Consider the following 123,755-nt stretch of genomic DNA (forward strand, 5'->3'; position numbering starts at 1 on the left):
AGCCAATCTAAAGCCATAGATTCCATCCTTGGCCACCAAGTAGCATCTAGGGTTCATTTGGCATTTCATTTGGAGTGCATTAGCCTTGTGAATTTCGGCCATGCACACTCCAAATGCAACCCTAGATGCCTCCCCTCCTATAAATACCCAACACCCCACACCTTGTAAATACTTTGGAATATATGAATTTGAGTGAGCCTTTTTGTGCCTCAAATCTTCTCCTTAGTCACTAGGTTAACTTTGGCTAACCTTCTCCTATCTCCACCCTTGGAGAGTGAGAACCCTAGAGTGGCCTCCATTTACCTATGGAGTGAGCCAACCTTGTGAGCACCAAACACCTTAACCCTAAACACTTCCGCCAACCATCTATACCTCAAGCCTATCTTCCTTTCCCATCAAAGTCATCCGTTTGTCTACCCTTTTGGTGAGCCTAGATCAAGGGCAAGGTCTTCCCTTTCATACTCTACATCAACCATGGAAGGAGGAAGCCATCAAGTGGTATCAAGAGCCAAGGTTCATCAAGGGTAATATCTTGTCTTTCTTGTCATCTTGGTTGTCTTTTTTTTTCTATTCGGTTATTTTCTCCTCCTTGTTTTCTTTTGTGTGGCCGAATAGTTTTGGGTTCACACCTTGTTCCTTGTGAGCCTTCCTTGCCATTTTAGGTTTTGTTTCCATTATTAGGTGTTGCCATGCTTTTTCATTTTCTTGAGTCTCACATGAACATGAAGAACATGCCATGAACATGCTTTTTAATTTTTGAATCCACCTAAGTTTTGTCATTTTATGTTTCCTATATTTTGTCTACATAATTTCCATGTATGTGCCAAACACCTTGCATGAAACACATGAACAAAAATACCATGATGCATCATTCTAAGTGGGCGTGACATATAGGAGCCATCTAGGAGTCATTCATGCATGCTATTTAGTTCTAGCATGTTCCTTGAATTTCTTTGAAGTTTCCATGTGTAAAAATGCTTCCTTGCACATGCATGTAAATTGCTGCCCACTTTCCTTGCATTCTCACTTGGTTTAGTCAACATTGTATGCCTAAAGAAACCCTAAAAGAATCTAAGTGGTGTGCTGAAATTTTTGTGCAAAACAACTTGTACTAGATAGTACAAAACATTTTCCACTCAAAGATACCCTAAACACCACTAAAATCACGCCACTTGTCCTCCTCTCTCTCTTCTAAAATTTGACCTAATTTTCACCACCCACAAGTGCAAAACCTAAGCAAAAATGGGCTGAATATTAAAGAAAAGAATTTGGACCCAAAGGACATCAAAAAAAATTTGACGTGAACAATAGAACAAAAAAAAATATAGTATCAAAAATTTTTTTTTTTTACCAAAAAGGACTTGTTGCTAGACTTGTGGACTTGGACCATTACCTTTGCTATTGGAGTTGGACTTGTGACATTTTTGAACCAATTGTGAGACCATAGAAGTGGCTGGACTGAATCACTAAAAGACTTAATCAAGTGAGCTAAAACACTAATCCATTCTAGTGCCTTTCTAGGATTAATCTTTTGTGTGCTTCCTTTTTGTGATTGAGTCTTAATTTTTAGTTTGTCTTTTCTTTGGCCTATTTTGTTTTGTCTTCATCAATTCCCTCTGAGTTTAGCCTTCCTAATTGTGCTTTTTCAGTTTTATTTTCTTGGACTCTTGCTCTTGGGTTGGTTTCATTTTGTTTGTAGGTGAAGAACCACTCTAGCAAACTTTCACACCTTTGGTTGATTTGAGTGGAGGAGTGAACCGAATCCAAACCTAGCCTTTGGAGGGAGATACACCAAAACAAAAGGAGTGTCTAAACACTTGGCGAGGACTAACAAGTTTGTTCTTTGTGAAGGAACCAAGTGGAGGAGTTTGAAGACCTAGAACTTTTGTTTTTCATAATTTTGCTTGGAATTTTCTTTTCGGCCTCTTTGTTTTTGGTCTTGGTTCATTCATTTTTGGTTTGTAATTTGGCCATTTCTAAACCTCTTCACCTTGGTTTTAGTTCGTGTAGTTGAAGGTGATTTGAAAACCTTCACCTAGGACCTCGACTAGAATATGTTTTAAGTGCTTTTCTTTTGCATGCTTTATAGTTTTTGGTAGTATAATTGTTAGGACTTTTATCTTTGCTCCAATTTACGTTTAGAAGGCTTTTGCCTACTAGGGGTAACGTGCACACACTCACCTTATTGATTGTGCCAACTTGTTTTTGTAAGAAAAGTGGAAAAAGGCTTATTGATTTTTACTAGATAAGGCTTGGTTATTAAGTGATTCTTGGTAGTCCACCTCCCTTTGAAAGTTCACTTTGTACACTTAGGCCTTTTCCTACCTATCTTGCACTTTGAAAACCTTTTGTGAAAACCATTTTATCACTCACTCTTTGTGAAAACTTTTCTAACCCCCTTAGAAAACAATTTGTGAAAACCTTTTCTTGATCAAAGATGAGTGATCATTCTAGTGTCCATGGTCATAATTCTCATAGTACTAGTTCTAGTGTTAGGGATGAACTTAGGCAACTCAAGGAGTACCTAAGAAAAAAAGAAGAGGAAAATATAAAAAGAGAGGAAGAATTAAGAAGAAAAGAAAAAGAGTTTGAAAGAAATAATGAAGAAATAAAAAGATTGCTTGAAAGACTAGTTGTGGGAGGAGAGGCTAGTGGTTCAAGACCAAGAGTCACTTCTCCTCAACCCTCAAGAGGAAAGGGGCATATGCATGTAAGTGTTCATGAGGAGGAAGGGCATCATACCCAACCTCCAAGTGAAACCTTCTTTAGTAGTCATCACAATGATGATTACTATCAAAGACCCCCAAGGCATCATAGAAATAGGGAGTCTTCCAATAGGGAACCCCACATCACTCTTCCCTCATTTCATGGCAAAGACAATGTTGAAACTTATTTGGATTGGGAAATGAAAGTAGAACAACTATTTTCTTTCCATGGAGTGAGTGAAGAGAGAAAGGTTTCTTTGGCAACCCTTGTAGACCCCTAAAATTGTCCGGGTCGGAAATAAAGCTTGAAGACTCTCGAAGACTGAAGGAAGATCAGCCAGAAGGACTCCTGGAAGGCCCTAGGAGGGTTCTCTGTAGGTCTAGAGGTCTTAGAATAGCTCAAAATAAGGAAGTGGAGGGAATGAAGCCCAATACGGCCGTACTGAACTTAATACGGCCGTATTGAAGCTTCAATACGGCCGCAGTGAACTCAATACGGCGTATTGAAGTTTCTGAAACTTCAATACGGCCGTACTGAAATCAATACGGCCGTATTGAAACTTCAATACAGCCGTATTGAACTCAATACGGCCGTATTGAAGTTCAAAAATTTCAATACGGCCGTATTGGTTCTGTAGCCCGTATTGGGCCTGTTCCCTATAAATATGACGTCAATTGGACGTCATTTCACACTTTTTCAGATAGTTTCAACCCTCTCCTTGAGTATTCTGGGGTTTTTGAGCAGTGTTCTGCTCTAGAAATCACTCGGAGAGTTGATCCGACAAAGTTCTTGAGCCCCGAGCCATTTTGCTTGAGGATCGAACCTAGTCGAAGGGAAATCCTCCGGATTTCCATAGTTAAAAGTTTTTAGGAAGGAGCGAGCGAGCTTGTAGAGCGAGGGAACGCCAAAAAGCTTCCCAGTTTTACTCAATATATAAAAGCACGCTTCAAGAGGTTTCTTCTTAAATCCTTCCTTTTACTGCTTTCTGTGTGCATATTTAAACTGTCATCATGTAGATAGTTAATTTATAATTGCTTAGAATAAATAGGGGTAATTTAGTAATTTTACGCTGTTATTTTAGAAAATAATCTGTCATAGGGAACCCGAAAGGGGCGCTGTGGGGTGCTAACACCTTCCCCACGCGTAACCGACTCCCTTACCCGACTCTGGTTGTAATGGCCAAAGTTGATTTATAAAATCAATTGCCTTATCCCTTTTTCCAATGTTTTGAGTAAAACATTGGTGGCGACTCCACGAACCCTCCTTTTGCGAAAACCACTAATCCATGGAGGGTCCCGCTTGGGATTAATATGGATTGGTGAGACATTTTAATAAATAAATTGGATAAGATCGACAAGGTCTCAGTTTGACAACAAGTCGTTCTAATAATCCAATACATTTTCAAAACTAAAATAAAAGCGAGCTCGACCGTCTTCGCGACCGCCGAGGCCCGTTTGGGCCGGTGGCGACAGATGGCGACTCCACTGGGGAAGCTTCGAGAGTCAGTCCCATTTAGTGACAGATTATTTTTAACAAATGATAGTTAAAATTACTTTATTACCCCTTTGCTTGTATGATAACATGCTTTATATATTTGGCTTTAAATAACTGTTGTTTGTTTAAAATTCCGCAATTGTTTGAAATATAAATTGCACACAAACCTTTGCACACAACAGTTCCCTCTATACCCGGGGGCATGAGTGATTAACCATAGGGAGTGGATGTTAGTACGGCCGGTTGTCGAATGGGTCTATAGGTGCCCGTAGACCGTTGTCGGAAAACATCACTCAAGGTGATAACCGTGAACTTGAGTCCGACGGTGCGTTGGAGCTTTCCATCGACCTACGACGAGAGGAATTGGGTCCCTATAATGGGGGCACCTTGGGGGCCTTTGACCAAGTGAGAACAGTTAGATCCTCCTTGAATATGCACTTTTCTGCAGGAGACCCCTACCTCGTGATTCGCTCGTGACTGTTCGTGGATGAGTGAATTGTTTGTGTAAATGCTTATGTGCAATTGTTTGTGCATTAATAAATAACCTCGTGATAAGGTCTAAAAAATAATCCCCATGCATGAAAATGTCATGACATGAGAGGAAAAACCAATGTGTGAAAATATAATAAAAGTAAGGAGCATAGGCATCATTATCAATAATACCTCATGCATCCTCATCATCATTTATAGGTTCACTAATACCCTCTCGATGTGAGTGAAAGAGACCCGTGACTATTGAGATTCTCCGTTGTGGAGAGATAATAGCCTAGGGAGGGTGATAAACTTTCATCTTAAAAAGGCAGCGCCTCAAAGATGAAAGATTATCAAGCTCACATCAAGAGTGTATTCATATCATAAATAAGCTAATTAGAATAAACATTCATTTTAGAAAGTGGCTGGTCATCTCTCTGTCCTCACACGCGCAAAGAAAATCAAGAAAATGGAAGCGCTAGAGGAACAAAACAAGAAGCTCACGACCGAGCTTTCACAGCTCAAAGAGCAGATGGCGCAAATGTTGGAACTCATGCGTCACCATAACATTCATGGATCTCATCACAGTGACCATGGGTCCCATCATGAGGGAGAGGAGGAAGAGCATGAAGAAGATCCTCCACATGCCATACCTATTGGGGCTGGAATCATGATTAAAGAGCCCGAAGTTTCAAAAGAACAATTCCACGCCCTAGAGGATCGGCTAAGGGCTATGGAGGGGCATGATTTTGACATCAAAGATGCCGCCGACATGTGCTTAGTGAGGGATATTCAATTCCCTCCCAAATTTAAAGTGCCAGATTTCCCGAGATACGTGGGATCGACTTGCCCCAAGAGTCATCTCACCATGTACTGCCGAAAGATGGCTGCATATGCCACAAACGAAAAGCTCTTGATCCATTGCTTCCAAGAGAGCTTGGCTGATACCGCGCTCAACTGGTATATGCAGCTAGATGGAAATCTAGTACACACATGGAGGCAGTTGGCCGACGCCTTTCTCAAGCGCTACAAATACAACATCGACCTAACACCTGATAGGTCAGATCTTCAAGCCTTGAGCAAGAATAATGATGAATCTTTCAAGGCGTACGCCCAACGTTGGAGGGAGTTGGCGGCACAGATAGAGCCCCCGCTGTCAGATAAGGAGACGGTGTCCATATTCATCAACTCGTTGACTGGTCCCTATTACGATAAAATGATAGGGAACACAACGACACTCTTCTCGGACATCATCACTATTGGGGAGAGAGTGGAACAAGGACTTAAAAGTGGGAAGCTGGCTAAGCCTTCCCAATCATTTGAAGCCAAGAAGACCTTCGGGAAGAAGAAAGAAGGAGGAGTCAACGCTGTAACCATTTCTCCATCTTCTTCCACTTCGAAGTCGGGAAAGTCGCAATACAAGCCTGTGAGGAAGTTTGATAAACTTCCGACCACATATAGCGACCTCCTGCCGAAGCTAGTGGAGGCGCAACTTCTAGCTTATGTTCCACCGAGGAAATTTGATCCACCATACCCCGATTGGTACAAACCACAAGACAATTGTCTATACCATTCGGGGGCATCGGGGCATTCAACGGAGGACTGTAAAGTTCTCAAATATAAGGTCCAAGACCTTATTGATGCTGGGTGGGTCACCTTCGATTCGACAGCGCCCGACGTGAGCAAGAATCCTCTACCAAAGCAGGAGTAGAGAATGGCAAGCCACAATAGGGCCCCTTCATATTTTTCTTTTCTTTTAGGGACTCATGATCAGTACCCGAGATCATGAGAACCTTTTCATGTAAATAAGGGTTTTACAGTTTTTTAAAAATATCAATAAAGAGGCATTTTTTCACATTACTCTCTTTTTTGTTCTTTTCTCTCTTTCCCCATTAACATTAATAAATTCTAAACCTAAACAGAACCAATAAAATAATTATGTCTGTAATTGTTCGCTCTGACCGGGATCCGAAAGTTGAGGATAAACGGGTTGAGTTGGACAGTGATGAGGAGACCATCTCTCCGGATCTGCAAAGATTGCTAGATCAAGAAACTCGTCTACTCCAACCATGTCAAGAGGAATTGGAGACCGTGAATTTGGGGCAGGGCCGAAAGATAAAAAAGGTCAATATTGGGACCCATATCGGTGATGAAATAAGGACACATGTTTCCACTATGATTATAATAAAATCATTCTTCATTGCTTCTTTTCTTGCTTATAATAAAATTCTAAACCGCATCATTTTTAACCCTGTTTGAATAAACATGAATAAGGTTAAAATCATCTTAATAATAATAAACCCACATCATTTTGTGTGGAAGTGTGCACGACAACTTGGAGCACCTTTCCTTGGCCTCAATAAGTGCCGTCATGGATAAAAAGAAATCCATTCAGGATAAAAATCCTTTAAAAAACAAAAAGCTCGGCAGGAAACCCAAAAAGGGGGCTGCACAAAAATAAGAGCAAAAGACCCGCTAGGAATCCCACGAAAGGGTGACCTAGGCAAAAGTTAGGGTTACAAAAATAAACAAAAACAAAGGTCCGCTAAAACGCCACAAAAGGGTGTTTTAGGCAAAAATAAGGACAATCAAAAAACAAAATAAATTCATGATGGTACCATCAATTGAATTCAACAAGGGGCTCAAGAAAAGCTATCCAAGTTGTCAAAGCACAATCATTAATAACAAAGATGTGCTTAACCTCATAAGTGTTTAATCGAACAAGCCTAAACACATAAGCCTACCTTGGCCATCCATTCTTACAAAATCCATTTTTCAAAAAATAAAATAATCCCCTCTAAAACACAAACTTTTGAAAAATATACCCTTTCCTTCTTTTCTCTCTTGTCCCAACGATTTTAGAATAATCTAGTGGAAGCATGGAGAAATAAATCATCACTGAAAATGGATCTAATCTGAATAATAAAATGGTGGAAGAACTGTGCCAAGAGTTCAAGATCCAACACCGCAACTCTTCCCCATATCGGCCAAAGATGAATGGGGCAGTCGAGGCAACCAAAAAGAACATCAAGAAAATAGAGCAAAAGATGGTTGTCTCATTTAAAGACTGACACGAGATATTACCCTTTGCTCTTCATGGTTATAGGACTTCAGGAGGCAGTTCTACCCGTCGAAGTCGAAAAACCTTATATAAGGGTGATCATGGAAGCAAAACTTTCCGAGGCAGAAAGGGTTCAAAGCCGATACGACCAGTTGAACCTTATCCAAGAGAAACGGCTGAACGCCATATGCCATGGTCAAGCCTATCAAAGGAAGATCAAAAAGGCTCTTGACAAGAAAGTCCACCCTCGAGTCTACCATGAGGGAGAGTTGGTAATGAAGAAATTACTACCAACTCAAAAGGACAAAATTGGAAAGTGTGCCCCAAATCACGGAGGACCATAAGTGATAAAACGAGTCTTCTCAGCAGGAGCATTAATCCTCACAGACACGAATGGAGAAGAACTTCGATACCCAGTCAACACTGATGTGGTAAAGAAGTATTATGCTTGAAGACGTTGCTTGCATAAGCCCGCTAGGATGAAAACCCGAAAAGGGCGTCCTAGGCAAAAATTAGGGAGAAATAAAAGCCCGCCAGTACAAGGGTACTAGGCAAAACAAAGGCAAAATTATCCCCGCTAGGATACGTCCTAGGCAAAAGTTAGGGGCAAAAGAATAAGATGTAAAAGCAAAGCAAGCAACGATCTCTTGAATCGAAAACCGAAAGGCGGTTCAAGTGATTATCTTCTAGAAGCAAGCGTCTTGCAGCATCTACACTCCTGGCTCAGGCCGAAGCAATTAAGGGAACGTAAAGAGCAACAATTACAGATATAATTGTTAAGCCCAATGTATATAGCCTACCTTGGCCAGCCATTCTTCAGAAATTTCCTTCTGTATATCTTTCTGTAAAAACACTTGTGAATATCAATAAAATATCCATTTGTTTCTTTTCTCTCTTGACCATGTGATTATGCCTCTAAATTGATGTTTCAAAAATTGTACGAAACTCTTTTAATAATCGGTCAAATAAAGAAAATTGGAGGGGTTCCTATAAAATCCATAATCTCCTGCATAAAGGCTCACAAAAATACTCCCTCGCGTCAATGACAGAAAGTCCTCCAAGAAGAAGAGGATAGGGAGAGCCACTCACTTTTCTAAATAAATGAACAAAAATAAAAAAAATTTGTATTGCATTTGTGCATCACACACACATTAGTTGCACATTCAAAGACCTTATCATGAGGCAACCGCATAAAATAGAAAAATAGAAAATTGCTTGTGTATGACAGCAGCAAACAAAATGCAAAGATTCAGAAAATCGACAGCGTCATACAGAATAACTGAGCCTGGAGAGGCTTGCCGAAAGAATACTCTCAGAATAACTAAGCCTGGAGAGGCTCGCCGAAATAATACTCTCTCAAAATAACTGAGCCTGGAGAGGCTCGCCGAAATAATACTCTATCAGAATAACTGAGACATTTCTATAAAGAAAAAGCCAAAACCAACAAAAAAGGCAAAAATACAGAAATCAACAAAAATACAGAAAAAGCCGAACTCAACAAAAAGGCAAAAACACAGAAAAAGCCAAAATCAACAAAAAAGGCAAAAACACAGAAAAAGCCAAAATCGAAAAAAGGGCAAAATACAGAAAATCCAACAAATCGTACAGAATAATTGAGCCTGGAGAGGCTCGCCGAAATAATACTCCCGCAAAATAATTGAGCCTGGAGAGGCTTGCCTAAATAATACTCCCGCAGAATAATTGAGCCTGGAGAGGCTTGCCGAAATAATACTCCCTCAGAATAATTGAGCCTGGAGAGGCTTGCTGAAATAATACTCTTTCAGAATAATTGAGCCTGGAGAGGCTTGCAGAAATAATACTTCCTCAGAATAACTAAAGCCTGGAGAGGCTTGCAGAAATAATACTCCCCCAACTGTACAGAATAATTGAGCCTGGAGAGGCTTGCTGAAATAATACTCTCATCAGAATAACTGAGCCTGGAGAGGCTTACTGAAATAATACTCTCTCAGAAATAACTGAGCCTGGAGAGGCTTGCCGAAACAATACTCATTCAGAATAATTGAGCCTGGAGAGGCTCGCCAAAATAATACTCCACATCAAAGAATAATTGAGCCTGGAGAGGCTCGCAGAAATAATACTCCCCAGAGAAACCTCAACTCAAGCTCACGGAACAAATCCCCAGCGAGAGCTATCAAAGCAAAATCGTCAAAATCCCCAATGGAAGTACGATCTCCCAAGCAGAATATCCAAGTCAAAGGACTTAAACTTCCTCAGTGAAGATAGCTCTCCAACTCAAGTGTTGAGTGAGGCTAAGCCTGCAGAGGCTTCCTAAATAATACTCTGGGATACATAAGATCCCTCATTCCCCAATCGCCTACTCAGAGGCATCCCTGCAAAAAGAGAAAAATCAAAAAATATCAATAAGTATTCCCCAAGCGGAATTTGGCACTCAGCCGAACACTGAACTTCAGATCCCCAGTCGCCTACACAAGAGGCACTCCTTCAAAAAGGAAAACCCAAAAAAAAAAAAAAGAAAAAAATCAATAACAATTCCCCAAGCGGAATTTGGCTTTTTAGCCAATCATTGAACGTCAAGCTGATACGCCTAACAGAAGAGGCTAATCAAAATCAACGACAGAATCCCCAGCGGATAACAGCCTACACAGAGGCGACAAAAATCAGAAAACCCAAAAGAGATACCCGAATAAAGATAATCGGGATACTCCACCAACGTCAAAGGACGTCAGCCAAGCATAAGGCATCGCTCAATTCAAGAAGAGCATCTGTGTCTACACCCCAAGGAAACAGAAATTCCTCAATGGGTACCAACAATGCAATGCAAGTTGGGGCACAGGAACCTATGAATGACTGCACATCCCCTAGACGGATCCCTGCGTTATCCAGCCCTCAGCGGCACAAAATCAGAAAAACCGTCGAAGCAGCATCGTGGACTGTGGAGACAAAATCATCTCAAAGCCTGAGAGGCAATATTCAGATACCCAGTTGTCGAGAGCACCGTGGTATACACAAGCCTGAGAGGCAATACTCTGCTACCCAGTTGTCGAGAGCACCGAGGTATGCACAAGCCTGGAGAGGCAATACTCAGCTGCCCAGTTGTCGAGAGCACCGAGGTATGCACCAGCCTGGAGAGGCAATACTCAGCTGCCCAGTTGTCGAGAGCACCGAGGTATGCACAAGCCTGGAGAGGCAATACTCAGCTACCCAGTTGTCGAGAGCACCGAGGTATGCACAGGCCTGAGAGGCAATACCCAGCTACCCAGTTGTCGAGAGCACCGAGGTATGCACAAGCCTGGAGAGGCAATACTCAGCTACCCAGTTGTCGAGAGCACCGAGGTATGCACAGGCCTGAGAGGCAATACCCAGCTACCCAGTTGTCGAGAGCACCGAGGTATGCACAAGCCTGAGAGGCAATACTCAGATACCCAGTTGTCGAGAGCACCGAGGTATACATAAGCCTGAGAGGCAATACTCTGCTACCCAGTTGTCGAGAGCACCGAGGTATGCACAGGCCTGGAGAGGCAGTACTCAGCTACCCAGTTGTCGAGAGCACCGAGGTATGCATGAGCCTGGAGAGGCGACGACTAATACTCAACCTGGAGAGGCTACTCAACAATTTTCCACCGGAAGACGCTACAAGTCAGAAGGTCGGCGCATCACCCGGACAATTGGGTCAACTCCTTTACTTGTCAGCCGGTACACCAAAAGACCGTTTGACTAAGTAAAGGGGGGGCAGCTGTAGACCCCTAAAATTGTCCGGGTCGGAAATAAAGCTTGAAGACTCTCGAAGACTGAAGGAAGATCAGCCAGAAGGACTCCTGGAAGGCCCTAGGAGGGTTCTCTGTAGGTCTAGAGGTCTTAGAATAGCTCAAAATAAGGAAGTGGAGGGAATGAAGCCCAATACGGCCGTACTGAACTTAATACGGCCGTATTGAAGCTTCAATACGGCCGCAGTGAACTCAATACGGCGTATTGAAGTTTCTGAAACTTCAATACGGCCGTACTGAAATCAATACGGCCGTATTGAAGCTTCAATACAGCCGTATTGAACTCAATACGGCCGTATTGAAATTTCTGAATTTCAATACGGCCGTATTGAACTCAATACGGCCGTATTGAAGTTCAAAAATTTCAATACGGCCGTATTGGTTCTGTAGCCCATATTGGGCCTGTTCCCTATAAATATGACGTCAATTGGACGTCATTTCACACTTTTTCAGATAGTTTCAACCCTCTCCTTGAGTATTCTGGGGTTTTTGAGCAGTGTTCTGCTCTAGAAATCACTCGGAGAGTTGATCCGACAAAGTTCTTGAGCCCCGAGCCATTTTGCTTGAGGATCGAACCTAGTCGAAGGGAAATCCTCCGGATTTCCATAGTTAAAAGTTTTTAGGAAGGAGCGAGCGAGCTTGTAGAGCGAGGGAACGCCAAAAAGCTTCCCAGTTTTACTCAATATATAAAAGCACGCTTCAAGAGGTTTCTTCTTAAATCCTTCCTTTTACTGCTTTCTGTGTGCATATTTAAACTGTCATCATGTAGATAGTTAATTTATAATTGCTTAGAATAAATAGGGGTAATTTAGTAATTTTACGCTGTTATTTTAGAAAATAATCTGTCATAGGGAACCCGAAAGGGGCGCTGTGGGGTGCTAACACCTTCCCCACGCGTAACCGACTCCCTTACCCGACTCTGGTTGTAATGGCCAAAGTTGATTTATAAAATCAATTGCCTTATCCCTTTTTCCAATGTTTTGAGTAAAACATTGGTGGCGACTCCACGAACCCTCCTTTTGCGAAAACCACTAATCCATGGAGGGTCCCGCTTGGGATTAATATGGATTGGTGAGACATTTTAATAAATAAATTGGATAAGATCGACAAGGTCTCAGTTTGAGAACAAGTCGTTCTAATAATCCAATACATTTTCAAAACTAAAATAAAAGCGAGCTCGACCGTCTTCGCGACCGCCGAGGCCCGTTTGGGCCGGTGGCGACAACCCTTAGCTTCCAAGGGCATGCCATGTATTGGTGGACCTCCTTAGAAAGAGAAAAAAGAATAAATCATGAGCCCCCAATCCAATATTGGAATGAGCTCCGTAGTGCCTTGAGAAGGAGGCATATTCCTCCATACTATGACCGAGAGCTTATGGATAAGCTTCAAAGATTGAAACAAGGGTCATATAGTGTGGAAGAATATAGGCAAACTATAGAGTTACTCATGATGAGGGATGGGATAAGGGAAGAAGAGAGGACCACCATCTCAAGATTTCAAAGTGGCCTTAACCTTGAAATAAGAGACAAAGTTGAACTCTTACCATATAGAGATTTAAATGAGCTTGTTCAACTTTGTTCTAGAGTGGAACACCAACTTAAGAGAAAACCTTTTAGAAAAGACTCCACTCTCTCTTATTCCAAGAATTTCAAGAAGGAGGGCCCCTCTTCCACACCTTTCCCTAATGACAAAAACAAAGAAAAAGAAAGACCTTCTCTTAAGGCACCTTCTAAGGACACTAAAACAAGTGACATCAAGTGTTTCAAGTGTCTTGGCCGTGGGCACATTGCTTCACAATGTCCCACCAAGAAAACCATGATTTTAAGGGGCCAAGATCACTATCGTAGCCTTGATGAAGCTACTTCCTCATCTTCAAATGATGAAGAAGAAGTTTTAGCATCCGAGGAAGAGACTTACCCATGTGAAGGAGACTTATTAATGGTAAGAAGGCTCCTTGGTAATCAATCTAGTGACTTAGATCAATCCCAAAGAGAGAACTTATTTCACACAAGATGCAAAGTTTCAGACAACACTTGTTCTCTCATTGTGGATAGTGGATCTAGCTGTAATTGTTGTAGTACTAGATTGGTTAACAAGCTAGCCTTGACTACTCTACCTCATCCTAAACCTTACAAGTTGCAATAGATCAATGAGGAAGGAGGGATTGTAGTTGACCAACAAGTAAATATTCCTATCTCCATTGGCAAGTATAAAGATTAAATTTTATGTGATATAGTGCCATTGGATGCTAGCCATATTTTACTTGGGAGGCCTTGGCAATTTGATAGAAAAACCATGCATGATGGCCTCACTAATAAGATAAGTTTTCATCACCTAGGTAAGAAAATTGTTTTGTGTCCTCTATCACCTTCACAAGTGAATGAGGACCAAATAAAAATGAAAGCCAAGAGAGAAGAAGAAGAGAAAACAAAAAAAAGACAAAAACAAAAACAAAAGAAAAATCCTCCCTTGAATGAAGAAAGGGAAGAGAAGGTATCAAGCTTAGAGGCTAGTGTCTCCTCTAAGGAAGTTGTGCACAAAAGTCATTTGTCCCTCAAAAATGATATCAAGAAAACTCTTTTGTGTGAACAACCTTTATACCTTCTCTACTTCAAAGAGACACTAGCTACCACTAGTCACGAACTTGAGTCTCTACCTCAAAAGGTTCAACAACTTTTGAAAGAAGTTGATGATTTATTTCCTCAAGAAGTTCCAAGTGGGCTTCCACCTTTGAGAGGAATAGAACATCAAATAGACCTCATACCGGGGGCTAGTCTTCCTAATAGGCCCGCCTATAGGACTAATCCCCAAGAGACCAAAGAGATAGAGTCTCAAGTTGATGACTTGTTGAAGAAGGGTTGGGTTCAAAAGAGCCTTAGCCCTTGTGCTGTCCCCGTTCTTTTGGTGCCAAAGAAAGATGGCAAATGGAGGATGTGCACGGATTGTAGGGCCATCAATAACATTACAATAAAGTATAGGCACCCAATCCCTAGGTTAGATGATATGTTGGATGAACTACATGGAGCCGTTATATTCTCCAAAATTGACCTTAAAAGTGGTTATCACCAAATTAGACTTAAAGAAAGTGATGAGTGGAAAACCGCTTTTAAGACCAAATTTGGTTTGTATGAATGGCTAGTGATGCCCTTTGGGCTCACTAATGCTCCTAGCACTTTCATGCGTCTAATGAATCATGTTCTTAGAAATTGCATAGGAAAGTTTGTAGTCGTCTACTTTGATGACATTTTAGTGTATAGCAAAACCTTAGATGAACATCTTGGGCATCTAAGGCAAGTCCTAATAATTCTTAGAGTCAACCACCTCTATGCCAACCTTGAAAAATGTACTTTTTGTCAAGGACAAGTAAAATTTTTGGGCTTCATTGTTGGCAAGGAGGGAGTACAAGTTGACTCCGAGAAAATAAAGGATATCCAAGAATGGCCCACCCCAAAGAGTGTTGGAGAAGTTAGAAGTTTTCATGGCTTAGCTAGCTTCTATAGAAGGTTTGTAAAGGACTTCTCCACACTTGCATCCCCTCTTAATGAGCTTGTTAAGAAGGATGTACCATTCCTTTGGGGTGAAGCCCAAGAAAAAGCATTCAAAACCCTAAAAGAGAAACTTACCAATGCACCCATTCTAGCTCTACCCAATTTTGATCAAACCTTTGAGCTAGAATGTGATGCATCCGGTTTAGGCATATATAGGTGTTGTGCTACTTCAAGGAGGTCACCCCATTGCTTACTTTAGTGAAAAACTTCATGGGGCCACCTTGAATTATCCCACCTATGACAAGGAACTCTATGCCCTCATAAGAGCTCTACAAGTTTGGGAGCATTACTTGGTGACTAAGGAATTTGTTATTCACACCGATCATGAGTCACTCAAGTATCTTAGAGGGCAAGGGAATTTGAATAAAAGGCATGCAAAGTGGGTGGAATACCTTGAACAATTCCCCTACATCATCAAATATAAAAAGGGAAAGAGCAATGTGGTAGCCGATGCTCTTTCAAGAAGGCACACCTTGCTCTCCACCTTAGGAACACAAATACTTGGCTTTGATGATGTAAAGGAATTGTATGAGCTTGATTTAGACTTCCAAGCCACTTATGCCAAATGTCTCCAAAAGCCTTTTGATGGATTCTATCTTCTTGAGGGGTATCTTTTTAGAATGGGAAAACTTTGCATACCCCAAGGATCCATTAGAAAACTTTTGGTCAAAGAGAGTCATGAAGGAGGTCTCATGGGCCATTTTGGGGTTGATAAAACCTTAAGTTTCTTAAAAGCTAAATTTTATTGGCCACACATGAGAATAGATGTCCAAAGGCATTGCTCCAAATGCATTACTTGTTTGAAAGCTAAATCAAGAGTAATGCCTCATGGACTCTATACCCCCCTTCCTATAGCTAGCTCCCCTTGGGTAGATATTAGCATGGACTTTGTGCTTGGGCTTCCAAGGACTCAAAGGGGATTTGATTCCATCTTTGTGGTAGTGGATCGTTTTAGCAAAATGGCTCATTTTATACCATGCCACAAAGTGGATGATGCTAGCTATATAGCTAAACTTTTCTTTAGGGAAGTGGTCCGTTTGCATGGTCTACCCAAAACAATTGTGTCTGATAGGGATGCTAAGTTCCTTAGTCACTTTTGGAAAGTTTTATGGGAAAAACTAGGAACTAAGCTCCTCTATTCTACTACTTGTCATCCTCAAACCGATGGCCAAACCGAAGAAGTAAATAGATCCCTATCCACTTTGTTAAGGGTACTCCTCAAAGGGAATAAGAAAACTTGGGATGATTGTCTCCCCCATTTAGAATTTGCATACAATAGAGTAGTCCATAAGACTACCAATCTTTCCCCCTTTGAAGTTGTCTATGGCTTTAACCCATTAACTCCTCTTGATCTTTTACCCCTTCCTAATACCCCTTCCTTGTTTCTCAAAGAAGGAGTATCTAGGGCGGATTTCATTAAGAAATACCATGAGAAGATCAAGAGTCAAATTGAAAAACAAACTCAAAAATATGCCAAATACAACAACAAAGGAAGAAAGAAACTCACTTTTGAAGTTGGGGATTAGGTTTGGCTTCATTTGAGGAAGGATAGATTTCCCACTCAAAGGATGTCAAAACTAAACCCTAGGGGAGATGGACCATTCCAAGTCCTTCATAAAATAAATGACAATGCATATAAATTAGACCTTCCTTCTGATTATGGCACTAGCTCATCTTTTAATGTATGTGATCTCACACCATTTTTAGAAGCTAAGGATTTGGATGAAGATTCTAATCTGCGGACAGATGCTTCTCAAGAAGGAGGGGATGATGGAGGACCATCCTTGAAGACACATGTGGGCCCCATCACTAGGTCCATGGCTAGGAGAGTTGAAGAGGAGGAGGGTGTTCACACACCAAGAGACACTCTCCTCATGATCATAGAGTATTAGTGCTCTCCTAAGCCTCATTAATTTAGGATTTATTTTATTTTCCATTTTTACCCTTGTATTTTGGGTGTTTAGGACTTAGAATTTATTTTCCCTTGTATTTCCTATTTTACCCTTGTATTATGGGGTGCTTTAGATGATTAGGTGATGGAGGACCATCCAAGGAAGAGGAATACATGAAGGCCATTGGACCTTTGACAAGGTCCATGGTAAGGAAGCTAGAAGAGACATCTAAGGAGGAGGTGCTTCTTAGACCCTTGCTCACCATGAGCATTGTGTACTTTTCTCCTTAGTAGTATCTTGAGTAGTCCCATTGTATATATTGTATATAGTAGACTTTGTATAGGATTGTTTTGCCTTTGTATTTTGGAGGCACCTTTTTTCTTGTTAGAAGTAGGCATAGGAGTGGCATTAGTAGACTAAAGTGTGCTCCTAGCATTTTAGCCAAATGTGGTCTTAGGATAAAGGTTTTACATATTGGACTCATTTAACTCCTAATTTTTCATAGATTTGATTTAGCTAGGTTCCATTCACATTGAATGAACCTAACTAAACCAAATGAACCATTTTCAAACCGGATGGAGTTAAGTGAAACCAATCAAAACCGTCCACACCTTTGTGTTCACACCTTGTGTTCACATTGGTGCACACTTGGCCAAATGCTTGGACCTCTTTTCTCTCCTACACAAGGGCGGTTTAGGAAGGCTCAACCATGGTTCCTAGTGAACCATGGTCTAGTCTTTTCTTGCTCCCTAAGTTGGACGGACCCAACCATGGTTCCTAGTGAACCATGGTCTAGTCTAGCTTAACCCCTAGGTGGCCACGCCTATATAGCCTCAAAATTTCACTTGTATAACACTTTTGGTATTAATGAGAATTGAGTATTCAGATTAGAGATCCGATTTCTCTCCTCCCAAAGGTCCTAAATCTCTTTGTGCAAAACCAATCTCTTATCACTTCTCCAAAGACAAGTGTGGCGGATTGAAGAGTGCTTATCCCTTCACCAAGAGTGGCGCATTCTTGAGAGGTTTCCCCCACCATCTTAAGGTGGCCGTGAGGTTCCTCCCTCCATTGGAGCCTTACACAAGCATTGGAAGGATTCTAGGAGCCAAAGATCTAGGGAAAGACTTGAAGGGAGCTACATCAATCCGGTCCCCTCCAAAGTTCTTCCATCATTTGGTATCAAGAGCTAGGTCTCCAAGTAATCCGAATTCCCTTGCTTCTTTGTTTTCTTTTTGTGAATCTTGCATAATCTTGCTTGAGTCTTGTTCTGTTCTCCTTGTCTTCTTTTCCTTTTCTTTGAGTCTTGGTATGTGCCTTGAGTGATTCTTGTGTCACACTTATAAATCTATAGAACTCACTCACATTGTCTTGCCTTTCTTGATTCATTTTTGCTAATTCTTGTGAATCAATCTTGGTATGTGCTGTAGGTACTCTTTGTTTGTCTTTCTATATGAATTAGGATTGTTTTTATCTTCTTTTGAATTCCTATGGTATTCGGTCTTAAAAGAAAGTTCAAGAAAGAAACAAGAATGCATGCTTTTTCTTTTTGTAATCTACTAGTTTTGTCTTAGTTGTCATGTGTAGTTCTTTTTTTGTCATTACATCCGTGTTGTCCCATTTTTCTTTTTCAATCTTGTTCAATGAAAGCCTGTTCTTGAATGTGTCATTGCTGGTTGCATGATTAAATCATTCTTAGAGTGCTCACCAATTAATTCCTATGCATGTTATTAGACCTAACATGTTCTAGAGTCATTTTTGTGAAATTCTTTGCTATTAGTTTCATAGCAATATATGACCAGCAATTCTGTGGTGTGTCTTGTGCTTGCTTTGATTAAAGAAAAATTGAGAAAGAAGTGCATAGGAAACGCCTATTAAGTGTGCTAAAAGAAGTGACAAAACTAGTCACAAAAGTGCTGAAAATTTTTGGTCTAAAAGTGCACTTGTAATTTCTTCTCTTCTTTCTCTCCTTTTCTCCACTTGTTTTGGAAACCTTTTTGATGTAATTGGCCTCTGTCCAGTGCTTAATATTCTGTGTTTAAAGGAAAGAAAAGAAAGAAAAAGATTTCAAAAAAAAAAAAAAAAAAAAAAAAAAAAGAAAGCAAAAGAAAAGAAACTAGAAAAATTCAAGCTGAAAATTTGACAATTTTGTAGCACTTGGCCTAGTGAATTTGTGTGAATTTTTCATGCGGTTTCCTTCTCTTTACAGTGGCTGAAAAGAACTTTTAAATCATCATAGCATTGCACAAAATTTTATTTTGGTTTTTGTAATCAAATCTAGTGCCATTCTTAGGCAATTCTTTTGAGTGCTAGCCTTGAAATTAGCCTTATTTGTTGCTTTGTGTCTTCTTTGGCTCTCTTTGTTTGTCACATCAATTCCCATGAGAGTTTTGCCTATCCTAAATTGTGCTTTTCAGTTTTACTTCTTTGGCTTCTTTCCTCTCTTGTTTTGCTTGCTAAACTTGGTGAAACTATAAGCCTTGTTCAATCTATTACACTTGGAAGGAAGGTATAATTGAGGCATATTGGTTGACCTCAAAGGAGCTTAGCCTTGAAGGAGGATTGAGGTACATAATTGCTGAGTGAAACACATTAAGAGAGGCTGACTTGTTTGCTCCTTGTGCAGCCAAAATTTGCTTTGAATTTGTAGGTGAAAATTGGTGGCAATTGGTGGCGGCCTTGGTGTAGATTGGTGGCGGTTTTGGTGTATCTTTGTGGCGGCCTTGGTGGAACCTTGTGGCTGTTTGTAAGACCTTGAAGAGGACTTGGTTCCAGCCAATTTGGGGCGTTTCCCTGGGGTTCAAAACTGCACCAAACTGTCCCAGCTGCCTTGGTGGAAGATAGGCCAAGAAGAACCATTGTTTTGTATTGACTATTTGAGTTGTAACTTCATAATTTTGTTGAATAGTTTTGTGTGATTTCTCTTGTATTCAACTTGCATTTAGGGGTGGCTGTTTGGACATTAAGTAAGCTCCACCACCTCCTAAATAGTCCTACTTAATTTCTATTAGCCTCGATTAGTGCTTGTGGAAGGGTCCCCAAAGGCTGTAAGTGCCACCTTGGGCTTCCACTAGGAACCGGCTAGATTTAGTTTTAGCTTTCATAAACCGGATTTCTAGGTTGGTGAAAGTGTCCCAAAAAGCCTTAGGTGCTACTTGGACTTTCACCTTAGGATAAGCGACTAGTATATGCTTTATTTGCTTTCATTTTAATTGTTTAGCTCCTAAGTTCGTTTAGAAGGCTTCTATTGCCTACTAGGGGTTTCGTGCACACACACACACTACTTTACTTGTCTTGTGTGGAACTTTGTTTTGTAAGAAAAGTACAAAGGGGTTTAGTAATTTCCACTTGAAGAGGCTTGGTTATTAAGTGGCTCCTTGTAGCTCACCTCCCTTGATAGTGCAACTTGTATACTTAGACCTCTAAGTACTTAATACTACACCAAACAAGCTTTTGTGAAAACTTTTATCACTCACTTTGCAATTTTCAAAGACTTGTGAAAACCTTTTACCTTGCAAAAATGAGTGATCATTCTCATAATAGTAGTGTGCATGGTCATCACTCCCCTAAGAGCCATAAGAGTACTAAGGAAGAACTTAGGGAACTTAAGGAATACATTAGAAAAAAAGAACTAGAAAATGAAAAAAACAATGAAACAATTAGAGAGTTGTTAAATAAACTTGTTGTGGGTGAGACTAGCAAACCCCACGGCCATGAGGGTCATGGACCTTCTAGGCCCAAAGGCTATCACTCGCACACACATTCACTAACAAGTGAAGGGTTGCATAGTAGTCATCATGATGATGGTTACTACCAAAGACCCCCTAGGCACCATAGGCCTAGGCATGAAACAACTCCTAAAGAACCTAGGTTCGACCTTCCTCCCTTCCATGGCAAGGATAGTGTGGATGACTATTTAGATTGGGAGATGAAGGTTGAACAACTCTTCACTTGCCACAATGTAGGTGAAGACCGAAAGGTTCCCATGGCTACTCTTAGCTTTCAAGGGTATGCCATGTATTGGTGGACTTCCCTAGTTAGAGAAAAACAAATTCATCATGAGCCTCCAATCCAATATTGGAATGAGCTAAGGAGTGCCTTAAGGAGAAGGCACATTCCTCCATATTTTGAGAGGGAGTTGATGGACAAGCTCCAAAGACTCCAACAAAGACACCTTAGTGTTGAGGAATATAGGCAACAAATGGAGTTGCTTATGATGAGGGCTGGCATTAGAGAAGAAGAAAGAACCACCATTGCTAGGTTTCAAAGTGGCCTAAACCTAGAGATTAGGGATAAAGTTGAACTATTACCCTATAGAGATCTAAATGAGCTAGTACAACTTTGTGTGAGAGTAGAACAACAACTTAGAAGGAAGCCTACCCTTAGGAAGGAATCTACCTCATACCCTAGAGAGGACTTCAAGAAGGAGGGTCAACCCTCCTATTCAAAAGAAAGGCCACTAAAAGAAAAACAAAAAGAAAAACCTTCCGATGAGCCTAGAACTAGTTCTATTAAGTGCTTTAAGTGCTTAGGGAGGGGACACATAGCCTCCCAATGCCCCACAAAAAAGACCATGATCATTAGGGGTAATGAGATCCTAAGTGAAGAAAGCACTTCATCTTCTTCATCCTCCTCAAGTGAAGAAGATGCTAGTCTTAGTTCTAGTAAGGAAGCACCATGTGAAGGTGACCTATTGGTTGTCCAAAGGTTACTTACCAACCAACCCAATGATCAAGACCAATCACAAAGAGAGAACCTTTTCCATTCTAGATGCAAAATTTTTAAGAAAACTTGTTCTCTCATTGTTGATAGTGGATCTTGTAATAACTTTGTAAGCCAAAGGTTGGTTGATAAGCTTAACCTAACTACTATAGCCCATCCTAAATCTTATAAACTTCAATGGCTTAATGAGGATGGACCTATAGAAGTTAAGGATCAAGTAAATGTTCCTTTCTCCATTGGAAAATATAAAGATGAAATTTTATGTGATATCATTCCCATGGATGCAAGTCATATTTTACTTGGTAGACCGTGGCAACATGATAGACAAGCCATCCATGATGGTGTCACCAATAAGATCCGCCTAGTCCATCTAGGTAAAAAGCATACCTTGATCCCTCTTACACCTTCCCAAGTGTTAGAAGATCAAGTATTTATGAAATCAAAAAAAAGAAAAGAGGAGAAAAAGAAGGTTCTAGAGTTGGAGGGTAGTGTCTCCTCCAAGGAAATTGTTCCTAGAAGTCAATTTTTAATAAAACATTCTATCAAGAAATGTCTTCTAGTTGAACAACCTCTTCACCTTCTTAAAACTAAAAAGACACTACTCTTGGAAAAGAGTAAGGAGGATAGTGTCTCCTCCAAAAATCTTATGCAAAAGGAAAGTCACTTTTTAATTCAAAATAATTGTAAAAAGACTTTTCTTCTTCATAAAGAATTTAGCTCTTTTTCTACTGCTGCCACAACCTTAGAGCTTAAGATCCACCACCTAAATATTTTTGAAAATAATGGATCTCAAGTTCTTAGTCTTGTGAAGAAGAAGTGGACTTCACCTAGTTCTACTTCTTATGCTACTACTTTGGTGGTGCCCAAAGTAGACGGCCATTGTCTATTTAGGACTTCTCCTACTTTAGTTGTTCTAATAAAGCACCCAACCTTTGGTTTATATTGTTTATCAGATACATCTCATGGTGTCTTATTTTCTACTTTTGATCTTAAGGGAAGTTCAAACTTCTTTGAACTTAATTTTACTACTTCCCTTCAAGACCAAATTAGATTCTATGACTTTTCTAAACTCTTTACACCCTCTTCCTTGATGTATCTAACATATAATATGATCAAGGGTTGTCTAGGTAGTTTCCTTATTATATTCACTTTATTTTCTTGTAGACGCCTAGGTTACTACATAGGGTACTTTAGGCAAGATATCTTGGTATATAGGACTACTTCATTAGTTTGTTATAGTTTTAGCACTTTAACATTTTTAGGATTTATTTTTACACTCAGACTACACTATAGTGAGGATCCTATTCTTATAGAACCCATCCTTCCTAGTCTAAGGACCCTTACTAGGACTATAGAAGGAATTCCTCATAGGGTGCACTTTCCACATATGTTATATGAATATGTCATCCCTAATGCTTTATTTCTTATTTTCATTGTAGGTGATGCTATCTTTGTGGAAGGACCACTGGATTTGAGGACAAATCCTTTCGAAGGGGGAGGGTATGATGGAAATCTAATCCCCAAGGATCCCTTTGAAAGAAGTAAGACCAAGAAGGGTGAAGGGTGATCCAAGGTTGCTCACACATGAAGACCATTAGGCCTCTAACTAGGTCTATGGTTAGGAGGCTAGAGGAGGCTTCTATAGAGGAAGGAATACTAACATGGATGATGAAGAGGTAGATCTGAGGACAGATCCTTCCCAAGAAGGAGGGTATGATGGAGGACCATCCAAGGAAGAGGAATACATGAAGGCCATTGGACCTTTGACAAGGTCCATGGTAAGGAAGCTAGAAGAGACATCTAAGGAGGAGGTGCTTCTTAGACCCTTGCTCACCATGAGCATTGTGTACTTTTCTCCTTAGTAGTATCTTGAGTAGTCCCATTGTATATATTGTATATAGTAGACTTTGTATAGGATTGTTTTGCCTTTGTATTTTGGAGGCACCTTTTTTCTTGTTAGAAGTAGGCATAGGAGTGGCATTAGTAGACTAAAGTGTGCTCCTAGCATTTTAGCCAAATGTGGTCTTAGGATAAAGGTTTTACATATTGGACTCATTTAACTCCTAATTTTTCATAGATTTGATTTAGCTAGGTTCCATTCACATTGAATGAACCTAACTAAACCAAATGAACCATTTTCAAACCGGATGGAGTTAAGTGAAACCAATCAAAACCGTCCACACCTTTGTGTTCACACCTTGTGTTCACATTGGTGCACACTTGGCCAAATGCTTGGACCTCTTTTCTCTCCTACACAAGGGCGGTTTAGGAAGGCTCAACCATGGTTCCTAGTGAACCATGGTCTAGTCTTTTCTTGCTCCCTAAGTTGGACGGACCCAACCATGGTTCCTAGTGAACCATGGTCTAGTCTAGCTTAACCCCTAGGTGGCCACGCCTATATAGCCTCAAAATTTCACTTGTATAACACTTTTGGTATTAATGAGAATTGAGTATTCAGATTAGAGATCCGATTTCTCTCCTCCCAAAGGTCCTAAATCTCTTTGTGCAAAACCAATCTCTTATCACTTCTCCAAAGACAAGTGTGGCGGATTGAAGAGTGCTTATCCCTTCACCAAGAGTGGCGCATTCTTGAGAGGTTTCCCCCACCATCTTAAGGTGGCCGTGAGGTTCCTCCCTCCATTGGAGCCTTACACAAGCATTGGAAGGATTCTAGGAGCCAAAGATCTAGGGAAAGACTTGAAGGGAGCTACATCAATCCGGTCCCCTCCAAAGTTCTTCCATCATTAGGTTTTTTAATTTTGGGCTAGGGTGTTACATGAGGAGGTGACGCATTTTTTGGTGATCTTGGACCTATTTTTGGTGTTAGAAAGGCTTAGGCCCAAGTGGAGGGCAAAGGTTGCATGGTCTTATCATGCACCTAGATATAGCCAATCTAAAGCCATAGATTCCATCCTTGGCCACCAAGTAGCATCTAGGGTTCATTTGGCATTTCATTTGGAGTGCATTAGCCTTGTGAATTTCGGCCATGCACACTCCAAATGCAACCCTAGATGTCTCCCCTCCTATAAATACCCAACACCCCACACCTTATAAATACTTTGGAATATATGAATTTGAGTGAGCCTTTTTGTGCCTCAAATCTTCTCCTTAGTCACTAGGTTAACTTTGGCTAACCTTCTCCTATCTCCACCCTTGGAGAGTGAGAACCCTAGAGTGGCCTCTATTTACCTTTGTAGTGAGCCAACCTTGTGAGCACCAAACACCTTAACCCTAAACACTTCCGCCAACCATCTATACCTCAAGCCTATCTTCCTTTCCCATCAAAGTCATCCGTTTGTCTACCCTTTTGGTGAGCCTAGATCAAGGGCAAGGTCTTCCCTTTCATACTCTACATCAACCATGGAAGGAGGAAGCCGTCATCTACCGTTTTAGTATTGAATTGATAAGATGATGTGGTGAATGGTATATTATGACTTAATTGTTCAATTAATTATGATGTGAGTATGTTGACATGAAATGAGATGTTGTATTGAATGTGAATGTGATGTGATTGTGGTTCCTTACACTTATGACCAGGGATGGCACGACCCTTGGGTAAGTGATGCTACAGGGATGGCGTGACCTTGGCATAGTGTGAGATGTGTGAAACAATTAACACGTATCACTTATATCAGGATGGCACGACCTTGGGCAAGAGGCTACAGGTGTGACCTTGGGATAGTGTTAATTGTAAGATTTGTGTTGATTATGAATAAAATATGATTGTGGTTCCTCACACTTATGACCAGGGATGGCACGACCCTTGGGTAAGTGATACTACAGGGATGACGTGACCTTGGCATAGTGTGGGATGTGTGAGGCAATTAACACGTATCACTTATGTCAGGATGGCACGACCTTGGGCAAGAGATGCTATAGGGGTGGCGTGACTTTGGCAGTGTTAATTGCAAGATTTGTGGTGAATTGGTGTGATTGTGAATTGTGATGTGAAGATGATGCATGATTGATAAAATTATGATATATAGAAATTCTTGTGAATATTTCATTGAGTACTGAGTTATGATGAAATTATGTTATGAATTTTCCTTGTGTGCTTTACATATAGATGTTTTCTTTTCTCACCGTACAAATTGTGGATGTTTTAGGTGAGGAAGATCCGGCTATGAGTGGCATCTAGAATGCCAACAGTTGAGTTGTGGGTATGCTATGATATGGTGACATCGGGGTAGATGATTTCTAGGACATGGATTTTTATATAGATTTGGAGTTGTATTTATTATTTTGAAAACAATTTCTAAACTCTTAGGTTTTATTTTCCAAGTTTTATTTTCAATTATTTTGGATATTGAATAACAGTTATATAGATTTTATGTGAACCCTTTTTACCAACGTTGAAAAATTTATTCATTAGTTTTATTTACATTATTACAAGATATATATTGGGGTAGTAAGGGTGTCACATTAAGTGGTATCAGAGCAGGTCGATCCAATCGGCCGTGAGTTATAAGTCTACTATGCTTGTTTCGTAGATGAATGATCGAATGAATTGATTGTGGAACTTATTGATATAGCTTAGTTGATGCTATTTCTATTACTTTTCTTCATTATTATGATTTATTATTTATTTTGATACTTCTTGCTTATGTAAGAAGTAGTGGTTGAGTGGTATCACTTGTGTTGTGATCATATGTGCAAGTAGTAGTGGAGGAAGCATCGTCCTAATGAACTAGAAACTATTGGAAACTTGGATGTGAGTGAGACATTGATTCGTCGAGTGTATTGAGAGTTTATGGTTGATGGAGTTTCCGAAATCTATAGTTGTAGCGATTAAATCAAAGGAGGTTGTATGTTGAGAATTGGAGTTTTGGTATTCTTGATGAGAGATTGAAATGTTGGTAATTTCCTTGAGTGTTGGTGCTTGCATGTTAAACTTTTATGGTTTAGGTAGCATGTGAGTTTTACTTTCTAAGTCCTTTGTGTGGAATAAATGAGTTGCTTGAGTTTAGGATTGTAGTGGGAAGTTTGGATATGAGATTAAGGTGGAAAGGAGTGAGTTTGGAAGGGTTGAGGTATTTTTGTGGGATGTTAGTACACTATTGCAGTCTGGTGTAGGGGATGTTTTCGCTGCAGTTTTGTTGTGCCAGTATGAGTACCGTATTGATAGAATTAGATTTTGTGATCTTCATGAAAGTTGTAGCCTTGGATGTTATCTTTTCAATGGCACCGGAATCAAGTAAAACGAAGCTTCAGAACTCCAATTATAGCTGCTTTAGTGATCAGATGTCTAGCTGTAAGCGCTGAATATATCTGTTGTGGTTTTTGAATTTTTAGCTAAGAAGATGATCTTTTAGAATCTCATGTCTTCATAAGAGTTGTAGCTTATTCTCTTAGCTTTCTTTTGAGATAGGTTTGAGATCATTTGAATGAGTATAACTCTCTAGGTATCATTTTCTTTGACAGTTGTTGAAGGGATATGTATGGTGTCATGATGTTTTGAGTTGTTAGGCAATGCAAGGATAAAAATTGATTTGGTTATGATGTTCTGAGGCGTTGTCATATGGATTAAAAGGTTGTTTGAGGTTGTATGATGCTATGTGGTAAAGTTGGTTCAGGTACATGCTATATGGAGTAAATGATGATTGATTCGTACATGCTTAGGGATGGTATAAATGAATGTTTAAAGTAGGTATTCTAATATGATTTCATGTGTGTGTATGTTGATATGTGGATAGATGACCTTAGAGATCAATTAGTGAATACTTGTGTGTTTAGTAAGATTGATCTTAGGGTGTGATATCATCATATTGGAAGTTGAGAGTGAAGATGTATCCAAGACAGTTTTACGCTAAGTTATCTAAGTATGAGTTTTGGTTATATGAAGTGAGTTTTCTAGGTCTTTTAAATTTTAGTGGAGGTATAATGTAGATCTATATATGGTAGAAGTTGTGCTTAAGTGGGAGATACTTAAGTCAATTAGTGAGGTTAAGAGTTTTCTTAGATTAGCTTATTATTATGGGAGGTTATTGAGGAAATTTCTAGGATAGCATTACCTTTGACTAGATTGACTAGGAAGAGTGTTGTCTTTGTATGGGATAGTACGTGTGAGAGTAGTTTCCAAACTCTTAAGGAAATATTGGCTAGTGTTAATATTACCGGATTTTAGTAAGTCTTATGTGGTATGTAGTAATGCTTCTAAGATGGGTTTGGTTGGAGTAGGGATGGCAAAAATACCCGCACCCGCGGGTATCTGCGGGTAAAATCTGTTACGGATAATAAATGAATAGGCTAATTGGGTACCCGCGGATAATGGGGACGGATAAATTTTTACCCGTTTATAAATGGGGCGGGGGCGGGTATGATGATATCCATAGCCGCGGGTACCCATTTAATAATATTTCTTAAATATCCTAATTACCCTTGTACCACACAACCTTAAAACTACACTCTCTCATCTTATTTTCTTACAAAAGTGAGGTTGATGAAGTTACCAACATGTGTTAAGCATGTTATAGAATTGTGTTGGATGTAATTTGATTAATTTTCTAGCTTTGATTGGACCAATAAGATTTATGTATTTTAAGTTGTTTACTTTCGTTTGGACTTATGAGATTGAGTTATTTTAGCTTTGTGATGAAACTTTAACTTACTTGTAAGATTGATGTATTTTAAGTTATTGATTATCTTGCATTTTTATTATTATTTCAATAAAATTAACATTGAATATAAGTTCAAAATTAACATTGAATTTTTATTTTTAATATTTCAATGACATTAAATATATACTTAAATTATTTTTAATATAATTCTTTAAAATTCTTAAAAAATTTATAAATATTCATGGATATCCATGGGTATTCAAGAAATTAATGGATACCCGCTTAATGGATACCCGCACGGATATGGGGTGGGTATGGGGCCAATTTTCATTCAGCGGGGCAGGGGCGGGTTTACTATTACCTGCCCCCATGGGGCCCCATTGCCATCCCTAGGTTGGAGTGTTGATGCAAGAAGGAAGGGTAGTAGCTTATGTTTCTAGGCAATTGAAAATTCATTCGAGGAATTACCTTACCCATGACTTCAAGTTAGCGGTTGTAATATTTATACTAACATTTGGAGACACTACCTATATGATTCTAAGCTTGAGGTATTTAGTGATCATAAGAGCTTTAAATATCATTTGACCAAAGGAGTTGAATATGAGACAAAGGAGATAGTTGGAATTTCTTAAGGAATAAGATTTTGATCTTATTTGTTATTTGGGCAAAGCCAAGGTGGTGACCGATTTTTGAGTAGGAAACCTTTATATTTATCTTCTCTTATGATTAGAGAGATGGATCTTTTGGCTCAAATTAGGGGTTTAAGTTTGACTGGTAAGATTACTCCTAGTAATGTGAAACTAGGTATGACTCGAGTAACAAGTGGATCGTTGAAAGAAATTGGAGAAGCATAATTAGTTGATTCATTTTGGTGACAAGATATGAGGCTATAGGACATGGTAATGGATAAGAGTTGCCTTAAGTATAGATGGAGTGGTAAGACTTTGAGACCGAGTATGTGTACCTAGTGAACTTATGGTTAGGTGTTTGATCTTTGGAGAGGGTCATAGAAGTAAAGCTAATATTGTGACAGATGCCTTGAGTAGGATGATCATTCATCTATCATTTTTGATGATGTAAGGGTTGGATTTGATTGAGGAGGTTAGAGACTTAACCGTGATGTGTGAGCTACCCTTAAGAGCATTGAATTGTGTATGTCGAAAGTGACTAGTGAATTAATGGATGAGATTAGAGGATTCCAAGAGTTAAATCTTTTCTTAGTGAACCAAGTGGAGATGATTGGTAGGGGTATAGATAGCCCTTTACGAGTGGAAGTTGATGGTGTTTTAGGGTTCAAGGATAGAATCTATGTGCCTAGTAATCCTGAATTAAGGAAGATGATCTTAGAGGAAGGACATAAGAGTACTCTTAACATTCATTTAGGAGCTACTAATATGTATCAGAGTGGTGCAACGAAAGCGTGGAGGTATAAGGTGAAGAGAGGAATAAAGGAATTTGTGTACTCGTGTGTAGTATACCAGAAGTCTAAGGTAGAACACTAGAAGTCTTTAGGATTTTTACAACCTTTAGACGTCCCATTTTGGAAGGGAGATGGTGTGTAGATAGACCTTAGTTGTAGGTTTGCCTATAGATGCTTAAGAAATTTGAATCTTTTCGGGTTATAGTGGACAGACTCACCAAGTTTACATGTCTTACCCTTATTGATAATAGATATTCCTTGGAGAAATTGATAGAGTTGTACATTAGTGAGGTAGTGAGGTTATATAGATTTTCAAACAAGTATAGTTTCTAAAAGGGGACTAGAGAGATTACGACTTACGAATAAGAAAGCAAAATGCGAGGAGTCTACCCATTTCTATTTTCAGGTAAATTTCGGGGACAAAATTTTTAAAAGGAGGGAAGAATTGTAACACCATAATTTCTAGAAATTATATGAAGGCCCAAAGCCCAATAAGGGTGATTTAGTAGCCCAGAACGGGCCGTTCCCAAACTGGAACGATACTAAAAAGGCTTATAAACCTTAGTTGGGAACGAGTCGTTCCCAACTGGAACAGGGCGTTCCACATCACCAAAAAGGCTTCTAACCCTAGTTGGAAATGGGCCGTTCTAGTTTAAGAACGGGTCGTTCCAAACATGGTCGTTATGGGTTAAAATGTAACACCAAAATGGGCCGTTCTGGTTTAAGAACAGGCCATTCTGGATGTGAATTTTACATATGACAAATGAGTCCAGAACGGGCCGTTCCAGCCACTCCTGATGCCTATAAATAGCACGCTCTAACACTCCCAAAAAACACACTTTTCACTTTTGACTTCTTTTGTTCTACACTCTCTAAAGACCGAGGGGAACCCAAAGGAGGAGACCAACTAGATCCTGCTTATCGAGGTACAGGGAAAAAGGGAATTATTTGTATGCAAAGTTACATGAGGGAATTGGGTAGAGGAGGAATCCCGTAGGATTATGGGTAATTTTATAATTATTTTTGTTTGAGAAATTGATGATCCCATTAGATTTTGCATGTATTGAGGATTAGGAATATGCAATTAATTTGTAAAAATGATGATCAGGGAGAGATAACGAAATTGTAGAAAAGTACCTATGAGTTAAGTTTTAGAAAAATTGGGGGTTTTACTAATTGAGTTAAGATTCTATTAAATTAGTGATTCAATTGAGTATTATATTAATTTATAAATGTTATTGTTATATTATATGGTAAAAATTGATGATCTAGAGGTGGATTCATGGTGAACTACTTGAGAGGTATTTGAACCACTATTTTGTGTGGACTTATCTATTTTGTGTATGTGATATGGAATTGAGTTATGGAATGCGGTGTGATGTCTTGGCACAAATGTATACATTATATCTACCGTTTTAGTATTGAATTGATAAGATGACGTGGCGAATGGTATATTATGACTTAATTGTTCAATTAATTATGATGTGAGTATGTTGACATGAAATGAGATGTTGTATTGAATGTGAATGTGATGTGATTGTGTTTCCTCACACTTATGACTAGGGATGGCACGACCCTTGGGTAAGTGATGCTACAGGGATGGCGTGACCTTGACATAGTGTGGGATCTGTGAGGCAATTAACATGTATCACTTATGTCAAGATGGCACGACCTTGGGCAAGAGGCTACAGGCGTGACCTTGACATAGTGTTAATTGTAAGATTTGTGTTGATTATGAATAAAATGTGATTATGGTTCCTCATGTTAAGTCAGACGAAGACGAAAGCAATTCCCAACAAGGTTTTGAATGAGACAAATATAATACATGTTGTTATTTCTAACAAGTGTTTTAGGGTTTCAGATATAAGTATAGGCAGATTGAAGAATAGAGGATATCCATTATTACCATCTACACTAGAACCAAGAGATATGAGCTAAGCACTAGATAAAGGCTGATCAAATGAAGGGAATACATCAGACGAAGACACCCATAAAAGAAATAAAGAACAGGACACAAGCAACCAAGATGAAGGGCAAAAGCTAACATGACTTCAGATGAGGAGATCCAACAAAATCAAGCCCAGCACAAGAATAATGAAGCCTCAGATGATACAAGACCATGGACGATGACAAGCTGACCAGACAGAGACTCAAATGCACAGATGAAAACCAAGAAGGCTGGATTGCATCTGAAGTGACAATGAGAAGAACTACATAGCATCCACACTCTCAGAAGAACACATAAAGTCATCAAAATAGAAGAAGAGAGAAGAGCAAAATAGGACTAGTGTTTATCCACAAATCAAAGCTGCATGTGTCAAAGCAAGTACACCCACCAATCAGCAAAGGACAATGCCTTTGTAGCTACAACACCAGGAAAGTACAGAGATATCTAGGTCATGATTAATGCCAAATATAAAAGCAAATAAACAGTACAAAAAGACTCCATGAAACATATATTCAACAAGCAAACATTTAATGCAAGATCAGATGCATTAAATGGAAGAATTAAGGAAGCGTGTGCAAACTAAATAAGAGAATTAGATGATGGTTAGTCAAGCATCAAAACGAGGTCTGCTCACGGATGGAAGAACATTCAACTAACATTAGATGAATACTAATACTAGAAAGAGACATTGGAGTATCAGAAGAAAAGCCAAAGAGAGACCAAACCTAGAACAAGGAAAGTGGTGTCAAACATCAGAAGAAGCCAGATTGTCAACTTTGTCAAAGAACAGTTAAGGCAAGACACATCATGAGAACCAGACAATTTAAGCCAATTGAATAGACAAAATACGTGCACCAGACGACTATGAGTCCAATATCAGATGGATGTGTGTCAAGAATAACCTCCAGTACAACGTGAAGAAATGGACCAAGCGTGAGACAAAGATAAGAAGAAAGTCAACCATGCATCAGACGAAGGATAGCACAAACTGAAAGACACTCCAAACGGAAACAATGTCTGTCTATTCACATTGTTGACCAGATCAAAGGAAAAGCAAAGCATTAAACTTAGACGCTGAGACGAAGGTCAAGATTGAGATGCACAGAACCAACAGACAAAGACGAAGACTGCCACGCAAACAATTAAAGAAGCAAGTCTCAAGAGACAAACCAAGGCATCGTCTACAACCACACAGAAGCTCTCAACGTAAAACGCGTGATCTAAATAAAGAAACGAAGAAGAAGAAAAGCATGCAAAAGCAAAAGCATGCATATGTCAGAAAAAGTGCATCACTTTTTTCAGAAAAGGACAATGGCTATATTGCTGCATGACCAGAAAAAGACAAATAATTTCTAGGCCTCAGATAAAGTCAAACACTGCTAGCAACAGGATAGAGAAGAATACATGCAATGTCTAAAAGCAAGAAGCAACATTTAATGCAAAACCAAATGCATTATATGAAAGGATGAAACTGGTCATGAATGACTATATCAGCTTCAACGGGCATATGCAACGGGCAAATTTTACAGGCCTATAAGTATGCAATAACATCAAACCAAAAAAGGCTGGCAAGAAGCAACGAAAGAATAACTATAGGCATTGCCTTGGGCTCTGAACATTAAGCACCAAAAAGTAATATCAATCCCAAAAGAAAAACAGAGAGATCAGAGATCGATTCTTCATAGTCAAATCTACAATGTATCATTGTATTCATCTCTGTAGTCTAAGGTGTTCTGAGTGTATCTTAGGAAGGAGACCTTAGCGAGTGTTGTAATATTATGTATCCTCTTTGTAAAGAGTAACCCACACACTCAGAATCTCTGTAGGACTAAGGTAGTGAAACGTTAGTGAGTGTAGAAATCTATGTATCCTCTCTGTGAGAGTAACCTAAATACTCAAACCAAACCTGTCTAGCCAATTTTGTAAAGCCTGAAGAGGCTAGGTAAAAAACACCGTAAAGCCCGGAGGGGCCTGTCAAGGAATACTCACTACGAGCCTGAAGAGGCTAATTAAAGAATACTAGCACTGGTGAGTGAATCTGGCAGGCCAGGAGTGGTCGAGAATTCTTGGACCAGGAGTGGTTCTGACCTGAATGGTCCATAATACTCACTGCTAGCCATAAGTGGCTAATAAGAATATACCAGCGCTGGTGAGTGAAGCTAGCGAGCCAGGAGTGGTCGAGAATACTTGGGGAACCAGAAGTGGTTTGAGAATATTAGAGCTGGTGAGTGAAGCTAGCCAACCAGGAGTGGTTGAGAATACTCGTGACTAGGAGTGGCCGTGACCGGGATGGTCTAGAATACTCAAGTCCTAGAGAGGTCGAGAATACTTGGACTAGAAGTAGTTCTGACCTGGGTGGTTCATAATACTCATTGCTAGCCTAAAGAGGCTGATAAAAATATACTAACGTTGATGAGTGAAGTCAACAGGCTAGAAGTGGTCGACAATACTTTTGTACTTGATTGCATATTTAGTGGAACTCTTCAACTGAAGGAGACTGGACGTTGCTTTGTTTGAGTGAACCAGTATAAAATAACTTGCATTATTAATTCCTATTTCTCATATGCATATCTTCATTGCTGATTAAATCTTTGTGAAAAACTTCGTCCACCCAGAATCTCTTAGTGAAATCAATTTTCAGACGTAGACGCAAACTTTGTTTAATATATATTTAATTCACTGAAAAGTTTTATCTACAGTCTATCTTTAAATGAAACTATCTTGAAAAGGAAAATGTAAGAACCTTAATCATTACTAGTATATGAAACATTTTCCTTCAGCAGTCGATAAATCGTTCAGACGCAATGACCTTGTATTAAGAAAATTCTGCATAACCGTTTGGTATTTAAAAGTGCATTGGACGAAGAACATTACTCTTGCGAAAATGGTTTTAAAATGCCTTCGTACTCACACACACATATTCAACCCCCCCTTCTATGTGTTTTTCCGCTGACTTCACCTCACACTTATGACCAGGGATGGCACGACCCTTGGGTAAGTGATGCTAGAGGGATAGCGTGACCTTGGCATATTGTGGGATGTGTGAGGAAATTAACACGTATCACTTATGTCAGGATTGCACGACCTTGGGCAAGAGATGCTACAGGGGTGGCGTGACCTTGGCATAGTGTTAATTGCAAGAGTTGTGATGGATTGGTGTGATTGTGAATTTTGATGTAAAGATGATGCATAATTGATAAAATTATGATATATAGAAATGCTTGTGAATATTTCATTGAGTTATGATGAAATTATATTATGGATTTTCCTTGTGTGCTTTACATATAGATGTTTTCTTTTCTCACCGTACAAATTGTGGATGTTTTAGGTGAGGAAGATTCGGCTATAAGTGGCATCTATAATGCCAACAATTGAATTGTGGGTATGCTCTGATATTGTAACATCGAGGCAGAGAATTTCTAGGACATGGATTTTTATATGGATTTGGAGTTGTAATTATTATTTTGAAAATAATTTGTAAACTCTTAGGTTTTATTTTCCAAGTTTTATTTTCAATTATTTTAGATATTGAAGAACAGTTATGAGGATTTTATGTGAACCCTTTTTACCAACGTTGAAAAATTTATTCGTTAGTTTTATTTACATTATTACAAGATATGTATTGGGGTAGTAAGGGTGTCACACATTTGGTCACCTAATTTTGACATGCATCCTTAACTTCATCTGAAAATCTGTTGTATCTATGAGTCATCTTGATTTGTAGTCCACTTTCTATGCTATGAATTTTTTGTTGTTTATTGTAATTAAAACATTTTCATGTTTGTTGTGCCTTAGGATGGGATGCTTGCATTGAATTAGTCTATGGTAATTTTGTTGTGTGGTAAGTCTATGCATCTATCTCTGTATATTTTATGAAATTATTAAACTAGCCATATTTAAGTGAGATCATGATTAATTTTGTTAATATATCATGACCTGTACAATTTTTTTTTTCTATTTTCATGTGATAATTAGCCTTGATTGAGATATTTCATTTGCTAAATTGGTTGGAACTTAGAATAATGATATATGTAGACTTCGCTCATTGGTCTTGTGTTCCTCCATTTTTTTTTACTTAAACAAGTGTAGGAATCTATACTTTAGTTAAACTCTCAAGTCTCAATTGCTTTTAATCAATACTTTAGTTCTTGATGCATTAGTGTTTAGTGCAAGTATTTTATTATCTCCCAATTAGTATGATTGTTTAGAAATAGAGATATGGTGAACATCTTGACTTTTAGCCTTCCTTACTAACTACACATTTTGTTAGCATAATCCACCTCCCTGATGAATCTCTAACCAAATTTTATTTGTATTAAATGAAAATATCTTAGATGACAATGTTGTTGCAGGAGATAAAATGTCTTTCAACTTCCCCAATTGCACTTGTACCGGAAGGACTCTATCGGCCACGTGGATCGGCCACGTGGACCGGTACGTCATGTCCTATCAGATATTGATGCAGCTCAAATATCATTTCAGCTCGGCCACGTGGACCGGCACGTCATGCACTATCAGATGACACTGCTCGAATACCACTTCGGCTCGACAGGGGATTTAGAATTGTGCTCTTCCCCTATCGGCTCGGCCAGAAACCGAGAGAGGACGTTTCGGCCGTTTTGTCTCGGCTCGGCCAAAAGTCAGCATTGAATAATTAGAATGACGATCATGATTAACAAGGGACAAAGCATAATTAAGGCATAACCCGCCGATTAACATCGTATTACCTAATTTGGTAAGTGTTAGAGAAGGCCCACCATGTTCAAGCCCATGTCAGGTATTATAAATAGGTCACACGTAACGAGGTATGTCACTGTTCATTTATTACCCTAGAAAATCGTGTTTGTCCTGATTTGAGCGTCGGAGTGCCTTTTGCAGGTACCTGCCCCCCCTCTGAAGAATCTACCTGAAGCTCTCGTTCGGCCCTCTCACACCCCAGAAGATTACGAGTGTGCCCCTAGACAGGTACATTTTGGCACCCACCGTGGGGCCGAACCGATAGCTGTGAAGAGACTTTTTGAAGACATTATGGCAAAGACAAGAAGAACTAACCTAGAAGACCACCAGTCCGAAGATGAGCACCTGTCTGGGGCAGACAATGCCGAGACGGTAGAGGAGACAAACTTGACCGACATGGTGCGCCAAATGAAGGAAGACATGGCCGCCATGAAACAACAACGGGAGAGAGATGCTGCCGAGATGGCTGCGTTGCGAGAGGAGAATGCTGCCCTCAAAAATTAGTACAGAGATCCCACTTGGAAACCTTCCGAGCTGACTCACACCCAGGGTTCATTCCACTCGCTCGGACATCATACTTCTCTCCCTCACACTTCCACTATCGCCCCGGGGAATCACGCCTCGGCTACCCATGCAACCGGTCGACCCGCGTACGCCCTGCCGACCGGGGCACTCCGACACCCTTTCACCCCCAACATCATGCAATCCTCCCTTCTCGACCATTGGAAGTCCCTTCCGATAGATAAGTATGATGGGACCACCGACCCCGACGAGCACGTTGGCATTTTTCTCACCCAAGTCACTCTCAGCACCTCCGACGACGTCGCCCTATGTCGTATATTCCCAACATCTTTGAAAGGAAGGGCATTGAGCTGGTTCACTCGTCTCCCGGCCAACTCGATCGACTCTTTCAACACCCTAGCATCCCAATTCACCATCCAATTTGCCACCAGTCGACCCCACCATCTGACTTCCCTCGCGCTGGTGAGCATAAGGCAAGAAAAGAAGGAATCCCTTCGGACCTTCATGAGTTGATTCAACAAAGCGACTCTTGAAATCCGAGACCTCAATCCGGCCGTTGCCCTTCATCATTTAACGACAGCTTTGAAGCCGGGACCGTTTGCTAACAGCATCTGCAAGAAACCCCCGTCCGACATGGACGATTTGAGACGCCGCGCCGACAAATACATGAAGATGGAGGAGCTTGCGGAATTTCGCAATCAGGCTAGCACGGAGGTAGCGGCCAAAGCTGACAAGCCGGCCGAAAGCTCTTTCCGGAGCTGTCCCAAGGACCTCGTCCCAAGAGAAAAACTCGTTCATGGACCAAGATACACTCACTACACCCCATTAAACACTAGCCGATCGGCTGTACTGGACCAAGCACTTGCTTCGAAAGTCTTGGCAGTACCAAAACGAGCTTTGACCCCCCCGCGTGCTGACCCAAGCAAGTCCTGTAGATATCACCGCAACCGGGGTCACTCGACCGAAGAGTGCACGGCTATAAAAGATAAGATTGAAGATTTAATAAAACAAGGGCAACTCTAGCGTTTTGTCGACCGACCTCGTTCTCCCCAATACAATGACTGTCGACATCGTCAAGATCAGCCTGACCGAGACAGATTCGACAGGCCTCATTACAGGGAACGAAGCCGGTCGAGGGGTCGAAAGGAAGATGAACCGACAATTCAACCCCGACCGGTCATTAATACTATCGCCGGCGGATTCGCAGGCAGAGGCCCTACTTCCTCAGCATAGAAGAGACATTTGCGAGCCGTCCGAACCATCCACGCTGTTGAACGCACCCGACAGAAAATGCCGACCATCACATTCACCGAGGCCGACTTCAAAGGCATTGACCCTGACCAAGACGACCCCATGGTCATCAGCGTCAAGATCCACAACTGCATTGTTCGGAAAACGTTGGTTGATCAGGGTAGTTCAGCCGATATCCTCTACTGGAATACCTTCAAACAACTCGGTATCCCGGAGGCCGAGCTGATCCCGTACAACGAGCCCTTGGTTGGATTCTCTGGCGAATGTGTCCAAACCAAAGGGTACATTAAGTTATCCACTCGCCGACCTTGAAAACTGACTGTGCCGAGTACGTGAAGAAATGCAAGCAATGTCAGCAACACGACAACTTGATACACGCCTCGGCCGAGCAGCTTCATGCGGTTAGTGCCCCCTGGCCGTTTGCTCTATAGGGTATCGACATTCTCGGCCCATTCCCACTCGCCAAAGGCCAGTGCAAATTCTTGGTGGTATCTGTGGATTATTTTACCAAGTGGATAGAAGTTGAACTGCTTGCAACTATAACGGCCGCAAATATCCAAAAATTCTTATGGAAAAACATTATCACACGGTTCGGCATCCCATATGCAATCATTTCCGATAATGGGCTTCAATTCACAGATAAGAAATTCAACAACTTTCTCGAAAACCTCGGCATTCGACACCGGTTCACGTCCGTCGAACACCCACAGTCCAACGGTCAAGCCGAAGCCGCTAACAAGGTTGTCCTCACCGAGTTGAAAAAACGGCTTGGCACGGCCAAAGGAGCATGGGCCGAAGAGCTTCCTGAAGTTCTTTGGGCGTACAGATGCACGCCCCAATCAAGCACAAAGGAGACTCCGTTCCGGTTGGCATACGACACGGACGCTATGATTCCAGTTGAAGTCGGCGAACCTTCGTTCCGACGGACACACTTTCACGAGGAGTCCAACGACGACGCAATCCGAGCCGAACTGGATGTCGTAGAGGAAGTCCGAGAGAAATCCCAAGTCATAGTTGAAGCATGTAAACAACGAATGACTCGGTGGTTCAACTCCAAGTTAAAACCAAGAAATTTCCAAGAAGGCGATCTTGTTTGGAGATCAACCGGCTCGGCACGACGAAGTCTGATCGAGGGGAAGCTAGCGGCAAACTGGGACGGCCCATTCAGAGTTCGACACTCTCTCAATAACGGCTCGTACAAATTAGAAGAACTTTTCGGCAAGGTCATCCCTCGGACATGGAATTCTACCCACCTGAAGACTTATTACAGCTAGGATTCCGTTTCATGTACATGTGTAAATGTCTTAGGATGCACTCTTTTCCTTGAACTGGTCTTTTCTCCTCTTAAAAAATTGTGAAGAGGTTTTGGCCGACAAGGATTTGAACGAGGCATCCATTAATCAATAACAATACAATTCAGATATCTATGACTTTTTTTTATATTTTCGCAAAATTTACAAGCCTTCCCTCCCGAGATGTCTCTTGGCCAAGGATGTGGCTTTTATTTCAATTTACAAGTCTTCCCTCCCGAGACGTCTCTCGGCCAAGGATGTGGCTTTTATTTCAATTTACAAGTCTTCCCTCCTGAGACGTCTCTCGGCCAAGGATGTGGCTTTTATTTCAACAAGTCTTCCCTCCCGAGATGTCTCTCGGCCAAGGATGCGACTTCAATTTACAAGCCTTCCCTCCCGAGATGTCTCTCGGCCAAGGATGTGGCTTTCATTTCAATTTACAAGTCTTCCCTCCTGAGATGTCTCTCGGCCAAGGATGTGACTTTTATTTCAAATTACAAGTCTTCCCTCCCGAGATGTCTCTCGGTCAAGGATGTGACTTCCTAATTACATCTCTCCTCCCGAGACGTCTCTCGGCCAAGGATGTGACTTCTACAAGGGTATGACTATTTCAAGCATCCCACGCGTTAAATCCATATAAATTAAACTACGTTCGGCAAATTTGTTATATTGATGTTCGCTCAGAAACACTTTGATAAAAGAAATAAATTGCATTGAAAAGACATAAGGGATCTAATGGCCCGGAATTACAAAAGATTAACAGGGCACTATCGGCCCCAGCATACAAATTTATAAAATAACCCTAAGCCTGTGCCTCGGGCTCCCCTTGGGTTGAAGGCTCCTGCTCGGCCACTTCCTCCTGCACATGGCCGCCGCCACTCGGTTCGGCCTCATGGCGAATAGGAACTTCAATGTCTGGCTGCTCATTCGGCGGGATTTGGGTTAGATTGACATATTTCCCCCGATAGAAGTCCATGGTCATATCAAATTGAAAGTCCAAAGGCAAACTTCCAAAATGTCGGGCTTGCCGAGCCGCTTGGGCGAAGCCGGCTTCATGCTGAGAGAGAACCTTGCTCCTGGCCCTCTCCCGGTATGCACCAAAGTCCTTCTTCTCGGCTTCTAGCGCCTTTAGCAGCGTAGCCGACTTCTCAGCCTCGACCTTCAGAAGATTCTCCAATCGTTGAACCTTCAAGGTCAGGTCGTCATTTTGACGGCTCCGACGGTCCAACTTTGCTTCACATTTCTTACCATGCCCTTGTGCCTCAGATAAATCCGCCAAGGTTTCCTGCACGGACTTTTCTGACTCAGCCAGCTGTCGGCGCAACCCGTGGGCCTCGGTGTTCGGTTGCATCATGATACTTTGAGCCAAAGCCAGGGCCCGAGCCTGCAACTCGTAGAAAAAAGTCCACTTGTGGGACGAAGTCATCTGCCCCAGTACAGATTGTCCCATCTCCGAAGTCAGATCCTGTCTCAAGTAATCTTGGGCACTGACGTTCGAGGCCAGGAAACTAGGACTCACAAGCCCCTGAGGGGCCACAAGCGCGGGCAGCCTCTATTGCTTTTGCCGGTGCGCCTCGGCCTCGGCCTCAGCCCTTCTCTTGTTTATTTTCACCCTTTGGGCATCCTGGTTGCTCTTCTCCCTCAGCTGCGATTGAGGCCGAACCGTCTCACAAGCCAGAGCCCGGTCCTCTCCATGCGGAGCCGATTGCTTTACAACTCGACCTTGGATCAGGGCACGAATATCCAAGTCGTCGTTGTAGTTCGCCATGATACTTGCACAAACACTAGTCAAAATCAATGGCAACACATGAATTCAAATAAAGGACAGACACTATACAAATTAAATCATCAACAGGTTGGGCTGATTTCACAAGGCGAACAAGATCTCGGCACGGCAACGGCCGTGGCAGCTTCTCCAACACTTCCAAGTCAGCTTTCTCCTCAGTAGACATCTTGGACTTCGACACCACGTCATATTTTCTCGGCGACCGAGTCCAATATTAAGGAAACAAGGCATTTCCTGCATCATCAAAAAAGTACTTGTTGCCATTTTCTGGCCGAATCATCACCTTAAAGAATCCCACTTTGAATCCTTTATAGGAGGTCGTGAACGGCTGAAGTAAACAATGCTTTGCCCGCACCAACGACAGCCATTTTGCCTTCTTCGTAGGCCGAGACGAGTAAAAATACAAGAACAGATGGGGAGTCGGCTCGATACAAAGTGTCAGACACAATTGCCGAAACCCTTGCATCGCGGCCCAGCTGTTCGGATGCAACTGGGTCGGCGCAACATTGTGCAAACGGAGCACACCCATAAGAAACTTATCAAAAGGAAGAGTCACCCCCAAATCACGAAACAAGTAGTCATACACAAAAAAGAAATGGTATTTACACTTCCCTCGGCCAAGAAAAACAAAATCCGATTCCCATGACCCGTCATTTCGGCACGAGTCGAAAAAGAAACCGGATGGCACTTCACGCTCTGGAAGCGTAACAAAATTTTCCGTGTCAAACAGCAAAGCGATCGAGCTCTTGTCAGTATACCGAGAAAATACATTTCCCACCTCCCCATGAACCCATCTATAGCCAGGACTTTTATAGGACCGAACTGACGCGAAGCCGAACCAACTCAGCGAGTACTCGGTCGGCCCTCGGTCGGCTCGAGAGAAGAAGCCTCCTCCACACTTCCTGACTGCTCGAACCCGTCAACAATTTCTACACTAACCGACCTCTGCGTTGCCGAATCTGAGGCTCTTGGGTGAGAAGACTCACGCGAACCCGTCTCAGCAGAGGTATCCCTATTACTCCCAATCGAGCCAGCTTCTAAAACCCTATCTTCTACATCCATATTTAAATCAGCCATTGAAACGTACCTGAATAGGAAGTCGGCCTCGGTCAAAAACTTGCACTCAAGGTTGATCTCTACGTCAGCTCGGAGCAATCGCACGCTACAGTTAAGTGAACACACTAGGATTTGGTCCCCACCACCCCTATTTATAGTGTTTTCAAAATACGAATGGTAACTGCTACTCCCTTAGGGATCATCAGATCAATATGATCCAACGATCCACGGGCTCCAACTTTCCAACTCCCTCTCATCATTACTTTACCGTTACCAACCCAATGGTTATAACCCTCCACTTTCCCACGTTAATGCCCCACGATTAATGCCCGACGGTTACAATTCCCCACTCCATCTCAATCGTCACAACTGTAAAGTCACTTTTACCCTTTACGTCCTTGCACTCCTCAAGGCTGGGGGGCTTGTGTACCGGAAGGACCCTATCGGCCACGTGGATCGGCCACGTGGACCGGCACGTCATGTCCTATCAGATATTGACGCAGCTCAGATATCATTTCAGCTCGGCCACGTGGATCGGCCACGTGGACCGGCACGTCATGCACTATCAGATGACACTGCTCGAATACCACTTCGGCTCGACGAGGGATTTAGAATTGTGCTCTTCCCCTATCGGCTCGGCCAGAAATCGAGAGAGGACGTTTCGGCCGTTTTGTCTCGGCTCGGCCAAAAGTCAGCATTGAATAATTAGAATGACGATCATGATTAACAGGGGACAAAGCACAATTAAGGCATAACCGGCCGATTAACATCGTATTACCTAATTTGGTAAGTGTCAGAGAAGACCCACCATGTTCAGGCCCATGTCAGGTATTATAAATAGGTCACACGTAACGAGGTATGTCACTGTTCATTTATTACCCTAGAAAATCGTGCTTGTCCTGACTTGAGCGTCGGAGTGCCTTTTGCAGGTACCTCCCCCCCTCTGAAAAATATACCTGAAGCTCCCGTTCGACCCTCTCACACCCCAGAAGATTACGAGTGTGCCCCTAGACAGGTACAGCACTTGTTATGACTTTCTGATTATCTTAATAGTGATTGCATACTTCATGCTTATCCCTATGGGGCTCTTTGCCTACACATTTGCACCCCTCCCCCAATAAGTTTAATATAATATACACAATCAAGAAAGGTCTATCAAAAAAATTATGTTTTTCTTCTATCAATTCGTAAGATTTAATTTCAAAATCTTATTTTAGAAAATGAAATCTAATTCAATTCCTTGCCCTTTTTAAATGAGTTGTATTAAAATATTAATATTTAAATAATATGAATAATAAATGCTTTATCACTTAACATCTAGTCATATTCATATGAACCGAAGATATGCTTCTTAATTTATTTTGTTTACTTTGTCCAATCACCTTGTGTGCGTGTGTGTTCTATGTGTGGACATCTGGTGGGTGAGGGGGATATTTATTCATAGCAAAATGAACTTGCTCTTTTCAAACAAAAGATAGACATGTAAACAAATAACATAATCCGTATATGGATTGATTAAACGTGGAAAGAAAATGATCGAATGATACAAAATGTTTTTTCTTTTTATAAATTGTTTACATAATGACAATATATTTTATTATTAGGTTGGAAATTAATTATATTAAATAAATTTTATTATATTAATGATTAAATAAATAATTTTATTACTTCAATATTTTTCTCTATTTCAATTTTTCTTCACCTAACAATTTTTAATTATACACAACTTGTAATTATTTTTAGAATTATTTTTTCTTTTCATAATTTCTTTTCTGCTTAACTAGATAAATAGTAAAATTATATATAATATTATATATTTTTCTTTATTTCGCTATTTTTTACTCAATTTTTTCTTATATTTTTTTTTTGCTCGATGAAAAAATTAGAAAAAATGACATTTAATTTAACAAAGTTCTTGTTTTTCTTCTCACACTAAATTTTTTAATTATTAAAAAAATATTATATTAACATCTCTTATATAATACTAACCTTCCTTATTTTTTTAAAGCTTGTAGCTGAAATTCTTAAGAGGAACAATTTACTTGGTGCAATATTCACCTTTTTCTGTGGAGGTGCTGAAATTGGTTAGGCAATAGAAAAAGACACTCGCATTCTCCTGGTTTCATTTACTGGAAGTTCAAAGGTACTTTGTGTTCTTTGTATTTGAACATAGGGTCTATTTGTATACAAATTTAGAAGTTCTCAAAAGAATTTTCTTATAGGAAAATATTCTTTATTTTCTATAGAAAAGCTCTCGAAAGCGCTTTTAATTTACCTGAACAGGTTCATAATGTTTTAAGTAAGTGACATAATTAAACTAATTCAATTGTTGAACTGGTATGATTTTATTTTCAAAATAGACTTGTGACATATCTAATCAAGTTTTTAAATTAGTGTCACCTCATCCAAAGATACAAGGTTTTAATAAAAGGAATCATATCTAATCTATGATATATATATATATATATATATATATATATATATAGTATCTAGTATTTATATATTTTATCTTCATGTCTCTCTTGTTTTGATTAAATATTGTAATCTTTATTTCTGTGTTTACAACCTACATTGCATTTTCATGATAGTATTTTCATGTTACGACCTCTACTAGTTAGCTAACAAGTGTAATTTATTATAATTTTTTTAATTTATATTATAATTTTGTGGAGGACTTACATTTTTTTAATATAGAATGTATTATGTTATACAATCATAGCGTGATAAATTATTTTTATAAAATTGTTTAGGTATCTTTATAATGGATAAGTCATGGATTTCAAAGCCACAATACTCAATTGATTACTCCATTGGTTTGAGTAAATTCTTAGATTTTGCTTTTAATTAAGAATGGGGTTATAGGAAATACAATCCAGTGTCCATATCCAAAATGTGGTTTTATGAAATGGCAAACTAGAGACATAGTTTAAGATCACTTGCTATATAAACCATGTCCTCAAAACTATGTTATATGGGATCTTCTTGGTGAAAAGCAAGCATTATAATCTTCTAAAGCAAAAGATATTTTATGAGATAGTGGTGTTCAACCTCAAAATCCAATGGAAATGATGATCAATGAAGCATTTGAGCAATACAAGCAACATGACCCTCATATAGGTGCATCATAACCGATAAATAAAGATGAAATAGTAAATGATGAGCCAAGAGAGGATAATAATGGCTTTCATGAGCTTCTAAATGATGGGAGTCAAACATTGTATGAAGGAAGCAAGTACACAAAACTAGAATTTATAATCAAATTATATCATATAAAATTTTTGTGTTGATTAAGCGACAAGGCAATGACTACGATATTGGATTTGTTAAAAGATGCATTTGAAGAAGCAAAGTTTCCTCCTTCTGTTTACGAGGCAAAGAAAATTATTAACAAGCTTGGTCTTAACTATAAAAAGATAGATGCTTGTCCAAAACATTTCATGTTGTATTTGGGAGATGATGGAAAAAGTTTGGATGCTTGTAAGCATTATGGTACATCTAGATGGAAACTTAAGAAGAAGAAGAAAATAGCTGCAAATATTGTTTTATGTTACTTTCCATTGAAACCAAGATTGCAAAGAATGTTCACATGTCGTAGGACTGTGACAGATATGAGATGGCATGCTTTGGAAAGCAATAAAGATGGGTTAATAACGCATCCAAGAGATGGAAAGGCGTGGAAGACATTTGATTTAATCCATCCGGAGTTTTCTTCAGATCCTCGGAATGTTCACTTAGGCCTTGCTACCGATGGTTTTAATCCTGCTAGGACCTTAGGTTCTACCTATAGAGTTTGGCCAGTGTTCTTAATTTCATATAATCTTCCACCTTGGATGTGTATGAACCACACTTCCTTCATCCTTTCAATGATCATTCCTGGCAAACAATCTCTTGGAAACAACATAGATGTGTACCTAAATCCCCTTGTGTAAGAGTTACATGAGTTATAGAGTGGTGTGGACACATACGACTTATCATTGAATGAAAATTTTAGAATGCGGGTAGCTCTTATGTGGACGATTAGTGACTTTCCTGGCTTAGGTATGTTATCTAGTTGGAACACACACAGGATTGGCTTGCCCGACTTGCATTTTTGATGTCGAACCTTGTCACCTTCTAAATTGTAATAAGTGGTGTTTTATGGGGCATCGATGATTTCTTAGTAGAAATCATAAATTTAGATTGAATCGTGTTCACTTTGATGGAAGCATTCAAGAACAAAACCCACCATTAAAATTATCTAGATCTAATATTTTTCAATAAGTGGAGCATATTAATGTTACATTTGGAAGTGGAGGCATCCAAAATGGAACAAGTAAAAGATCTAGACAAGCATCCACACTCAATGGAATAAAACAAGCATATTCTTTGAACTTACATATTGGGAGTCTAATTTGTAACGACATAATCTAGATTTTATGCATATTGAAAAAAATGTATGTGACAATGTCATGTATACACTGCTCCATGAGAAGAATAAATCAAAAGATAACCTTAATGCTCGAAAAGATTTAAAACTAATGGGCTTAAGGCATGATCTTTGGCCAGATGATAATGGAAAGTATCATCTTGCTTTGTTTTCACTGACACGTGCTACCAAAAAGTTATTTTTGGAAACTTTGAAGACTGTTACAGTACCAGATGGTTACTCAAGTAATATTTCCATTTGTATTAACGAGAAACTTAAAAAAAATATATGGGTTGAAAAGTCACGATTGTCATATTATTATGGAACAATTGCTACGACTAGCTATTTGTAACTTGTTGCACGATCATGTGACTTCTGTCTTAGTGGAGTTCTGTTCTTTTTTTAGAATACTTTGTGGTAAAACTTTAATTGCTTTAAGATCGCATTGTGGTTACACTATGCCACTTAGAAATGTTATTCCCTCCATCATTCTTCATAGTTACGGTTCATTTAATTATTCATCTTATAGAGGAAGCAAAACATAGAGGCCCAGTGCATTATCGATATATGTATCCAACAGAGAGGTAAAGATTTAAATAGTTTAAATTTATGGTGCCATTTAATAAATATCTTACTAGTGCTCTCTCTAATTGTTAATTATTTCTATAGGGAATTAGGTCACTTCAAATCCTTTGTGAGAAACAAGGCACAACTTGAAGGATCCATAGCTGAAGGGTATTTAGCTGAAGAGTCTCATACCTTTTGTTCTAGGTACATTGAGGATATCGAGACAAGGTTTAATAGACCTAAACGTGTTTGTGATGACCCAATTGATAGTGAGACTTATTTTGTGTCCTCTATCTTCCCACTAATTGGTAAACCAATAAGATCTTGCTCAATGTTCACTTTAACTCCAATGCAAAAATTGCAAGTTCATCAATATGTGCTCCTTAATTGCACAATAGTCACACCATTTGTAGATTAAGTAAAATGAGAGATTTATTATTAATCTACTTAAAAATAATAGCCATGTGTATTGATTATAACAATTAATTTATGTAGTGAATTTAGACAATTTATAAAAAGGAGTTTAAGAGGAAGAAGACCTTCATCTACAGAGATAGAGAAGAAAGTCAATAAAGAGTTTGTTGATTGGTTTAGAAAGCGGGTGAGTAGTCATTTAGTGGTGAGGGACATTTTTTTACCATATTTGTTTTAAACTCTAATTTCCAATATTTTTAGATTATGAATCCAAACATAATGAATCAAATGTCTATTCATCTAAAGTTTCTAGCACGAGGACCATTGGGTAATGCAACAAGATTTACTACATATAATATTAATGGGTTCAAATTTTGAACCTTGGCTCGAGAAGAGTGATTAAAAACACAAAATAGCGGTGTTTTATTAACATCCAACACATCATGTGTTTCAAGTTGCGTTGCTAGCAACTTAATGCAAGCAAATTTACCTTATTATGGGAAGTTGGAAGACATCATTGAGATTAACTATTATGGTCGGTTTATTGTTATCCTTTTCAAATGTAAATGGGGGAATACTACACAAAATAGAGGGTATAAAAAGGATTGTTGGAATTTTACTTGTGTTAACTTTGATAGATTGATTTATATTCGTGATCGTGAAGAACATGAACCATACATTGAAGCATCTCAAACACAAATGGTGTATTATGTAAATGATGTAGTCAATGAAGGATGGAGTGTTGTTGTGCACACAAAGCCAAGAGATTTTTATGACATGGGAGAAGAAGTAGAAGAAAATACATACAAAATGAGCCATACCGAGAGCAAGAGCTTGAACAATTTTCTAGGCTTGATGATCAATATGTACAATTGGCTACAAACCATCTAAATGTTGATATAGTTGACTGAAGTTTGACTCCTAAAATAGTAAGAAATTCACACTTGTCTAAATACTATTATTTATTGTTGCACTTTTTTAAAGGTAATAATTTGGCTTATAAATGTTGTTACTATTTCATTTATTAATTATTTTAATCTTATCTTAATTTTGATAGTATGCCATGTTTAATTTTATTGTTCTTTATTTATTCTTCTCATAATATTGTTATCATGAATATGTAGTCATGCCAAAGGTGAAACGTTTTAGAAATCCACAAAAATCAGCACCTCAATCATAATATGATGCACCTCTAACACAAGTTTCCACACATTCTGTTCCAGCAATGAATCCTGAAATTTCTTCCCCACCAATTGATTCTTCACAAGCTCCTAAAGTCCCAACTGTTAATGTCCCTCTTTCTTATGTACCAACTTCTGAAGTTCCACAAGAAGATGAAACAACTAGACTTCATGTTGGACATGAGTCTACACAATGTTGGATTGTTAAGGCAATAGGTATAAAAGTATTTTATTTTTATTTTTTTGTAATTATCATCATCTGAAGTTTATTAAATTTTCTTATTAAGAAATTCTTTTATTGTCATAGACTCTAAAGAAACAATCAAGAAGATTAAGGTGGAAGTTAGAGGAGTCAATAGCTTACCTAGGTAATTACGCATCATTGTGAATTTTGATGACCAAGGCCAAGCAATTGGTGAAGCACAAGCCATGCTTGCAGGATTTCTTGGAACATTGGCATCTGATTGCACGTTATTTCATATGGATTATGATAGGTGGTTTGGACCTTCAAGCGTACCTAAAGTTATTTTGATGATTGCTTTGAAACAATTTTAAAGGTATGTTAATTAGTTATACATAAATTTTTATATCTACATTGCTTATATTTTCCTATCCTTACTATTTTTCATATATATCTCTATTATTTTGCATATGATATTGACAAATTTGTTTTTTTATGCCTCAGTTTTATTTTAAGATTAACGAAGCTAATGCAAAACGATACTACAAATTGAGTATGGGAAGAAAGTGGGTTGCAAATAGGCAAAGCTTATGGAATGAATTCAATGATCCATCCAAAACAAGAGATGAAATCATAAGAAATGTGTTGATAGGCATAGATAAAGATCATGGGCTCGTTTTGTTCATTATCGTCAAAAACCATCAACATCGGTACAATTGGATTGTTTTAATTATTAAATTATTTTTCTATAGCTAATTATATGATTACTATTACAAGTTGTAAGCTTGAAATTGCTTTGCCTATAGGAACTTTGTAGAAGAAATAAAGAAATTCGAAGCAAGTTATTCCATGCACTGGTGGATCCAAAGCTAATCTTAGAAGAAGAAATGAGTTGGTAATGACACTAAATGTTAACTTTTACTATTTAAAGAAGTTCAATGTTTACATACTCTTTATTTATCTAAGTTGTTAGAAACTAGGAAGATACCAAGTCATGGACAATTATATATTGAAACTCATAATAGAAAAGATGGATCATTTGTAAATGAAGCAGCAAAGACTATAGTAGTATGTTTTTCTTTAGAAACATTGTTTTCAAGGATTGTGCTTAATCTTAAAACTTTTATATTTGATTTTGTTACATGTTTGCGGGAACAAATTGAAATAGGATTGACTCAAAGCACAATTGATGAATCTGGAGTTTCTCCTCTTAATGTTGTTGGTAGAGTGTTAGGGTCAGAGTACTTTGGGAGAGTGTGATGCATGGGATTGGGAGATGTTCCTTCTAATACATTCAGGAATACAAGACTTTGAGTTTCTAGCCTAAGCTCTTCTTCATCTGGTGTTGCCTTTCCATCTTCAAACCAATGGCAAGAAAAATACAACAATTTGGAATCAACTTTTAAGGCCTACATGATAATGAAGAAAGGAAGGATCCCTGAAGAATTAGCTAGATATTTCACTCCTGAAAAACATGTAAGTAATTAATGTGCATTATGTATATGTGAGGTATCCCTAAAACTTGTTAGTGTAATACACAATGTACTCTTAAAACTATTTTTCATATATCTATAGTTAATTAATTTATTCATATTATTAAGGAAATATATTTGTAATTGGTAGGGGTGCTTGTTAAGCTAATATATAGTTTTGTAGGTAGATATTTTATAGTTAACCAACAATATTGAGCCATATCTCTTCATTAACATCATTGTCTAATTTTCTTCATTTTGGCTAGCTCTTAATACTTTTTATCTCAAGTTAGGTCTATAAGTAAATATACATGATCAAAGTAATAACTATGCATAAGTTTGAAATATTAAAACAATTGTTTTGAATTGATTATTTTTTATTGATTGTCATTATGATATAGTATGTGTGCTACACCCTTGTATATAGCATATATGACTAACTATTTTTTCTTTTCTTATTTCAGTCAAATGATGCTTCAAGTGTTCCTAATACATCTTTGGATGCAAGAGGACCTTTTGGTGCTAGCGAACCTTAGTTTTCTTATAATGTATTTTGGATCTAAAGTTTAGTATAAGACTAATATTACTTTGTTATGGATTTTATGTCATACTTTGATTTACGATAGAAATTTGAATTGTAAATCTTTGAACTATACGCCGTTATTTTTGTTATTGGAAATATAATTTCTACGTCCACATTATGAATATTCTTTTATTACATTTTTTTATAGATATCGTAAGAAAATGGGAAATTATAATACATGTAGATTATGAAATTAAAATGAGTATAAAAAATCGTTATATACAAGAAAATAGGGAGAATAGAAACTCGACTGTAAAACCTCTATTGTTAGCATGCTTTAAAACAAACCTCCATAGTTAGTATAGTTTTAAAAACTCTTTCAATAAACCTCCATAGTTAGCGTAGTTTTAAAACTTCCTCTAAAAAACCTTCATAGTTAGTGTAGGTTTAAATCTTCCTTTAAAAACCTCCATAGTTAATGTAGGTTTAAAACCTCCTTTAAAAAACCTCCACAATTAGTGTAGGTTTAAAACCTCTGCAAAATACTATAAATACTAGAGGTTTTTAAAAACTATCGCTAATTGCTTGTGATGCATGTAGCTGCGAAGGTTTTTGAAAACCTCTACGATTTATTTTGCGAAAGGTAAAAAACTCCACTAAACATAAAAATAAGGCTAAAAACCTATTTTGATCCCTTATAATAATTGTTTGTTTCAATTTAGTCCCACTTTTATTTTTGGTTTCAATTTGGTCCCAAATAAATTAATTGGTTTCAATTTGGTCCCTAATAAATTAATTGGTTTCAATTTGGGACTTCCGTCCAAATTATTTAAACGGACTTAACTGTTAGCAACGTGGATGCCACGTGGATGCCACGTGGATGCCATTTTTTTTAAACACCTGGAACCAGAACGGCCTGTTCTGAAACCAGAACGGGCCGTTCTGGTTCCAGACTGCTAAACATAAACGATCAATGATTATAGTTCACGGTTGTGAATCATGGAAGGAAAAAGACCCAAGGTACAAAACATTTCAAACACTGAATTTGGTAATATTGTCAACCTGTTCTTAAAGAGATAGAACATGAAGTAAAGGAAGAGGATACACAGGATTAACATTTCACCACACAACCATATGCAGGGACAAATCTAAGTTAATCATAGTGGGGGCACTTGCCCTCACTAAAAATTTTTTTCATTCTTTTTTTTATATATAAAATATTAATAATTTCATAAAATATATATTATTAATTATATTTTAAGTATGTTGTTATATCTAATATAATAAATATCAAATTTTTAAGAATTTAATTGTTAAATTAAAAAGTTTTTCATGTATAGATCAAATTTATAAAAAAAATTTAAAAAATTAAAAATCATATGATACTTCGTTAAATTAATTCAAATTAACATATAAAATATATTTGTTTTAAATGAATGTAAAAATTTAGAGGACACTAAAAGAAAATAAATTAATAATTTTATTATGTTTATCCTATTAATTTTTATCATTTTATTCCTCTAATTTTAAATAAGTTACAAAAAATTATAAAGTGACACTTAAATATTTCTTCAGACAGAAAGAGAAAAAGAAAAAGTTATTACTCTATTTACAAGACAATTGTATTTTATAAAAATAAGTAATTTTTAAATTTTTACCATAAAAAATATTTTTTAAAATTATTATATTTTTTAATAAAATTAATAAAGAATATTCTATTCTTAATTTTGGAACGGCCCGTTCTGAATCCAGAACGGCCCGTTCTGGTTCCAGGTGTTTTGAAAAAAATTGGCATCCACGTGACATTCACGTGGCATCCACGTAGCCAACAGTTAACTCCGTTTAAATAATTTGGACGGAAGTCCCAAATTGAAACCAATTAATTTATTAGGGACTAAATTGAAACCAATTAATTTATTTGGGACCAAATTGAAACCAAAAATAAAAGTGGGACTAAATTGAAACAAACAATTATTATAAGGGACCAAAAATAGGGTTTTAGCCTAAAAATAACCTCCATTATTTAGCATATTTGTTGTAGTGATAAAAATAAATTCAACAATAAAGACAATGCATATTAAAATCAAACAGGGTAAAACTCCCTCATAGTGGCTTGACCAAGGATAGATTTTTCGTATCTCCCTCCACACTTGAAATTTGCATTGTCTCCAATGTAAGCCTAGAATGCTCTATTAGAAGCATATAATGCTACAAAAAAGACAAGGGTAAAATAAATTAAAGGGAGATAATATGCATGATATTTCTCATGATTTAACCATAAGAAGATCCTCCATTTTCTTCTTTACTTGCTCCTCTACTTTAGATGTTTGGAAAATGACAAGGCTAATTTGTGAAAATCTGACAAGACCTTCTTCCTGTAAAAACCTGCATGTCTAACAAATATAATGTGTTTCCCGCATAGATACGGGGTAAGGTAGAGAAGCAAAAACATGAATATCACTCCTAACAACTTCAATGACTCTAGTAGATACTAAGTATTCTAAAATTGTACCTTCTACTGCTATAAAATGTAAATTTTAAAAATTTAGCACAAGCTTAGTTTCATTGCACCTATGTAACATCCTAGGCAAACTCTCTAAACATATATCAAATGAAGATTCAAGTTTAAGCTCTAAGGATAGAGGTTGCATAGTGGATGGTAATGGAGTCTCTTCTATTAACTAAACATCCATTATTGTAGCTACATCTTCTAGTAAAGCATTTGATATTATGACATCTATTGTACTAGAAATAACAATACTAATATATGCACATATATCACACATAATAGAATCATCACAAGTACAATCAGAGTCAACAATGGAAAACTCAGTTGCAATGTCAGAAATGTCAAATTCATGTTCAAATACAAGGTCAGCAGTCTCACACATAGATGAATTAATACTAGATGAATCAATACTAGTACAATTAAGATCAGGAATGTCACTCCTCAAGGCAGACATAGTGAACGTGCTAACTGTAGTTGGTTGACATTAACATTCAATTGATCAATCTGTATTTTCAAATCTTGAAATGCAACCATTCCATATTCTTGTTGAAACTTGTTGCATTCATCCATCGATTTCATCATTTCCTTTAATGTAACTCCATTACTTTATATAGGTGGTGGTTGAACATAATCCTCAATTGGACTCGAGTGATGACCTATCCACTCAAAACTACACCTTAGTGTATGAATCATGATAATATTATTGTGGAGGTTCATATTGCTGACCAAAGCATGAATCATAATATTATTGTTATGGAGGATCATAATAAGTTCCAACAATATTATCACGAATGGCTAATTAATTGACTAAGGAGGTCAACTCAATCAAAACATAATTCATAAGTATCTAACAACCGTAACAAGTCTAAAATTACAATTTAAAATAGAAGCAAGACTCATAATGCTAAACAAAATAAAGTGATGAAAGTCAACATAAAAGTTAAAAGTCAACCATAAAGTCAATATCTAACAACAAGAACCTATAACATGAAAAACACTACCAAATGAATTTTAAAAAATACAAGACTACCACAAACTCATTTAATATCAAATTTCCTATTTTTTTATAATTTTTTGGTGATTTTTAAAAACATCAAAAATATTAAAAAAAATGAAAAAGTAATCTAAATGATGGAATTTGGCAATTTTACACATAGTTTACTCCCAAGTGAAGTAAATTTGCTCAAAATTATGTGTTACCTTTGGAGAAAAAATTTCAGCCCAAAGTGAAAACTCTGAAAAGTGCATGTGAATAAATATTACACAACCATAAAACTAAACAAATATGGTTAGAATCAAGGTTAGCATATATAAAAACAATTTCACAAATAGTTAGTAGGCATGATAAAATCAAGACACAATGACTTGTGTCCCCAGCAACAACGTTATTTTGATAGTGTTGTCGAGTCACTACCAAAAGTAAATTAGATTTCTCCTAAAAAATTTCAATATAGGGAACAACATAGGTCATCCTTCACGAAGACACAAACACATTAAATTCGTATTTTATAACGTAATTAGGAAGGAGATTTTTAATATTTGAATAGTATTTAATATTCGAGAAATATCAATTCAAGGTTTCAATCCTTACGATAAAATTTTCATAGTTCAATGAGAAATCCAAATTCTCAATCAACCTAATTCAACACAAACTTAATAAAAAAACATAGATCTAGACCTAGATCTATGAATTCCATCAAAACATGAAACGTAATCGTGATCTCACAATTTTAATAAAATTCAAGAACGGTGAACAGTTGAATTAGGCGATCTAGGTTGTTTTAGGTCTAAATCTAAATATAAATTGAGATCTAAAATTAATCGTCAATCTATCTTCTAGATCCAAAACAAAATTCACAATCATGAAAAAAAAATTAAACCTAAAACAAATAAGAGAGATAGTAAATTTGTTCGGTAAAAAGATTGGGAATTCGAATTTTACCTTAGATCTTGAAACCTAGAATCGATTAACGAACTAGCCATGCATCATAATCATGTTGTAATAATCCAATTCGTGTAAGCAAGAGAGAAAATCTAAGAGAGAGACAGAGAAAGAGAATTTAGAGAGACTTGTAGAGGAAACAATTATAAAATCTGAAAAATGAATGTAAAAACAAGTCTCACAATGCCTATTTATAGAGAAATATAGTGGGCCTAATTAGAATATTTACAAGTCTCAGTCCACCAAATCAACTAATTAACCGCTAAACAAATCTTAATATTATAATCTAAAAATAAAATTAAAATATTGTGTAGGGATGCAACTTTACAATGCATTTTTGGGTCATTTAATGTCCGAAGTGGACTTTTCTCCCAACAGAGAAGTTGTAGAAATCTCCTGTCTTTGCAGGGACACCAAGAATGTCCAAATCTGATGTCGACAACAACCTTGAAACGCATATTTTGATCCCTTACCAACTAAACTATCCTTTTCTTCCAACAGAGAAGTTGTAGAACTCTATTTTATCTTTCCATAGACACCAAGAATGTTCAAATCCGATATCGGGGGCTCTAGATATGGCATGTACAATAATATAGTGTAAAAGTGGGTAAAAATTTGAAAATTGAGTAAAAATTACAATATCAAATAATACTACCATCATAAATATAACCCAAAACATAAATATAAGATACATACAAAGGTCAAAAAGGCCAAATAAATGCATACAAAGTTGCTTACCATAATGCACTATTAATCGCGATTGCAATTCATGTTTTTATGAAATTCATTAGATCTAGATTTAGATCTACATTCTAATTACATTCATGTTGATTTAAGGATGATTAAATTCAAATTATAATTTAAACCGTGGAAATTTTAACGTAACAATTGAAATCTTGAATTGATGCAAATTCTAATTATAATTTTTGATTAATTTTCTTACATTTTTAATTTCTTAATTACTATTCATCATCCAAAATCCCCTTGCTAAACAAGGTGACTGATGTCTGTGCAAAACATGCCTTATTAGTGCCTGTCGGAACCGACCCGAAAAACTCTATAGAGTCTTTAGGTTTTAGATGGTTTATTGACTTCTATTATTGAAAATCTCATCAAGATTGGAATGGCTGATAATTGGACTAAACTTTTGTCAACGGTTTTAAAAAGTTTCATGGGGTCGCTATCAATATTTTTTTTAAAACATCGGAAAAAGAAATGTTTTTCACAAAAAAAGTTGGGTACGGGGTCGATTACGTGTGGGAAAGGTGTTAGGCACCCCACAACGCCTAATATTAGTACCCTATGACTATTCATTAACAAATTAAAGAAAGATTACTATTTTTACCCCTTTATTAAGCATGTAATTGTAGATTTTCTACATGACATCTATTCTAAACTACATTATTTAAAGCAATAAATAGAGAAATGAAGAGATTGAAACCTCCGAAGCAAGCCTTATAACAAGAAAATAGAGGCACCTTCTGGCAACCTCCTCGCTCTACAACAGCCTCACTTTCTCTAAAAAATTTAAAGTAGAAATTCTGAAATCTCCACCAAAGGGCTTAGAGATCTCTTAATCAGACACTGCACTAAGTTTATTTCACTCAAAGTGATACGGGGAGAAAGAGAAAGCTATGCAGCTTGAGGTGTGTCTATTCCCTTGGCCAAAGGGTTTCTTATATAGCCATAAAAGAGGCAAAAGCATAAAAGAGTTGTCCAATGTGGGACTTAATCCTTTGGATTTCTTATAAGTGAGACTAAATATACAAAAAACAACCTTTTTTTAGCTACGGTACAAGGCATTTAGAGAACTTGTTAACCGTTGGATCATACTGGTTCTTTGATGATATCGTCCCAATATATTTATCTTTATCTTCAACGGTTGGATCATTGAAATTAGGTCTGTAGCTAGAGATACTATCAGAACAAAAATGTTGTTCGGTACAAGACTCCTTTTTTCTAGCTACAGTGCGGGGCATCTAGAAAATTTATTAACCTTTGGATCATGTTGAAAGTTTGATGATATCTTTTCAATTCATTGATCTATAATTACAATGGTAGGATAGTCAAAATTAGGTCTGTAGCAAGAGATACTATCAGATCAAAAATACTGTCCAACATGAAACTCTTCTCCTTTTTCTAGAAAGAGGAACGACCGTTCCAAAGGGAGAACGACCGTTCTCACCCAATTTTTTACACATAATTTTGTTTTTGGAATGACCATAATGAATTAGAACTTCCATACTCATTTTGCAATGAGTATGCCCGTTTTCAATTGAGTATGCTCGTTCAAAATGTCCAAAATCTTGATTTCTAGGTTGTTTTAACTCTTAGGAAGGTCTTCTAGGGGTCCCTTGCTTCCCTTTGAAGTTTCCTTGAGTCTATAGGTCCATTAAGGGTCACTTCCTTTGACTCTAAAGCTTCCTGTCTCTAATTTTCCAAATAGAAACTAGTGTCTACAGCACCTATATCTGCACTATTCATTTTATTTTGGGGTGAGCTCATAATTTTCCCCAACTTTTGCTTAGAACAAATTTTATGCATTTTCTTTCTAATGGGCATTCGCAAACAGTGTAGACTAGATTCTAAGAAGGTTTGTCTTAACGGATATTGAAGCGAGGGCCCTATCATAGTATCTTTTAAAAAAAATCAGTTTAGCCTTTTCTTTAGAGCGCGGATAATGTTTATCTTAGGCATGATGTATTTTAAGACATTCACCTTTCTTAACTATCTATGCATGTTGTTACCTAATCCTTCCATATCTGAAAATAAAAATGAATAGGAATCAATGGACTAACCTAGAAATGTATACTATGGTGTTTATTTGCCTAAAACTTATCATGTTTTCATTATCTAGAAGAGAGATGATGCATGATAAAGGCATGGATTTTTATTCATTTTTTTAACTACCTATATGATGCTTAATGAAATGATGACCAAAGAATGTACAAAAGGGTATTAATTAATTAATTAATTTATTTATTTTATTTATTATTATATGATAAAATGTCAATCCACTCTTATTAAAAAAAATAATGTAAACAAACAAATACATACACATATGCTCAAACAATGTACACCCATGAACAGTCACGTTCAAATCCATGGGTTGAGGTCCTTACAAAGAAAGGTGAGTGGTATAAGGTGGTTCTAATTTCTTTCACTAATCTTTAAAAGGCCCCCAAGGTGCCCTCATTATAGGGACCCAATATCTTTGTCGCTGTCAACTAGCAAACTCTATGGTCCGTCTAAAGTATTCGAGTAAGAGTAACCAATTATTACCTTGAGTGTGATTTCTGGCAATGACTTGTATGTAGACTCCAAGGCCTTTCCTTGGGTCAGTCGTACATCAACCACTCCCTATAGTCATCTTTCTTGCCCCTAGGTATAGAGGGAACTTGTAGTGTGCAAAGGTTTGTGTACAATTTATTTCAAACAAAGTGTTGAAATTTTAAACAAGCATACAAATATTAAAGTCATACTAAAAATAGATATTTACAAACAAGGTAAAACGGGTAAAAAATTAATTATTATTTATATCTTGCGAAATTCATCATTAAAATGTGTATAACCCTCTTTAAGCTTCCCTAGTGGAGTCACTATCTATCGGAACCCAAAAAAATCTGATCTTTCCCACAGATGGTTTGGACTTCGTTTTGAAAATCTCATTGGTTTAAAAATGCCCAAAGATCAGACAAATCCTTCACCAATGGTTTTTGAAGAGAGTTTGAAGGAGTCGCCACCAACATTTTGCTCAAAATATCGGGAAAAGGAAATAGTTTTCAAAAAGAGATTAAGGCCTTCACAGCTAGAATCAAGTTCGGGGGTTAGTTACTTCTAAGGAAGGTGTTAGGCACCCCACAACGCCCTAACTCGGTACCCTTATGATGAATTTAACATAATAGTGAATAATGATTAAATACTTACCCTTTTTTTATTAATCAATTGAGTGCTTATTATCTACATTGTTACTAATTTATCAAATGGCGATAGGGTTACGAATGGAACAATTAGATAGTAAAAGAGAGGAGAGATAGAGAAAAGATAGATAAAAACCTTCGAAGCAAGCTTTATAAGGGGATCTTCAAATGTCGTGGTTCAAAGGCGCGTTTTGGAAGCCTTTTGCTCTATAGAAGCCTCATAGACACTCCAGAATGTACAGAAAAAGAGAGGGGAATATTTCTAGCAAGAATTTCTCCACTATGTGTGAAGTGTGGAATACTGAGCCCTAGGCATGCTTATATAGGCACCTAGAGGCATGGAACGATCGTTCCCAAGCTTGGAACGGTTGTTCTGGCCCTAAAAATTACACTAAATTGGGCTTTGGGAATAGGCCATTCCCAATTAGAGTTATGGTGGAATTTTCTTATTGGGAACGACCGTTCCAAGTTTGGAAATGATCATTCCAAGCCTTAGTCCCTAGCTTCGAGCCTTTTAGGCCTCCTATGCTGTCCTATTCCATTTTGATGCTCTATAGAGCCCTCGAGGGCTACTCTCTTCGTCCAAAATGGCCTCTCGTCATTAATACGGGTAACTCAGACAAAATCTGGTATGTACAAACCCTAATTTGGAACGACTTATTCCCAAAAAATCTCTTAGTGCTATTTTAAGGACCAAAACAACCATTCCAGTGTTAGGAACAACCATTCCCCTTCCCTGGGTGCCTATATAAGCGTTCTCAGGGCTCATTCTCCAACACACGGGATTCCAGACACACATAGTTGAGAGACTCCTGCCAGAATCATTCCTTCCTTTTCCCTTACATATTCTTGAGTGTTTGTGAGGCCTTTTTGTATAGCAAAAAGCTGCCAAAACACGCCTTTGCCCCATTATTTGAAGATTTGTTGTAAAGCTTGCTTTAGAGGTTTTTATTAGTTTCTCCTCTCTCCTTATTTATTTAATTATTTTATCCATAACCCTATTGTCATGCGGCAATCAATAACCATGTAGATAATAAGCGTTTGGATGATTAATAAAAAAGGGGGGTAAACCTTTAATTATGTTTATTATCATATTAAATTCATCATAGGGTACCGAGCCAAAGCGTTGTGGGGTGCTTAATACCTTTCCCATGCGTAACTAACCCCCGAACCTAAATTTTGGCTATGAAGGCCATTATTAGTTTATGAAAACCCTTTTCTTTTTTTCAATGTTTTGAGTAAAATGTCGGTGGCGACTCCTTCGAACTCTCTTCAAAAACCATTGGTGAAGGATTAGTCTAGTCCTCGGGCATTCCTAAACCAATGAAATTTTCAAAATGAAGTCCATACCATCTATGCGAAAGATCAGATTTTTAGGGTTTCGACAGATGGCAACTCCACTGGGGAAGCTCAAAGAGGGTCAGACCCATTTAATGATGAATTTAACATAATAAAAAATAATAATTAAATTCTTACCCCTTTTACCTCGTTTGTAAATATCTATTTATTTAGTATGGTTTTAATATTTGCATGTTTGTTTAAATTTTGCTTTTGTTTGAAATAAATTGTACACAAACATTTTCACACTACAAGTTCCGTCTATACTTGAGGGCAAGAGAGATAACCATAGGGAGTGGTTGATGTACGACCAACCCAAAGAAAGGCCTTGAGCCTATGAGTCATTGTCGAAAATCAAACTCAAAGTGATAATTAGTTACTCTAGCTTAACACTTGGACGAACCTTAACGTCTACCAGTTGACAGTGATAGAGATACTAGGTCCCTATAATGGGGACACCTTAGAGGCCTTTTTTAAGACTGGTGAGAATAGCTAGAACCACCTTATACCACACACCTTTCTATATAGGGACCTCAACCCATAGATTTGAACATGACTGTTCGTGGGTGTATGTTGTTTAAGCATATGTGTGTGCATTTGTTTGTTTACATTGCTTGTTTTAATAAGAGTGGATTAAAATTTTAAGACAAGCAAACAGATAAAATAATAAAGTAATTATACTTTCCTATATATCCTTAGGCCATCATATCAATAAAATCATGTAGGTAGTTTTTTTATTAAAAAAAAATGAAGAAAAAGGCTTCCTTTATCATGCATCATTTCCTCGTAGATAATTAAAACATGATAAGGCTTAGGAAAAAATATATATATCATGCATATTTCTTAAGATAGTACATTAATTCCATTAAATTTTATCAATAGATATGGAAGGCATAGATAATAGCATGCATAGGCCATTGAGAAAAGTGAACATTCTTAATTATGCAGTGCCAAGAGTCAACAACTGATGTATCTTAATGATGAAGGAGGCTCGATCAGATTTTGAGAAATGTTATGGACAAATTCTCGATTTTTTGAGGATAGTTGTTGACCTTACCTTCATGAGAGCCTTGGTACAGTTCTGGGAACTGGAACTCCATTTTTTTGAAATTCCACACCTTGAAATGGTACCCCATCATAAAAGAATACGACATGATGATCAAGTGGCCCAAGTTAGATGGGGTCTACATTGTTAAGAAAGAACATATTTCCATAGAAAAGGTGGTTGAGCTAATCATGCCCTCTCATTGTACTTTCAACATGAAGAAGAAGCTCTCGAAGACCCAAAAACAACACCAGAGCAGGCCAACATGACATCCAAAGATCCAAAGAACCAAGTGCTAGAATTAGTAGCCCAGAACGGGTTGTTCCAAGCTTAGAATAAGGCCTATAACCCAAGGTTAGAATGCCCCATTCTAACCTAGTCTGTTGTGTGTAAAATTCAATTTTGGAATGGGTCATTCCGCTTTGGGAACGAGCCATTCTAGATTCAAATTTTTCACATAATAGAAAAGTCTAGAACGTCCCATTTTGAAATCAGAACAGCCCATTCTAGTGGATTTATGTGCCTATAAATATCAGACTCGGGCATAGTGCTAAGGGCCGGAAATTTTGTATTTGAATAGTCCCTTTAAAATCTAGAATTCATGTCTCTCTTTACTATTTATTCTTTCTGTCATAAACGAAGGCAATCATGTAGGTGTTTTAGGGTGAATCATGTGAACATGTAATAATCATTAATAAAAAAGGAACCTAATATTTGAGTTATTGTTTGCAATCGTGCTAGTTTCATTATAGGGTACCGATTCAAGGCGTCGTAGGGTTCCTAACACCTTCCTTACACGTAATCAACCCCCGAACCTAATTTTAGTTGTAAAGGCCCTTTTGGTATTTTAAAACTCTTTTCTTCTTTTTCTGATATTTTGAGCAGAAGATCGGTGGAGACTTCATGAACTATTTTCAAAACCATTAGTTAGGGATTAGTCTGGTGTCCAGACATTTCTTAATTGATGACATTTCTGAAAAGAAAGTCTACACCATTTGTGTGCAAAATCAGAATGTTTTGGGTTTCGACAGATGGCAATTCCACTAGGAAATTTGAAATAGGGTCAGGCCCAAATAAATGATGAAGCTAGCAAAACAAGAACAATAGTTCAAATATTTGGTTTCTTTTACTTTGTTTGTTGTGCATGTATTTATTTTGGTGGCTTTATATCTGAATGGTTGAAATAAACAACTATACACAAACCCTTGCACACAACAATTCCCTCTATACTTGAGGGCATGAGTGCGTAAACATAGGGAATGGTTGACGTACAACCGACCCAAGTATAGCCTTATAGATTGCGAGCCTTGTTGGAAATCATACTCAAGGTGATAACCGGTTACTCTAGCCTGAAATACTGTGACAAACCTTAAAAGTTTTCAGGTGACAGTGACAAAGGTACTGGGTCCCTATAATGGGGGGCACCTTGGGAGCCTTTAAAGACTAGTGGGGACAATTAGAACCTTCCTATACAAAGCACGTTCTTTGACAAGGACCATAGACCATGGATTTGTGTCATTCGTGGATTACTTTGTTTGAGCATATGTTTGTTGCATTTGTTGTTTCATTTCTCTTAAATGGATAAGGGTTATGAGGAAGTGAAAATTAATACCCTTTCGAATGTCCTATTTAAGCATCATATAGGTTAGCTTATTTTTAAAATGGTAAAAAAATGAATCATAGCCTTTAGTCAAACAAAACATGATAATACTCAGGCAGAAATTCACATGTAATGTATTTCTTTAGGATAGTAATTAATAAAAATTCATTTAGAATATGGAAGGCATAAACAGTAGCATGCATGGACCATTGAGGAAGGTGAACATTCTGAATTATGTAATGCGAAGAGTAAATAGCTTATGTGCTCTAATGCCAAGAGAAGTCAAGGCTGACTTCAAAAAGTGTTATGGAAGAATCCTCAACTTATTAAGGATATCCATTGATCCCGCCTTCATGAGAGCTTTAGTGAACTTCTAGAAACTCGAGTTTTGTTGTTTTCAATTCCCACACTTTGACATAGTACCCACTGTAGAGGAGTACGACCTAATGGTTAGGTGGCCTATGTTTGAAGGGGTCTACGCTATGATGGAGGGACGTATCTCCAAGGATAAGGTAATTGAGTTAATTAGGCTACCCCCTAATTTATCCACACTTGAGGGAAATAGGACAATCAAAGGTTGGAAGCTCTCTATTCTGGAAGGACACCTATCTCTTCTAGCTGATCAAAAGGATTTGATGATTTTCAACAAGACCCTAGCTTTAATCTTGTTTGGGAAAATCCTTTTCCCTTTTCACGAGAAGGTAATAGATCACGTCGCAATCGATGCCTTCTTTGCTTGGGATGTGCACCTAAAGAGCCTTGTGCTTGCAGTTTTTGTCGACACCTTGATCACTGTCGACTTTTTTAATTAGAAATCAGGGAAATAGATGAGATGCTACAACCCACTCCTTTATGTGTGGGCGTACACACACCTCTTTGCCAAAGATCATATGGGGAAGCTACTTGACCCATTAAGAAGATTTCCTATAATTCCCACACCAAGGAAGTATGTTATGGCTTGGAAATCCGAAATGGAGAACTGTACCGAAAACAGCTTCACGTGGATGTGTCCATGGTTTCGACCAAGTCAAGTGTTGATTCGATGTGGAAAGTTCCCTAATCTGCCATTGATGGGACTAAGAGGATGCATAGCCTATTCCTCGAGGCTGGTATTAAGGCAGCTTGGGAGAACACAAACTTTGCCGAACCTAGAAGAACTTAGAGGGATTTGTTTCTTCTACGCCTCTGGGCAACAGTCGCTGATTGATGCCATCAAGGAAGCTTAGAACAAGCCACTCTTTAGAGACAATGACCTTGATAGACCTCAAATAGATTCTTCAAATGATTATCAGCAATGGAGAAGCAAAAGAGGGATCACAGGTATAATTAAGTCAGTGGACCAAAGCGAGCAGCAATGAGTCGATTCCTTCACTAAGAGAATGGAAATTTTGGAAGCCCAAATAAAAGCCTTGGAAGAAAAGGACGAGGAATCCAAACTTTACGTCCACATTCTACAAAGGAAGTGAAATAAAAAGGAAATGAAGATCGAGCGATTAAAAGATAAATTTGCCAAAAAAAGTACACAACTGACGAAAACACCAAAAGTTGATTTAGATAAGCAACTCGTGGAAGCATTATCAAAGGTAGCACAACTTGAAATCGAACTCTGGGGGCAGACACAAGAAAAAGAACAAGCACAGGAGAACCTATCCAAGGCCAGATCTGAGGTATAGGTTTGGTGGGAGATCATTTCATTTTTCTAAACACTTGAGTAAGCTTCAAATGCTTGATAGTTCTTTTGGAAAAACAAGAGTTGAATACCTGAAATATTTTTATCATGGATTAGAGTTTTTGAGTCATCATCAACCCACATTGAAGACTGAGAATCTCTTACTAAGCTTGCATATCACCTTAATGTAGTTTTTTTATTATCAAGTGATATCCTTATGAAATCTTTGTGATTAGGTTTCTCAAGGGAAAAAAAAATTGTAGTAAGTTTCTACATAGGGTGCTACTTGTGGTTCAAAGAGTGGTTTCTTTAATTCTTTTTTGAAGTATATTGCATGTGTCTGTAATTGAAAACCTTATAAAGATTAACGATTAGTGGAATATCTATCAAGTTGATTGAGGAACATGTAAGAAAAATGATAGTGGTTGAGTTAGTATAAATTTTTGTACAAATTTTACTTATCCTATCTTGAATATTGTTAATAGAAATTCTTATTAATTTATCACACTACAAAAAATATGTAATTTAGCGACCACCAAAATCGGTCGCTAAATTGCAAAAATCGGTCGCTATTTACCTTAGCGACCGAATTTAATCAGTCACTAAGCTATTTAGTGACTGAAAAATTTTCGGTTGCTAATTCGGTCGCTAAATAATGGTTGAAATGATTTTGGTCGCTGAAGTGCATGAGACCAAATTAGTGACCGAATAAATCGGTCGCTAAATATTTATTTTTTATTTTATTAAATTTTATAGACGTCGCAAATTTGGTCGCTATGAACCACTCATATTTGGCCTCTTAAGGATTTTATTTCACAATACTTAAGTTTTTAGCAAGTTTTGTCCTTAATTACACAATTTTTGGAAACTTCCTAGAAGGTCACCCATCCCTACATTACTCCAAGTCAAGCACGCTTAACTGTGAAGTTCTTATGAGATAAGCTACCGAAAAGCAAATGCATGTTGTTAGTATAAGTAGTACAAATTAATTCATTTAAGTTATCCCCAACTATCCAATCTCATGCTTATATTATTTTTGGATCCTTATCATTTTGGTATATCCGGACCGTTATAAATACATAATAATATATATAATAATTATATTACTAATAATAATTATTATATTATATTTAATTAATCTTTATTTATATATATACTTACTTTTATAACTAACAATCTACTTATTTCTATTTAAAATTAATTTTATGATACAATTTAAATTATTTATTATAAATTTAAAAGTTTAAGTAATAATTTATATATTTTAAAATAAAAAGGTTTATAATAACACTGGTATAACTTTTATACTAAGTATTACACCGCTCAATAAATTTATATTAAATGTGAATTTTGTAAATCCAACTAATAGATTGAAAGTTCATATCACTTTATATGTTTATATCAATTTTTGTTAAAATTAAACAACAACTTAAAAGTAATCAAAGTGCTCATATTTTATTTGAAATGAATATATTACGTCAATTTTGTTTTACAAGAATGAAGTATCAAATCGTCTTGAATTCATATAAGATTCTGTATATATGATTTAAGAGTAAAAAACTTTCAATCTAACGGTTGAATTTATAAAATTCACATTTAATATAAAGTTATTAAGCGATGTAATACTTAGTAAAAGTTACACCGATGTTATTATAACCCTTCTCTTTTAAAATATTATTTTTATAAATTAAATTTTAACATTTTAAATAAATTATTAATTAACTTAATATATTTATTCATCTTAAATCTAAGATATAAAATTCAAAAAATGTATTTATCCTTGTTTTATTTTCTAATTATCAACCATTAATAAAATACTAATTTAAAATTTAAATATAAAAATTCATTTAAAAATAAAGTTATCATAAGTTAGAAATATATATTATAAATATGGATCAAAATAAATAAGAAATTTTAAAATTCATATACTCTAATTAAAAAAATTGCCTAAAAATCCAATCGTAAAAAAAACCTCTAAATATTTTTGCACATAAATAACTATTGGTATTAATTATGTAGGAGTGCATATAAATATTTTTTTAATATAAATTAATGTCTTGCTCTTACAAAAAAAAGAAAATGAGATTGATACTCAACAAAAATATTATCATCACTTTTAAGCAATTTATAATTTTTTTTAAGTTTTACTTAGTGACCGAATAGAATTTCGTCGCTAACTTTAACTAATATTTAGGTACCGAATAGAATTTCGTTGTTAATTTTAACTAATATTTAGCAACCGAATAGAATTACATCGCTAATTGTAACTAATATTTAGCGATTGAATTTAATTCTGTCGCTAAAAAAATCAAAATTTCTGATTTAGAGACCGAATTCAATTTCATCACTAATTTTAACTAATATTTAGCGACCGAATTTAATTCTGTCGCTAAAAAAATCAAAATTTCTGATTTAGCGACCGAATTCAATTCCGTCGCTAAAAAATCAAAATTTCTAATTTAGCGACCGAATTCAATTCGATCGCTAATTTTAACTAATACTTAGCGACCGAATTCAATTCCATCGCTAATTTTAACTATTATTTAGCGACCGAATTAAATTCCGTCGAAAAAAATCAAAATTTATAATTTAGCGACCGAATTCAATTTCGTTGCTAAATTTAACTACTATTTAGCGACCGAATTCAATTTTGTCGCTAATTTTAACTATTATTTAGCGATCGAATTAAATTCCGTCGCTAAAAAATCAAAATTTATAATTTAGCAACCGAAATAGCGACCGAATTTAATTCCGTCGCTAAATTTAACTACTATTTAGCGACTGAATTCAATTTCGTCACAAATTTTAACTACTATTTAGCGACCGAATTAAATTCCGTCGCTAAAAAATCAAAAATTATAATTTAGCAACCGAAATAGCGACCGAATTTAATTCCGTCGCTAAATTTAACTACTATTTAGCGACGAATTCAATTTCGTCACAAATTTTAACTACTATTTAGCGACCGAATTAAATTCCGTCGCTAAAAAAAATCAAAATTTATAATTTAGCGACTGAAATAGAGACCGAATTTAATTCCGTGGCTAAAAAAAATCAAAATTTATAATTTAGCTACCGAAATAGCGACCGAATTTAATTCCGTCGCTAAAAAATAAAAATAAAAAATTATTTAGTGACCGAAATAGCGACCGATTTTCTAGCGACGACTTATTTTGGTCGCTAAATCGCCCGCTATTTTGATTTTTCATAATCGGTCGCTAAATCAGTCGCTAAATAGCGACTGATAAATTTCGGTCGCTAATTTCGGTCGCTATTTTGTAATTTTCTAGTAGTGTCATATACCTATTTGACTGAATTGGATGCATATCATATAAGGTATTGCATAAGCATTTTGCATAATCCAAGTTCGACATCATCCCTTTAATAGCTAATAGCAATTGAATCAATTGGAAATCTTATAAAAGTTTTTAACCAAGAAAACTTTTGAGTAAATGTTTTAATCATCTAATTCACCCCCTTCTTGAATTCAACCATGTTTTCTAACACTATTTTGCATGAAAGTGTATCAACATTAGATCATATACAATGAACACACGATTTATTACAATCTTTCTTTCTTTTTCTAATTCACTATTGTAATAATTGTAATGTGATTATATATATAGGAAGGGGTCCACTTACTCTAAGAGTAAGTCTTATTAAACTTAAGAGTAAATTTTATTAAACTTATTTTACTCAATAACTCATATTTTATATCAAATTTTAACAATCTAACCATTAAATGAAAAAAATTTAATGCATAAATCATGTATGCATATATCTATCAATTTGAATTAATGAAACAAGGTATGAAATAGTTTTCTATTAACCTTCCAAACTTAATCAATACATTAAGAATATTTAATTCATGGTTGGATCGTTTTAATTTGATGTAAAACATGAGTTATTGAATGGACTAAGTAGAATCCTTCTTTCTCTATGTATATATACATTTTCTTCTTTCTAAATAATAATTTTTTTTATTTAACCAAATCATGTTTTTCCCATATAATTGAACTATTTAAATTAATCTACATATTACTAATAGTTTAATTCTTTTCAAAATTTACTAGATAATTTTAGCCATTGTTTAATTCCCTGCATTGCACAGGTAATTCATGCCCGTTGTTGCACAAGTATCATTTTCTTTTATTTATTAATGTCAATTGTTTATGTATGATATTATCACTTTAGAATCCAAAAAGATACCTATATTTTAATAAGAGCTTAATTGCTATGAACTAACAATGTTAAGATGTTATACATTCTTAACTAATTAGAAATCATAGTATGTATGACAAATTTTAAGTAGTTTCTTTGCATGATAGTCTTTTTTACACAGAACAAAAAAGATGATAAATAAATGAGAGAGGTAGGAGTTTTACAAAATTATCTTTTTATTAATATTTGTTTAGGGAATGATACATCACAACAACTATATATATTTAAAAAACATTATTAGGGTATAAATTGAAAATATTATAATTAATATTACATTAAAAAGTAATTTGACACTTATTTTGGGATAGATATTTTCTTTCATATCGAAAATATTGTAATTAATATTATATTTTCTTTTTATAATTAAATTGATGAAAATTTATTTAAAATTGAGCATTCTACATATTATGTTATATACCAAATATCTTAATTGGGTTTGTTACTTGCAACGTTGACGTTGGAGCAAAATTTTGGGCATTTTTCAATATCAATCCTTAATAATAAATATTATAAAAGTATGTTAAAGTCAAATGAATTACACTAATTAGGCCGGTGTTAAGCCATTAATGGCTACCACATTTGTCGGTAAAAGTCAATAACTACCGTTTACATAATGCCAAGAAGGTTGCGTTATTTACATGCAATGTTTTTTTTTTCTTAAATATTATTATATATGTGATTCTAATTATAATTAAATAACAAATTAAATTTTTCTTTATTTTTAATTATTAGTAATAATCATTAGTTTTTAAAGTTATTTATGATTAAATTTTTTTTTAACAGCTTAAATCGATTGTTAATTCTATTTCTTATACATTTATTTATAACTATTATTAAATATAACTAACACTTAAAGTAAATGATACATTTGGAATGGTAAAATTCTTTAAAAGTATAACTATATTAATTTTTTTTATCTTGATGATTTATCTTATATTATTTATAATTAAGATCAGAGATAATGTGTATTAATATATACTTATGAATTTTTTTAATACATTCTTTGATGGCACATCCTTGTAAACCGATCTAATTGATTGACCCATTTCATTCATTATGGCACATGTATAAATATTTTGTGGCCCATAAAACAAAATCATGATGAATTTGGTTGGAGGAAGAAAGAATAAGAAGCAAGCAAAAAACGAAAAAGAAAATGGTATCAATGTCATGGAAAGAGAAGAAAGAACTTGCTGAGAAGAAAGAAGAGGTTTTAAGAAAGGATATAGATGACCTTAAGACATGGGTATGTATATCCTCTTTTAGTTCTTTCAGTACTTTCAAATTTGTTGTTAGTTTTAGTTATATTGATACTTCTGAATGCCTTTGATTATGAAAATAGTTGTGCCAGCACTGTTATTATATATTTTTTTCAACAATTTTAATTTCTTTGTTTCTTTCTACTCAACATGTTGATTTTTTTTTTTCATAGATCGATGTGATCGAGACCATGAACGACCAACAATTAAAGGAATATCTCGAAAATCATGCTGGAGAATTAAAATCGAGAAAGGGCCAAAAGATCAAGAATAAGGTAAGATACTTTGATATTATTTTAAAGATGAAAAGCAAAACAATTCTATGAAGTTTTGTAAAAGAATTGTACTACAGTTAACTTTTAATTTTATTTACCTCCGATTTAAAATTTTTACCTTGGATCAATTTCAAAAGAATTTGATTCATTAAAATTTGTCTAGAAGTTGAGTATGAGATAAGATACACAAAATCTTAAATTCAAATCTTGATCTCCACATTTTGTTGATCATTTTATCCTTTTATTTTAAAAAATTAGGAAAAATAATATTTTTTTTATCAAATTTAAAAAACTTAAAATTAATGGACTAATCATAATATCAATTAGATCAACATATTTTTATTATTTAATTTTTATTTTTATTTTATTTTTAATAAAGACACAAAGTGTCTCAATACTTATCATAATTATAATTTTTATAGATAAAAAATAATTTTTCAAAAGAATTTAACTGAAATTATTGAAAATATAATTTTTTTTATCGATAAAAATTACAATGATGGCAACTTATGATTATCCATGATAAATTTATTAATTTTTATAATAATTATGTTAAAAATCAATACAGAGGTAATTTTTTAACAGTTAATTATGTAAAAATTTTAGACTGATGATGATAATTACCCTCATTTCAAAATAAATTAATAAATATTCAAACGGTTAATGATTTCCATTATTTGTTTTACTTGTGGGGGCACTTGTTTCCAATTTTGTTGGACCATTCATAGTTGGCAAAGGCAAAATAAATTTGAACAAGAGTGCTGCGTTGCATTAGGTTGGCAACTATAGTTTGAAAATAATAAATAAAAGTAACTAATTTTCTTTTAAAATGATCTAAACAGTTGAAACCCCTTCAATTCTTAAGGTTAAATAATTTTACAAGTAAAAAGTATTTTACAGACTCCACAGAAGGTGTAGATGTTTGAACTGTGCAAGGTGAATGCTGAATACTATTATAAGTATAGTTCAAATTTTAAAGATTTTGTTTTGGTATTACATTATAGGTTCAAAGCACAAGCAAGTTGAAGTCTTCAAGCTCCTCCAATGTGATAATGGCTTCGGTTTGGAAGTTCCATAAGAAATAGTACTAAAATCACTTCGGATTGATTTCTTAGAGATATGAGCATGCATCTTGACAATAAAGTTTGGACTGTATTATTCATGTCTATTTTTTTTCTTCTAAGACTCGTTTAGTTATGTATATTTAATTATCTATTTGAACATTTGATATTATTTTAGTCATTTTTCGATTTTATTTTCCTTTTTTATGAATTTGGTTTCCACTAATTTAACCGTGAAATTTTGGTTTATCAATTTGGGTAGGAAAGTATTGATGTGGATGTATAGTATAATATCATTTTTGAAAATATTATATATATCAAGTTAATAGATGGATAGGATGGATTCGACTATTAAAATAGTGGAAGATGATCAGATTTAGGAAAAAATTAGGGTACCAAATTTTAAAAATAAATAATCAATTATATTTTTGATTCTTCTATTTTTTTAATATATAATTTTGATCTTTTTATTTTAAAATAGTGACATTTAATTTTTCTATTTTAAAAATACAAAATTTTTAGTTTTATTATCATTTTGATGTTCATTGAGCATTAAATTTTAATTATTTATTAACTTATCATCATTAAATTAACGTAATATTTAATAATGTGATACATAAGAATATATATATATATATATATATATATATATATATATATATATATATATATATATAAAAGATCTTTCTTTGTATTTATTTTAAAGTGTTATTGACATTAATTTCATCACTAAAACTTATTTGAATGATTTTTTTTAATTTTTTTATCTCCAAATTGTTAAAGTTAAATGATCAACTAATTTTAATTTGACTGAAGTATAAAAAACATCGTATTTTTTAAAATAAAAGACTAAATATTTCTGTTTTAAAATAAAAAAATTATTAATTGATAAAAATAGAAGACAGAAAAGTGTAATTTAGTCCAAATGAAAATAATAGAGGAACATAAATATAATTAAATTTTTTTATTTTTATCTTTTTTGAAAACAAAAGTTCAAAATTTTAAACTTGAATAGCTACTTCGATCAGTTTTTTATTCATGACTCGACTGTTACAAATTTAATTCGTGATTAGTTTGACTTACACACAAACGCATGAAGCTGATTTTGTAAATACACTATTAACTAATTTTTTTTATAAGATATTAACTAAATTGAAAATATCATAATTTGTATTAGATGATGAATTTAATCCTTCGTTAAATGTAATTTTTTTTAAAATCCTTTCATAGTTTATCTTTTTTGGACAATAGGACTCGTACATTTTCTTAATATAAATTTTGTAGATACTCATATCTATTTAAACAAATGTTTATTTTTTTCATACATATATAGGACTAAGGATTGAACTCCGAAGTCCCAACTAATGTTTAAAGGAAAAGATTATTTACCAACCATACTACATCTTATAAATAATATATAAAATAAATAGTATACTATATTTTAATCATACTCACACTTCCCTTCTTCAAATACTAAAATTTATAATCAACTATAGATCTTCAAGACCTTGTAATCAATTTAGATTTATTAGAATAATATATATATATATATATATATATGTGTGTGTGTGTGTGTGTGTGTGTGTAAAAGATGAATTTGAGTTAGGGTTTCTGTAAGTAGACTGAGATAAAAATGGATCTAAGTTGGGGGAAGATTGGAAGAACCCTCTCAACATAAAAACTGCGATCTCTCTCCCTCTCTTGAATTTGTTATTGTTATCATTCCCCTTTTATGACTCAACAATTATTTTATTTCTTTTTTTTACTATGAATTTAATTTTTTTAATTTTTATATTATGAAATTAGGATTTTTATATTTAAAAAAAAAATAACATAAGACGTTGCAGTATCTTAAAATTCAATACTAAAAATATTTCTTCACGAGTGAATAATTGAAAGCAATTAAAAATTAAAAAAAATTATTTTGTACCTGTAACAAATTTCAGATATTTTTATTTCTCCCAATTGATGTTTGTAAATTTCTACTTTAGTACCGATATAAAATGAAGAGACATATTTAGTTATAAGAGAGTAGGGTAGTTGTCCCACTATTTATTTTAATCATTTATAAAATTATAAATAAAATATTTTAAATCACAAATTATAAAAAATTTGAAATGTTTAAAATAATTTTTAGCAGGTGTGAGACTACATAACTTTCTTCGTAAAGAATGTTATTATGATGAATTTCCAATTGAAGTGATGGACGAACATTCATCTTCAACATTACTGATTAATAAAAATCATATTTTTGAGCCTATTATTAAAATACAGGAGCAAGAGTGAAAAGATACTAATGTTTGGAGGACTAGTATAACTATGAATACGTAGGTAAAACTGAATTCTATTTAGAACGACATAATATTATGAAAAATTATTATTATTATTTATTCAGACATTATTATTTTTTTATTATTTTTATATTTGACTCTTTTTAAATTTGAATGTATGTGAAAAAAAATCTTGAATTCTTATGCTATGTCAAAAATTTATGAAATTCAGTAAAGTTCACAAAGTCCCGCAAAATTCATTAAAATCCTAACTTAAAAGTCTTGCATAATTCATTAAAATCTTGATTGAAAGTATTGTAGAATCCTACAAAATCTTAAAAGTCACGAAAATCTTACAAAATCTTTTAAAATCCACGTAACTTTTTTCGACTAAAATAATTTTTTAAAATCGTAATCCAATACATCCCATTACAACATTCAAAAATGGTTGCCCCTGCCTCAAACTCGATGATCGCGAAAAGATGTTCCCTTTACTACTTTGAGTCTTCATCATTTGATGGAAGACGTTGCTGTAAGAAGGAAGAAGCCTAAGAACGTGGTCCAGATTTTCACCTACAAGGGTTTATTATATTACTATTTTTTTTCTCTCCACTTTCTAGGTTCACTTATTAACTCTTTGTTTTTTGCTAGTCAAAGAAATCGCTCTTGATGACTTGATGCGTGACGAAGAAACACCAAACTCTCATTCTCCTTTGTCTTCCCCAACAAATAATGGTTTCAAAGTTAATGTAATTCTTCTCTCTACTCAGCGTGTAATTGTAGCTTCCTCGTGATTGTGGAAAATTGCTGGCAAATTAAATGTGACTTTTGCGGCTACAATTGTAGTGACAAATTGGAATGTAGTGGTGGAGACCATGAAAACCTTGATATTATGACTGCAATTGTGGTTGTGGACTGCTTTTTAAAACCTTGAATTAGGGTTTGGCGTTGAATCCAAAGCAAATTGAACTTTCAATGAGGAAAACTCATAATTAGGGGCTGCATCTGTTTCCTGTAGAAGGTCAACATCTTCCTTTTCAAGTTCAAGTACATTTTTTTTTATAATTTGTCTCAAGAAAAATGGTGGATCTTCTAGTAGTAATGGTGTTAGAATTAGTCCTGTTTTGAATCTACCACAAGCTTATATTCTCAAAGGCATTGCTAAATTTTTTGGATTTGGTTCTCTGTTTTGTAATGGAAAGAGTATACGAAAAAAGAAGCAGGGGATTTAATTTTTTTGTTTACCTTTTAATTTGTCATTCATGATCAAATCCTTGATGGAGTTATACTGTTGTGTGAAAATATTTGATTGATTCATTTATCAAGTAATACAAGGGGACTCTAGATCAACTGTTCTATAAGCATAACTTTTAGTTGAGTAATCATTCTTGAAGGTTAAATGGGCTATATGTTTTCAACTTATCCATGAAATGCCGAGACTGATTAATTTCAACAGACTAAAACAATAAGAACATTTCCAACTTTTCTTGCATTATTATTCATGTGAAAATTTTGCATTTATTCTAACGTGTGCTTTTGTGATCAATAGATTTTCAAATGAAAAATTAGAAGTAAGACACTCTGAGTCTATGGTTCCTACAGAAATGAAATCCATCACACCTTCTCATCCTCTTGAGGTACATGATCAATTAATAATTATTATGTGAGCATATTTAATATATTTTATAAAACATACATTTTCAAATAGCTTGTGGACATTTTAAAAATCTTTTCTGGTGTTTTATGCACGTGTATATGTTGCATCCCTTGGAAATTCATGTTTACATAACATCAACTTTCCTATAAGCATTACATAATGTATTTGTTGATAATTTTTGTGAGTAGATAATTTATCTTCAAACTTCACATAATAATAACTGTATGTATTAAAGTCTTGTCAAGATTGGATTCACTTGGTCAAGTCATGTCTGAAACATGTATATATGAAAAATCTAAAAGATGGGTTGGCTTTTGGCAGGATTAACAATCATGTCTCCATGATAATCATATTTTGCATTGCTTTGGTCTTCTAGGCACGTGAACTCTTATGTCTTCCCATGTATTCTTATTAATTTTTGGAAAGATTTATTTAGATTTGTGTAATCATGTGGCTGGTCACCTTCACCATGTTGACCCTTCACTCTTGCTATTGTTATTTGTTAATTAGATCACTTATTCATGTTTTTAGCCCTCTTAAATATAAAATTTGTATAAAAAAATGGTTTATGCTTGGGACAATGGTGGTGTTGCTGATTGCCAGTATTGGCACAAGAATCTTGGGATCAAGGTAATATAATTCTTTTTCATATCACCTTTGTGTTTGATGAATTGCGTCGATTGTATTAGATCAACTTAGTTTAATTAACATGTCTCTTGAATCTGATTTTGTATGCAATTACTACAAGGTTAATATTGGTTGGAGTCACATAGTATATATCCTTCACTTCTTTGACTTCTGCTTCATTTGTTCCTTGAGTGACCAAAAGTAAGTAGACAGGGTATGTTGCTTGATACTTCAAGAAGTTGAAATCCTGCAAGTGATTTCATGTTTAATGTTACTTTTATTTTCCCTTTCATAGGTGGTCTTTACTTTTAAAGGTTAGGCCTCACAAAACTGTGTTTCAGCAATAATTTTAAGATAGGGTGCTATTTTTTGGAAGTCAATTGTTATATTTGTTTCCATTCAAAGAAAAGGAATTACTTGTAATAGACATGAAAGTAGTTAATTACTATGTTAAGTGATGCTAACTGATATCATTTTATTGTTGTAAGTTTTGCATTTTGGTTATCATAATTCTTTCCTTTTGAGATAACTGTCTCTTGTTTCATACTCGAAACAAGTTGAACTGAAAAAAGTATAGGAATTAGGAATATTGAGTTTTTTTTTTCTTCGACCATGACTATAATTTTACCTCAGTTATTTTCGTTAACAAATAATGCAAATCTTTATTATGCGAATTAACGAAATGAAATTTCAATTCTGATTAAAGTGAAAGAACTGAGAAAATCAATACTAAGAAATACTAGCCAATGAAAGAATAATTAATACCCTTATCTAACATTACTTTCTTTTTGCCCGCCACCTAAGACCAATCTAATGATAAAATGTAATGTGTTAGCATTTAGCATACATTCTTTAAAGCTGCACTTTACTTAAAAATGGTTTTCTAGACTTCATAAAACCACTCTATCATGAATATCCAATGAACAATACCATAAATATATATTTAGAATTTGCTTAGCATATTCTGCTGTGTAACTATTTAGCAAACTAACCATGTTAGTTTCCGGTTCTTATTTTATATTATTTAGACTTCTGTTGCTCTTGCCAAGAGCCTCTCCAACATGTCTAGAACTTCGTACTATCATTCGGTAATAAAATTCTTTCTCAAAGCTCTTAAGTTTCATGGTTTGTTTTGCTTTTGGATTTTATTGTGTTTATTTTTTTTATTTTTTTTATTTTGCGACTATTTGTGTTCCTTTTATGCAAACCTAATTTTTCTTCACCTTTAGGTAGGATTCATCATAGAGCACATTTCAAGATGAGAAGCAAGTGGTAAAAGTTTTAAAAATTTTATTGTTCGATGTTTCATGGGAGGATCATGAGTATGTCAGATCTGCTTTAGCATATGTTCAAAATTTAGATAAAATTTTCTCTAGCATCACATCTAAGGAAGCAGTCAGAGAGTCATAAACACTATTGTTTTTGTTAGGATATAGTAATTAAGCTACAGTTTGTGTAGCTCTATTGTAGATTATATATTGGAAAGGTATCTATTATATGAAATTTTGAGAAAAGATGAAATAATACATAGAGTAAATAATATCCATCTTTCCTTTTGATGGTTGGAATCAGATAGGTATAACTATGTATCAAATTCAAAAAGAATTATGAAAGAAAAGTTTAAGAAGAAAATTGCCACATGCCATTCACTCGATCTGTTGATTCTTAATCAGCTATGACCAGAAACACAATAATAGAGACCAGATTCATATCTTTCCTTTTTGCCTTATTTCATTTCGTTGTAGTTGTAAATCTTAGAGGTGGGGGTTCTATGTCCATGGCCCTTAGCTTTGTTTCTCCGCTTTGGTTGGCCAAAGACAAAACTCTTCTTCATTTATATGTTTGTTTTTCTTTTGGAGACTATTATGGTGTAAAATATGAGGACAATTATATTTTCATATTCTATTTCTATTAAGTCCCGTGCATAATTGACCAAGTGTGAATCAGGCAATTAATTATGTTGAAATTATATTTAATAATATTTTTCTTCTCTATTTTGATAAAAATCTTTCTTATATGAAATGGTCTAGTATAATTTTTTTTATTCAAAGTTTTTTGAGATACGTAATAGGATAAAATACCTGAAATTTAGAAAAGGGTACATTTATGGTATACGACGCTAACAACTACATTTGACATTTTATGCTAAAAAAGAAAGTTGCAGGGACAACAAATTAAAGTTTGGTTGTTATTAAGGTGCTTTTCCATTAAGGAAATTTTAGATGATAGCCACGATATTATTATAATAGAAGTGTACCACCAAAATGTTAATAAAAAATAACACCAAAGGTTATTTTTAGGGGTTTCAATCTGTCCAAAATATGAATAGAAAAGGAAAAATGAATCCATATTTTGGTGGTTTATTATTGCCAGAAATTGTTGAATACATGTAGAAAAAAGTTCTATTTTGTGGCAGTGTATAATTGCCATAAGTAGTTGTAACATGGAGAAAAAAATAGCATTTTGTGGCTGTTTCAAACCGCCGAGTTTGTTGAATACATACAATACTAAATTGCATTTTGTGATGGTTTCTAGTAGCAAATACCAGCAACCAGATAAAATTTGCTACAAACTGGTTTTGGTGCATGTAGATACGACCATTTTAAATACTGGAAATACCATTTTTGGTGGTTTTTTTTTTTTAAATTGTGAGATTATGATTGTGTTTCATGTTTTGATGGAATTCATGGATCTAGACTTAGAACTGTGTTTTTGATTAAGTTTGTGTTGAATTAGGTTGATTGAGAGTTTGAATTTATTGTTGAACTGTGAAAATTTTACCGTATGGATTGAAACTTGAATTGATATTTTTCCGATTAAATTTCTGATTTTTAATTCTCTATTTTGTTGATTAAATACTGTGTTGAAATATTAAACATCTCTTTGCTAATTGTGTGGTAAAATACGAATTAAATGTGCTTGTATCTTTATGAAGAATGACCTATGTTATTTCTTGTATTGTAAATTTTTAAGGAAAATCTAGTTTACTTTTGATAGTGATTCGGCAATGCTATCAAAATGGTGTCTTTGTCGAGGACATAAGTCACTGTGTTATGATTTCATCATGCCTATTAACTATTTGATTAATTGTTTTTGTATCTACTAATCTTTGTGTTGAGTGTTAATGATTTGATTTTTTTTCCTTTTTATATCTATCTCTATATCTACCTCTATTTTCTTTTTGTCTCTATTTTGGTCTTTAACATAGGATGAAAATAGGGGAGAACAAAGGACTAGTAGGAGTAGTACAAATCAATGATATATCTATTTTTCGTCTCTAGACCCCAGTTAGAATTTTCATTTCTTGTTTGATTGAGGTGAAATTTGGTTTCCAAAGGTAAAACGTGATTCTAAGAAAACTAACCCCTTTTCGAGGTAATTTGATCTTAGAATTGCCAAATTCCTTCATCTTTTAGAAGTTTCAAAAAAATTTCTAATAGGGGTATTTTGGTCATTTGGTTGAAGTAGCTTTGATTGAGTTGAAATTTTGCCAAAATGCATCGAAAATTCATGCATCAAGGTGCTCATATCACAAGGCGATTGTAGGTAGTGAGGGTCATTTTTGCCAAATTCCTTTGTTTAAACCACTTTTCAATTTTTTTTTGTTTTTGACATTTTTAAAAATCATCAAAAAAATTAAAAATAATAGGAAATATGATATGAAATGATGTTCTAGTGTTGAAATATTTTTTAAAATTCATTTGGTAGAGTTTTCAATGTTATAGGATTTGTTACATGTATATTTGACTTTTTGTTGACTTTGACTTTTTGTTGACTTTTCAATTCTGTAGTTATGTGTGTGCCTTGTATGTGTTCCGTTATGTATGACTAGTTCTAATCTTGGAGTTTTGTGTGATTTTGATCTAGAGATAGAAATAACACTTCATAGGTTAAAAGTTAGGAATAATGATAATGTAGTTACTAGTCCTATAGTTATTAGTCCTAGTTTTGTTGATCCTTTTATTTCTGATTTTCATTCTTATAATTCTGAAAATTCTAAAACTAAAAATATGGATAACAATCGTGAGTTGACCTTGAAAGAAGTGACTACACCTAATGTTGTGTATCAACTATGGTGTGTCCAATATCCTAAAAATCAAGTTAATTACGAGCTTAAATATGAGCCAATCCATTTGTTTAAGTTTCATGGACTTGCAGTTGAAGATCCTCATAAGAATTTAAAGGAGTTCTATGAAGTTTGTTCCACCATGAGACCTCAAGGAGTGCTAGAAGATCATGTCAAAATGAAGACATTTCCTTTATCTTTGGATGGTGCTACAAAAGATTGACTTTACTTTTTACCAGTAACCATCACTACATGGCATGAGATGAAGAGATAGTTCCTTAAAAAAAATTTCCCTACCCCTAGAACTGCAATAATTAGAAAAGAGATTTATGGAATAAGATAGCAAAATGGTGAGACTTTGTATGAGTACTAGGAGAGATTCAACAAGTTGTGTGACAGTTATTCTCATCACCAAATTAGTGAGCAATCGTTACTGGAATATTTCTATGAGGGATTTGTATTGATGGATAGGAGCATGATTAATGCAGCTAATGGAGGAGCATTGATGGATAAAATACCACTTGTTGCAAGGCAACTCATTACAAACATGACATCTAATACTCAACAATTTGTATTCAGATGAGATGTTAAGGGAGTAAATAACTTGGCAACTAGTGCTAGTGTTGGTGTTGGTTTTGTTTCTGATACAAATAATCAAAGGTGGGGAAATAAGTTGAATGACCATGGTGAGGCATCTAGCAATTGGCCAATAACAACATGAAAGTGCAGTAATCAAGTTTCTAGCAAGAGTATGTGGCATTTGTGCTTCCAAAAAACATCCTTCAGATGCATGTCCTATGTTATAAGAAACAAATGCTAATGTTTCTAGAATGTACATTAGATAGTCAACAATATAGACCTCCACAACAACAATAACAAAATTATAATTCACTCTCAGACATACAATCTTGGTTGGAGAGATCATCCAAACTTGAAATGGGGAAACAACCACAACAACAACAACAAATACCATTCCAACTTGTAAGTACTAGCCTCCATTCAAGCAACAACAACCTTCTCCTCCTACATGAAAGAGTAGTCTTTCATTTAAAGACATGATGCAACAGATGGTTGCCAACAACATGTAGTTTCAACAAGAATATGATTGCCAATGTCCAAGATATGAAGACTTAAGATTGGATAATTGGTCACTACAATCAATCAACTCCAATCACAAGGTTCTAGTAATCTTCCTTCCCAAATAGTCATGAATCCAAAAGGGAATGTTAGTTCCATTATCTTGAGGAGTGGCAAGGAGTTACCACAACTTCCAAAGTAGCAATTAAGTGCAGTACTAGACTTTGATTCTTCAATTGTCATTGTAGAAAAAAAAAATGATGATGTAGTAGCTGTGAAAAATCAGATTCCTCTTCCTTTCCCAAATAGAGCAGTAGCAACAAAGAAGATATTTGAGGCAGATAATGAGCTGCTAGACATGTTTAAAAAGGTGAAAGTCAATATTCCTCTCCTTGATGCTATCTGACAGATTCCAAAATATGCTAAATTCCTTAAGGAATTGTGTACCAACAAGAGAAGGTGTGTGTAGTTGCCTAGGAATCCTATCACCCTCCTTGGACCCCTTTTAGCTGTAACTTTTCTAGAACCTTCCCACCTCTTTTTAAATAGAGACCGTCTCTAATGCCCCTTGCTACCATTCCAAAGTCTAAAAAAAATTTCAAATTAAGAGAGTGCTAGTGAGAGAAAGTATTGATAGAAGGGAGAAAAAAAATGGATAGGAAGATCCTCCCACTACTTGTCACACCTAAGAGAGGTATGGGTGGGGAGGGATTTTTGCTTCATCATAGTCTTGTTTCTATGGGCGAGATGCGAAAGGTTTTGGCTCCCAAAATCCTCTCACTCTTAATTGATTTTATAGATTCTTGTATATGTGAATGAATCATTATATTAGTAAACTGTTTGATCCTTTTTGTTTGGTTAAAAATATGGAAATTTTACCGCCTATCTATTTTGTTATATCTATAATAGTGTGTTTGGATGGAGAATTTAAATGGAATAATTCATTTATTTGAAGAATTTCAAATTCTTTGAGGTGATATACCTTGTTTAGATGAAAAATTTCTAAAGAATTTGAAATTCAAGCATTTATAAAATTCCTTGAAATAATAGAATTTCAAATTCTTCCAAAAGAGTAAGAATTTGAAATTCTTCATATTTTTTTCTTCTTATTTCACTTGTATATTTTATCTTATCTCTTATCTCTTCATGTTTTTAATTATTGAATATTCAAAATATATTTATAATTATTAAATATTATTTAATATTAATTTTTAGAATTATTAAATATTTAAAAATTAGCTAATATTTATTTTTATAAAATTTAATTTAAAAATTTCAACATATAAATATATTTTTTAAATTAATTTTATCATGGTGGAATCAAATTATCATATCCAACCTAATAATTTAAAATTTAAGAAATTTGAATTGATTTATCCAAACAAAATATTTTAAGAATGATAGAAATTGAAATCAAAGTAATTCAAATACCAAGAATTTAAAATTCTTTGAATTTGTAAAATTCTTCATCCAAACACACCATAAATGTTCCTGTGTTTTAAAAATGCTTGCATGCCACATTCTGTACATTTAATTTTTTGGATCTATGTTTTTGTTAAATTTTATGAGTTTGTATGGTTCAACAATGGTGTGGAATAAGTAGTATAAAGATGAAAGAAAAATGGTGCATGATGAGTCTTATAGTAACTTAAGCATTTTGCGTGGAAAAGTTGTATTTTTACTTCCCTTTTTCAAACATTTCATTTAGTCTTCACATGGATTTAAAGAGCATAATCTCTACTTTCTTGTGTTTGTTTAGGATCTGGAAAAGATCTCCAGATGAGAGAGTTATGACACTCCGAATAAGGCCTTGTCATAAAATCGTTTTTTTAAAGCTGCCCAGCAAAACATGTCTTTATGAAATATAATATTAAAATTAATTATTTCTTAGCCGAATGTTATTTGAGAGATAAAAATTTATTGGTTTTATTAAATAAAATAAATAAAATCAGTCAACTTTGGGTTGAGTCAAATGTAATGTAGTGTTACACACAACACTATTAAATGAAGATAATATATGACGAATTTCAATTAAATGATGGTAAAAAAATATTTACAATGTTGGAGAATAAATTATTTTTTACTTTTATAATTAAATTGATGACCATTTTATTTAAAACTTAACATCTATATATTATGTTACATCAAATATTTCAATCGAGTTTGATACTCGTTGGCGTTGATGCTAGAACAAGAGTATGGGCATATTAAGGTCTGAAGCCAAAACAATAAATAATATAATTAAAAGCATTAATTGCATAGTCAAATGAATTACAATAATTACGTCAATGTGAAGTCATTAATAGTTACCACATTTGTTAGTAATAGTCATTATCTATAGTTGGCAAAATGCCAAGATTGCTTTCTTTCTTCACATTCACATTCAATGTTCTTTACTCATTCAAAAAAATCATAACTCATCAAAAAAAAATATTTAATGTTCCTTTTTGTTTAAGTACTTATGTTTCTTTTTAATTGTTATTTTTTTTATAGAACTTTTTTTCTATTTATTTATCTTTTTAAAGTTAAAAAAATTAATTACATTTTTGTTAATTATATATTTACATTTACCTAACTTTTAATTAATTTAAACATTAACCAGATGTATGTATTTATTATCGAGAAAAATGAAAGAAAATATAATAAAAACATCATAATTATTTAATAAAAAATAGAAAAATTTATTATGTTTCATAATTCGTGTTTAACAATTTTAAATGAGGATTAAAATAGAACGGAGGTAGTATGTATTAACATATATACTTGCGAATTTTTTTCTTATAACATATTCTTTGCTTGCATAATTGGCCTTCTCAATCGATCTAATTGGTTGACCAATTCTTTCATTAAGTCACACATATAATTGTTTTATTGACCAGAAAGCAAAATCATGATAAATTCGATTGGAGGAAGAAAGAAGAAACTAGAAAATGAAGAAAAGATGGAATCAATGTCATTGAAAAAGAGGATAGAACTTGCTCAAAAAGAAATAGAGGTTTTAAGGAAGGAAATAGAAGACCTTAAGACATGGGTACGTATATCTTCTTTTAGTTCTTTCACCATAACTTTACTTTCAAATTTTTAGTTTTTTTTTTCAGTTAATTAATATTTTTCAAGCTCTTTAATTCTCAAAATAGGCGTGTCTACACGGTAAATGTAAATTTCTGAATCTTTTTTGTTTTATTTCTTTCTATTGAAGTCTTTATTTTTCCACAGGTTGGTATGATAGAGACCATGAAAGACGAACAATTAAAGGAATATTTAGAAAATCACGCTGAAGAATTAAAATTGACAAAGGGTCAAAAGATCAAGAATAAGGTAAGATAGTTTGATATTATTTAAAGATGAAAAGATAGAATTTGGGAGGAAGTTTAGAAGAAGAATCGTAATAATGTAAACTTTTAATTTTTTATTTATCCCAGATTCGAAATTTTTACTCATTCAAAAGAAATTAATTGAAATAATTGAAAGTATAATTTTTTTTATTTCACATTATTTATGATAAATTTCTTGACTTTCATAACAACTATCTTAAAAAGTAACACAAATGATATTTTAATAGTTGATAGTTTAAAAATTTTTGTAGACTATTAGTTCAATTACAATTAAACTCATTTCATATAAACTAATAAATATTCAAATAATTAATTAATTTCATTATTTTTTTAGTAGATTACATTTCTTTCTTTAAGATACACAAATATTATATTTCTCTCTTTTCTTATTCTAAAAAATTTAGGTCCTTGCCTTGACACTCTAATGTATGACTCCTTATCTTTTAAATTTAATTTTCACTAAAACATTATTAAGTTTCATTAAAAAAAATAAAATTATTAACAAAATATTTTTTATACTAATACCCCTATAAAAAATGCAAAATATTACACTACTCTTTTTTCTTTTATAACACCCCAGATTTCTTAAATAAAAGAAAACAAAAAATTAAAATATTAATTAAGGTGTTTTGAAAATTAAAAATAAGTTGATAGGTTTGAATTAAGTACTAATTATAGTGTAAAAATGATTTTAAAATTAGATGTTAGCTTCAATAAAATAATAGTTATAAGTATTATAAGAATAGTTTTGAAAATAAAAAGATTAAACCGATAGCTTGTGTTTTTGAAATAAAAAATGTTTAAACTATTAGGTTTGGTCTCTAAAGTCTCCTAATATTCCTATCTTTTATTTTATCTCTTTGAATACTCTTCTTTTGTTATAAACCTTATGTAGAGGAGCTTGGATCTGGCGGAGAAAGAGATCACACTGTAGCGTTCTCACCTTCATAGAAGCATTTTCCAAGCAAGGGATAGTGAAACTATCTCACTCATGTGAAATAAATGTGGGTAGTGGAATTGTCCCTCAATCTTGTAAGTTCTATGATGTGAGTTTTGGAGGGATTTTGAACACTCAAAAGTTGTGTTGAATCTATATGTGATTTGGTAGGAGTATGTGTTATGCTTATTGTATACTTGATCATTGTACTTTTGATTGAATTGAGTTCGATGATGGGTTTGCTTTCACAATTGGGATGGTACCCTAAAAGCATGGGTGTAAGTTGAACGTGCATTGAAATTGAACATGACCTAGTTGAATATGTTTATGGTCGTCTTAAGTGTAACATAGATGTGCTAGGTTTAGCCACAAACATTCTTCTTTTAAACGCATAATTAGGCTTATTGGTATTTATAAGAGTTTGAGCATTAGATGCTACATAACTAATGGTTTTAGAATTACTCAAAAAGATGTTTAGAACTCAAGATATGATCAAATTAGTGAATAAATAGTAAGTTGTCAAAGTTAGAAAACTATTTCATATTCTCTGTAATATAAGAATTGTAGATAATTTTATTATCTTTCAAATGAGAAAAAAAAAAGTTAACTTTATATCATTAGTATAACTATATATCATGTTTATACTTCATAAAGGTCATAGATGCATAAGAGAAAATAAAGAAAAAAAAAATAGAAATGTATATATATTAAGTAGGAAACCTTAAAAAATATGAAGAAAGTTTAATATAATTGAGGACATATTTTGTCAAGTATATATTTGTGATACCTTCTACCCCACATGCTATAATACACAAATAATAAAAATTGAATAACATAACTTTATAAATAAAACTAAATGTATTCAAGTAGGAAACATCACATTATTAACTTAACAAAATAACATACTCAGCTGAAATTACAAGGAAATAAAACTAATATTTTTCAAAATAATTTAACAAAACAACATCCTAGTCTAGTCGTAGAAAGCTTCTAACTATGTCCCGATATCATATATCTTATCAGAGCAATCCAACATGAAGCCTAAGCCTCATTGCCAATATCTTTAGGGTCATGTTGATCATCAGTTGCAAAATCAACACAAGAGCAATAACAAAGACAAAGAAAGTGAAAAATATCTCACTTTAACTCACGTTGTAAGAACGTAAATCAAATAGTCAAACACAAACAAGACATATAACAAAGCATAGCCATACACACTTCTCACTCTAGCTCATGGAATGAAATAAATAATGAATAGCCACACAAACTCCATTTATAGAATAGCATTGTATTTATGACTTGTACTACCTCAACATATAATACAAATATAATAAAGAAGAAAATTATTTATAACTTGAGTAAAACGGTTCACATATAAAACACTCCTAAACATCCAACCAATTTGAAACAAAATTTAAAAAACAGAAACTTTACAATTGTATCCTGTCGCCACCGGCCCGAACGGGCTTTCGGCATTCGCGAAGGATGGTTGGACTCGTTTATTTGTTTAAAAATATGGATTGCTAGAATGACGTATTCTCAAACTGAGACCTTGTCAAACGAGCAATTTTATTAAATGATTCACCAATCCATATTAATCCCAAGCGGGACCCTCCATGGATTAGTGGTTTTCGCAAAAGGAGGGGTTCGTGGAGTCGCCACCAATGTTTTACTCAAAACATTGGAAAAAGGGATAAGGCAATTGATTTTTACAAATCAACTTTGGCCATTACAACCAGAGTTGGGTAAGGGAGTCGGTTACGCGTGGGGAAGGTGTTAGCACCCCACAGCGCCCCTTTCGGGTTCCCTATGACAGATTATTTTCTAAAATAACAGCGTAAAATTACTAAATTACCCCTATTTATTCTAAGCAATTATAAATTAACTATCTACATGATGACAGTTTAAATATGCACACAGAAAGCAGTAAAAGGAAGGATTTAAGAAGAAACCTCTTGAAGCGTGCTTTTATATATTGAGTGAAACTGAGAAGCTTTTTGGCGTTCCCTCGCTCTACAAGCTCGCTCGCTCCTTCCTAAAAAACTTTTAACTATGGAAATCCGGAGGATTTCCCTTTGACTAGGTTCGATCCTCAAGCAAAATGGCTCGGGGCTCAAGAACTTTGTCGGATCAACTCTCCAAGTGATTTCTAGGGCAGAACACTGCTCAAAAACCCCAGAATACTCAAGGAGAGGGTTAAAACTATCTGAAAAAGTGTGGAATGACGTCCAATTGACGTCATATTTATAGGGAATAGGCGCAATACGGCCTACGGAAGCAATACGGCCGTATTGAAATTTTTGAACTTCAATACGGCCGTATTGAGTTCAATACGGCCGTATTGAAATTCAGAAATTTCAATGCGGCCGTATTGAGTTCAATACGGCTGTATTGAAGCTTCAATACGGCCGTATTGATTTCAGTACGGCCATATTGAAGTTTCAGAAACTTCAATACGCCGTATTGAGTTCACTGCGGCCGTATTGAAGCTTCAATACGGCCGTATTAAGTTTAGTACGGCCGTATTGGGCTTCATTCCCTCCACTTCCTTATTTTGGGCTATTCTGAGACCTCTAGACCTACAGAGAACCCTCCTAGGGCCTTCCAGGAGTCCTTCTGGCTGATCTTCCTTCAGTCTTCGAGAGTCTTCAAGCTTTATTTCCGACCCGGACAATTTTAGGGGTCTACAGCTGCCCCCCCTTTACTTAGTCAAACGGTCTTTTGGTGTACCGGCTGACAAGTAAAGGAGTTGACCCAATTGTCCGGGTGATGCGCCGACCTTCTGACTTGTAACGTCTTCCGGTGGAAAATTGTTGAGTAACCTCTCCAGGTTGTTGCATACCTCGGCGCTCCTGACAACCTCGGTAGCTAAGTTTACCCTCTTCAGGTCCTGCCTCTTAACATTCAGCAGTTGAGTTTACCCTCTCCAGGTCCTGCCTCTTAACATTCAGCAGTGTGAGTTTACCCTCTCCAGGTCCTGCCTCTTAACATTCAGCAGTGTGAGTTTACCCTCTCCAGGTCCTGCCTCTTAACATTCAGCAGTGTGAGTTTACCCTCTCCAGGTCCTGCCTCTTAACATTCAGCAGTGTGAGTTTACCCTCTCCAGGTCCTGCCTCTTAACATTCAGCAGTGTGAGTTTACCCTCTCCAGGTCCTGCCTCTTAACATTCAGCAGTGTGAGTTTACCCTCTCCAGGTCCTGCCTCTTGACATTCAGCAGTTGAGTATTGCCTCTCCAGGCCCTGCCTCTTAACATTCAGCAGTCGAGTATTGCCTCTCCAGGCCTGCTTCCGTGTATTCTGATCACTTCGGCAATGATTTGATATGATTTTTGTCTCCACAGTCCACGATGCTACTTCGACGGTTTTTCTGATTTTGTGCCGCTGAGGGCTGGATAACGCAGGGATCCGTCTAGGGGATGTGCAGTCATTCATAGGTTCTTGTGCCCCAACTTGCATTGCATTGTTGGTACCCATGGGGAATTTTTGACTCCTTGGGGTGTAGACACAGATGCTCTCTCTCTGAGTTGAGCGATGCCTTATGTTTGGCTGACGTCCTTTTGACGTGGGTGGAGTATCCCGGTTGTCCTTATTCGGGTATCTCTTTTGGATTTTCTGATTTTTGTAGCCTCTGTGTAGGCTGTTTATCCGCTGGGGATTTTGTCATTCATTTCTTGACTGGCCTCTTCTGTTAGGCAAATGATCTTGATGTTTGGTGCTTGGCTGGATGCCACATTCCGTTTGGGGAATATTTATTGATATTTTTTTTTTCCTTTTTTTTGGAAGAGTGCCTCTGAGTAGGCGAATTATCTTGATGTTCAGTGTTCGGCTGAGTGCCGGATTCCTCTTGGGGAATGGTTATTGATCTTTTTGTGATTTTTCTTGAAGGGGTGCCTCTGAGTAGGCGACTGGGGATTTAGGGATCTTATGTATCCCAGAGTATTATTTAGGAAGCCTCTGCAGGCTTAGCCTCACTCAACGCTTGAGCTGGAGAGCTATCTTCACTGAGGAAGTTTAAGTCCTTTGACTTGTATATACTGTTTGGATGATCGCACTTCCATTGGGGATTGCGTCGATCTTGCTTTGATAGCTCTCGCTGGGGATTTTCCCGTGAGCTTGAGCTGAGGTTCCCTCTGGGGAGTATTATTTCTGCGAGCCTCTCCAGGCTCAATCATTCTGCATACTGTGGAGGATGTGGAGTATTATTTTGGTAAGCCTCTCCAGGCTTAGTTATTCTGTACAAACTGTTTGTTGGATTTTCTATATCCTTGCCTTTTTTCATTTTCGGCTTTTTCTGTATTTTGCCTTTTCTTCTGATTTGGCTTTTTCTGTATTTTGCCTTTTTTATGTTTTTGGCTTTTGCTGTACAGAAATTAAAAGTGCTAAAGAAATTAAATTCAGTTATTATGAGAGAGTATTATTTCGGCAAGCCTCTCCAGGCTCAGTTATTTTGCAGAAGTATTATTTCGGCAAGCCTCTCCAGGCTCAATTATTCTGAAGGAGTATTATTTCGACAAGCCTCTCCAGGCTCAATTATTCTGAAGGAGTATTATTTCGACAAGCCTCTCCAGGCTCAATTATTCTGTGGGAGTATTATTTCGACAAGCCTCTCCAGGCTCAATTATTCTGTGGGAGTATTATTTCGACAAGCCTCTCCAGGCTCAATTATTCTGTATGATGCTGTTGATTTTCTGAATCTTTGTATTTTGCTTGCTGCTGTCATACACAAGCAATTTTCTATTTTTCTATTTTATGTAATTGCCTCATGATAAGGTCTTTGAATGTGCAACTGATATGTGTGATGCATGCAATACAATTTTTTATTTTTGTTCATTTATTTAGAAAAGTGAGTGGCTCTCCCTATCCTCTTCTTTTTTTTGGAGGAGTTTCTGTCATAGACGCGAGGGAGGACTTTTGTGAGCCTTTTATGCAGGAGATTATGGATTTTACAGGAACCCCTCCAATTTTCTTTATTGACCGATTATTAAGGACTCTCATACAATTTTTAGAAATACCAATTTAAAGGCATAATCACATGGTCAAGAGAGAAAAGAAATGAATGGATATTTTATTAATATTCACAAATGTTTTTACAGAAAGATGTACAGAAGGAATTTCCGAAGAATGGCTGGCCAGGGTAGGCTATATACATTTTAGCTTTAAACAATTATATCTGTAATTGTCGACCTTCCCGTTCCCCTAATTGCTTCGGGTGAGATGCCTGAGCCAGGAGTGTAGATACTGCAAGACGCTTGCTTCTAGAAGATTATCACTTGTACCGCCTTTCGGTTTTCGATTCAAGTGATCGTTGCTTGCTTTGTTTTTACATCTTATTCTTTTGCCCCTAATTTTTGCCTAGGACGTATCCTAGCGGGGATAATTTTGCCTTTGTTTTGCCTAGTACCCTTGTACTGGCGGGCTTTTTGTTTTGCCCTAATTTTTGCCTAGGATGCCCTTTTTGGGTTTTCATCCTAGCGGGCTTGTGCAAGCAACGTCTTCAAGCATAATACTTCTTTACCACGTCAGCGTTGACTGGGTATTGAAGTTCTTCTCCGTCCATGTTTGTGAGGATCAGTGCTCCTCCGGAGAAGGCTCGCTTTACTACGTACGGTCCTTCGTAATTCGGGGCCCACTTTCCGATTTTGTCCTTTTGAGCTGGTAGCAATTTCTTCATCACTAGCTCTCCCTCATGGTAGACTCGAGGGTGGACTTTCTTGTCAAAAGCCTTTTTGATCTTCCTCTGATAGGCTTGACCATGGCATATGGCGTTCAGCCGTTTCTCTTCAATGAGGTTCAACTGGTCATACCGGCTTTGAACCCATTCTGCCTTGGAAAGTTTTGCTTCCATGATTACTCTCAGAGAAGGTATTTCGACTTCAACAGGCAGAACTGCCTCCATTCCATAAACAAGGGAAAATGGAGTAGCTCCTGTGGATGTACGTACTGAAGTCCTGTATCCATGGAGAGCAAAGGGTAACATATCATGCCAGTCTTTGAATGAGACAACCATCTTTTGTACTATTTTCTTGATATTCTTATTGGCTGCCTCGACTGCCCCATTCATTTTTGGTCGGTATGGGGAAGAGTTGTGGTGTTGGATCTTGAACTCTTGGCACAGTTCTTCCACCATCTTGTTGTTTAGATTGGATCCATTATCAGTGATGATTTTGTCGGGAATACCGTATCTGCATATGATATTCTTTCTGATGAAGGATGTTACCACCTTTCGGGTCACATGAGCATATGATGCCGCTTCTACCCATTTGGTGAAATAGTCAATGGCCACAAGGATGAATCTGTGTCCATTGGATGCCTTTGGTTCGATGGGTCCAATAACATCCATGCCCCACATTGCAAATGGCCAAGGTGAAGCCAACACATTGAGTGGCGTTGGTGGGACATGAATATTGTCGGCGTATGCTTGACATTTGTGGCATTTCCGAACGTATTGGTAACAATCCCTTTCCATGGTCGACCAATAGTACCCTGCCCTAAGGATTTTCTTAGCCATTGCAGGTCCGGGAATGTGGGTACCGAAAACCCCCTCATGTATTTCTTTGATCACATTTTGAGCTTCGACTTGGTCTATACACCTCAACAAGACCGAGTCATAATTCTTTTTGTAGAGGGTTTCTCCTATTAGCAAAAATCCCATGGCCCTTCTTCGGATATGCTTTTTGTCATTATCGTTGGCCATGTCAGGATATTCCCCTTTTTTCAGATATTGTTTGATATCGTGGAACCATGGACAATCGTCGATATCTTCATCTATCAGTAGGCAGAACGCTTGCTTATCGTGCCGCCGGATATTGATGATGGGCATTTCATGCTCCTTATCCAAGGCGAACATTGATGAGAGCGTAGCAAGGGCGTCAGCAAACTGATTCTCCTCCCTTGGAATGTATTCAAAGATGACACTTTGGAAGAATTGTGTCAAATCTTTGATATGCTCAACATATGGTATCAGTTTAGGATTTCGGACTTCCCAGTCACCTCGTAGCTGATGGATGACTAAAGCCGAATCTCCAAATACTTTGAGTTTGAGGATACCATTGTTGATAGCTGCTTGGATTCCTAACGCGCAAGCCTCGTATTCGGCCATATTATTTGTACAGTCGAAATTGAGTCTTGCTGTTAGAGGGATATGCTTTCCTTGTGGGGAGATTAACACTGTCCCAATCCCCTGTCCAAGCATGTTGGAGGCTCCATCAAAATACATGGTCCACGCATCATCTTTTGGTTCTTCATGTTGTATACTCATTATATGCTCATCGGGGAAATCATCCTGAAGGGATTGGTAATCATTGGTCGGCCCGTGTGCTAGGTAATCAGCTAGGGTACTGCCTTTGATGGCTTTTTGTGTGACATGTATGATGTCAAATTCTGATAATTGTACTTGCCATCGGGCGATCTTCCCAGTGATTATTGGCTTGTCGAACACATACTTAATTGGATCCATTTTAGAAACCAACCAAGTAGTATGCCTTATCATATACTGCCTGAGCCTTTGTGTTGCCCACGCTAACGCACAGCAAGTCTTTTCTAATGGCGTGTAGCGGGTTTCATAATCTAGAAATTTCTTGCTCAAGTAGTAGATGGCTCGTTCTTTCTTTCCAGTTTCGTCCTGTTGTCCTAGCACGGCTCCCATGGACTCATCAAGCACTGTTAGATAGAGGATTAATGGCCTTCCCTCGACAGGTGGCACCAATACTGGTGGATTGGCCAAGCACTGTTTGACCTTGTCAAAAGCTCGTTGACAATTCTCATCCCAAGTTTCGGAATGATTCTTGCGCAACAGCTTGAATATTGGCTTGCACGTGTCAGTCAACTGTGCGATGAACCTTGCAATGTAGTTCACCCTGCCAAGGAATCCTCTTATCTCTTTCTCGGTTTTAGGAGGAGGCATTTCCATTATTGCCTTTACTTTATCGGGGTCCACCTCTATGCCTTTTTCACTAACGATGAACCCGAGAAGCTTACCCGACCGGACTCCGAAAGTACACTTAGCCGGATTTAGCTTAAGCTGATACTTGCGAAGCCGATTGAATAATTTTCTCAAATATTGAATATGGTTCATCTCGTCTTTCGACTTTGCGATCATGTCATCCACGTATACTTCAATTTCCTTGTGGATCATGTCGTGGAATAGTGTCACCATCGCTCGTTGGTAGGTGGCGCCCGCATTTTTAAGTCCAAAAGGCATTACCCTATAGCAAAAAGTGCCCCAGGGTGTGATGAAAGAAGTTTTCTCGCGGTCTTCCTTACTCATTTTGATTTGGTTATACCCCGAGTATCCATCCATAAAGGAATAGAGCGTGTTCGTGGCTGTGTGATCCACGAGTGTATCAATATGTGGCAAGGGAAAATCGTCCTTTGGACTGGCACGATTCAGATCCCTATAGTCAACACACACTCTAACCTTTCCATTCTTTTTGATAACTGGCACAATGTTAGCCAGCCATTCGGGATATTGGGATACAACCAAGAATCCCGCGTCTAATTGTTTTTCCACTTCCTCCTTGATCTTTAAAGACCATTCGGGCTTGATTCGTCGAAGCTTTTGTTTAACGGGTCGAAACCCTTCTTTCAATGGCAACTTGTGCTCGACAATTTTAGAGTCCAAACCGGGCATATCACGGTACGACCATGCAAATACATCCTTGTATTCCCTTAATAATTGGATCAATTGTGATTTTATTTCATCACTGATATGGGTCCCAATGTTGACCTCTTGTATTTCTTGACCCTGCCCCAAATTTACGGTCTCCAATTCTTCTTGATACGGTTGGAGTAGACGAGCTTCTTGATCTAGCAGTCTTTGCAGATCCGGAGAGATGGTCTCCTCATCACTGTCCGACTCAACCCATTCATCCTCGGCTTTTGGATCCCGATCGGGGCGAACAATCACAGACATAATTATTTATTGGTTCTGTTTAGGTTTAGAATTTATTAATGTTAATGAGAGAGAGAGAAAAGAACGGAATGAGAGAATAATATGTGAAAAATGCCTTTTTATTGATATATGTATGTAAAACTGTACAAAACCCTTATTTACATGAAAAAGGTCCTCATGATCTCGGGTACTGATCATGAGTCCCAAAAAGAAAAATGTGGAGGGGCCCTATCGTGGCTTGCCATACTCTACTCCTGCTTTGGTAGAGGATTCTTGCTCACATCGGGCGCTGTCGAATCGAAAGTGACCCACCCAGCATCAATAAGGCCTTGGACCTTGTGTTTGAGAGCTAGACAGTTCTCTGTTGAATGCCCTGGTGCTCCCGAATGGTATAGACATTTGTCTTGAGGCTTATACCAATCGGGGTAAGGTGGGTCGATCTTTCTTGGTGGAATATAGGCTAGAAGTTGGGCTTCTACTAGCTTCGGCAGGAGATCGCTATAAGTGGTCGGAAGTTTGTCAAACTTCTTCACAGAGTTGTATTGCGATTTGCCTGACTTCGAAGTGGAAGAAGATGGAGAAATGGTTACAGCGTTGACTCCTCCTTCTTTCTTCTTCCCGAAGGCCTTCTTAGCTTCATATGGTTGGGAAGGCTTAGCCAGCTTCCCACTTTTAAGTCCTTGTTCCACCCTTTCTCCAATGGTGATGATGTCCGAGAAGAGTGTCGTTGTGTTCCCTATCATTTTATCGTAATAGGGACCAGTCAACGAGTTGATGAATAAGGACACCGTCTCCTTATCCGACAGCGGGGGCTCTATCTGTGCCGCCAACTCCCTCCAACGTTGGGCGTACGCCTTGAAGGATTCATCATTCTTTTTACTCAAGGCTTGAAGATCGGACCTATCGGGTGTTAGGTCGATGTTGTATTTATAGCGCTTGAGAAAGGCGTCGGCCAACTGCCTCCACGTGCACACTTGATTTCCATCCAGCTGCATATACCAATTGAGTGCAGTTTCAGCTAAGCTCTCTTGAAAGCAGTGGATCAAGAGCTTTTCATTTGTGGCATATGCAGCCATCTTGCGACAGTACATGGTGAGATGACTTTTGGGGCAAGTCGATCCCACGTACTTTGGGAAATCCGGCACTTTAAATTTAGGAGGGAATTGAATGTCCCTCACTAAGCACATGTCAGCGGCATCTTTGATGTCAAAATCATGCCCCTCCATAGCCCTCAACCGATCCTCTAGGGCGTGGAATTGTTCTTTTGAAACCTCGGGCTCTTTAATCATGATTCCAGCCCCAAGGGGTACAGCATGTGGAGGATCTTTTTCATGCTCTTCCTCCTCTCCCTCATGATGGGACCCATGTTCACTGTGATGAGATCCATGGACGTTGTGGTGACGCATGAGTTCCATCATTTGCGCCATTTGCTCTTTAAGCTGTGAAAGCTCGGTTGTGAGCTTCTTGTTTTGCTCCTCCAATGCTTCCATTTTCTTGATTCTCTGTGCGCGCGTAAGGACAGAGAGATGACCAGCCACTTTCTAAAATGAAAGTTTAGTTAGTTTATTTTATGGAATGAATACACTCTTTAACATGAGCTTGATAAACCTCCATCTTTAAGGCGCTGCCTTTTTAAGACGGAAGTTTACCACCCTTCTTTATCTATGATCTCTCCCCAACGGAGAATCTCTATAGTCATGGGTCTCTTTCACTCATGTCAAGAGGTATTGGTGACCCTAAAATGTATGTTTTTATGAGGATGCATGGTCTCTTATTGGTAATGATGCACATGCCCCTTACTTTTATATTTTCACACATTGGTTTTTCCTCTCATGTCATGACATTTTCATGCATGGGGATTTATTCTTAGACCTTATTACGAGGTTATTTATTAATGCACAAACAATTGCACATAAGCATTTACACAAACAATTCACTCATCCACGAACAGTCACGAACGAATCACGAGGTAGGGGTCTCCTGCAGAAAAGTGCATATTCAAGGAGGATCTAACTGTTCTCACTTGGTCAAAGGCCCCCAAGGTGCCCCCATTATAGGGACCCAATTCCTCTCGTCGTAAGTCGATGGAAAGTTCCAACGCATTGTCGGACTCAAGTTCATGGTTATCACCTTGAGTGATGTTTTTCCGACAACGGTCTCGTAGGCTCCTATAGACCCATTCAACCGGCCGTACTAACATCCACTCCCTATGGATTACCACTCATGCCCCCGGGTATAGAGGGAACTGTTGTGTGCAATTTATTTCAAACAATTGCGGAAATTTAAACAAAAAACAGTTATTTAAAGCCAAATATATAAAGCATGTTATCATACAAGCAAGGGGTAATGAAGTAATTTTAACTATTATTTGTTAAAAATAATCTGTCACTAAATGGGACTGACTCTCGAAGCTTCCCCAGTGGAGTCGCCATCTGTCGCCACCGGCCCGAACGGGCTTTCGGCATTCGCGAAGGATGGTTGGACTCGTTTATTTGTTTAAAAATATGGATTGCTAGAATGACGTATTCTCAAACTGAGACCTTGTCAAACGAGCAATTTTATTAAATGATTCACCAATCCATATTAATCCCAAGCGGGACCCTCCATGGATTAGTGGTTTTCGCAAAAGGAGGGGTTCGTGGAGTCGCCACCAATGTTTTACTCAAAACATTGGAAAAAGGGATAAGGCAATTGATTTTTACAAATCAACTTTGGCCATTACAACCAGAGTTGGGTAAGGGAGTCGGTTACGCGTGGGGAAGGTGTTAGCACCCCACAGCGCCCCTTTCGGGTTCCCTATGACAGATTATTTTCTAAAATAACAGCGTAAAATTACTAAATTACCCCTATTTATTCTAAGCAATTATAAATTAACTATCTACATGATGACAGTTTAAATATGCACACAGAAAGCAGTAAAAGGAAGGATTTAAGAAGAAACCTCTTGAAGCGTGCTTTTATATATTGAGTGAAACTGGGAAGCTTTTTGGCGTTCCCTCGCTCTACAAGCTCGCTCGCTCCTTCCTAAAAAACTTTTAACTATGGAAATCCGGAGGATTTCCCTTCGACTAGGTTCGATCCTCAAGCAAAATGGCTCGGGGCTCAAGAACTTTGTCGGATCAACTCTCCAAGTGATTTCTAGGGCAGAACACTGCTCAAAAACCCCAGAATACTCAAGGAGAGGGTTAAAACTATCTGAAAAAGTGTGGAATGACGTCCAATTGACGTCATATTTATAGGGAATAGGCGCAATACGGCCTACGGAAGCAATACGGCCGTATTGAAATTTTTGAACTTCAATACGGCCGTATTGAGTTCAATACGGCCGTATTGAAATTCAGAAATTTCAATGCGGCCGTATTGAGTTCAATACGGCTGTATTGAAGCTTCAATACGGCCGTATTGATTTCAGTACGGCTGTATTGAAGTTTCAGAAACTTCAATACGCCGTATTGAGTTCACTGCGGCCGTATTGAAGCTTCAATACGGCCGTATTAAGTTCAGTACGGCCGTATTGGGCTTCATTCCCTCCACTTCCTTATTTTGGGCTATTCTGAGACCTCTAGACCTACAGAGAACCCTCCTAGGGCCTTCCAGGAGTCCTTCTGGCTGATCTTCCTTCAGTCTTCGAGAGTCTTCAAGCTTTATTTCCGACCCGGACAATTTTAGGGGTCTACATATCCAACAAAGAAACATAATGACCAAACGAAATAAACTCCAAATCTAGCTCGTTACCTCAATGTCACACTATCAGAACAACCCATACTTCAACTTTTGGCACCTTTAGTGCCACCTACATCCAGTTTATCCTCACCTAAAACAACCACAAATAGTACGGTGAGAAAAGCAAGCATTCACATGCAAGTTACAAGAAAAAATTTCATTCATTACAACTCAATCCAAAATCATATAATTAAACATACCAGCCAATCTCACGTCATATTATCAATTCTAAACCCATCCAAGTCTATCATCACATCCCAACATAATTATTCACCATGAACATACTCAAACCAATGCTTATTCACTACAACCTCCTAAGAAGCATTGACTCGGAGCAGTGCACAATAGACGAACCTTATCAATTCCCTCAAGCACCTCCACGCACTTCCCCACTATTAAACACCACACAGGCTAATGGATATATAAGTATAACATGCATCCCTTGTTAATCACCACACAGACCAAGGTAATGCATTGCCCTGTTAATCACCACACAAGCCAAGGCGATTGTACATATATATTATACATTCCCTATTAATCACCAAACAAATCAAGGTAATGCATATGCGTCTATTGATGGTTAATCTATACCACCAAATCCATTCATCATCTTTGTTCATGCTAATGCACATTTTTTAACCATTCGCATACAACCATATTTATATATCACTTATCCAAATACAAACCATTCATGCTCAAATATACTTAGCCAAATACACATCATTTATATTTATTCATACAATAGTCATTATTGGACATCATACAATTCACAACCATCATCAAAATCCATCAATATAATACGATATTTCACAATCCCACATCAAACTGATTCAATCATATCATAAGTATTATAAATAATCACTAAGAAATTATAAAGTATCATAAACATGCCAAAAAGGGGTCCTAAAATGTCAAAAACGCAAACTGAAATAGAATACCCGTGCCGGGCACCATAAATCCTGATAGCTTGACCTCTATAGACTATTTTGACCATTACTTGAGTTATACACATCCTTTTTGAGTGATTCTAATTCCATTGGAAAGATAACATCCAAGGCTACAACTTTTGTGAATAATATGAAGCCTAAAAATGTCGTTAAGATTACTTCACATGGCTGACAACACAAAACTTAATATTTTGCACACTAAAATGGAGAATGAACTTATAACTCACATAATTTAATCAATTCTTAACATTTTTACACGATTAAAGAGTCTATATTATAGCTCCAAGTGTCTCCTTTCTAACCCAACAAAAGAAACCTGATTTAGTTAATCACATAGAAAGATATTACAAACATACTAAGGTACATCCATAAGTAAAATCTCTCAATTACTCATTAATTCATATAATTAAGAGTGTTCATCAATCTATAAGAACCCTAACTTAAAGAGCACATCCCAATGAATTTAATTATCTTCTAGATCACCAATTTTACCAAACAATATAACAACCATATTTATAAATCAATATAAAACCTTATTGAATCATCAATTTCACAAAACAACATACCAATCAACAAAACCCCAATCTCTCATAAACCCTAACCCAAAAGGCATTTCAAGAGGATTAAATTATCAAACAGAATATCAATTTTTATCAAACAGTACCTAAATTATAACCATACATTTACGCATAAATTAATTAAATTATCAAACTCATAAATAGAAATGAATTAGAAAATCCTAAGAATTTTAGGGACTTCTTCCTCTACCCATTCCCTCCTATAACCACGCATATGAAACACTCTCTTTTTTCCCATACCTTGTTGCATCAATAGGAACAATTTTGATGTAGCTTGGGATTGCCCATGAGCACTCATTCTCAAAGCTCCCTTCTTCTCTTCTTTTTCTCTCCTAACCCTTCAGATTGCAAAAAGAGGAAGATATGGTTAACTTTGCCTAACCCCTTTCTTAAAATAATCTACTGGGCCAGGTCAACCCAACCCATTTCCCCTCTCTTCTTGTCCCACTTTTTTTCCTCCAAAATAAATAAATAAATATATAATATTAAATATTTTTCCCCCTATAATAATAAAAATATTTCTGGCCAAAATATAATAATATAAATATTATCATCTTTGAAAAATAGGGTGTTACAATTTTAATAAATAATTATCATAATCAATATAATAACTCATTTGTCATCATCGACACAATTATTCATCCATGACACACCAATCATAATTAATTCATTCACATGCAAGTATGGATACAAATGACACAGACTCTTGATTTGCATGCATGTGGAACTAATCTCAAGATATGTGTAATGCATATTAAATGATTTTTCGATTTATCAATTTACGTGCATATGATGCATGTTAATAAATAGACTCGATGCAATAACATACATATGCTCTCACTTCACATATCACATATTTCTCATATCACCTCATATATATCATGTATATTCTCAAATACATTAGCTAGTCAATCATAGAAAGGTAGTATATATCAAGATCACAAAGGTAAAACAACCAATTAGCAGTCGTTGCCCAACAACATCTAACTAAGCCACCAACATCTAGTTGAGAGAACTGACATCTAATTGAGCAAGTTGAACCCCTTGGGGCTTCTTGCTAAGCGACCAACATCTAGTTGAGAAAGTTGAGCCCCTTGTGGCTTCTCATTAAGCGATCCAACATGTCCCATTGAGTAAGAATGCAATCTTCCTTGGAAATCACTCTATAATGTGCAATTAACATTTCAAACCACTCAATTTATACATATCAATCAATATCTTCACAAACTATCACAACAAGTTCCTTAGGGTTTACTATAGGAACCATAAGAACTTTAGATCATACAATTACAACCTAAAGCATACAATTGATCATGCATTCAAATAATTCATGTCATTAGGAATGTGTAAGGAGGACAAGAGACAAAATAGACGCATTTGGGAAAAAACCCTCATACATAGGTACATAACATACACAAGATTAGGATGATATCCCACTACCCAACGTACAATCCCACATCTAGAGCGAGGTTTCTCACTTCCTTCTTACCTATATAAGCAATAGAAAAACGAGAGCGTATTCAAAAAAATGAGAGCGTATTCAAAAAATTGAAACGTCTTTTCTTTTAATAATTTAACCTTCCATTAACCCTCATGTAGTTAAAACACCTAACCTTAGTTACAAAATTCCCTTTTCTCTTAATAAAATATTTAAATAAATTCTTCAATAAAATGCCTTATATTATAATCCGAAATATATCAAATAATTAAATAAATATTTACCAATCCTTATTAATTAAATAAAAATACCAAAATTATTAATAAAATGATTATATTATATTTTATGACAAATAGGATGTTAAAATATTCGTCAGAATGTGTAACACCCCAATTTTCATAAATTATATTAAGGTATTTTATAAATTATTTTGATACTTAAATGTATTTTATAAATATTGTAGATACCTAATTTCGTCCGGGCATACAATCAAGGGAATGGACTTTCATTATCAAGAAAAAGAGTTCCCAAAACATGGAAATAACATGATATGACATCAGAAGGCTCAAAGCCCAATAAAGTTGATTTAGTAGCCTAGAACGGGCCGTTTCCAAACTGGAACGGGTCGTTCCAAACCACCAAAAAGGTCTAACACCTTAGTTGAGAACATGCCATTCTAGATGCGAATTTAACACATGATGAATGAATCCAGAACAGGCTGTTCTGGATCTGAAACAGGTCGTTCTAGCAACTTCTAACGTTTATAAATAGCATACTCAAGCACTGCTCCTAGACACGCTCTCTGAAGACCAAGGAAAATCAAGAGTAGGAGATCAACCAGACTCTGCTCTAGCATCATCTTCTACTTATCCAGGTAAGGAGGAGTGAGAAACCTCGCTCGGAGGTGTGGGAATAATTATTGGGTAGTAGGATTGACCCCCAATCCCTTGCTTGATGCATGCTTCTAGGAACAGGCAAAATATGAAAGTTTTCTCTTTTACTTTCTGAATGTTCTGTTGCATTCCTTGTGTGATGTTGAGTGTAAACATGTGTTTGATTTCAAAATTAGATAAGTTTTTATATAAATTAGAGTGCTCTGTGAGTTCCTGTGCGAAATCCTATGAGGAACAATTATGAGTATGACTATGTGAAATGTGAACAAATGACATGAGACATGATATGAATGACGTGCTATTGTGAACACTATGACTATGAGAATGTGAAACGTGATGAAATGAGATGATGACAATTTTCGCAATCTCTCCACTTGGCAAGCGGACCAAGTTTCGATGTAGTATTTAAGTATCGTCCTCAGAGATTTGAGAATTTAGTAATTCTTACTCTAATGATTAATATAGAGATGTTGATATGATTGGAAGTGAGCTAATGTGAGGCAAAATTAAAACGGTAATGTAAAAGTTATAAGAACAATTATATGAAACAAGGATTGGACCCTAGAGCACTTGCTAACTCCTAAATTTCCTTAAAATAAATATGATTTCATCTTCATGACTTCCACGTTCATTTAGTAATTCAACAAGATCCCTCAAAATTGAATCCTAAAGTAATTAATCTAAAACATGATTCCTCTATGTTTTATGATTAACACTTTGCATTAAGAGCAATGACTTGAACAAGGTGACTAAACAAATCAAGTCTATTCCTAGAGCAAGAGATGTTTAGGTGCAAGATTCAGTTTGGGTTTTCAAAAACATTTTCCAACCGGATTCAAAAACCAAAAATCATACAACGGGTGATCAAGCCGATATAAGCATTAAGAGAAGAATCAAACACAAGTAATGAAAATGAAATGCATATATATATTTAAGAAGAAGAAGAGTTAGTAGTTACATCTAGACCAATCCTCAAAGATTTAGCCCCTCATGGCCATTTACAAGATCAAAGGAGTGGAAGAAGAAATTACAAAGGAAGAGATGAAGAAAAGGAGTTGATCCTCGTTCCCAAGTGATCCAGCCTCCAAATCTTCGTTCCCACTCTGTTCTTTCTTCCTCATGTGCTCCCAACTCTTGTTTTTCTCTTTGTTTTAGTCTTCATTTTCTTTTTCTCTCTCCCCTGCCCTTTTTTAATTGCTAGAATTAAAACAAAGTAGGCAGGAAAGAGAAGAATCCGCTCAGCACCTTGAAACGGCTGAGCGGATTGGGAGTTCTTCACCATGAAGAAACCTCAAGGGCTGAGCGCTTGAGATCCGCTGAGCGCTTTAGAGGCAGAGAGCACCCCTTGTTCCTGGATGAAATCCGCTGAGCGGATTGAAGGCAAAGAGCACTCCTTCTCCTCCAAGGCCAATCCGCTGGGCGCTTTGAAGTGACTGAGCGCCTTGAGTTTGGGAAGTTCTCTGACCTGATTCTGCTGAGCGCTTTAGAATGGCTGAGCCATTCTTCTCCAGGTTTCAAAACTTACAAAATAAGCACCAAATTGGATCAAAGGCTTCCTATTCCCTGTACTAACATTAATCAAAAGCACCTCTTTGATTCTAAGCATATATAGATCAAAATAATATCAATATGTACACAAAATGTGCTAGATAAGTGTCTCAAGTGAGTATTAAATCAAACTAATTAGACACTTATCAAGCTACCCCCAACTTGGAAATTTGTTTGTCCTCAAACAAAAAGTCTTAACTTAGAGTATAATATAACTAGTTTATATATCCAGTGAATCACTAAAAGTTTCACCCAAAAAATATGTTAATGCATTTACATGATTTCAAAGATTCCAATGAGGACTTGTTTGCAAAATCCAGTGAGTACATGTTACTACAAATGGTGCCCACATAATAACAAAAATTATGAACATCAAGCATACTCAAGGGAAACATCTACTCATCTTCCATTGTTTTCAATCAAAGGCACTAAAATTTTCCTCACCAATGTGTATCTCTCTTTAGTGGTCTGTGAAGGGTGAGTGTTTCTCTCGTTTCATGCACCAAAACACGCTAAGTCTGGTTTGTTACCCGTCTCCCACAAGTTTGTTGTTAAAACTAAACATGGATCACTAAGGATTTAAGAGGGTTGTAATGTGGCCTGGTTATCAGAGATTTGGTTTTTCTTTAGGAAACTAAAGGCCTGTTTGACAAGAGACATTCTCACTCATATGGGTTAATTCCAAATTCTTGCACTAACTTGAACTCTCTTGACTCTTTATGTTTCATCCCTCTTTTTGATTGAATTTACTAGTTCCTTCTCTTTCAGATTGTACACAAATTGATGAACTGATAACAAGGAACCTTGATTATAAAATTAACTCTAATTTTTTTTTTAAAGTAATGGATATACACAGGAAACACACTTTGCCTGTACAATTCAGCTCCAACCATATGATCTCTTCATACACGCTACCCCCAACTTGGTTCAAAACCCACTTGTTTCATGAGAATGTCTCTTACCAACAAGGCTAAGGACAATCATGGTTTTTCTTTTAAAGCTTAGGGGTTCTGTTTAGGCTCAAAACTGTTTGATTAAAGGTTTATATAGTTCATGGGTTGGCTTTTTGGCTACTGGCTACATATAATAAACAATTGCCTTAGTAAATTCCAAGCATAGCTTAACTGTAACTCATGGGAGACTCAAACAAAACTGACCGCATGAATTAGTGATGACTCTCAATGATTGAATTTTAACTGTTTGGCTCACTCCCTCACACGGCTTGGTTAAGTGCCCTGGATGTCAACAACTTCAGACTCATTTCAATTTCACTTGAACATACTTGAAGCACACAATTAAAGTCAAAAATGTACAACCACTGGTGCAACAATGTAGATTTCCAGATTAGCAAACAATGCTCATTGAAAACTTTGAACCATGAAAATGCTCATTCCAAAAAGATTATCAATTTGATTCCCAAAAAGAATTTTGTCATCACCACAAGTGGACACAAAACACATTAGATACTAATACGATATTTGCATGAAAGCACAACAGAAATCAAAAGAGAGAACTTAAAACTTACCTTGAATCAAAGAGAATGATGGTGTGTGTGAAAGAGAAGAAAGCGAGAGAAAATGAGAAGACCGGGTTTGAAAGTGTTGGGAATGAAAGACAAATAAAGGGATTACTTCTTTTCTGTTCTTGGATTGGTCTTTCTCAATTTTTTTTTGAGGCGCTCAGCCATTTGGGTACAGAGAGCATTATAAAGAAAAGCGCTGAGCGCTTTGAAAACGCTCAGCCATTTGATGCAGAAATCTCAACTAAAATGTTTTGCTGATATGAACGGCTGAGCGCCTTGAAACGGCTGAGCCGTTTACCCCCTGTGAGGAAAATTTATCTACAAAGTAGACACTGCAGCCAAACGGCTGAGCCGTTTTTAATGGCTGAGCCATTTTGTCAATTTTGTAAACTTACCTGGAAGAAGCACATTTTGTTCTCCTTTCACACTCCCACTTCCAGTTACCTTCAATAAACTATAAAAAGCATAACACAAGAGAAGAGAATGTTGAAGGAACAAAACATTTGATAGAATGCATCATCAAAACATCAAATCACAAACTCAACTCTTCAAAAGCATAACTACATATGTAAAGTATTAAACTAAAATGAAAATGAGAATTCAAACCAAAATAGCTGGGTTGCCTCCCAGTAAGCGCTTCTTTATTGTCATTAGCTTGACACTTCCTGTATGACCATGGCTCCTTCAGATGAGTAATGGTGGTGAGTCTTTCACCTCGCCACCCAAATATTGTTTGAGCCTTTGACCATTTACTACCCAAATCCTTCTAGTGGCAGGATCTTCAAGTTCAATAGCCCCATATGATTTGACTTACTTGTAAATATATAGGTGAGTCCACAAAACACAACAAAACAAATATATCTATATATTATAAATATTCACAAACTAAATTAATTATAAAATTAAAAAATCACAAGAACAAGAATTACTAAATAGCACCAAATCCCAGGCAACGACGCCAGAAACTTGATGACGATTTTCGCAATCTCTCCACTTGGCAAGCGGACCAAGTTTCGATGTAGTATTTAAGTATCGTCCTCAGGGATTTGAGAATTTAGTAATTCTTACTCTAATGATTAATATAGAGATGTTGATATGATTGGAAGTGAGCTAATGTGAGGCAAAATTAAAACGGTAATGTAAAAGTTATAAGAACAATTATATGAAACAAGGATTGGACCCTAGAGCACTTGCTAACTCCTAAATTTCCTTAAAATAAATATGATTTCATCTTCATGACTTCCACGTTCATTTAGTAATTCAACAAGATCCCTCAAAATTGAATCCTAAAGTAATTAATCTAAAACATGATTCCTCTATGTTTTATGATTAACACTTTGCATTAAGAGCAATGACTTGAACAAGGTGACTAAACAAATCAAGTCTATTCCTAGAGCAAGAGATGTTTAGGTGCAAGATTCAGTTCGGGTTTTCAAAAACGTTTTCCAACCGGATTCAAAAACCAAAAATCATACAACGGGTGATCAAGCCGATATAAGCATTAAGAGAAGAATCAAACACAAGTAATGAAAATGAAATGCATATATATATTTAAGAAGAAGAAGAGTTAGTAGTTACATCTAGACCAATCCTCAAAGATTTAGCCCCTCATGGCCATTTACAAGATCAAAGGAGTGGAAGAAGAAATTACAAAGGAAGAGATGAAGAAAAGGAGTTGATCCTCGTTCCCAAGTGATCCAGCCTCCAAATCTTCGTTCCCACTCTGTTCTTTCTTCCTCCTGTGCTCCCAACTCTTGTTTTTCTCTTTGTTTTCGTCTCCGTTTTCTTTTTCTCTCTCCCCTGCCCTTTTATAATTGCTAGAATTAAAATAGAGTAGGCAGGAAAGAGAAGAATCCGCTCAACGCCTTGAAACGGCTGAGCGGATTGGGAATTCTTCACCATGAAGAAACCTCAAGGGCTGGCGCTTGAGATCCGCTGAGCGCTTTAGAGGCAGAGAGCACCCCTTGTTCCTGGATGAAATCCGCTGAGCGGATGGGAATGGCTGAGCGGATTGAAGGCAGAGAGCACTCCTTCTCCTCCAAGGCCAATCCGCTGGGCGCTTTGAAGTGGCTGAGCGCCTTGAGTTTGGGAAGTTCTCTGACCTGATTCCGCTGAGCGCTTTAGAATGGCTGAGCCATTCTTCTCCAGGTTTCAAAACTTACAAAATAAGCACCAAATTGGTTCAAAGGCTTCCTATTCCCTGTTCTAACATTAATCAAAAGCACCTCTTTGATTCTAAGCATATATAGATCAAAATAATATCAATATGTACACAAAATGTGCTAGATAAGTGTCTCAAGTGAGTATTAAATCAAACTAATTAGGCACTTATCATGAGATAAGACATGAAATTCCATGACAAGTAAAGTGATGAGTCCATGAGTTTGTGAATGTGTGACATGCATCATATGCATTTATGTGACGGGGTACGATATGGAGTACATCATTAGGGAAGGCCCTCCAAGTGTGAAACATCTTGGAGGAGTCCTAGGGGATAGTGCGATTTGGAAGGCCTAGTTCTGTCTGTTTGTGTGCATGGGACATATCTTACGCGACTTCGCTATCTTGACGAGACCTTAGCAGTACATCCTTCTAGTTGAGAGTGCACGCTTGAGCTGACATGTACTCCTAGACTACTCCAGGTATGTTGCTTCGACAACATACCACGTGATATGTGATTATGAGACACGTGACTGCCATCACATGCATGAATTTATGAGTCGAGTCCATGACATCATTGTATGATGAATGACTGTGCATGTGTTACTGTTGTATGTATAATTTGAATTTGCACATGATTAATGTGTAGTTATGGTTGTGCTTGTTATGATTTGTGTGTGTGTTGCCTAACTGTTATTTTTACACCTGAAACCGAGTGAGATGTTTCTCACTCCCTGGTTGTTCTTTGTATGTGTTTAAATTGTGTTACAGGTGATCATCAACATGAGGATGTTGGTGATGAGGCTTAGGCTTTATTATTGGAGATTTCTTGAGTAAATTTATGAGATAGCATTACCTTTGACAAGATTGACTAGTGTTAATATTACCGGATTTTAGTAAGCCTTTTGTGGTATATAGTAGTGCTTCTAAGATGGGTTTATGTGGAGTGTTGATGCAAGAAAGAAAGGTAGTAGCTTATGTTTCTAGGAAATTAAAAATTCATGAGATGAATTACCTTACCCATGACCTTAAGTTAGCGGTTGTAATATTTATACTAGGATTTGGAGACACTACTTATATGATTCTAAGCTCGAGGTATTTAGTGATTATAAGAGCCTTAAATATTCGTTTGATCCGAAGGAGTTAAAAATGAGACAAAAGAGATAGTTAGAATTTCTTAAGGACTAGGATTTTAATCTTAGTTGTTATTTGGGTAAAGCCAATGCAGTGGTCGATGCTTTAAGTAGGAAACCTCTACATTTAACTTCCCTTAAGATTAGAAATATGGACCTTTTGGCTCGGTCTAAGAATTTAAGTTTGACTTGTGAGATTACTTCTTGTAATGTGAAACTAAGTATGACTCAAGTAACGAATGGATTTTTGAAGGAAAATGGAGAAACATAATTAGTTGATTCATTTTGGTGACAAGACTTGGAGACCGAGTATGAGTACTGTAACACCATGGAAAATACTAAGTTATTTAGTATATATGTATGTATGTATATGTTATTTATGTGGATTTGGAATGTACTTACTTCTATGCATGTTATATGTTAATGTGATTTTGATTAGTTATTTAAGCATGATAGTGATTTTATAGTATGAGATGAGAGGTTGATGTTTTGATAGTTTGTATAGGCATGTGTGTGCATGAATTTGGTGAATGATGCATTGTACACCATTATACTGAACCAGTATTAAGAGGGAAGAAGACTGATCACCTTCCTCCTCATCTTGGTTAAGTGAAGTATTATGGCATGCAACTCATTATTCCAAGCATCTATATCTGAAAGTGATATTTGTTTGTGTGTTGACACATGTTGCATTTCATATGGTGGTGAGTTGTGAGTATTGCATGGAAAGGAATAAGATGGGTAGGAGATCGAAGGATAGGAACATAAGATAAATCTGGTCTTTCTGAGTGAATTTGAGGTTGTTTCAGAGCTTAGGGAGTTGAAATACTTCAAGGAATAGGATATTTGAGGTGAATAGGTGCTAAGGGTGAAATTTGGAAATTTTGAAAAATGGCTATATATAGGGACTTAGGACCGGAGGATTTCATTTGTCAGACAGAGACAGATTCTAGAGAGAGAAAGTAGAGAGAGAAAGGCTCTGGTCCGGAGAAAATCTGAGGACATATTTGGGAAGCTTATCAAGCCAGGATCAATCTTCACAACTGGAGTTTCAGGAGATTTGGCCTCTAAAGCCTTGAAAATTGAGATTGAAGTTTGAGTTGAGATTTGGGGGTTTTGTCCAGATCTTGCATTTCTGAAGTTTCTGAGGTAAGGGTAGTACTTATAAGACTTAATCTGGTATGTAAGGGTTTGAAATATCACATTGATTTCATGTTTTATGCATGATTGAGGTTGGATTGAAATGGGGACGGTTTGGTTAGATTTCTTCATGATTTCTTATGATTTTCATGGATTGATAGTTAATACTCGTCTTTATCGCTTAATATGTTGTGTTTGGATGGTGTTTATACTCTATAATGGTTTGGAATTGTATAAATTTCTTTTGGAATGGATCTTGGGGGTGAAAATTGAGGATTTTCGTAACAGGGGAGGGTTTCTGGAACCAAACCGCTGAGCGGATTTAAAAGCGCTGAGCGCTTTGGGTGCCGAGAGCTAGAGGAGAATTTCTGGAAGCAAAGCGCTGAGCGCTTTGGAAGCGCTGAGCGCCTTTGTACTTTTAGAATTGGACTTTGTAGTCTTCATGAAAGTTGTAGCCTTGGATGCTAGCTTTCCAATGGCGTTGGAATCACTCAAAAAGGAGGTCTAGAACTCAAGATATGTTTATTTTAGTGAAAAAGGGTCAAGCTGTCAGCTTTACTTATAGCTGTTGCGGTTTTTATCATTTTTCACAAAGTAAATGATGGAATTAGGATTTGATATCTTCATAAAGGTTTTAGAAAATCTTCTTATCTTTCATATGAGTTAAGTTTGAGTATGATAGGAGAAGTATAACTCATAATATGATACGTTATATGAAGATTGTCATTTCACAAAAAGGGTAAATTGGTTAAATTGATAGTTATTTTGAGTGTTTATTTATTTACTTTGCTATATTGAGTATTTTGACATGATTTTGGAAAAGATTTCATATAATCTTGGAATATGCTATGTGCATGTGGTGTGGAAAGCTAATAGAACTCAGAGGAGTAAGGTTATGGTATGGAAGATCTATTGGTGAGATCAGGATATAATCTTTGAAAAACTATAAAATTTGTGAGTCCCATGGTGAGGGTTCCAATAAGAAACTTTTTCAAAGATTATATGATAAACCACTTCAGATGTTAGGTGGATTCTGAAGTACTCCTCTAAGTATTCTATTTGCTACCGGTATGGGGGCAAGGCCGAGTCATACCGATGGATGAAGTGGCCATGATCACCAGGGTTACGTGACGACGTAATTCCAGCTGTATATTTCCATGAGAGGTCAGGTGTGATTCCTGGGTTGCTGATATGTTTCAGCGTGCGTGTCAACACTTGGTGGATGGTGTTGAGGCCAACATTGTGAGGATATGTTGGTGTGAGATCATGGAATAATTATACAGTGGTGTGACTTTGTTTCTGGATGTGGAATATGTATACAAATGGTGTGGATTGTATGCATTGGATTTTAGATTTGATTTATATTTGGCATGGAAATAACTATTTATAAGGTTTATTTCCTTGGTGCGGATATATATATATATTATGGATAAATATCTGTTTAATGATATTTCATTTTATCGTACTATGGTTGGTTTATATGTGCTAACCCTTGCATGTTTCCATGTGGTTTGGACTGTGATGATCTCACTATGTGGGGGAGCAGATCAGGTGTGAGGCTTGGGATAGCAAGAAGTCTTCTGATAGCTGCTTTGAGTAGTAGCAAGGTTTAGAGCTTGACCAGCACCTAGGGTGTCTATATTATATTATTATGGGATTACTGTATAATTTTACTAAGACTGACTCTGATATAATTATGTTTGATATTATGAAGACAAATTTTTACACTCTAGCGTAGTTGGTTATTTTGTGACGGCCTAGGGCGGGTCGTTACAGTTTTGGTATCAGAGCTGGTCGAGTCTCTTTAGGATTTGTGGGAAATGGTCTTGTTATGTTTCTGTTGTGAGGAAATGGATTTTAAAAAAAAAAAAAAATTTCTTATGTGTTTTGGTGTAAACTCATGGGTTCCTTGATCTTTCATCTTGATTAGGATGGTTGGTAGGGGAAACAATTCTAATCCTTCTTCAGGCGTGGATGCGCAACAGATTGCTCAAGCTATGGAGCAAATTGCTGCTGCTATTGGACAACAGAATACTTTGTTAGCTCAGATGGAGACCAACCGGGCTGCAGCTGAAGCAGCTAGGGTTGAGGTACCTGATGAGTATAGGGGCTTGTCAGAATTTAGAAAAGGGAATCCTCCTCAATTTACAGGTGTTGATGGACCTGAAGTTGCTGACCAGTGGATTGAGGAGATGGAGAAAATCTTCATGGTGATGCAGTGTCCAGAGGAGATGAAGCTAAATTATGCTGTTTATATGCTAGTGGGTGAGGCTAGCTTCTGGTGGAAGGGTGCTCAAGCTATGATGGAGGCTAGAGGTGAAGCGGTAAATTGGGATAACTTTAAAAAGGTGTTTCTGGAGAAATATTTTCCAGATAGTGCTAGGTATGCTAAAGAAGCTGAATTTTTGAGACTGCAACAAGGGAATATGTCAGTACAAGAGTATGTGGTCAAGTTTGAACACTTGGCTAGATATTATTCTCAAGCTATCACTGAAGCCTGGAGGTGTAGGAAGTTTAGTGAGGGTCTAAGATTTGAGCTGAGAAAGACTATTGTTCCTATGGGAATTATGGAGTTTCCAGTTTTAGTTGAAAAGGCAAAAACAGTGGAAAGATTTGAAGGAGGAAATAAAATGGCAAAGGGTCCAGAGGGATCATCTGGATTTGGTAGGGGGAAACCTCCTCAAAAGAGACCATTTCAGTTTCAGAAGGGGAATGCTAATAAGAAACCAAAGGGGAATGCTATTACTGGAGCTGTACAGAGTATTAGATGTTATAGATGTGGAGGCCCACATATGATAAGGGATTGTCCTACAAAGAATTATGCTTGTTTTAAATGTGGCAAGGTGGGTCACATGGCTAAAGATTGCAATGTCAAAAATATTCCAGCTAGAGAGAACCAGAAAGTGGATCGGCCTACTGCAGCAGGTCGTGTCTTTGCTTTAACAGGTGCTGAAGCTGAAACGTCATCTGAACTGGTAAAAGGAAAGGGCAAAGCTAATGGTAATGATATTTTTATTCTATTTGATTCTGGTGCTTCACATTCTTTTATTTCTTATGAATGTGTGAGAAGGTTAAATTTGGTTGTGAGTTCCTTGTGTGTGGATCTAGTTGTTTCTACCCCAGCTTCAGGGTCTATTTTGACTTCTGAGGTTTGTTTGAGATGTCCAGTGGAGGTGGAAGGGCGTTATTATAAAGTGAATTTGTTTTGTTTACCTCTATCTGAATTGGATGTGATTTTAGGGATGGATTGGCTTTCTACCAATAAGATTTTGATAGATTGTTCAGAAAAGAGATTAATCTTTCCTACTGTTGAACAAGAGAGATTTATTTCTAGTGGACAGGTGGATGGGTTGTTGAAGGATGGAGCTCTTGGGTTTATGATCCTCTCTTTTATCAGTATAGAGAATGAGAAGTTGTTGAATAGTATTGATGTTGTTAGAGATTTTCCAGAGGTTTTTCCGGATGATGTTCCGGGGTTACCACCAAAGCGAGAGTTGGAGTTTAGTATTGATCTTGTACCAGGGGCAGGACCAGTATCTATTTCTCCTTATAGAATGGCACCAGCGGAGTTGTTTGAATTGAAAAAGCAGGTTGAGGAGCTTTTGGAGAAGCAGATGATCAGACCTAGTGTCTCTCCGTGGGGAGCACCCGTGTTATTGGTAAAGAAGAAGGATGGTGGTGTGAGGTTATGTGTGGATTACAGACAGTTAAATAAATTGACAATTAAGAATAAGTATCCATTGCCAAGGATAGATGATTTGATGGATCAGTTGAGGGGAGCTTCTGTTTTCTCCAAGATTGATTTGAGGTCGGGGTATCACCAGATTCGAGTAAAGGAGGAGGACATACCAAAGACTGCTTTCAGGACTCGGTATGGTCATTATGAGTATGTTGTCATGCCTTTTGGAGTAACGAATGCTCCAGCTATTTTCATGGATTATATGAACAGGATTTTCAGACCCTTTTTGGATAAGTTTGTGGTGGTGTTCATTGATGATATTTTGATTTATTCTAAATCTATGGAAAAACATAGAGAACATCTGAGGATAGTTTTGCAGGTATTGAAGGAGAAACAGTTATTTGCAAAGTTGTCAAAATGTGAGTTTTGGCTATCTGAAGTGAAATTCTTGGGTCATGTAATTTCTGCACAAGGAATTGCAGTTGATCCTACTAAGGTGGAGGCAGTTTTGAGGTGGGAACGTCCGAAATCAGTTACTGAAGTTAGAGGTTTTGTGGGATTGGCTGGCTATTATAGAAGATTCATAGAAGGATTTTCTAAAATAGTTATGCCTTTGACACAGCTGACTAGGAAAGATCATCCTTTTGTATGGACGGAGGAGTGTGAGAAAAGTTTTCAAGAGTTAAAGGAAAAGTTGACTTCGTCTCCAGTGTTGATTCTGCCAGATCCTAATAAATCTTTTGAGGTTTATTGTGATGCATCTCATCAAGGTTTAGGATGTGTTCTTATGCAAGATAGGCAGGTTGTGGCCTATGCATCTAGGCAGTTAAAGACTCATGAACGGAATTATCCTACGCATGATCTAGAGTTGGCTGCGGTGGTTTTTGCTTTGAAGATTTGGAGACATTATCTCTATGGAGCAAAGTTTGATGTGTTCAGTGATCACAAGAGTCTGAAATATTTGTTTGATCAGAAAGAGTTAAATATGAGGCAAAGGAGGTGGATTGAGTTTTTGAAAGATTATGACTTTCAGTTAATGTACCATCTAGGTAAAGCAAATGTGGTGGCAGATGCTTTGAGTAGAAAATCTCTTCATATGTCTTACATGATGATTAAAGAGATGGAGTTGGTAGAGAAATTCAGGGATATGAATTTTAATGTTGTGGTTGCCTCAGATTTTATTAGTTGTGGTATGACTACCATTACTAGTGATTTCTTGGAGATGGTGAAACAAAAACAAGTTCAGGATGCTGGTTTGAATAAGGTTAGAGAGTTGTTGGGTTCTGAGAAAGCTGAAGGATTTGAACAAGATATGGATGGAGTTTTGAGATACAAGGGCAGAATTTGTATTCCACAAGATGAGGAGTTGAAGAAATTAATACTTGAGGAAGGTCATAAGAGCAAGTTGAGTGTACATCCAGGTATGACAAAAATGTATCAAGATTTGAAGAAAATGTTTTGGTGGAATGGTATGAAGAGGGAGGTAACCGAGTATGTCGCATCTTGCATTGTATGTCAGAAAGCTAAGGTAGAACATCAAAAACCAGGAGGTTTGTTACAGATGATGGAAGTGCCAGAATGGAAATGGGATAGTATAACCATGGATTTTGTAGTTGGATTACCAAGGTCTGCTAAGAATTGTGATTCTATTTGGGTGATCGTGGATAGATTAACTAAGTGTGCTCATTTCCTTCCTATGAATATAAAGTGGTCCTTGGAAAAGTTAACTCAATTGTATATTAAGGAGATTGTTAGATTACATGGTGTACCCTCCAGTATCATCTCTGATAGGGATCCTCGTTTTACCTCCCGATTTTGGCAAAGTTTGCACCAAGCATTAGGGACTAAGTTGAGACTCAGTTCTGCTTATCACCCACAGACTGATGGGCAGTCTGAGAGGACTATCCAATCTTTGGAGGACTTGTTGAGGGCTTGTATTTTAGATCATCTAGGGAGTTGGGAAGAAATGTTGCCTTTGGTCGAGTTCACGTATAATAACAGTTTTCATGCAAGTATAGGAATGGCACCATTTGAGGCTCTGTATGGGAGGAAGTGTCGAACACCTTTATGTTGGTTCAAAGAGGGAGAATCAATGATGGTAGGGCCAGAGATCATCTTACAGACTACTGAAAAGGTGAAACAAATTCAGGAAAGAATGAGAGCTGCTCAGAGTAGGCAAAAGTCTTATGCAGACAAGAGGAGGAAACCTTTGGAGTTTTCAGAGGGAGAACATGTGTTTTTGAAAGTAACTCCTACCACAGGTGTGGGAAGAGCTATCAAAGCTAAGAAGTTGAATCCTAAGTTTATTGGACCGTATCAAATTCTCAAGAGGATTGGATCAGTGGCATATCAGATTTCATTACCTCCATTTCTGTCTAATCTGCATGATGTGTTCCATGTTTCACAGTTGAGAAAGTATATTCACGATCCGAGTCATGTCTTGGAATCAGAGGCAGTGCAAGTTAAGGAGAATTTAACTTTTGAGAAACAGCCAGTTTCAGTGGCAGATAGGAAAGTTAAGCAATTGCGGGGTAAATCTATCAATTTGGTAAAGGTTATTTGGGATGAGGTTACTAATGAAGCCACTTGGGAGTTGGAAGATAGAATGAAGGATCAATACCCATATCTCTTTATGAGTAAGTGAATTTTCGGGGACGAAAATTTTTGTTGTTGGGGAGAGTTGTAACACCATGGAAAATACTAAGTTATTTAGTATATATGTATGTATGTATATGTTATTTATGTGGATTTGGAATGTACTTACTTCTATGCATGTTATATGTTAATGTGATTTTGATTAGTTATTTAAGCATGATAGTGATTTTATAGTATGAGATGAGAGGTTGATGTTTTGATAGTTTGTATAGGCATGTGTGTGCATGAATTTGGTGAATGATGCATTGTACACCATTATACTGAACCAGTATTAAGAGGGAAGAAGACTGATCACCTTCCTCCTCATCTTGGTTAAGTGAAGTATTATGGCATGCAACTCATTATTCCAAGCATCTATATCTGAAAGTGATATTTGTTTGTGTGTTGACACATGTTGCATTTCATATGGTGGTGAGTTGTGAGTATTGCATGGAAAGGAATAAGATGGGTAGGAGATCGAAGGATAGGAACATAAGATAAATCTGGTCTTTCTGAGTGAATTTGAGGTTGTTTCAGAGCTTAGGGAGTTGAAATACTTCAAGGAATAGGATATTTGAGGTGAATAGGTGCTAAGGGTGAAATTTGGAAATTTTGAAAAATGGCTATATATAGGGACTTAGGACCGGAGGATTTCATTTGTCAGACAGAGACAGATTCTAGAGAGAGAAAGTAGAGAGAGAAAGGCTCTGGTCCGGAGAAAATCTGAGGACATATTTGGGAAGCTTATCAAGCCAGGATCAATCTTCACAACTGGAGTTTCAGGAGATTTGGCCTCTAAAGCCTTGAAAATTGAGATTGAAGTTTGAGTTGAGATTTGGGGGTTTTGTCCAGATCTTGCATTTCTGAAGTTTCTGAGGTAAGGGTAGTACTTATAAGACTTAATCTGGTATGTAAGGGTTTGAAATATCACATTGATTTCATGTTTTATGCATGATTGAGGTTGGATTGAAATGGGGACGGTTTGGTTAGATTTCTTCATGATTTCTTATGATTTTCATGGATTGATAGTTAATACTCGTCTTTATCGCTTAATATGTTGTGTTTGGATGGTGTTTATACTCTATAATGGTTTGGAATTGTATAAATTTCTTTTGGAATGGATCTTGGGGGTGAAAATTGAGGATTTTCGTAACAGGGGAGGGTTTCTGGAACCAAACCGCTGAGCGGATTTAAAAGCGCTGAGCGCTTTGGGTGCCGAGAGCTAGAGGAGAATTTCTGGAAGCAAAGCGCTGAGCGCTTTGGAAGCGCTGAGCGCCTTTGTACTTTTAGAATTGGACTTTGTAGTCTTCATGAAAGTTGTAGCCTTGGATGCTAGCTTTCCAATGGCGTTGGAATCACTCAAAAAGGAGGTCTAGAACTCAAGATATGTTTATTTTAGTGAAAAAGGGTCAAGCTGTCAGCTTTACTTATAGCTGTTGCGGTTTTTATCATTTTTCACAAAGTAAATGATGGAATTAGGATTTGATATCTTCATAAAGGTTTTAGAAAATCTTCTTATCTTTCATATGAGTTAAGTTTGAGTATGATAGGAGAAGTATAACTCATAATATGATACGTTATATGAAGATTGTCATTTCACAAAAAGGGTAAATTGGTTAAATTGATAGTTATTTTGAGTGTTTATTTATTTACTTTGCTATATTGAGTATTTTGACATGATTTTGGAAAAGATTTCATATAATCTTGGAATATGCTATGTGCATGTGGTGTGGAAAGCTAATAGAACTCAGAGGAGTAAGGTTATGGTATGGAAGATCTATTGGTGAGATCAGGATATAATCTTTGAAAAACTATAAAATTTGTGAGTCCCATGGTGAGGGTTCCAATAAGAAACTTTTTCAAAGATTATATGATAAACCACTTCAGATGTTAGGTGGATTCTGAAGTACTCCTCTAAGTATTCTATTTGCTACCGGTATGGGGGCAAGGCCGAGTCATACCGATGGATGAAGTGGCCATGATCACCAGGGTTACGTGACGACGTAATTCCAGCTGTATATTTCCATGAGAGGTCAGGTGTGATTCCTGGGTTGCTGATATGTTTCAGCGTGCGTGTCAACACTTGGTGGATGGTGTTGAGGCCAACATTGTGAGGATATGTTGGTGTGAGATCATGGAATAATTATACAGTGGTGTGACTTTGTTTCTGGATGTGGAATATGTATACAAATGGTGTGGATTGTATGCATTGGATTTTAGATTTGATTTATATTTGGCATGGAAATAACTATTTATAAGGTTTATTTCCTTGGTGCGGATATATATATATATTATGGATAAATATCTGTTTAATGATATTTCATTTTATCGTACTATGGTTGGTTTATATGTGCTAACCCTTGCATGTTTCCATGTGGTTTGGACTGTGATGATCTCACTATGTGGGGGAGCAGATCAGGTGTGAGGCTTGGGATAGCAAGAAGTCTTCTGATAGCTGCTTTGAGTAGTAGCAAGGTTTAGAGCTTGACCAGCACCTAGGGTGTCTATATTATATTATTATGGGATTACTGTATAATTTTACTAAGACTGACTCTGATATAATTATGTTTGATATTATGAAGACAAATTTTTACACTCTAGCGTAGTTGGTTATTTTGTGACGGCCTAGGGCGGGTCGTTACAAGTACGTAGTGAACTTACACTTAGGCGCTTAATCCTTGGAGAGGGTCATAAAAGTAAAACTAATATTGTGGCAGATGCATTGATTAGAATGACCATATTCACCTAGCATCTTTGATGATTTAAAGGTTGGATTTGATTGAAGAGTTTAGAGACTTAAGCTTAGTGTGTAAGCTTACCCTTAGGAGCATTGAATTGAGTATGTTGAAAGTGACTAGTGAATTAATGGATGAGATTAGAGGAGTCTAGGAGTTAGATCCTTTCTTAGTGAACGAAGTGGAGAGGATTGGTAGGGGTATAGATAGCCCTTTACGAGTGGAAGTTGATGGTGTTTTAGGGTTCAATGATAGAATCTATGTGCCTAGTAATCCCGAATTAAGGAAGATGATCTTAGAAGAAGGACATATGAGTACTTTTAATATTCATTTGGGGGCTACTATGATGTATCAGGACCTTAGGAAGATGTCGTAGTGGCCTAAGGTGAAGAGAGAAGTAGAGGAATTTGTGTACTCATGTTTAATGTGCCAGAAGTCTAAGCAGAACACTAGAAGTCTTTAGGACTTTTGCAGCCTTTAGACGTCCTATTTTGGAAGTGAGATGATGTATCTATGAACTTAGTTGTATGTTTGTCTGATATGCTTAAGAAATTTGATCCTATTTGGTTACAGTGGATAGATTCACCAAGGTTGCTCACCTTATCCTTATTAATATTAGATATTCCTTGGGAAGATTAATAAAGTTGTACATCGGTGAGGTAGTGAGGTTATATGGGTTTTCCTACTAGTATAGTTTGCGAAAGGGAACTGGAGAGATTAGGACTTACGAATTAGAAAGCAAGACGCTAGTAGCCTACCAATTTCTGTTTTCAGGTAAATTTCAGGGACAAAATTTCAAAAAGAGGGGAGAGTTGTAACACCCCAATTTTCATAAATTATATTAAGGTATTTTAGAAACAATTTTGATACTTAAATGTATTTTAAAAATATTCTAGACACCTAATTTCGTCCAGGGCATACAATCAAGGGAATGAACTTCTATTATCAAGAAAAAGAGTTCCCAAAACATGGAAACAACATGATATGACATCAGAAGGCTCAAAGCCCAATAAGGGTGATCTAGTAGCCTAGAACGGGCCGTTTCCAAACTAGAACAAGCTATTTCAAACCACCAAAAAGGTCTAAAATCCTAGTTAGGAACGGGTCGTTTCAAACATGGTCGTTATGAGTTAAAACTCAACTCCAGAATGGGCCGTTCTGGTTTAAGAACGGGTCATTCTAGATGCAAATTTAACACATGACCAATGAATCTAGAACGGGCCATTTTGGATCCGAAACGGGTCATTCTGGCCACTTCTGACATCTATAAATAGCATACTCAAGCACTGCTCCTAGACACGCTCTCTAAAGACCAAGTAGAACCAAGAGAAGGAGATCAACCAGATTTTGCTCTAGCTTCATCTTCTGCTTATCCAGGAAAAGGGGGAGTGAGAAACCTTGCTCGGGGGTGTGGGAATAATTGTTGGGTAGCAGGATTGGCCCCCAATCCCTTGCTAGGAACAAGCACAATATGAAAGTTTTCTGTTTTGCTTTCTGAATTTTCTATTGCATTCCTTGTGTGATGTTGAGTGTAAATATGAATTTGATTTCAAAATTAGATAAATTTTTATACGAATTAGAGTGCTCTATGAGTTCCTGTGCGAAACCCTATGAGGAACAATTATGAGTATGACTATGTGAAATGTGAACAAATGACATGAGACATGATGTGAATGACGTGCTATTGTGAACACTATGACTATGAGAATGTGAAACGTGATGAAATGAGATAAGACATGCAATTCCATGATAAGTAAAGTGATGAGTCCATGAGTTTGTGAATGTGTGACATGCATCATATGCATTTATGTGGCGGGGTACGATATGAAGTACATCCTTAGGGAAGACCCTCCAAGTGTGAAACATCTTGGAGGAGTCCTAGGGGATAGTGCGGTTTGGAAGGCCTAGTTCTGCCCGTTTGTGTGCATGGGACGTATCTTCTGCGGCTTCGCTATCTCGACGAGACCCTAGCAGTACAACTTTCTAGTTGAGAGTGCACGGTTGAGCCGTCATGTACTCCTAGACTACTCCAAGTATGTTACTTCGGCATCATACCACGTGATATGTGATTATGAGACACGTGACTGGCGCCACATGCATGCATTAATGAGTCGAGTTCATGACATCATTGTATGATGAATGATTGTGCATGTGTTACTGTTGTATGTATAATTTGAATTTGCACCTGATTAATGTGTAGTTATGGCTATGCTTGTTATGATTTGTGTGTGTGTTGCCTAACTGTTATTTTTACACCTGAAACCGAATGAGATGTTTCTCACTCCCTTGTTGTTCTTTGTATGTGTTTAAATTGTGTTGTAGGTGATCATCAACATGAGGATGTTGGTGATGAGGCTTAGGCTTCAATTGGGCATGCTCTGATAGGATATGTGGCATCGGGGCATAGCTAGAGTTAGTTTAGGATTTCATTATTGTTATATTATTTTGGAAAAACTCATGTTTCATTCTTCTATAAATTTTGCATTTGACCATGTTTTAAGTTTACGAATGTGAATTCTCTACTCTTATGTTAATGGAACCATTGTTTTAATTCTAAAGATTTCATTTAACACAAGAATATGTTTTTATAATTATTGTATATGTATGTTGGGGTAGAAGGTGTCACAGAATGTACTCTAGGTTGTCTTATGAGCCTTCGGGTGATATGTGTTCTTGTTGGATAATGAATGCAAGAGGACTTTAACCAAAAGTCTTTGATCCTCAGCTTCTCAATCCTTGACTTCCAAGTGTAAGGAGGTTTGTACATGAAAGAGGGACTCTAATATCAAAATTAGTAAGTAATCAGAGTGATTGAATGTATTGTATATATGTTATGTACCTTATGTCTAATACATATATACTTATAGGTGAATGAATGTTATCATTGAGGATTTGGTCATTAAGTGCATTTAAGAGTTTATTTCCCTATAACAACTGAAGGTTACTACTTGTAATGATTGTGATGAGAAGTGCGACCTTGATCAAATTATCCTCGACTATGCATTTTCAATAATTTTGATGTCATTAGCCAGCCACATATCTAATTTTTCAAGTTCTTGTGTGTGTTGTTATGATTATAAACAAATGTTAAGGAAAAATTCTATCATAACTTGTTTTTTTCTTTTTTACCGAGATATAGTTAGCTACATGTTACAATTACACATGTCAGAACTGAGTTAGATTCGAAGATTTGAATAAGTGATGAATAAATAATATTTATAAAGAAGTATTCCATAACATATAAAAATATTATAACATGTTATCTATGTACTTATGTATACTTTACTGTTTATTTATTATTAATATTATTAATATTCCACAACATATAAAAAAATTTTTCACATGTTGCATTGTTAGCATATTTGTCTATGTGGCAATTTTTCTAAACTTTTATTTTCTATCATATTTTTCTTTTATCCTCTATATATTACATCTCTCCTATGCATTTTATTTAATACAACTCCCATTCTTCTATTGCCTAATTTTTATTCTCAGTTTTGTTTACACATAATTTGGGATTTCTCTCCATCTTTATCATCTATATTATATCTTTAGGTTCTATCTAATTCATCTCTCACTCTCTTTGTTTAATTTTCATATCACATGACAATCTTTGTAGAAATGAAAGGTACTACTTTCTCATTTACCCTCTATATTACATTTTTACATTCTATCGAATTTATCTTTCACACTCTTTATTTTATTTTCATTTCAAATAGCAATTTTTGTCAGAAATGAAAGGTATTAGTTTTTCTTCCTTTTTTTTCTCATCTATCCTTTATATTACACATTTATGTTTTATCTAATATATCTCTCACCCTCTTTGTTTATTTTTCATCTCACGTGACAATCTTTGTCAAAAAATAGAAAACACTACTTTTTTCTTTTAATTCTCAAATTTTTACACATAATATGAGATTTGATCATACTCACTCTTGAGAAAGAAGAAAAATCACAAATGAGAGAAAATAGATCTTCTCATGTAAAATTAAGTTTATGATATTTTATTTTGATGTGTTTTTTTTAATTTAATTAAAATATTTTGAAATTATGGACAAAGAAGACATAAACACAAAAGTGTTTTAATTTTATTTTTTTATTTGTGAATTTGATGCATTAAACTTGAATTTGAAATTATTTGTTAACATAAAATTGTTAGTTTTGCATAAAATGATAAAAAAAAAAAAAACAGTTTGTTAATGTCAAATGGAATCTTCACTTGCATATTCATTGTAAATGACTTGATATGATTTATTTATTTATTTTTATTAGAAATTAAAAGTGACAATGATATATTATCTATATAACATCTTCTATAATATTATTTTTATTGTCATTCTATACCGAATCACTCAATATTATTGTGACTTTTTTATTTTTTATTTTTATTCTATTTTCTTCTCACATCATTCTTATCTCTTCAAGGATTAATATATTTTAAATTTATTAACTAAATAAACCAACTTAATTTAATTTCCTTCTATATTATTACCACTGAATATTAATAATTGTGATAAATTATATAATATAATTACAATTTATATTAAGTAACAAATAATTTCAAATTATATTTAATTAAAAATTATATATAAATAATTATATTAATTAAGAATTAAGAGACTAAATTTGATTAAAGTGTGTCTGTTACTAAAAAAAAGAATAAAAGATAATAAATATTATGCAATTATTATTAATTATTAGTAGCACAAAAATAATTTTTTTTATCAAAACTATAATGTTTAATAATTTAGAATTACGTTTAATATTTTACTATAAATTAATGGTTTTATTAATTAAGAGATTAAATCTCGTTAAGTAAAATAGTAAAACCAAGTATTTAAAAAAATTTGAATAGAATTGCATTACAACATTTTGTATATATAGCTGCTAAAATACGATAACGTATAATACACCTTTAAATTTCATTTGCAAATGATAACAAAAAAGTTAATTTGCAACGCACAATGGTTATTGATAA

At 36.1% G+C, this 123,755-nt stretch overlaps 2 long non-coding RNA genes and 1 other non-coding gene across 3 annotated transcripts; 2 read left to right on the forward strand and 1 right to left on the reverse strand.

Annotated features, from left to right (window-relative positions):
• Nucleotides 1–8,347: 8,347 nt before the first annotated feature.
• LOC114916074 (uncharacterized) lies at nucleotides 8,348–71,960 on the forward strand. Its single transcript, XR_014434895.1, has 4 exons — nucleotides 8,348–8,353; nucleotides 70,325–70,439; nucleotides 70,626–70,727; nucleotides 71,732–71,960. It is a non-coding gene; the product is annotated as an uncharacterized LOC114916074 (long non-coding RNA).
• A 7,217-nt stretch (nucleotides 71,961–79,177) lies between these two features.
• On the forward strand, nucleotides 79,178–88,050 carry LOC114916089 (uncharacterized). The gene is made up of 3 exons (XR_003804411.2): nucleotides 79,178–84,516; nucleotides 84,702–84,803; nucleotides 85,716–88,050. It is a non-coding gene; the product is annotated as an uncharacterized LOC114916089 (long non-coding RNA).
• Nucleotides 80,719–80,825, reverse strand: LOC114916153 (small nucleolar RNA R71). The gene has a single exon (XR_003804492.1). It is a non-coding gene; the product is annotated as a small nucleolar RNA R71 (small nucleolar RNA).
• Nucleotides 88,051–123,755: the final 35,705 nt, after the last annotated feature.

Source organism: Cajanus cajan, chromosome 1 (assembly GCF_000230855.2).
Source record: "Cajanus cajan strain Asha chromosome 1, NIPB_CcT2T_4, whole genome shotgun sequence".
Taxonomy (NCBI): Eukaryota; Viridiplantae; Streptophyta; class Magnoliopsida; order Fabales; family Fabaceae; genus Cajanus; species Cajanus cajan.